The sequence below is a fragment of the Equus asinus genome, chromosome 14 (genome assembly GCF_041296235.1).
Source record: "Equus asinus isolate D_3611 breed Donkey chromosome 14, EquAss-T2T_v2, whole genome shotgun sequence".
Classification (NCBI taxonomy): domain Eukaryota; kingdom Metazoa; phylum Chordata; class Mammalia; order Perissodactyla; family Equidae; genus Equus; species Equus asinus.
Window position 1 is genome coordinate 24,918,770 of NC_091803.1, and position 121,896 is coordinate 25,040,665.

Genomic DNA, 121,896 nt, shown 5'->3' on the forward strand with positions numbered 1-121,896 from the left:
AGATAAACATAGGAGAAAACCTAGGTGATTTTGGATATGATATGGTGACTTTCTAGATACAACACCAAGGCCACGATCCATGAAAGAGATAATTGATAAGCTGGACTTCATTAAAATTAAAAACCTGCTCTGTGAAATACAGTGTCAAGGGACTGAGAAGACAAGCCAGGCTGAGAGAAAATATTTGCAAAAGACACATCTGATAAGGACTGTTTTCTTTTTCTTTTTTACAGATTTTATTTTTCCTTTTTCTCCCCAAAGCCCCCCAGTTCATAGTTGTGTATGTTTAGTTGTGAGTCCATCTAGCTGTGGCATGTGGGACACCACCTCAGCATGGCCCAATGAGCGATGCCATGTCCGTGCCCAGGATTCAAACTGGCGAAACTCTGGGCCACCGAAGCGGAGCGCGTGAACTTAACCACTCGGCCATGGGGCCGGCCCCAGGACTGTTTTCTAAAATGTACAAAGAACTCTGAAAACTCAACAACAAGAAAACAAACAACCCGATTAAAAAATGGGCCAAAGACCTTTACAGACACCTCACCAAAGACACCAAAGAAGATATACAGGTGGCAAATAAGCATATGGAAAGATGCTTCACAGCATATGCCATCAGGGAAATGCAAATTAAAACAACAAAGAAATACAATTACTCATCTATTAGGAGGGACAAAATCCAGAATACTGATAACACCAAATGCTGACAAGGATATGGAGCAGTGGGAGCTCTCATTCATTGCTGGTGGGAATGCAAGATGGTACAGCCACTTTGGAAGACAGTTTGGTGGTTGCTTACAAAAATAAACATACGCATACTCATATGAACCAGCAATCATCGGCTTTCAACTCCCAAAGGAGTCGAAAACTTATGTCCATACAAAAACCTGCACACAGATGTTTATAGCAGTTTTATTCATAATTGCCGGAACTTGGAAGCAACCACAATGTCCTTCAGTAGGTGAATGGAGAAATAAGCTGTGGTACATCTAGACAATGGAATATTATTCAGCACTAAAAAGAAGTGAGTTATCAAGCCATGAAAAGACATGGAGGAATCTTAAATGCATATCACTAAGCGAAAGAAGCCAATTTGAAAAGGCTACATACATACAGTATGATTCCAACTCTATGACATTCCGGAAAAGGCAACACCGTGGAGCCAGTAAAAGGATCATTGGTTGCCCAGGGTTTGCTGCAGAGGGGCTGGGGGAAGAAGGAATGACTGGGAGGAGCACAGGATTTTTAGGGCATACATACTCTGTATGATACTATAATGGTGGATACATGTCATGGTACATTTGTGCAAATCTCTAAAATGTACAAGACCAAGAGTGAACCATAATGCAGACTATGGATTTTGGCTGATTATAATGTGTCAATGTAGGTTCAACAATTCTAACAAGAGTACCACTCTCATGGGGGATGTTAATAATGGGGGAGATTGCATGTACAGGGACAAGGGGCATATAGGAAATCTTTGTACCTTCCCCCCTTAATGCTGTGAACCTTAAACTGCTATAAAAAAAAATAAAGTCTTCATTAAAAAAAAGTGAATGATGCCTATGGTTTTACACCCTCCTCCCATCTCTCTTGGAAGACAGGATGCCAAGCCAGAGCCTGAATGGATTGGATCTAGCCTGTGCTATTAATCCCCTGTTATGTGACCTTGAGCAATTCGCCTCACTTCTCTGAGCCTCACTTTCCTCATCCATAAAGTAGGGATAGGGTTGCTGATGTAAAATTGCTTTGAAAGCTCTAAAAGAGCTACCTAAAGGCAGGGACATATTTTGGACCTATATTTCAGAGTCCCAAGTTTAGCTTTCAGATGTGCTTTACATAGTGTTTTAATGTTCTGAGTATTATTAATACTTTAGGCAGGAGAATGAAGTCTCCTACTTGCCAGAGGCCCCTCGATTCCTAATTGTTTTGCACTGGGAAAATTCACACATTGTCATGTATGTCTGGCTCCTGAAGGCAGTTGAATTTGCGACATCTTGTTCCTACATGAGTGGTAGTGGGTGCACTCTCCTGACCAGCATTTCCTCTGCCCTCTGAGTCTCAGGCCCTGTGCTGGGTGAAATGGGAGAGACAGGAGAGAAGATGATATGGTTCCTTCTCTCAAGAATCTAGTCTCACTTTGGAATGAGCTGTGAGTTTGCTAAAAGTCAGGGCAGAGTGTTTTGATGCCATGGGAGAAGGTGGTCAAGGGTCAGGTCAGACCCAGCGGGGTAGCAGGGAAGGCTTGAGCCTGGCTTTGGGAAATTTAGGCATGAAGGGTAGGCATTTCAGGAAGATGACACAGCCTCAACAATGCTGAGAATTGGGGGACAGTGAATAGATCATCTTATCTTCTTTATGAGGGAGAAGATTGAGACAGTTAGATATGTCTCCTGGAGTGAGGTGGCCAAAGGCCCAGCGTGCCTTTGTTCAGAGGTGACAAGGAGCTATTGAAAAGTTGTTGAGCAGGAATTGGCGTGGTCCAGGCTCCACTTTCCAAAGGATGATCTAACAGGATGTATAGAATGGCTGTAAAGACAGCTGTAAGGCTGGAGACAGGCCACAGCAATTACTCGGTTGTAATGTGGGCTACTGGCCAAGAGGTGGCAGTGGAGATAGAGGGAGAGACGCTGTAGAGGAAGAATTAGCAGAACTTGGCAGACAGTTGACTGCTAGTGATAATGATCCTCCAAACAGCCTTTGTGGCCTTCTGTGAGGCCAGCCTTTCCCAGTCTCCTCTTCCCTCCTACCTCCCTGTCCGCTCTTTCTGGGTCTCCCTTACAGGCCACTTCTCCTGGACCCCTCCATCAATTGTAGGGGTTCCTCAGGATTGCTTCCCTCAGTTGCCTTCTTTCATCCAACACCTTGTCAAGGACAGAGGCAGATTCGCTGAAGCTAATGAAGCTTAAGCTTCATGGGCCTCCCTTACAGGGACCCTTCATTGCTAGAAGTATCTGGGGATTATGGAACAGTCTAGATGAGGTGGAGAAACCAGGTTGCAACCTGAAAGTATTTACCTATAAGCACTTCTGGTAATTTGCCTAAATATATCTCAGAAGAAAAAGGCATTAACCTCTAAGCCTCTAGTAACTTGTCATGGTTTCATTGTGCATTACAATTACCATCTCTTAAGCCAAGGACTTGGGTTCCCATCTGTCTAACTCCTGGATTCCTCTTGCAGACATGCCAGGCACGTCGGACTCAGACATCCAAAACTGAGCTCATGATCTGAACCACAAAATCTGCTATGAGGCAGTGGCACCACCATCCACCCAGCTGCTCAAACTAGAAATGTAGGTATCACCTTCCCTTTCCCTCACACCCCACATCCAGCCACCAAGTCTTGTCCATTCCATCTGCAATATTTCTCCCTTCTCTCTATTTCTCTCCAGACCCACACCCAATCCTTAGCCCTTGATGACTTATAATCAGTGACGGTACCAAGAACTGACTTGTTGGGACTGCTGGGACTTTAACCCTCTCTCCCCGCCACCATTATCTCCAACTGCCTCCCCACCCCATTCTTTGATATGGAAAATTGCTGTTTTCTCAGTCTTATGTAAAGTGATATGCAAATGAAGCTTCAAGCTGAGTCAAGTCCTCTGGCCACCTGCTCTCTACCAGCTGGACAGCTGCTCCTAACCCTCCTAGCAAGTAAAAATTCCAGAACTTGGGCCATCTGCATCAACCTCCTAATCGGTCTCCCTGCTGCCAGTCTCTCCTGCTCCCTAAAGTCCCAGCTCTTGCAGGGGTTCCATTCCAATGGGGGAAAACAAAGAACAAGCATGAGAGTGCGATACGATGTCAGGGACTGATGAGGGCTCAGTCCTCTTGTCAAAGATGGAGTGGGGCAGGGGAGATGCCATTTTTAGACAAAGTGATCTCTGGTGAGGTGACAGCTGAACACAGACTTAAGAAAGTCTCTCCACACAGCAGCCAGGGAAAACTTTTCTGACTGCAAAGCTGACACTCACTCTACTTCAAGTCCTTTCATGGCTCCCATGAAACTCCTTTCTAAGGCCCCCAAAGCCCTGTATGGTGGGCCCCTGCCAAATTCTCCAGCCTCATCTCTCCCAACTCTCTACACTCCAGCCACACTGGTCTTCCCACTGGTGTCTCTTTACAGGCTCTTTCTCCACTCTGGCCTTTCTCGCACGTGGTTCTCTCTTTTCTTTCCACCCAGTCAAAACCTACAGGGTAACACTGCTACCTCCAGAATTCTTCCCTGGCCCTCAGACTATGTTATATCTCCTATAACATCCTGTGCTTTTTTGCCTTTTAGGACTTTTACACTAGGAATAACTACTTGAGTTCCTGAAGGCTCATGGTAAGTGAGGGGTCACATCTGTCTTATCCACTTCTGTGCATATGTCTAGACCCATGGTTTGGGGGACAGCCAGGAATATACTAAGTATCAGTAGACAGGGTTGGGTTGACATCTGCATGCGTGCATGATAGTAATAACTTATATGTGATAAATTCTCTCAAAAATTATAATAACGACAAACACTAAGTACAAACAGTAAGCACTAAGCATTTGTGTTTTTACACAAATTAGTTCACTTAATTCTTACCCTATTAAGTAGATTATCATCCCCTTTTTACAGATGGTAAAAACATGGTTAAAGAATTGTCCCAAGTGACACAGCTGGAAAGCAGTAGAGCAGGGACTTGAACCCAGAGAGACTGACCTATGTGTGAGCCCTTAACTGCTGTGCAGGACACCCTATCAAATCCAGGTCTATGATGTGCCAGGCATTATTCTTGGCACCAGGGGATAATATTGGGAAAATAGACAAGTAAAACTACTCACAAAGTTCCAGTTTTTATCAAGTTTACATTCCTGGTGGGGGAAGACAAAGAAAAAACATATAAAAAAGTGAAAGCATAGGGGCCGCCCTGGTGGTGTAGTGGTTAAGTTCGCACACTCCGCCAGGGTTCACAGGTTCAGATCCCAGGCACAGACCTATACACCATTCATCAAGCCATGCTGTGGCTGACATCCCACATACAAAAAATAGAGGAAGGTTGGCACAGTTGTTAGCTCAGGGCCAATCTTCCTCACGAAAAATAATAATAATAAGTGAAAGTATAAAATAATGATGGGTAATATATGTTATGAAAAAGTAAAATGGGGGGCTGGCTCAGTGGAATAGTGGTTAAGTTCGCATACTCTGCTTTGGTGGCCCGAGGTTCTCAGGTTCAGATCCCAGGTGCGGACCTAGCACCGCTCATCAAGCCGTGCTGTGGTGGCATGTCACATAAAATAGAGGAAGACTAGCACAGATGTTAGCTCAGGGCTAATCTTCCTCAAGCAAAAAGAGGAAGATAGGCAACAGATGTTAGCTCAGGGCCAATCTCCCTCACAAAAAAAAAGAAAAGTAAAGTGGATTTGGGGAGAGAGAGTAGGGGGCACGGGAGGTGCTAGTCTAGACAAGGTGGTCTGGTAAGACCTTTCTGGTGTGGTGACATTTGAGCAGAGAATGCTTTGGGGGAAGAGCATTCTAAGCAGAGGTAAATAAGTTCAAAGACTCTGAGGCTGGCCCAGCTTATCCTGACAGGAAACAACCAGGAGGTCCAGGAGGCTGCAGGGGACAGGGGAACAGTAGGAGATGAGGTCTGAGAGGAGCATCAGGCCTGAATCCAGCAAGGCTTTGAAGGCCAAGCTAAGGAGTTTAGATGGAACTCTAAGTGTGGCTGGAGAAGGACTTTGAGCAGAGGCTAGTGCTGAGAATGGACTGTAAGTGTAACATTAGAAGGCAATTGCTGTAGTCTAGGTGAGAGGCGATAGAGACTGAAATTTTTAAGTAGAACGGGAACCTGGGGGTAGGGTTGCCAGATTTAGCAAATAACTCTTATGGGGACCTCTGCGAGGGGCCTCAGGGAGGCAGCTGTAGAGTAACTGAGGTCCCAGTAGGCTAGGACAGCGTGGGGAGCTGCTACAATTCCTCTCTATTCTCTAGGAGGCCTGTGAACTTCTGAGAACACAGCCAAGACAGAGCCTTCACAGGTGGAATCCAGCACATCTTAAGCATACACACCCATCAAAAATATCCCCAAGCCTAGGGGGCGGCCCAGTGGCTCAGCAGTTAAGTTCGCACATTCCGTTTTGGCGGCCCAGGTTTGCTGGCCAGGATCCTGGGTGCAGATCTACCCACTGCTTGTCAAGCCATGCTGTGGCAGGCATCCCACATATAAAGCAGAGAAAGATGGGCACGGATGTTAGCTCAGGGCCAGTCTTCCTCAGCAAAAAGAGGAGGATCGGCTGCAGATGTTAGCTCAGGGCTAATCTTCCTCAAAACAAACAAACACAAAACCCAAAAAATATCCGCAAGCCTAAAAGAAGGAAACTAAAATCATGACACCCAGTTCTAGGAAGGGTGTGGGAAGACAGGCACTCATATGCTGCTGGGTGGAGTATAAATGTGCACAATCTTTGTGATTTGAATTTTTAAAAGACTATTTTCTTTATTTTTTTTTCTGCTTTATCTCCCCAAATCTGCACCCACCCCACCCCCCGCCGTACATAGCTGTATATCTTAGTTGCAGGTCCTTCTAGTTGTGGCATGTGGGATGCCGCCTCAATGTGGCCTGACAAGGGGTGCCATGTCCACGCCCAGGATCCGAACTGGCGAAATCCTGGGCTGCCGAAGCACATTGTAAGAACTTAACCTCTCGGCCACAGGGCCAGTCCCAAGACTATTTTCTTTAAAAAATGTTTTAAATTTAAAAAATATGTTTTGCCCCAGAAATTCCACTTTTGGAAATTTATTTTAAGGAGTGAATCAGAAAAATGAACAAATATGCATGTACAAAGATATTCATCATAGCATTTTAAAACATTTATTTATGTTTATAAAAGCAAAAAAATTTGGACATGATATAAAGGTTCAACAGAAGAAAAATAGACAATGATATGAGGAAGTAGCGGTGGGCTGGCCTGGTGGTGCAGTGGTTAAGACCATGTACTCTGGTTAAGTTTGGCAGCCTGGGGTTCTCCAGTTCAGATCTGGGGCATGCACCTACCCACCGTTTATCAAGCCATGCTGTGGCAGGCGTCCCACATATAAAGTAGAAGAAGATGGGTGCAGATGTTAGCTCAGGGCCAATCTTGCTCAGCAAAAAGAGGAGGGCTGGCAGTGGATGTTAGCTCAGGGCTAATCTTCCTCAAAAAAAAAGTGAAAAAATAAAAAAGAAGTAGTCAGTAGACAAGCAAATTCAAATGACCAATAAATATACTGAAAAGATGGACACCTTCATGAATAATTAGGGAAATATAAAAGTGATGACACAACCATTTTACAGAGCAAAGAGGACTTTGCCTATCTCTGTACAGTTGTGTTTTGTTTAACAATTCTGCACCCCTGCAGTGCATCTTAGTGCCCAGATTATGGTCTCTAAAAGGAACTAGGGCTGGTTGTGAAAAAGGACAAGTCTATGTGTAGGGATGGAAGATACAAGGCGAGCCTGGAGCATCTTATTGAGCTAGGAAGCAAGGAATTTTCAAAGGTCAATGGAGTCTTGTTGGAAACACACAAGAACCTTTGCAAAAGGGCTCCCCCGGCCAACGCTAAGACCATTGAAACCTCAGAAGGAGAATATTGGGCTGAGGTCAATATTGGAAGTGGTTCATTAAAGTATTCACAAAAGAGTGAACATAAAGTACTATATTCTAAAAAAGGTGAATAGAATAAAATACATGCTATTTTGTTGTCTTAGTAAAAAAAAGAGAAAGGGAGCAAAAAAAAAGTAACAGAATGTGTGATTGTTGATTCCAGGAGAGTGGCACACAAGTGTTTGTTATACTTATTTTTTTTCAACTTGAAAACAATTTAGAAATGTTTCTAGGGTCGAGGTAACGCAAGTGTTTGCTTTATAATTACTCTTCAAAAAGTATATATATTTTATACATTCTTCTTATGTGTTATATTTTACAATTAAAAAGGTTTTTTTTTTAATGTGCAACGGCAAGAGATTGTTTGATTAAATTACAGTACAGCTGTTATAATGGCGTAATGTGCAATCATTAGAATGACGTACTGAGGGGGCCGGCCCCGTGGCCGAGTGATTAAGTTCATGCACTCCGCTGCGGCGGCCCAGGGTTTCGCCGGTTCGGATCCTGGGTGCGGACGTGGCACCGCTCGTCAGGCCACGCTGAGGTGGCGTCCCACATGCCACAACTAGAAGGAACCACAACTAAAATATACAACTATGTACAGGGGGGCTTTGAGAGAGAAAAAGGAAATAAATAAAATCTTAAAAAAAGAGAATGATGTACTGACATGGAACATATTGGAAACAGCAGGGTACAGGGTATATTTTGTAAGATTCCAATTTATAAATTGAGAGGATGAATACGTTTGTATAGACACAGAAGGAAATATGAGAGAGTGTTCACCTTGTTGGATGGGGTTCTCTCTGGGTGGTAGGATTTGGGGATAATTTCAACTTTTCTGTATGCTTGTCTGAATTTTTAAAAATTTTCATCACATGCAGGTATCATCACTATAAAAGTAATATACTATAAAAATCCAAACCACCTCAATCCAATCTCTGTAGCTACTCTGAACAGAGTTTACTGACTCTCCTCATAGACAGTTTTTTTCAGACCTTTACACACACAAACATTTTCTTTTTTTAACAAAAATGAGATGATACTGTGCGTATTGTTCTACAACTTGCATATCTCATCTAGCGACACAGTTATAGAGAGATTTTCTTTATAAATCACACTTGTATAAAGAGAGAAAAGTTACAATTATTTCTGGGTTTGGAAAAAAATGCTGCAGTTGTATATTATTGACATGATAAAATGTGAAAAAAACTAATGTATAATAAGATTGCACTTTGTAAAAATAAATGCCTAAATAAGCAAACAAAAAAGCAGACAAAAAGTTTAAAAGAATATACCACAAACTGTTAAATGCGACTATCTTGTTGAGGATGAAAAGGCAAAAACTGTGATATTTTCTTTTTTATATTCTTCTGTGTTTTCTTTAAAAACATTTTTTTGTTTGAGGAAGATTGGTCCTGAGCTAATCCTCTGCCACCAATCCTCCTCTTTTTGCTGAGGAAGACTGGCCCTGAGCTAATATCCATGCCCATCTTCCTCTACTTTGTAATGTGGGACACTTTCCACAGCATGGCTTGACAAGTGGTGCCATGTCTTCACCCAGGACCCGAGCCTGCGAACCCCGGGCTGCCGAAGTGGAACGTATGGACCTAACCGCTGTGCCACTGGGCTGGCCCCCTAAAAACCCTTTTTTTTTTTTTTTTGCAGTGAGCATAAATCTTTTAATTTATGAATTTCCCCCAGCTTTATTGAGATACAATTGACATATAACATTGTTTTGAACGTTTAAAATAGACTTTTTTTAATTATAGAAGTAATGTGCTTGCTCTTTGTAAAAAATAAAATCCAGTATTAGAAAGTGTAAACCAAAAAGTATGTCCTTCCCTTGGGGCCAGCCCAGTGGTGCAGCAGTTAAGTTCGCGTGTTCCGCTTCGGCGGCCCGGGGTTCGCCAGTTCAGATCCCGGGTGCGGACCCAGCACCCCTTGGCAGGGCATGCTGTGGCAGGCGTCCCATGTATAAAATAGAGGAAGATGGGCACGGATGTTAGCTCAGGGCCAGTCTTCCTCAGCAAAAAGAGGAGGATTGGTGTCAAATGTTAGCTCAGGGCTAATCTTCCTCAAAAAAAAAAAAAGAAAGTATGACCTTCCCTTCACCTTCTCAATTCCACTCCCCAGAGAAGTACCTAGTGTCAACAGCTGCTTGCATTTGTTCAGAAATTTTCCACGAATACGTATGTCTTTTGTGACTACAAATGATATACTGTATATGTTGTTCTCCATCATGCATAGTATCTTTCCAGGTCAATATATATAGATTTATCTCCTACTTTTAAATAGCTATGGAATAGGCAACTGTGTGGATATACCATGATATACAGCTAACTTTGTACCACACTGTGATGAACAACCTTGTACATTTTTATCTCAAGTTGTGCAAGTAAATCTATTAGGTAAATTCTTAAAGTAGAAGAGAATTGCAGGGTCAAAGAGTATGTGCATTTAAGATTTCCGTAGACACTACTACATATTGCTCCCAAAAGGGCTGCTCCAAGTTTTAGTCCCATCAACAGGATACAAAGGATGCCTGTTTGCCCCTCATTATCAATATTTTTTTAAATATTTTATTTATTTATTTTTCCTTCTTCTGCCCAAAACCCTCCAGTACATAGTTGTATATTTTTAGTTGTGGGGCCTTCTAGTTGTGGCATGTGGGACGCCGCCTCAGCATGGCTTGATAAGCAGTGCCATGTCCGCGCCCAGGATCCGAACCAATGAAACACTGGGCTGTCAAAGCAGAGCACGCAAACTTGACCACTCGGCCACTGGGCCAGCCCATCAATATCTTAAAATATCTGCTGTAAAACATCAACTACACAGAATAAAAAGCTTTGTTTTTATTTTAATTTTTTATCTTGACACAAACTCTTGTTGAAAAGAGATTCTATGCACAAGGTCAAACAAAATAAAACAAAAATTCCAAGCAGTACGCAAAGGTATATAGTAAAAAGAAAGTCTTCCTATCCATGACCTCCCACCCCATGTAGCCCCCAGTTACACTATGAAAGGCTGTTCTCTGAATATAGAATTTTATATGTATGGATAATGGATATTTCCCCCACTAACGTTTTTTATACGAATAGTAGCATTTGGTACATGCTCTTTTTTTTTTTTTTTTAGAAAGCACCTCAGGTACAAAGAATTGATTAATTAAAATCCTTAATCTGTGACATGTTGTTTTCTGTTCATGGCCCTCTTTTATTTATTTACTTGTTGTTTTATGTTTTTATTTACTTATTCATTTATTTATATATTTACTTATTAATATTACAATCATATTGACAATAATTCACATCTTATGATGGGCTCTACCTCTATCCCAGTCAAGCTGCTTCCGCCTCCCTAAATCAGAAAAGCGCTATCTTTAACTTTGTGTTGATTGTTTTCTTGCCTTTAGTTTTGTAGTTTTGTTCTCTGTATGATGATTAAACAATATATTGTTTAGTTTTAGTTGTTTCTGAATTTTAGAAAAAGGGTATCGTGATGCAGGTAGTCCTTGGGTTCCTGCTTTCTTTTTTCACAGTCAATATTAAGTTAATAAGAATCATCCATGCTGGTATGTGTGGCTGTGGTCCATTCAGATTTCACTCTTATGTAATACTTCATTTTGTGAAGGTGCCCCAATGTATTTATCCATTCTCCTGTTGAAGGGCATTTCGGGTTCTTTCTGGTTTTTTGCCATTTGTTCACTCCTGTTATGAATATTCATGTACATGTCTCCTGGAGCAGTTGTGCAAGACTTGATCCTGGATATTTGCCCAAGAGCAGAACTGCTGGGTTTTAAGCTATGTAAATGTTCAATTTTACAAGAAAATGTAAATTGTCTTCCACAATGGCTGTATGGATATATATTCCCACCAGCAATGTACAGGAGACATATTGCTCTTCTCCATACTTGGTGTTATCTGACTTCTTAATTTGGATTAAGATATAAACTGGCATCTCATTATGATCCTGATTTGTATTTCCTTGAATAATGTTGAGCATCTCTTCAGGAGCTTTTCAGCCGTGTTTCCTCTTCTTTGAAATGCATGTTCAAGTCTTTTGCCCATTTTTCTGCTGGTTTATTGTCCTTTATTGATTTGTAGAAGGTCTTTAGATTATCTCAATATATATCCTTGAATGGCTATATGTGTTTTGCACATATCTTCTTCAAATTTGTAGCTTATAATTTTATTTTCTTTAATTTTAATATAGTTCCATTTATTAATATTTTCTTTTATAATTAACCTTTCGTGTTTCGTTTAAGAGATTCTTTGTTACCCCAAGGTCAGAAAGGAATTCCCTTATATTTTCTCCTAAAAGTTTTAAAGTTTTGCTTTTGATAATTAAGTCCTTATATCTGGAGTTGATTTTTGTGTATAGTGGGAAGCAATGATCTAATTTCATTTTTTCCCATATGGATAACCATTTCTTTTTCCAGCTCCACATATTGAATAGTCCCTCCTTTGATCTGCCATGCCACCCTTGTCATTTGTCAAAGTTTCTTATATTCGTGAGTTGATTTTTGTGAATTCCTATCACTACCAACACCACCTCGTCTTGGTTACTATAGTTTTCCTTCTTTCTTTTTTTCTCTGTGTGTGTGAGAAAGATTGGCCCTGAGCTAACATCTGTTACCAATCTTCCTCTTTTTTTCCCTCCCTAAAGCTCCGGTACATAGTTGTGTATCCTAGTTGTAGGTCCTTCTAGGTCTTCTATGTAGGACGGTGCCTCAGCATGGCTTGATGAGCAGTGTGTAGGTCTGCGCCCAGGATCCGAACCAGTGCACCCTGGGCCGCCGAAGTGGAGCATGAGAACTTAACCACTATGCCACCCAGCTGGCCCCTGCTATAGCTTTCTAACAATTCTTGTAGAGCAAGTCTCCTCTCTCTTCTTCTTCAGGAATATCTTCCTGTTCTTAGCCCTTTACTCCTCTCTCTCTCTCTCTCTCTCTATATATATATATTTTAACAGCTTGTTGAGTTTCATGAAAAACCCTGTTGTAAATTTTATTAGCATTGCATTGACTCTTACAGATCAATTTGGAGAGAATTGTATCTTTACAGTATTGTCTTCCTATCTATGAACACAAGACATTTCCACTTACTTATTAATAATAAATCTTGAAGATTATTCCAGATCTGCAGGTTGGGATCTACCTTATAATTTAAAAGGCCATACTAGGGGCCAGCCTGGTGGTGTAGTGGTTAAGTTCATGCACTCTGCTTTGGTGGCCCTGGGTTTGTGGGTTTGGAACCCCAGGTGTGGACCTACACACTGTTCATCAAGCCATGCTGAGGCCGTGTCTCACGGAGAAGAACTAGAAGAACCTGCAACTAGGATATACAACTATGTACTGGGGCTTTGGGGAGGGAAAAAAAAGAGGAAGATTGGCACAGATGTTAGCTCAGGGACAATCTTCCTCAAGCAAAAAGAGGAAGATTGGGAACAGATGTTTGGGCCAATCTTCCTCACCAAAAAAGAAAGAAAGAAATAAAGAAAACAAAGGAAAAAACAAAGGCCATTACTAGTCCATTGTGTGAATGTCAGATGATTTATTTAATCAATCCCCTATTTTGGACACTTGAGTTGCTTCCCTTCTCTAGCTCTAGAAACAATATTTTAGTGGATACCCTTGTAGTGAATGTCTTCACCTAGGTGAAAAAGTGTTGTTGTTTTTAAAAGTGTCCCCCTATTGCTTATTTAACTGGCTTGTTCTGCACCCAGCACGATGGCTCTAGGTGTCCTCAGTCCTTCTTCCTCACCATATGCCTCCTCCACGTCTTCCCCAGGAGACTGGTAGTGACTCTGTTATCCCCAGCATCGGGGTCAGGGTCTCCCAGGGAGTCTACAGTAGCTTCTCCTGAAGTAGCAGTGGGGTGAAGAGGTTTGGGGTAAAATAAATCAATTTCCGTAGAGAAGAAAAAATGCTTTTTTTCTAAGGGGTGCCAAGCTCTTCTTACACATTTCATCAAAACCACCCACCAGCCCTGAGAGGTTGGCATCGTGACCTCGTTGTTGTTCCCACATTAGCCTGACACATTGTGAGACTCCAGCTCATATAGCATTTTAGAGACTGTAACTGGCTTCCAGCCTGGGGGTGTCCCAGTCAGCCTTGGGAAATGTTTATTGACAAGTAGGGCGGGGTGTGAGTATATCAACAAACACTTGTTAATCAATTTTTCTCCTTTCAGAGTTATAAACGGGCTCACTGTTTTGCTAATGAAAAAAGTCAACATTCATTTGCATCCCTGAGGGCCTTTCTTCACTCACAGTGGGGCTGGGGAAGGCAGAAGCTGGTATTAGGGAAAGAGTTAGAGACAAGACCTGGTCTCCTCTTCCTCTGATCTCGGCACCTAACAGACGGTCTGACACCTAGTTCCATAAATGTTATCAATCAGGACATTTACAGAATAATTACCCTAACAGCTATTTCCTGGACATCTACCATGCTCCAAGCACTGTGTGAAGTCTTTTTCTTTCGCTGCAGCTTTTAATCCTCAACATCGTGTGAGGTCCAAGGCCTTGTCCCTTTTTGATAGGTGTAGTTAATTCTCAGGGTCAGAGGTAACTAGCCTAAAATCATAATGCAGATAGCTGACAACGCAGGGATTCGACCTCATATTTTGTCTGACCCTAAACTCTGCCCATCTTGAATTTCTCACTAAGTTTGGATAAGCCCTTTTCATCTTTGTGCCTCAGTGTACGGATGCATAAGATGGGGACAGTCATACCAGTCTTGCCTGCCTCACTGTATAATCGTGAGCATTATACTCTTCTTCTTCTTTTTTTTTTTTTTTAAAGATTGGCGGCTGAGCTAACAACTGTTGCCAATCTTCTTTTTTTATATATTTTTATTTTTTCCTTCTTCTTCGCCCCAAAGTCCTCCAGTACATAGTTGTATATAGTTGGATATTCTAGTTGTGAGTGCCTCTAGTTGTGCTATGTGGGACGCCACCTCAGCGTGGCCTGATGAGCCGTGCCATGTCCGCGCCCAGGATCCCAACCGGTGAAACCCTGGGCCGCCAAAATGGAGAGCGCGAGCTTAACCACTTGGCCATGGGGCTGGCCCCTATATTCTTATTATTAAATAGCCAACCCAAGCAAGTCAGTGCTGGAGCCAGACTAATATTAGTAATGATTCCAACCATTTTTAGAACACCAATAATTCTTGCAATAACTCCATTGAGATAGGCTTTATTTTTATTTATTTATTTATTTATTTTTGGAGGAAGATTAGCCCTGAGCTAACTGCTGCCAATCCTCCTCTTTTTGCTGAGGAAGACTGGCCCTGAGCTAACATCCGTGCCCATCTTCCTCTACTTTATATGTGGGACGCCTGCCACAGCATGGCGTGCCAAGTGGTGCCATGTCTGCACCCGGGATCCGAACTGGCAAACCTGGGCCACCAAGCGGAACGTGTGCACTTAACCGCTGAGCCACCGGGCTGGTCCAGGCTTTAATATTATTCTCATTTTGCAGAGGATGGAACTAAGTTTCAGAGAGGTGAGGTAATTTGCTCAAGGTCACTCAGCTCAAGGTTCATGGCCTATTCTGGATTTGATGGGTCCTGGAGAAAAGGTAGGAGAGGGGTGAAGGAAGGCAAGAGTGGAGGTAAGAGAGAACTCCCTCCAAGACCCAGGGCAGGGCCTCCCACCAACTCTGGGAGGAGTTGGGAGGAACTGGGAGCTTGGTGAAGGCATTTGTCGGTCTTATCTACCACTGCCTCCAACCCCACAATGAAATGCTGGGCATGTAAAAAGCGCTCCACAAATACTCCTCAGAGTCTATTCTTTTTTTTTTTTTTTTTGAGGAAGATTGGCCCTGAACTAACTACGGCCAATCCTCCTCTTTTTGCTGAGGAAGAACGGCCCTGAGCTAACATCCATGCCCATCTTCCTCTACTTTATACGTGGGACGCCTACCACAGCATGGCGTGCCAAGCTGTGCCATGTCTGCACCCGGGATCCGAACCGGCGAACCCTGGGTGGCCGAGAAGCAGAACGTGCAAACTTGACCGTTGCCACCAAGCCGGCCCCCAGAGTCTATTCTTCACTTAGCAGCCAGCGACAGCCACACTGGCCTCCTGGCTGGTTCTCCACCTCACCCAGCACATTTCCACCTCAGGGACTGTGTAGTGCTCCTCCTTCCGCCTAAAGCATGCCTCTCCCAAATTGTATATTTTTGTATTTTTAATTTTTGTTGTGGTAATTAAAATTTATGTTTTTATAAAAGTTATAAATTTAAATATTTGTTTTTTAAAAGTAGAGAGGGTAGAACATTATCAGTAAAGGTGAAACCCTATTTCCACTCCCTATAAATTCTCGTTAAGAAATTATTATTATTTTTTTTTTTTGAGGAAGATTAGCCCTGAGCTAACATCCACCACCAATCCTCCTCTTTTTGCTGAGGAAGATTGACCCTGAGCCCATCTTCCTCTACTTTGTATGTGGGATGCCTGCCACAGCATGGCTTGATAAGCAGTACGTAGGTCTGGCACAGGGATCCGAACCGGTGAACCCTGGGCCTCCAAAGTGGAGTGCACAAACTTAACCACTAAACCACTGGCCGGCCCCAGAAATTCTATTTATAGAATGTTACAAACCAATGTTACCTCAATAAAAAAAGAGATACAAAAAAAAGATATTCTCAAATATTTTTCTAGAAATATTCTCTGTGCATGTATATATATATACTCTTTTAGTTTATATTTTTTTAGGAAGACTAGCCCTGAGCCAACATCTGCCACCAATTCTCCTCTTTTTTGCTGAGGAAGACTGGTCCTGAGCGAACATCCGTGCCCATCTTCCTCTACTTTCTATGTGGAATGCCTACCACAGCATGGCTTGACAATCGATGCGTAGGTCTGCGTCCGGGATCTGAACTGGTGAAACCCAGGCCGCCGAAGTGGAACACATGAACTTAACTGCTGTGCCACCAGGCCGGCCCCTATATACTCTTCTAATACCAATGATAGCACACTATACACAGTTCTTCAGTTTAATTTTTTTTAACTTAACACTGCATCTCAGGGAGCTTTCCCTATCCTCCACATCTGCAAATGCAGACACACCTCATTCTTTTTAACTGCTCCATGTTTATCTATTGGTGATGATACAAGTTTATTTAACAGATCCCTGTGGATAGACATTTGGATTGTTTCCAGTCTTTGTGCTATGACAGTAGGGTTTCTGGGAACATTCTTCTTCTTCTTATTATTATTATTATCAACTTATAATTCATATACCATAAATTTACCCTTTTAAAATATACAAGTCAGGGATTTGGGGTATATTCACAAAGTTGCACAAACTATTACCACTATCTAACTCTAGGAACATTCTTGAACACACATTTTTGTTGCCTTGTATGAATGTGTCAGTAGCAGGCAATTCTAGAGATGCAGTTGATGAGCTTTGGGGAGATGATTCTTCCGATGGGAGAAACAGTGCGGCTTATTCATCACCCACAAGCAAAAGCCCTGGGCCTAGAGGCTTGGGGTCACCACATTGCCCCTGCCACATCGAGCACATGCCTATGGCAATGACTGCCCAATCCCTTAGAGAAAATTAGGTCCACTTGGATTTTCACACATTGGATTTGCTTAAAGCAGGCCAGGCCCCTAAATATTCCAGTGAGAGCAGGCTAATGATACAAAATGCCCCAGTAACATGTGCACTGTAATATCTCAGATCATGCTGTTGTGTGGTCCTTTAAAAAATTGTATCAGTAATGTCATTCCTCTGCTCCAAAACTCTCCAAAAAAAAAAAAAGTACAGCCAAAACAAACAAACTCTGCAAGGGCTAGCATCTCACTCAGAGTAGAAGCCAAAGTCCTTACGAAGACCTGCAAGGCAAGGCCCTACATGATCTGGTCCCAGCTGACTTCTTGGACCTCATGTCCACCCCTCTCCCTCTCCCTCACTCTGCTCCAGCCGCACTGGCTCCCCTCACTCAGTCTGCTCCAGCTCACCCGCACGTTTCCACCTCAGGGACTTCACACTGTGCTCCCTCTGCCTAAAGCATTCCTCTCTCAGATAATTGCATGGTTCCTGCCTCACTTCACTCCCATCTCTGCTCCCTCGGCATGCCTGAGAGAGACTGTCTTTAATTCTCTTGTATAAAATAGCACCCTAGAACTTTCTGGCCCATACCCTGTTTTTTCTCTGTAACAGTTATCACCAATCAACATATATTTATTTCTTTACTCTCTGTCTGCCTCCTCTAGAATCTTAATCTCCCAGAGAAAAATACTTTTGTCCTTTCTGTTCACTGCTATGCTGCTAAAACAGAGTCTGATACACAGTAGTTGATCAATAATTATTTGTTGATGAATAAATGAATGAGTAGCTTTCACTGAGGCACAAAACAAAGGTTATAAAAAAATCCTAAGGGCAAGGGGAGGGGGGAATGGGCTGAGGACCTGAAGAGACGATTCAAGAAAACGAAAAACCAAATGATTTGTAAACATCCAGAAAAATGTCCAGTTGGACTCATAATTTTAAAAATGCAAATTAAAACTTCTATGAGTCACCATCTTTCACCTGTTGGATTGGCAGAGACCAAAAACTTGTTACTTCTCCATGTCAGCAAGGGTGGAGGGAAACAGGTCCTCTCACACATCTTTCGTAAGAATGAAAACTGGTGAAAGGTTGTTGAGGACAATTTAGCAGCATCTAAATTTTGAAAGAATATACTCTTTGGCTCAGCAATTCCATGTCTAGAAATTTATCCTGCAGATTTATTTGGTTAAGCATACGAAGACGTGGGTATTCACTGCAGCACTCTTATTCTAGTAAAAGACTGGAAAGAACATAAATGTCCACTGATGGAGATTGGTTAAATGTATCATGGTATAGTCTTATAATGGAATACTATACAGAGGCTAAAAAGGAGGTAGATCTCTATATGCTGAAATTGAATAAACCACAAGTGATAGTCACCTGAAAAAAGCAGTGTAGAGCCAGACCTGATAGTCTAGCGGTTAAAGTTCAGCACTCTCTGCTTCCACCGCCTGGGTTCAGTTCCTGGGTGCAGAAGCACACTGCTCATCTGTCAGTAGCCATGCTGTGGGGGTGGCTCACATAGATAAACTAGAGGAAGTTACAAATATACACAACTATGTACTGGGGCTTTGGTGGGGGAGAAAAGGAAGACAAAAAGAGCAAGATTGGCAACAGACCTGGGCTGGTCCAGTGGCTGAGTGGTTAAGTTCCCACACTCCACTTGGGCAGCTCAGGGTTTCACCAGCTCAGATCCTGGGCGCAGACCTAGCACTGCTCTTCAGGCCATGCTGAGGCAGCATCCCACATGGTACAACTAGAAGGACCTACAACTAGAATATACAACTATGTAGTGGGGGGCTTTGGGGAGAAGAAAAAAAATTGGCAACAGATGTCAGCTTAGGGGAAATCTGCAAAACCCAAACCAAAAAACCCCCAGTGTACAGAACAGTGTGTACTATATGAAAATATTTGTTTATAAGAAGAGAAAAGAGAAATTGTTCTGGAGAAACAAACAAGAAATCAACATGGTGTCTCTGGGAAGGGGAAAAGGAGCAGGGGAGGAATAATCAGGGGGAGGGAAAGAAACTTTTTACTCTACCTTCTTTTAAAACCTACAAACTTTTTTTTTTTTTGAGGAAGATTAGCCCTGAGCTAACTGCTGCCAATCCTCCTCTTTTTGCTGAGGAAGACTGGCCCTGAGCTAACATCCATGCCCATCTTCCTCTACTTTATATGTGGGACACCTACCACAGCATAACTTGCCAAGCTGTGCCATGTCCACACCCAGGATCCGAACTGGGGAACCCTGGGCCGCTAAAGCGGAATGTGTGCACTTAACCGCTGCGCCACCGGACCGGCCCCTCTTTTTATTTTTTAAATCTCTTTTTTTTTCTGCTTTTTCTCCCCAAATCCCCCCAATACATAGTTGTATATTTTAGCTGTGGGTCCTTCTGGTTGTGGCATGTGGGAGGCCGCCTCAGCGTGGCTTGGTGAGCAGTGCCATGTTCACGCCCAGGATCCAAACCGGTGAAACTCTGAGCTGCCAAAGCAGAGCACACGAACTTAACCACTCCACCATGGGGCCGGCCCATGTTATTCTTAACTTTTAAAAACAGATAATACATGCACGAGTCAAAACCCAAAGATACAAAAGGATAAACAGTAAAAAGTAAGTCTCTGCTAAAAAAGCAAACAGAAAGGGGCTGGCCCCGTGGCCGAGTGGTTAAGTTCGCGCGCTCCGCTGCAGGCGGCCCAGTGTTTCGTTGGTTCGAATCCTGGGCGCGGACATGGCACTGCTCATCAGACCACGCTGAGGCAGCGTCCCACATGCCACAACTAGAAGAACCCACAACGAAGAATACACAACTATGTACTGGGGGGCTTTGGGGAGAAAAAGGAAAAAATAAAATCTTAAAAAAAAAAAAAAAAGCAAACAGAAAAACCCACAACGATGGGGGTATGTCAAAGGGACACAGGAGCCAACTGAAAAGTGGAGAGTAGTTAATAAAGCAGTACTAGAGTATAACCTAAAGTATAAAATAAATATCCATGGATCCATCACAATATAAATAAATGCCGAATAAATAAGTGGAGAAAAGATAAATTTCCTGTGCAGGAGAATTCCAAATAATTTATGTAGATACTCCACTCTCAAGGAGGTGGAGCATAATTTCCCAACCCCTTGGTATGGGCTAGTACATAGCAACTTCCTTCCACAGAGCAGACTATGGGAAGAAGGGAGACAAGAGTAACTTTGCAGTGTAATCTGACAAACACTGCCTCAGCCAGATGATTAAGACCAACATCAACAGTGATAAATCATCTTGAAGGCATGTGCTATTGATATGATTTGATGGAAATGGCACTTTACCTGCCTCTTTCCCAAAGCCATAACTCTAGTCTAATTCTAAGAAAAACAAAATAGGGGCTGGCCCTGTGGTTTTAAGTTCGTGCGCTTTGCTTTGGAGGCCCAGGGCTTAGCCGGTTCGGATCCTGGGCACGGACCTAGCACCACTCATCAAGCCATGCTGAGGCATCATCCCAGATAGCAGAACCATAAGGACCTACAACTAGAATATACAACCATGTGCTGGGGGGCTTTGGGGAGAAGAAGAAAAAAAAAAGAAGAAGAAGATTGGCAACAGATTTTAGTTCAGGTGCCAATCTTTAAAAAAAGAAAAGAAAAGAAAAGAAAAACAACATACAAATTCCAATTAAGGGACATTTTATAGAATACCTGACTAGTACTTCTCAAAACTGTCAAGATCATTGAAAACAAGGAAAGTCTGGAAAACTCAACAGTAAAGAGGAGCCTAAGGAGACATGATGACTAAATATAACGGGTATCCTTGAGGGATCCTGGAACAAATAAAGGACATTAGGTAAAAACTAAGGAAATCTGAATAAAGTATGGACTTAAGTAAATAATTATATCAATACTGATTCAACTAATTGTAACAAATGCGGGAAGTTAACAGCTGTTAAGAGAGGAAACTGAGTGTGGGGCATATAGGAATTCTCTGTACTATCTTCACAATTATTCTGTAAATCAAACTTCTAAACAATAAAGCTTATTATTTTCATTTATTTATTTATGTTTGCTGAGAAAGCTTGGCCCTGAGCTAGCATCTGTGCCGATCTTCTGCCACTTTATATGTGGGTTGCTGCCACAGCACAGCTGATGAGTGGTGGAGGTCCGTGCCTGGGATCCGAACCTGTGAACCTGGGCCCACAAAGCGGAGTGTGCCAAACTTAATCACTACGCCACAATACCAGCCCAAAGTTAATTTTTTTTAGCCTCCTCCCCCAATAAGTATGTCTCCTTTCTTCTCCTGACTCCATAAGTCATATAAATACTCTGAATTTCAATTTACCCATCTTAAGACAGGGAAATTATTTCTCATCTTTCCAACTGCCATCAATAACAACACTCTCATTTACTGAATGTTTATTGTGAACTAAATTCTGTGCTAGGCACCCTTTACATACATTACCCCATATAACCATCACAACAAACCTGTGGACTGAGATTGTCATTTTCCTTGTTTGTCCACCCTAGAAACAGGCTGCAACTTGAGTAAAGTCACAGAGTTGGTGAGTGGAAGCCAAACTCAGACTCTGGTTTGTCTAACGTCAAATGCTCTAAACCTGTGTTCTTCACTGGCTCAGGCTCCTCCTTCCTTCTTCTGTGCCCTTAGATAGATGTTGCCCACCCCAAAGCCTGTTTTAAAAGATATGCCTCGCCAACAAACTGCATGTAAGTAAGCATTCTCCTTAATTGAGCTCTAAAAATCTGCTTCTTCGAGTCCTCATCAGAACATCACCAGTAATGACAGCAATCATTCTTTGAGCACTTACTCTGTGTCAGGCACTGTTCTAAGAACTTTATGCTTGTTGACTTAGCGAATTCATACAGTAATGCTAGGAGAAACCATTAAAACTCCATCTTCATACATTGCTGGTGGGAATGTAAAATAGTGCAGCCACTTTGGAAACTAGTTTGGCAGTTCCTCAAAATGTTAAACATAGAGTTACTATATGACCCAGCAATTCCAATCCAAGGCATATACCTAAGAGAATTGAAAACATGTGTTCATACAAAAACTCATACACAGATATTCACAGCTGCGTTATTCATAGCAGTCAAAAGAAACAACCCAATATCCATCAACTGAAGAATGGATAAGCACAGTGTAGTATATCCATACAGTGGAATATTATCTGGCAATAAAAAAGAATTAAGTACTGATACAACATGGATGAACCTTGAAACCATAATGCTAAGTGAAAGAAGCTAGTCATAACAGACTGAATGAGTTGTATGGAATGTGAATTAACAAAGTTGCTTTAAAGATCTTCCCTTTTACAAGTAAAGAAACCATGGCACAGAAATAAGCACGTTGCTTAAGATTACATTGCTACTCTGCCAAACTCATTCAAAGCAAAGAAATGCATTTCCAAATAGCAGCCTCACCATGGTGAATGATCTTGGTTTGGTTTGGTTCGGTGTTTTCCCAATCTTGACAGTCGTTTTTGGACTACCCTTTTACCTCTGCTTGAGGAGCTGCCTGAGTTAGCATCAGAACATGCAGAAATGGATCAATGAAGCATAGTGGTCACGAGGACAGCCCAAAGAAGGCAGCCTTTGGGATTCTTTCCTTTCAGCCTTTTGTTCTTGAAGTGTGTATTTGTTGCTCCTCTCACAATAGCATGTAAAATCCAGAAAAGCTGGGATTTTCTTTACCTCTGTATCCCCAATCATTAGTTCAGCACCTGGCATGATTGATTAAGTGAACAGTGGCTGAAAGAATGAAAGGCACTTCCAACAGTGAATCAAGTGAGGTGAAAGGGAGGTTTCAGACTCGGGTGCTGGTAACACTCACAGAGATGGAAATGTGGCCAGGGGGTGGTAGCGGTGGTGCACAGCATCAGATCTAGGAGATGACTGTTTGAGATATCTGAGGTGCTCATGGCAGAGACCTAGGAGAGGTTGGATATACATATCTGAAAATACTTCACTGAGAGTTCCACGCTCAAGTTGTGGCAGTGTGACAACGGCCAACAATAGAGTGGAGGGGACAGTGACAGTCTGGAGAGATCATGCCCCATCTCAAGGGACAATCATAGGGAAAGCAGGTACAGTGTCAACATATTTTTGGATTTTTCAAGAGAAGCTGAAAACAAAGACTGCCATGTGAAATCTTGCCTGCAAGCCAAGTTTCTCCTTCTGGTCAACCTATTTCTGACTTCTGTTGGAACAATCTAGGCTTGAGTCCTCCCTAGAAGTCTTGGGTATGTGTGGTGGCAGCAGAGAATGTTGGATGTGTCTTTCCTAAGGGGTTGGGTACACTTGGAACAAGTTAATTTTGGGTGGCTTGGGTGGGAGCCAGCCTTCCTAGTGCAGTTTAGGAGTCATTTATTTTTTAATGACTACATCAAAGAATAATGTTAAGTGTAAAAACGTAGTTGCAAAATAGTACATTTCACAGGATCCCATTTTTTCACAATATTTTAAGCATATAATCAGAAAAATAACAGGAGAAATATACCCGACAATTAACAGTGGTTATCTCTGAGAGGGGAGATTATGAGGCACTTTCCCTTTGTACTATGTATTTCTCTATGTTTGAATTGGTTTATAATGACCATGTATAAAAGAAAAACCAATACAATTTTTTAAAAAATTATAGATCTTTTCTAACATAATTATGTGTGTTCACATATATGCAGACACTTAGAAAGGGGCGTGAGGAACATATACCAAATGATGGATAGTGGTTACCTCAGGAAGCGGGGGGCGGGGACTGGGTGAGTTGGCAGGTGAAAGGAAAATTCAGTTTTGCTGTCTTCTTGTATTTTTGAATTTTATATACTATCTACTCCTGGATTGTAGAAAAATATGAAAAACTTCAGTGCCCAACACTCCAATGCATCCACCCAGAAGTAGAACAACTCTCCCAGATGGGAGGGAAGGGAAAATCTTTGTCAGCATATGGACAGTACTGTCCCCATCCCTCCCTGACCCCAAAACCCAGTCCAGTTCCCCCCAGGAGACCCACACACACTGAAAGAGGAGCCAAGGGGCCTCATTGTAACACTCATTTTTATATAAATATCCGCAAGTCATGTTACAGAATAAGTCCCACTGGGGAAAAAAGTCAACGTTACGTTTTTGTTAAACAGACCCCTGCCTTCTAGGTTGGGCCCCAGCCTGGGGGCACCTGCTGCTTTGGGAAGGCTGGGGCTGCTGCCAAGAGGCTGCTGAAGAAGCTGCCTGTGTGGCCCACCCCCGGGCCGACCCCCTTCTTTGGTGTGTGGTACATGGTGACCTTCTCTGGACCCCCCTTAGCCTGGGGCAGGGTTCTGGGGAACAGGGTTCTGGAGAGCAGGGCCCAGGAGTCCTGGGGGCACTTGGAAACGACGTTGGGGGGACTGAGCCACTAAGAGTTGGAGTCTGAAGCTTAAGAGGTTGAGCCTTTTGGGCATGGGGGCACACAGAGGTAAGAGGAACAAGCAGGAGGAACCTGGGCTATCAGCCAAGCAGAGCGCATTTGCCCTTCTTTCCAGCCTAGGTACCCAGGTCCCTTCCTCTGCTGGTCTGCCTCCTGCTGGACCCCACCTTCCCAGGGATAAGCCCTGGGTTCCTACCTTCCCCCGGTAGTCCCCCCTCCCCACAGAGAGGCCAGAGGCTAGGAACACAGCACCAGTCTGAGGATTTAATTAACCAGAAAGGGGGATTATTGGGAGGGGCACCCCTGTAAAAATGTACAAAAGGTCTGGGGGGCTATGTGGAAAGGGAGATAAATATGTACATGGAACCCCCCTTCCTTTAGCCCCTCCTCCCCCAGCCCTGAGAGGGCATGAGGACTTGGGTGGTAGGTGAAGAGGAGGGGGGCACTTTGGCCTCTGGCTTAGTGAGCCCTTGGAGAGGCAGGCCAAGGGCCTCGGGACTCTCAGAGAGGGCAATGGTGCAACTCAGAAGATCATGAGCTGTGACCTCTGAAATGACCCCCACTCTCATGTACGTATACACGTACATACACACACACACACACACACACACAGCCATGTACACCCCTCTCTCTAGAGGCTTGTGACCTCTGCCCTCCCAGTGACCCTAAGGTCCATCTGATGCTTGATCTGGGGGGTTGGGGCTTCTGCTCCCAGGTTCTAGGACCTCAGAGGTGACTGGTGAGGTCATGACCTTTGCCCTCCAGCCCTGGCATGAAACCTCAGCTCTAGGACCTCATCAAAAGGAAAAGGGGATGGAGCTTTGCCCCTGCCCCTCCCCCCTTCCCTCACCTGTCAGCCCTGGCTGGGCCAGGGGCCCTAGGTGGGGAACTAGGCCTGGGGGCGGGCACAAGCGGAGGTGGTGCCCCCAAAAGGGCTCCTGGTGGGGTCTTGCTGAGAAGGTGAGGGGTTCCCGGGGCCGCAGTAGGTGGCGGAGGAGGAGCCAAGCGGCTGTAGAGCAGGGGATGGGCAGGCTCTAGACCGTAGAGGCGGGCAGCAGCCACAGCCCCTGGTCCAGTCAGCTCCTCACCGGCCTCATAGAAGCGGGGTGGCCTAGCAAGGCGAGGGGGTCCTGCCAACCAGGTGGGCTCCAGGAAGCCAGCACAGCGCTCTGGAGGACTAGGGCCCAGAAACGGTGGTGGCCGGGGCCTCTCAAACAGCAGGTGAAGGCCCTGAGGCCCGGTGGAGGCAGCGGCGGCAGCGGCAGCAGCAGCGGCGGCGGCAGCGGCAGCAGCGGCGGCAGCGGCGGCGGCCTCCTCCTTCCGCTCTTCCTTTACCCGCACCGATTCCTTGGCAGGCCTGGCCCCTTCCTCACCAGCCCGGGCCTTGGGAGTAGCAGGAGAAACTCGGAGCTGGGGCCGTGAGAAGGGGAGGTCCCTGGGGGCAGGTGTGGGAGGAGAGAATGTGGGTACTCCAGAGTCAGAGAGGCTGAGAAGCTAGGCAAAGATGCAGGGGGTCCAGGAGTTGGGGGAAACATACCTGTCTTTCTCCTCCTTGGTGATAGAGGGCTCCCTCCGCTCCACAGGCCGCTCCTTGTCTGAGCCTGGTGTCCGGGAGGCCTCAGGGGGCCGGACCCAGGTAGGAAAGGCCAGAGGACTGCGGTGCAGGCGGCCCCATGGGTCTGGGGGGGAGGCGAAGGCTGGTGGGGCCCCTGGGCTTTCTTTCTGGGCAAAGACGGCGCCGGAGTCTAGACAGAGGGCGAAGTAGACAGTGACAGGAGCCAGGAGTGGGAGGCCCCACTCAGGCATGCTCCCAGCCCCTGCCTGAGCACATTAGCCCACTGCCACAGCCCATCACCACCCCACCCCGCCCAGCACTCACTGAATGTGGGGCTGCCCAGGCCTCCAAAGGCCCCGTTGGAGAGGGCAGCCAAGGAGGCGAAGCTTGTGGGACGCCCAAAGGGATCTGTGGGACAAAAGGGGGATGGTCAGAGCATTGGGCAGCTAGCTCTGAGCAGGCACTAAGAACCGGCAGGGAAGAAGCAGATCAGCAAGCAGGCCCCAGAGCCCTCGGCCACTTGGCTTTAACAACCAGGTGCTGAGCGCTTTCTTGGGCCAGGCAAGGCACTGAGCTTTGACATGCATTGTGTTGTTTAACCTCACAACAAGCCCCATGAGGCAGACAAGATCATTCCCACTTAATGATGATGAAACAGGCTCAGAGAAGTGAAGTGACTTGCCGACGACACTCCAACCCAGGGCGTCTCTGACTGCAGAGGTCAAGCTTGTATCCCACTCGCCCTCATCAGCCACCTGGACCAGCTCGACAGCAAGCCACTTGCCTGAAGGCCTCTGCTGGCTTCCTCCCATCTGACATGCAGGGCCCTTCCCAGCCTGACCCTAACTTCATGCATCTGTCATGTAGCCGGTCAGAACAACTAACCTATTCCACCATGGGAACCTCACAATTTGCTCTTTCAGGAACGCCTTTCCCTAGGCTATTAGGTTCAATTCCTCCTTGTCCACCCAAACCCAGGATAAATCTCCCCAAGAAGCCTGCTGAGATCACTAGGAGCCAGTGATCATACTCTCCCCTGGGCCTGCGCAGCCTTCTTCCACCCTCCTCTCCCAGGTGGCACACTACCCCCAACCACTGGCTACTTCAGAGACAGTGTCTGAGCTGACAGAGATTGACAATCACTCTGCCATTCCCTATCCCATTTTATAGATGATGAGATCAAGGCTCAGATGGGGTAGAGTAACTTGTCCAAGGTCACAAAGCAAGTGGAACCAGGTCTACCCCCCCATTCCAGCTGCCTCTCAGGTCTAATTTTCATTCCCAGCTTGAGAACTCCTGGAAGTCAGGGACAAGGCCTAGGTTGCCCAACATGCCCTTGGCTCTTACCAATGTGGGTGCTGGGGCTCAGAAAGGGTCCGTGGGCCCCGGGAGCTGCCGTGAAAGGGTTGGCTGCAGCATGGACGGCACCTGGGGCAGAGAGGTGGGAGATTCTGATGAGGCTGAGTGGGCGCAAGGTGGGCCTCGGGCTCTAGACAGGGAACCTCAGGCCCCGAGAAGGCTGGCCAGACTCACCAGTCGCAGTGAAGAGGGAGGCGGCCGGGTGGGAGAGCTCCTGCCCAGGGGGCAGGGCCCCATAGGGCCCAGGAAGGCAGGGCAGGAGGTCGCTCCGAAAGTCAAGCTTGTGGGAGTCACCCTGCGTGGGACAGGGAGAAGGGCAGTGAGTGAGGAGCCAGGTGTGGTCCCGCTCTTGCTCTTCCACCCCTAGGCCCCTTCCAAGGGCTGCCTGGTGCCAATACGGGGCTTGGGTGCCTAGCCTCTGCCTCTCTCAGAGGATTCTCTGACCATCCCCCTAGTTAGTCAGAGAACCTAGTGCTAATTGTGGAATTGCTCAGGCAGTGACAAGGGACAGGAGTGGATGATTCTGGCCAAGATTCTGCCAAGCTCTGCAGAAGCCCAGAGCTTAGGCAGGCCCGCTCTCCCCAGCCCTCCAGCCCCAGTACCTTCATCTTTTCCTGGTGTCTCAGGATCATGTAAGCCACGCGCACGTGCATGGCACACCACTTCCCTGGTTTCTGCCGCCCCAGAAGGATGACCAAAGGGAAAGGGAAGGAAAGAACGTTCACTCATCACCCACTCCAGGCCTGGCCCTGGGCCCAGCCTTGCCACACAACATCCCCATTCATCATCCCTACAACTGAGGGATGACCAGGTTCACTTCACAGGCTAGGAAACTGAGGCTCAGAGAGATAAAACTGTCTTGCCCAAGGTCCCATGGCCAGTTACATCTGAACCCAGACCTGTCCTTGCAAGCCTTTCACTTTCTGCTCTTCCACATCTGGCTGCCTCCATGTCTTGGGCTTCTCACTCATTCCCAAGCAAGTCCCCCCCTCAGCCAAACACCCTGGCACCAGCCCCCAGCCTCATGCAGCCTGAGGTCCTCACCAAACTCACCCTCAAAGGTGGCCGGAAATGGTCGGGGATCTGGGGATGGCAAAGCAGAGATTGGCGGCAATTCAGACCTGTTTACTGACCTGGGACGTCATCTCCACAGTCCCCAATCCCCCCTCAAACACCTCCCTGAGACCTTGTGTCGCTTCCTCAAAGCTTTCCTGCTTGTGTCAAGACTCTTTTCCCCATCTCTCCCACTGTGGGCAACTCCCCTCCAGCACCAAGTTTCTGAACTGGTGCCCCAAGGAGGTGCCTTGCTTGGAAGGCTGGGAGTGGATTAGTGGGCAGGAGGACGCGTTTCTCAACCAGAAAAATTATTCTACTGACAGCTTTATATAACAAGGGTCTGCTAAAGATTTCCTTAGAAAAAAGCTTCTACTACTGCTAAAAGAGGTTGGGAAACCTCTGGTCTAGTCTATCCTTTAGGAAACACATCCTGTACTTTCCACGACGTTCCCAGTGCCCTGGGCTCTAACGCTGCTCCCCCATGCCACTTCACAAAGGGGCAGCTTATCTTTTCATTGTTTCAGGGATAGAACTTCCTGCTATGATGTCATTTGGCAAAAAAAAACGTTCTGTCAACTTAAAATATTTGAAAACCCCTACAAAAACCACTGTCCTAGTAATCTTGTTTCTGGGGCAACTTCATGAAATTCCTATTTCTCATGCCTGGGAAATCCTGTCATTTACAGAAATTCCCTCTCATCAGATTCTCAGGGACACCATGATCATATATAAAAGGGAGTGATCAGTGGTTCTCTCTCACATCAACCCTGCTCTCCCTCAACAGATCTTCCAGTTCCCCTAGGACCTGCCCTGGCCCCCCCTCACCTGTGTCCCCTTTTGGGGAAGCCCGCTCGGCACTGGCCCCAGTCGTGGTGGCAGCTCGGGGTTCGTGCTCTGGTAAAGGGGAGTGGAGGGATCAGTCAGGAGAGCTGGCACCAGGCATAAAAGGGGTCTAAAACCAAGCTGGGGCTGGGACAGGGAGGGAGTATGGCTTTGGAGAAACCTGGGTCCACAGGGGAGGGCAGGAAGATGCGTATTGTTTTGGGGAAAGGAAGAAGGTATGCGAATCCGAGGACATCTGGGTTTGTAAGGAGTGGGAGGCAGTACTGGTAGTGTCTGGATTGGGAGCTCACCTTGGGCTGGAAGGCCCCCTGCAGGGAGCCAAAGGAGACAGCCGGCGGGAGGCCCGGAGGTAGGCCGGGCACTGCGGGAGGGAAGGCCGTGTACGGCTGTGGAGAGAAGGGGGCTAGTCCAAGCTAGGGGTGGAGGTGCAGCCCATCTGGTCTGCCCATCAGTCCTCTGGCCTCCACCCTAACCCCCCTCCCCCAGAGAGTTCTCTCAGGCTCAAGGCTCTTGCTTTTGAAGCTGAAGACTGGACCCCAACAGTAAAGGCCACAAGCATCAATGTATCCATGCCCACAGACCAAACACACACACACACACACGTACATACATACATACATACATATATACATACACACACACACACACTCACATTATGCCGGAAAAGGCCTTCCATCTTTCCTGGGTATTTCTCAAACTAGAGAAGAGAAGGGAAGAGTAAACTGCCAGCCAGGGACAGAGGGCTTTCCCCTGGAACCCATACCCTCCCCCCAGGTCTCTGAGCCCTCATCACCAGCCCAATGAGGAGCTCACCATGTGGGGGCCGTGGGGTGGCAGCAGGCCCGGGGGATAAGGGGTGAAGTGCTGGTGGGTGTGCTGGTGGGTGTGCTGATGCTGGTGGTTGTGCTGGTGGAACTGGAAGGCCAGGGGCCGGGCTGAGCCCCCTGCCCCCACCACCTCGGGGCCACCCTGGGCATTCAGGTAGCGAGAGTTCAGGTCCTGGCCGATCAGGTCCTGCTCTGTGGGAGGGGAGGGGGAGAAGGCTTTAATATCTGTTGCCACCATGCCAGACTCCTTGGGCCCGGGTGACTGGCCTTCCCTTCTGGCCTTGAGCCACTCCCTCCTCAAGCCCTGCTGTCTGCTAAGGTCCAGATGCCCCAAAGCCAAGGGGGCCCAAGCCCAGGGCCATGGCCCCCCACCCCCCGGCCAGGACCCCAAACTCACCAGAGAGGGCGTTAGCAGCTGAGGCCCCAGGGTGCCCTGGCACCTGCAGCAGGGGTGGGGGTGGGGGCAGAGTGGGGCCAGGGGAGAACAAGGAGGGATGGTGGGGTGGTGGGGGGGGCCGCAGCCCAGGGTGGGGGAAGCTGTGGGTGGACAAAGGCAGGGGCAGTGAGGGCGTTGGGGGCCGGTGGGTGAGCTGCGCGGACGAGGAGGAGGCAGATGAAGAGGAAGAGGACGAAGAGGATGATGAGGGGGGAGGCTGAGCCACGGGAGGGGCCGGGGCCTTGGGGGGCGGCCGTGAAGAGCTGGGGAGAGAAGTGGGGAGATGAGTGAGGGGTTGGGAGGTGCCAGCTCTGACAGGAGGGGGTCAGAAGCCTGGGCGATACCTTGACCCTGGTTCTCCAACATGGAAGGTGGTAGAACCCGGCCGCCAGGACCCCCACCCCCACCCAGGGAACCCATCCTCAGACTGAGGTCCCCCCACGCCCAACAACCCCCTTTTTCCCTCTCTAGGTCTCTTCTTCCACAAAGCTGCCTCTAACACCTCTGGCCACATGACTTTCTTTTTTCTTTTCAACCACAGCACAAAACATATCATTCACTTTGACGCTGAACTACAATAGGCCACCTGGGTTCCCATCCTAAGACTGTGGAAGCAGCACCACACTGGCCTGGCCTAAAAGTCAGGAGACCAGAATTCTAGGCCCATCTTGCCATTAACACCCTGGGTGACCTTGAGCAAGTCACTGCCCCTCTCTGAGCCTTAGTTTTCTCAATAATAAGAAAAAGAATGATAATGACGAGAACAATAATGAAAGATAACATCGATCACAATAGTATCAATAACTCTTACCCTTTAGCAAGCACTTACTGTAGGCCAAGTGCTGTCACCTGCTTTATATGCTAATCCAAGTCTCCAACATTTCACACCACCTTCCCAATTGCTGCTGCATCCATGGAACCACCTGTACCATTTACTTCTTTAACTTAACTCAGTTCCTTTCTTTTTTATTTAGCCTCACCCAAGCAATAACATGTGAAATCAAGGTGTTGAGGTACTAGTCATGTTTTTCTAAAGCATGTAAAAGCTGACAAAAATTTTCTCATATAACACCTGAAATTATCTCACACGCCACTAACAATGAGCATACACACTTTGGGAAACACTGCATTAACTCACAATTATTCCTCACAACAGCTTTAGGATGAAGGTACTATTATTATTTCATTTTACAGAAAGAGGAAATTGAGGCTCAGAGAGGTTAAGTGGCTTGTCAAAAATCACACAGCCACTAAGTGGCAGAACAAGAATTTGAATCCAGGTCTGACTGACACCAAAGTCAGCACTCTTAATCATCATGTCAGCATTTCCCAAAGTATGTTCTGAAGAACACTAATCCTAGCAGATGTGCTTTACGAAAAGATCTCACCAGCAAATAAAATTGGAAAAAGGCACAAACTGGATTCCCCTGGATGTGAATGTATAAAGGGTTCTGATAAGTCCTGTAACAATCTCTTTAAATTTGTTTCACCCAGTGTCTCTCAAACTTTTCAGCCTCAGAATGCTTTTTCAAGTCACATCCCACAGGTACCATCCCATGTCCCAGCCGCAGAATGCAGGGGTTGGCGCCAAAACAACCAGGCCCTTCCAGGCCAGACCAGACCCCTGGACCACTCACCTGCCAGTGCTGAGGTCCAGGCTGCTGCCATAGGGAGAAGTGCGGAGGCCAAAGGGCGAGACCCGAAGCTGCAGCTGGGGCTGGGGTGGGGGTGGCAGACTGGGGGCGGCCGGCAGGGGTGCAGGGGGTGAGACAGAAGGCCGAGGGGCCGGTGGAGGTGGTGGTTCCTTCGGGGGGAAAGGCACTAGCAGCGGGTCGGGCCCTGGGGGCTGTTCCTGGCTCCGCTCCAGACCCGACACTTTAGGGACTACGGAGAGTTTTGCTTCACAGTTCCCATTGAAGGCGCCGTGGGGGCCCGAGGCTGTGAGGGCAGAAGGGCATACATATTCAGTTGAGGCCTATGCTCACCCAATTTCCCTCCCTTGTCTCCAGCCCCAGCTCTTGGGACCAACCTTTGCTGGTTGAGACAGTAAAGGACGGGTCGAGGTCATCATCGGAGACCTGGGGAAGAAGGGTAGGGACAGGATCAGGTTCTGGTCAGGCCAGGCTGTCACCCAGGAAGGCCAACAGCCTCTGGAGCCTGCTAGGAACTGGCAGAGGTGCTAAATCTATTCCATCAGCTTAGCTGAAATCCATCAAAGACTGTGGGCTCCAGGGGGCCTATGCTTGGGGAAAAGGGTAGAGCAGCAGAGCCTGAGAATCTGATAGGCCAGGAGGGCTGAATTGAGGCAGCACTGAAGTAGCAAATAAGCAGGCAAACCAAAGCAAAAACATCAGCGGTCACTAACTGCTAGCCCATACGCCTACCTGGCTTACAGATTTGTTTGGTCCACAAGTGTTAGCAAAAAATTTTAAACTAATCGCTGATATTTAGAAATCCAGAGATTCCTCACACAAACTGAGACTTGCAGGTTCTCTTGAGAAGGGGCCCCTATTCTTACGTGGCAAAAACTAGCTAGAACTGGATAGTGGCCGCCTCCTTTAGATGGACAAGAACTCTCTGGTTCACCACAGGCCCTGTACAGCCAACTTTTTAAACTAAAACAAGACACAAATCAGGGAGTGCAAATTTAGTTGGTTACAAAGGTAGAGCATCAACTGCCAGGTCACGTTATTTCAAAACAAGCAAATCAGCCTAACAATAAACCGAAACACACCTTTATAGGATATGTTCTTACGCTGACTACAATGGTTTACTGTCCTCGCTGCCATGACCCATGGTCTCTGTTCAGACTCTAATCTTTAGAGCAGACTAATAGCTAGCAGGAAGGACCAGCTCAGTTCCACAGCCACCCTGGATTTCTGTGGAGAACCAGTGGTATCTTCAACGGCTTTGGAAAGGATGGCACACCAAGGCAGGGCCTTCCATTCTTTGGTCAACTGGCTCTAGCCACCAAAGAACAGAAATCATTTACCTCTCAATCCCCATCTTCCTCCCAAAAATCTAATCCTGGCTCAACCTAACCCATGTCCCCGACTCAAGGGGAGGCTCTGTCTGCTGCTCACAGGGCACCTTTAAGCTGCAGTTCACTTTACAAGCTGGCAATGTTGCCCACCCAGGTCTAGCCCCACTCACCCTCTCGTCCAGATCACTTTCTGCATCACACTGGGGAGAAGGAAAGACAGAGGTGTCACAAAAGGGAAGAAGAGTGGGGCCCAAGGTCAAGAGGGGACTTTCAGAAAGGGAGTGAGAGGGGAGGAGCCAGTACAGGTGGAGAGCACTTACTATGTATCCAGCTTCCAGAGAATGACGGGAGGAGGCCTGAGAAAGACCAGAGTCCAGAGGTAAGGGAGGCTGCCTGGTGAAGCCTTTGGATAAAGTCTAAACTCCCCAGCAAGGCACTCAGGGCTCCTCATGGCCTACTCTCAATCTCTTTCTAGCTACTTCTCCTGCTACTGCCCACTCGTTCCCACTGCTCTGGTCATTTTTCAAATATACCAGATTCTCACATCTCTGTGCTTTCGCCCAAAACAACTTTGCCCAGTTTCTTAACAAACTTATGACTATCCTTCAAGGCCTGACTAAGACATCCTAGGGGGCTTTCCCTAACCACAACCCTCCTCCCATCCCCCAGGCAGAATGAGTGGCTTCCTCATGTGGGTTTCTACAGTATCTCTCCCAGACCTCTGCCTTCTGTAGCTTCTTAGGTTCTGGTCTAGGTATTTGCTCACAGACTGTTTCTTTCCTGTTGGACTGCCACTGCCTCGAGGGGGATGGCAGAGACCACGTCTAATTCGTTTATGATTCAGCTATGTCTCTTTGATATATCTCTAAATTATCAACATGTCTGAAGTATACTAAGTGTCAGCCAAAAGCAGGCAAGTCTAACTGTGGACATGTCTTTGTGAGACCTGAAATTGGGAGTGGGAGCTCAAATTTGCTTTGCCTTCCTCTTTGCCCTTAGAGACTGGGATCATTGTTTGTGAGGGACAGGGGCATTGTTGATAGAAAATGGGTCTATGTAAAGGCCATTTTGCTCAGAGTTTTAAAGGACAGAAACCTGGAACAAGCTCACCTCTTTCCTTCTCCGTTTGTTGGGCCATTTTCGGGCTCGATCCCCAGAGGGCCGGCCAGGCTCCCGATCAGAGCTATCCCCTGGCTCCCCAGTGGCCCCACTGGAGCCCCCCCTTTTCCGCTTCCCAGAATGCTTCAGCCGATGTTCCAGTCGCTCTGGGGGCTGAAGAGACGCATCCTTCTGTGGAGGAGGAGGTGGGACTAAAGTGGACGGAGAGAGAAAAGCTCCCGACCTCTCTAGGGGTGACCAGGCTACAAAAGTGGCTCTCAGGCTCGGTAACCTGGTTGGTCCCCGGAGACTAGCTCTACCTCCTCCCACCCCAGGGTGGGGCAGAGGCCTGGCCAGAGGAGCCGGTTGCTCTGGTTTGGGGTGCCAGCATTCCCCCCACAACTCCACCCACTCCAGGCACCCCGTAACCTTCTCACTGCCCCTCTGAAGCCCCCAAAGGTCTCCAGCCCCACTAGGCACCACCTGCAAGGCTTCGAGGCTGGCGAAGCTGGCGATGGCGAAGCCATCGATCAAGTCCTCCTCCTCTTCTTCCTCCTCCTCAGGCTCCTCCTCGGCCTCTCCGTCGTCTGCGCCCCCCTCCTCTTCTTCCTCCTCTTCCTCCCCGCGGCTGCCCGAGCCGGCAGGCCGCTTCCGAGCTCGGGGTCGCGGGGGCCGAGGCCTGGGACGCGGCCGCCGCCGTCTCGGGCCTCCGGGCCGCTCTCCAGACGAAGCTGACGACCAGGGCCTGGCGGGCGGCGGCGGCGAGGACGAGGACGAAGAGCCGCGCGGGGCGGCCAACAAGGCCCGGGGCGCGTCGCCGCCGGGGCCTCGGCGGCGCCGCTGCTCCCGGTCTCGGTCTCGCCGCGAGCAGCGCCGCCGCCGCCGCTCCCCCTCAGCGGCCCAGCCCGGGCCCGGAGCCGCGGCCGCTGTCGTCTCCATGGCGACCGCCCTCAGCGCCGCATCCGGAGGCGGCGGGGCCCGAAGCGGCCTGTCCACAGGCCCGGGGTCACAGGCGCGGCGCTGGCGGCTGCACAGGGACGAGAGGGCCACGACTTCCCTTTTAAAGCAGGATCTGATGGCCCCGAGCTTGCCCCAAGGCCAAGGACCAGGGAGCCGGCGCCGCCCCCGGGGCGACAAGCCCCAGGGCCCCCCTGTGGGGCCGGCGGGGCCGAGACGGCGAAAACGGGGCGGCCGTCCCTTTAAGGCGAGGCCTCAAGTTGTCCAGCCCCTAGCCCCTTTAAGACGACCCGATGGTATCCGGCTGGCCTACTGCGGTGGCCGCCCCCTGCCAGGGGTCGAGACAAGTCTCCCCGAGGAAGAGGAAGGGCCACCCCTTTAAAAGCGGCCGAAAGCTCGCCCCGAAACGCAGACCTCCCCTTTAAAAATGTCTCAAATCCTCCGGCTAAAAGAGGCCACCCCTTTAAGGAGTCCAGGGTCCTCCAAACAGCAGGCCGCCCCTTTAAGAAATCGGGCGTTAGTTTCTAGTTCTCCACAAGCGGCCACTTCCCCTTTAAGCTGAATTTAAAGGACTTCTTGCGTAGGAGAGAAGACGCGAGAATCTCCACTCGCTCCAATTCTCCCAACAGCACAGTTTCCAATTTGTCAGCGTCTAGTTCGGCGGCTTCCCCTTTAAGGCTGGCGTTGTAGTCGGCCGAGTTCAATGACCACCCCTTTAAGGAGATTTAAAGGGGACTCCTCCAGACCCAGCTCTTCCAGCCTCCGCCTCCGGTCGCCATGAAAGGCGCGAGGGGGCGGGCGGGGCCGCGGGGCCAGCCCTCCGAAGCCCCGGATGTGAGGCAACGGTGACGGGTAGCTTCTCTGTCTGCCGACATAAAAGTCGCTACCTCCTTTCCTCCGTCTCTGTCTGACTTGCACCTTAAAGGATCCGGAACGGCCGTTGGGCAGCGGGGTAGCACCAGCGCACCCTCCTGTAGTCTCCTCGAGTCTAGGGCCTCCTCTCCGCTAGGACTTCCCTGCCCCTCCTCCCTCTTCCTCCTCAGCCTACGCCTCCTTCCTCTCTCTGCCTCCTCCCACTCTCCGCCCCCGTCCCCTCACCCATCCACAGGCTTAGTCGTTGATAGGTTGAGAAGTGTACGTCAAGACGAAGGGCGGAGTCAAACTCGGGGGAGTGGGCAATATGTAACCGCCCTCAAAGCTTGGATTGGATATGTGTCAGATTAGCTCCGCCCTCCATCGAGTCTTGTAACTCGACTGGTTAGAAGTAGGTGCTTGGGGCGGTCCTCCAGGTGGCCCCGCCTCTTCCTGCTCTTCGTTCATTGGCTCACCTCCTGACGGCGTCAAGGCGAGGAGTAGGGATGCGGTGCGCGGGTCGTAGGGGACGGTTGGCCGCTGGGCGGCGCGCGGCCACGCAAGGTGCTTGTCGACAGCCTGTTACTCCTCTTTTCCGCCGCCCAGGCCGCCTCGCTCCTCGCGCACGCGCGTGGTGATATCACCGCCCGGCTCGCAGCTCAGCAGGTTCCGCCGCGGCGCGGGGTGGCCCGAGCACGCGGCGTGCTTTGCGAACGCCAGAAGCACGGAGAGGAAACCGCGTCCCGTTATCGCTCGGTTCAGTGGGAAAGTGCTGACCTGTGGTCTACGCGTGCTAACAAGAAAAAACACCTAGCACTGTGTACCCAGCACTTTCTCACATATTAATTTATTTGGCAATAAGAATTCTTTTAGCCCTATTTTACAGAGGGGGAGGGGAATTGATGCTCTAACATTTAGTTTCCTAACCGGGATTTGGACTCAAGAAGCCTAGCTCCGGAGTCTGTGCTCTTGGCAACTGCTCTATTCTGCCTCTGAGTTATAACTTCTGGCCTCTGGTTGCCTCGGTTACCCTTTTAATGTGGACACTGCACTGACACACTCAACTTGCTTTCTTACGGATAAACTTCTTTCTCATAGGGCTCTCTGCACATCAAGTACCTGTGACCGGTTGTTGTAGGTGCTCAATTACAGCTGATTACTCTTAGCTCTTGAAACCAACAAGTGGGTCCTGGCCTGCATGTTAGGAGGAATTCAGGGCCATCTGGATCAAGGCCTTAGTCCACTCTGGGACTTTCAGGCACCTCCTTGATATAAGTGAATTGAGAGAACCCTGACCAGGGTCCAGGGTTACAGTATCTTCTGGAACAGATTCAGAAGTATCCTGCCACACAGGAAAATTCTCAAATCAAGAGAGTATTTCCAGTGACCATTCCCCCACCCATTCCCTGTATCCAATCCTCATCGCCTTCCCTGGCACTTCTATTTCCCAGTCTTTAGGGGCCAAAGTAGAAACATCAGCCAGTACTGCCAATCAATCTCAAACTCAACTAGAGACATACAAAAGAATCAGAAACATATCGAAAACTTTACTAGAAATATAAAGAAAAATATAACTGCCTCAGAGCCTCCCCCGCCTCCAGGATGGATGAACAGACAAACAGATGGAGCTCCTAGGTCCAATGGGGCTGCTCTCTATCCACTTCCTCCTCCTCCAGGAGCAAGGCATCCAGCTCCTCCAGCCGCTGCTGTAGCAGGGGTCCTACATCTGGGCTGGGGACCAGATTGGGAGTAAGGGTCCTGCCAGCTGCAGCCCGGACCCCGCGAGATGGCCGCCGGGATCGAGGAAGGCTGCTGTCCCGAAATTCTACAGCCCGCCGGAGCTTCCTTGAGCTGGTGAAAATCAGAGTCCCGTTGCGCTCCCGGGGTTCCTCGAAGATGGTCTCAAAGGTCCTGGACCAGGCAGGGAGGGGTGCTGGTTACCAGCATGCCCCCTGGTTCCAGCCGTCCCTCTAGCACCCCCAAGCCTTCAAAGTTTCTCACCTCCTGGTTGTAGGTGACTGGTAATTCTTGTTGGTGTAAATTTCTTCCAAGCTGAACTCCTTCTTGTTCAACCTGCAGGCAAAGAGCAGAACCCACTGAGAAACCTGGGGCCAGTGGGGCCTGGAGAAGAGATAAGCAAGGCCTCATCTTTATTTCAGTTTCTGAGACATGCCAGGAGCCAGGAGTGCTGCCTGAGGCAGACAGATAGTTCTAAGCGCAAACCATGTCCAGTCTAAATTGACTCCTCCAAGCTGGATTTTAGTCCCTAAGATGAGACAAAGCCACACTTCAGGGATCTGAGCCTATACCTGTTTGGCCAGGGCAGCTCCGTGCACAATGAGCCTCTCACCTGATTGGTCGAGGCAGCCCCATTGGGGTAAGGTTTAGTTGAGAACGGGCTGGTGTCCTGCGTATTCTGAATCGAGAAACTTTTCCCATGGTCTGCAAAAGTGGGCCACAGAGTAAGAGTGCAGCATGGGCTCCGACTCCCACTTTGCTCCTCCCTGCCATCTGTACTCCTACCTTGGTCTCAGGGTCTGAAAGCACCTGGTCCTCTGAGGCCCTTTGCTCCTTCCCTTTGGTTGAGCCCAACCTGCAGAGAAGGCCAAGGCTCAGGGACAAACAACATTCACAGCAAAATCCCCATCTCTTGCCCACTGGACACTAGGGAAGGAGGCTAGGCCCACACTATGGCCAGGGCTTTATGGAGGGTTTATCAAGAGAACTACCTGGGTTCTGCAGGTTCAGAGAAGGAGGAAGTGGATGTGGTGGATGAGCAAGATGTGACGAGGGGAGGAGAGCCTCCCACTCCTCCAAGAGGGAAGACCTCTTTCCGGAGACAAGGCCGAGGGGGTGGCGGGGCTTGGGCCATCTCTCCGCCACCCACAGTGTGCCGCCGGGGCCGTGGCCGGCTTGGGTGGGGTGGAGCAGGGGGCCAGCTGCAGGTATCTGGGCTACGGGGCCCAAGATCAGGGCAGGAGTGGCTTCGGCCCAGAGAGGGCTTAGGGAGAGGTGCTGAGGGATTGTGGTCTTGGGCCCGCCATTGGCGGATAGGGGGCCGGGGACTGACAGACGTAGTGCACTCAGAAGCCCTGGACTGCTCCGCCTCTGAGATGGCAATCTTCAGCTCCAACTTCATGGGGGATGATGGGGGTGGGGGCTGTGGGGCTTTGTTGGGTGTGAGGAAGATGTCAGCAAAGCTCTCCAGCTTGGAGCGGACGGAATGGAAGAGGGGAGCCAAGCCCCAGGGACTGAGGCGGGGGCGTAAAAGGCTGGACGGCGGTGGGGTCGATGGGGGCTCCAGAACAGGATCTGGGGCTGAGGAAATGAGAGGGTCAGGTGGGCATTGCTTAGCTGCAGGTGTCTAAGCCCCACTTCAGTAGCCTCAGCTCCTCCCCCAGACACTAAGCTTTGCCCACAGAGAAATAAGCCCACCCCTAAAAATTAAGCCCTAAATTTAAAAGTCGAACTTTAGGCCTCCAAAGTCTAAACCCCATCTTCTGCCCTGGAAGTTGATTAATCCCTATCCCCACCTCTGCACCTGACACTTCTAAGCTCAGCTAAGATTTTCCAGAGCCCCAAGTCTCATCCCTCTATCTGAGCACTTACCTGGTGGTGGGTTCTCCGCAGGGTCTGCAGGCAGAGAAGATGGCCGGAATGGGGGTTCCAGGTCCCTGGGCAGAGGCACTGGCTGGTGAACCATCATCATGGGCTCAGCTCTGGGGTAAAGGGGCAAAGTAAAGGCTAGGGGAGCTTCCAGGTCAAGGTGCCACCTGAACCAGCAACTCCCCTGTCCCTTAAGGCTTCTGAAGCTGTTACAAGAAAGGATTAGACAAGTAAATTCTGATACCCCTAGCTCTGGTTGCCTAGATAATAGTTGTTGCCTGGACATCTTGACAATCCCTTCCCTAGCCCTCTCACCTTCTCACTGGGATGATAAAGTTGGGAGTCTCATCGGTGAAGCCCTGGATATAAAAGAGGATGTTTGTGGGGAGGCAGGGAAGCCCCTTTTGGCCTCCTTAGCTCCCCACATGGCAACTCTCTCAGTCTCCAGATGTTGGCCTGGGTTCACACCAAAGACTTTCATATAGCTCTTTGCTCAGGCAGTGTCCTCCACCTAAAATGCTGTCCTCCTTGCTCTGAGAAAAATCCACCCTCAGGCTCAGCCCTCCTACCCCTGTTTTCTATCCCTACTGGAGTGCCTGTCTCTAGCTGAACCCTGATCCTTACCCAAAGTTCCCATACCTCAGCTGGGGGTTTGGGGTTGGCAATGTCTTCTAGCACCACCACCAGAGTAGGCTGGGGGGCCCGGTCCACCTTTCGTGAAGGGCCCTCCTCTGGGCCAGGGGTTGTCCTTGATCGCCACCTCATGGTGGAAGGGGACTGGCAGATGTGGCTTAAGGGTTCTCTGCATAAGTGCAGTGGCTCGGGAGGCCTAGAGAGGGAATAGGAAGATCAGAGCAGCTCAGCTGTGACCCCAGCTTACCTCCAATCCTGCCATGCTCACCTGGCCTGTGAGGACCACACGGCCTGTTGGGGTGGAGAGGCAGGCGGCTGGGTGCGGACAGAATCCTGATGGTTGCTGTGGTGCTGTGGGGTGGAGGGCTCCTCTTGGGGAGCCAGGGGTACCTAGGAGAGGAGAAGATATCAACAGCAAGGTGATGGAATGAGGTTGGACTGGACCAGGGCTCCCTGTGCCTAACAGTGCCCTATGCCACAAAGATTGTGGCTAGAATTCACCCCAGATCCTCAAAGAAGAGGTGAGTTGAACTGGATTAGGAGCCAGATAGTACAGTGTCCTGAGCTGCAGGTATGGGACCTGAGTAATCTCACCCAGGCTGTTTGGTGCAATGAAAAGGAGAGGGGTGATCTTGGGTGAGTCACTGCCCTATGTGAGGTCTCAGTTTTTCTCATCTGTGCAAAGGAGCCAAAGACCTCAACCTGCTTCCCAAGGATTGCCTAGAAGTTGGGCTGGAAAGAAAACAGAAAGGTTTCTCATATTTAAAGAGTTGTAGGGATGTGATTCCAGCCCAACAGGATTGGCAGTGGGGAATAGGCACTGGAGACCCTGCTCAGTTCTAGGTTGAAGTAAGAAAAAGCCAAGCAGAACTGCAGCATTCAGGAGACTGTCTGAGCAATGGATGTGAGAATGAGGCGCCTGGACCTCAGTCATCCTCATTAATGATCTGGTATGACTTTGGTGAGGAGGAGACCTGGGGGAGAAAGGGGCTTCTCAGTTCAGGGGGCTCACCATGCGGGCAGTCATGACATCTTCTAGCACCACAGCCAGGACTCGCCGAGAGGCCTTTTCCAAGGGCGAAGGGGCCCCCAAGGGCTGCAGCCTCGGCCGTTTCGAGCTCCTGGCTCCCCATAATGCTCGAGTCAGGGGTTGGCGGCATAGACGCGGCCGGCCAGGCGGGCTGGAGGATGAGAGAAGCAGAGGACGGTCGCCTGAGTCTGTCGTTGGTTTTGTGGTTTCCCCGGTGCAGCCGCCAGGCTCCCCGTTTCCCCGGCTCAAAACAGGCGGGCGGGGTGCGCTCTCACCTGGAGTCCCCGGGCAAGTCCATGGGGGAAGCGGCGGCTCCGGGGAGTCCCTGGGGGATCCCAGGCTGCAGCCTGGGGTAGGGGGGGAGCGGGGGAGCGGGGAGTGAGGGCCAGCCCCTCCCCTGGGGCTCCGCCCTTCATGGTCCACCCGCGGCTCCCGGTAGCCCACGGGCCGGAGCCATGGGGCGCGGAAGGGCGCCCTCGGCTGGCCGCCTGGAGCAGGTGTCTTCCCGCTGCCGCGGCTGCGATCAGCGGATCACTCGCGCCCTGCCTGACACTTGCCGCGAGAACCTGGATTGCAGCGACCCCAGTTCTCTCACGGCCCGAGTCTTCTGGGGCCTTTGTCCCTGCAGATTCTGCCCTGAGATTTCCCGGGATCAGCTGGGATCCCGGTCCTGGAAGGCTCAGTTTCCGTTGGATTCCTCTGCGATCCTCATCCACTCCCAGCTAGTGGCGGAGAACTCCGAAACAATACTCCCACACACCGACTGTTCCCGTCCCCCGCCCCCCCCGCCTCCCCCGCCCCCCCGCCGCTCAGATCCCCTAGACTGGATCCCTGCGGAAAGAATCCTACAGCGCGGTTCCTCCAATCAGACGCCGTGCGAGGATACACATCTCCCTTTGAGTTTTAGCTCCGCAAAGCTCCACTCAGACAGGGGCGGCCCGAGCGTGAGGATCGCAAACTCAGTCCGGATCCCCGGGGACCCAGTGTCAAGCAGATACCCCCTTCACTCCAATCCCGGGAGGTCCCGCCCACAGACCCCCTCCCACTGCCCTCCCCCCCGGATCCCCGCCCAGCGCTCTCCCCAGCCCGGGACCAGATGGTTCAAATGTTTCCTTCCCTCCCTCCTCCCGCCCTCTCTCCAGCCGCTCGGTGCCCTCCCCCGCGCGCCGCTCACCGCCGCCTCCCGCGGATCCCGGGTCTTCGGCGGCTCCCACCTCCAGTTCCTTTAAAACCAGCCTTACCCAGCACTGCCCAACTGCTGAGGGCCTTCTTCTCCGAGCCTTCGGGCACCGCCCAATCGCCGGTCCCCGTCTTCCGGGGTGGTGAGAAACTAAGTGAAGCCGCCTGGCAGCCATCATCCCTAGGGGCAAGAAGCCAAATTGAAGAGCGCCGCCATTATAGTTGAGGGCGCGTCATGTTGTCTTCGATGGACTGAAGTGGACCGGATGGCGTCATCTTCTGAAGGCCTGTTAGTGGCCAAAGACTATACTAAGTTTCTTGAGATTAAGGCAACTGTGGGGAAGTTAGAGTGCCGCCACGTTTTTTAAGGGCATCTTCCGGTTCTTCGTTCTTAGGCCAATAAACGTCAACTGAGTGCTAACGATATGTGAAGTTTCCAATTTCCTAGAGAGGCCGCAATGAGGCCGGTTCCGGTACCATCCTGGGTTCCTCAACCCGGTTCCCACAACGCAGGGAAGAGTTTGGGAAAGAGGGCGGGGGGGCCAGAGTCTAGGGTTGGTGCCGCCTCTGGCTCCGTTGCTCGTGCGGTGTCCTGGAGAGAATGGACTGAGCCAATGTGGCAAGGAGGCGGGGCGGGGGGGGGGGGAGTCGGCGTTGAGCTTCTCTTCACCAGAGTGTTATGTACCTCTTCCTGAAGGAGTGGGGGTTTCTGCGGCCCGCGCAGAGGGCTCAGTATAGGGACATCATTGCAGGAGACCAGTAACCACCTTGGCGTACTTGGTAGGGTCCGGCCGCTTTCCTCTCTGTTCCAGGCTCCCACGAGCCCTCTTTCAAGAGAGGCCTGGCTGATGTGGCGTGTAAATAGTCCTTAGTAGTAAGGGAACAGAGATGGAATTCCGCTGTTTGGAGAGGCTGCATCATGGAACCTTTACAAGGAGGCTGGCTCTTGGTGGGGAGGAAGCGGGCATGTATCGGCTTCTTGCACTGTGAAGGCACGCACACCGCTTAACCAAAGCCCGTGCCTCCGCTAGTTCTCCTTCCCCCAGGAGTCCCTGGTCCAAACCAGTACTTATTTTCTTGACAGAACAGGAGAGCCTGAAGCCTAAGATCCTGGCTATGAGATGAAGGTGCAGAGTGACCTACCCAAATCAGCATAATTCTCTCCTATTGGATTGAATGATAAAAGTAATGACACAGAAGGATGACATGGAAAGAGCAGAATGGGTAGGAGCTGGTGTGGGAACCGAAGACTCCCAGCTCTGTAACCAAGGACTCATCCAGATAGCTCTCCCAGGACTACAGAGATTCTCTCTAACGCGAGGCCTCCTGGGTCCTCTGGAAATCCGTGAGACTTCTGGTGGGAGTAGACAGCAGCTCTTCCAGCCAGCGGTGTTCTCTCTCACCCTGGATCAGGGTTCGCTGTATGGTGCCTGAGGATTTTCCTTGGAGCGGGGAGTCGCATGGTAATGTTTCCAACTATGAGTGCTGGGAGATCCTTCTCAACCTTGATGAGCTGAGAGGCCCTCTATAGCCTCTCACTTTCCTGCTTAAACACACAGGTGCTTCCCAGGCCCCCAGGTAAGAAAAGCCTGCAATGGCAGAGCATGCCTGATCTGAGTTTTGATTCTCTATGTCTCCTGAAGAAGTCAACACCAAGGGCAAAGGAAGTAGCCTAAAGAAAGGACCTGGGGCCTGGCCCTGTGGCCGAGTGGTTAAGTTCACGCGCTCACTTCGGCGGCCCGGGGTTTTGTCGGTTTGGATCCTGGGCGCCAGTGTGGCTCCACTCATCAGGCCGTGCTGAGGCAGCATCCCACATAGCACAACCAGAGGCACTCACAACTAGAATATACAACTCACAACTGGAATATACAAGCTTTGGGGAGAAGAAGAAGGAAGGAAAAAAAAAAAAAAAGAAAGGACCTGGGCCTGAGAATCTGGCAGGGAGGGCCCAGCCCCATGATGCTATCTTGGGCCACTGGAGTTCATCAGATTGAAGTCTAAAGTAGACTGTGGTGTCTTGGCTCTCAGCCCAGGCCAGCAATGGCAAGACCTTATGGCCTCATGGGCTCACCTCTGCCCTCTTTGTAACTACCATTTCAATAACTCTTATACTCTGGGGTGTGGCCAGTGTGTGCTGAGCCATTGGAAAGAGGCCCCATGAAGCCTCCAGTGGTGCAGGCGATGTGGCTGGAGATTGGCACATCTGTGGCATATCAGTGTATCATTCTTCAGAAACTCTGGGCGCCTTTGGACTCTGGGTGTCCCCTCTGCTTAACTATTCCTGGCCTCAGTGGTCTCATTTGTAAAATGGGAAAAATAAACCCAGTCATGCCTATCTCACAATAGACTTGGAAGATCAAGATCAAGTGAGAAGGGGCCGGCGTGCTGGCGCAGTGGTTAAGTTTGCACACTCTGCTTCAGTGGCCCGTGGTTCACCAGTTCAGATCCCAGGTTCGGACATGGCACCGCTTGGCAAGCCATGCTGTGGTAGGTGTCCCACATATAAAGTGGAGGAAGATGGGCACAGATGTTAGCTCAGGGCCAGTCTTCCTCAGCAAAAAGAGGATTGGCAGCAGATGTTAGCTCAGGGCTAATCTTCCTGAAAAAAGAAAAAAAAAAAATCAAGCGAGAAGACACATCTAAATGTGCCTGATAAATAAGTCAAGTCTCAGGCTGCAGGTAAAAAAAACTACCTTTTTCTCTCAGAGTGCTCTGCCCCTTCTAGTCCTCAAGCCGGCTGCTCTGCTCAGTAACTTTCTCAGCAAAAGCCTCTAGCCTGAGCTTCAGATCAGCCAGGGTGGGTTGGGTTGGATTGTGGCTGCAGGGTGTTGAGATGGGTGGCGTGGTCAGTTATAGCCCTTTGCTGAGAACCACCCCTGAGAAATGACAGGAAGCCTTGGGTTTGTGTTGCTACTCTGATTCACATCAACCATTCAGCAGAATTTCCACACCTCCTATATGCTGCGCCCTGGGGATAGACAGGTGCCTGTCCCTGAGAGTTTGGAGTTTATATCCCTGTATACATGATTGCCATTGGCTCTGCTGCTTTCCTCAGCTTCAGTCCTCTCCACTCTGAAGTACTTGGTCCAGCCAAGTGTCAGCACATTCCTGCTCAATTGAATTCCCTCGGTGAGGAGCTTTCAAGACCCACCTCTGGGGGCTCTTCGACTCTGGTCAGCTACTTCAAGTTACTAGAATTTTTACTTATCTGAGAAAGCTGGTCCTGCCCATGGTCTCACTCCTCTTCCCCAGTCTAGAGAGGCATCTGCCATCAGTTCTACCTTGTCTCCTGTTTTTTGTTTTTTTGAGTAGCAGGTGATGATAGGCGGGTGCCCAAGTTTGGAGGAACTGAATAGTAAAGTGACAGGGCTTATGGTGAGGATGTCAGGAGAGAGGAGAAGGTTGGGAGGATTGGAGAGAGAGAGTCAAGAATGGTGAAGGGAGCTGCCTATTAATACCTTAAACAATGGTATGTCACTGTGCCAGTTACCAATTTATTACCAGTGAGCTCCAAATTCATTCTTTTTACCTGCTCTGCAAAAATGAATCTGGACCCTTTAAGTATTTTTTCTTTGCTGGCTGGCATTATATTAAGTTTTGTCAGTAGACAGCTGGTGAGACATTGCAGGAAGAAAGGGTTTTGCTTCCTGGTTCCACGGAGCCCTCTTGGCAGGCTCCTGCAGTGCAAGTGGATTCCCCAGCTCCCAGCTTCTGCAGTGCAGGCAGCTTCTCCAGTGCCCGGCTCTTGCAGTGCATAGTGAGTGGGCAGCGGCACCCAATGGCCAGCAGCTTCCCCTGGTACACCCCTTGGAAAGTTTTGTAGTGGAGTGCCTCTGGTGAGACACCTTCCCATGAACAGTTTTCCCTGGCACCCTAGAGGGAAGATTTCCAGCAAGTTCCACCAGAGCGGCACCCAGCAACTTCTGTTCTCTCTCAAAAAGTTCTGGATCTCGGGCTGGCCCGGTTGTGCAGCGGTTAAGTTCGCACGTTCTTCTTCTCGGCGGCCCACGGTTTGCCAGTTCAGATCCCGAGTGCAGACATGGCACCGCTTGGCAAAAGCCATGCTGTGGTAGGCGTCCCATGTATAAAGTGGAGGAAGATGGGCATGGATGTTAGCTCAGAGCCAGTCTTCCTCAGCAAAAAGAGGAGAATTGGCAGTAGTTAGCTCAGGGCTAATCTTCCAAAAAAAAAAAAAAAAGGTTCTGGATCTCATCCCCAGGGAGGCCCAAATAAAGGATCTTTCTTGGGTGCTATATCTCCAGCTGAAGGGTAGTGGCTGCTCCTTATATCTGTTATTCCTGCATTCTTTAGAATTCTCTTTACTTCTTACTATCTGTGGTGGGCAGAATCATGTCCCCCAAAAAGATATGTTTAAGTCCTAACACCCCGTTCCTGTGACTGTGACCTTATTTGGAAATACAGTCTTTGCAGATATAATCAGTGAGGTCATTCTGGATTAGGGTGGGCCCTAATCCAGTGATTGATGTCCTTGTAAGAAGAAGGAAATTTGGACACAAACACAGGGACAGAGGAATGCTATGTGAGGACACACAGGAAGAATGCTGCGTGGCAACAGAGGCAGAGATTGGAGGGTGCATCTGCAAACCAAGAATGCCAGAGACTGCCATCAACCACCAGAATCTAGGAAGAGGCAAGGGAGGACTCTCCCCATGGTCTCAGAGGGAACATAGTCCTGCTGATGCCTTGATCTCTGATTTCTGGTCTCCAGAACCATGAGAGAATAGATTTGTGGTGTCGTAAGCCCCCAGTTTGTGGCAATTTGTTATGGCAGCCCTAGGAGACTATACACAATCCAATCTCTCATTTCCCTAATTCCCTGTAACAGTTGATGATTTTTTATAATAATCTTTTCCTTTTTTTTTTTTAAAGATTTTATTTTTTCCTTTTTCTCCCCAACCCCCCCCCGCCCCCGGTACATAGTTGTATATTCTTCGTTGTGGGTTCTTCTAGTTGTGGCATGTGGGACGCTGCCTCAGTGTGGCTTGATGAGCAGTGCCATGTCCACGCCCAGGATTCGAACCAACGAAACACTGGGCCGCCTGCAGCGGAGCTCACAAACTTAACCACTCGGCCATGGGGCCAGCCCCCTAATCTTTTCCTTGTTAAAATTACTATGTGGTTTTTCTCTCCTGACTGGACCCGGACTTATACCATCACCAACAAAAATACTAGTGTTTAGCATTAAATAAAATGGAATATCTGAATTTTGAATGTCCTTGCCGCAGTTACTATGCAGATATTTCAGAAAGTAAGCTGTTTTCGAGAGAAGCTGAAGTCTACACCGCAGACATATTCCTTAAAGGCATTTTGAATGCTCTTATCACTCCTGAGAAAAAATAGAAAATGAGCACAGATGGTACCTGTGAGGACATCTGGCTCAACTGAAGTGGAGGAAGTTGAGCTGGACAGCTGCGTGTTGTCTAAAGGCAATTCCTGGCATCCTATGGTTTCAGGTGGAGGCCAGCTCTAGACAACACTCAGAAAACAAGTTCAGGTAGAGGTTTCTGGAAATGAGTGTGCCTGATGTTACAGGCCGGGAAGGTGGAGGGACAGTGGTACTCAGGACTAGAGTGGCAATTCTGGGGCAGGGAGGTCCATGACATACAGACACAAAACTGAGTCACACCGTTATAACCTTTCCTCCAGCGTAAGAGGCCTAGACGAGGGACGGCAAGGGCTGTGGATGGTCAAGAAGGCTCCAAATATGGGCTGAAGTGTCCATTTATTTGTTCAACACGTTTGTTGAACTCCAGCCATATGCCACACACAAAAGATACTATGGGGAAGAAGACAGTGAGAATCCTTGTCCTCAGGGAGAGAGACCGCTAAATAGACCAGGGCATAGTGACATACATGCTAAACTCAGCTTATATCCAGGTTCCCAAAAGAGCACATGAGCAGGGCTAGAAGAGCAGAAGACTTCTCGGAGAAAGTGATGAATCATCTGAGAATTCGAGGAAAGGGGGTGGGGAAGGGAGACTGTGCATGGGTCATCACACCTGTGCAGAGGTGCAGGGCAACACTCAGGAGCTGCAAATAATTGGGTTGTCAGCCTATCAGAAGTAATGCATGCCTTTTAGAATAAATATTTTGAAAGCTCCTTTTACTATGATGAAATAAATGAATAGAGAGATAACCCATCTACATTTCTACTTTAAAAAAAAATCAACATAACCCTTACTATAATTTAAAGGACAAAGTCATTTATTTAAAAATGTGTATCCACTAGTATACATAATTTAGAATAAAAATTACAAATACAAGCAACAATATGAAAGAATTTTAGAAGCAAAAGAAGTCAGACAAAAAAGAGAGATACATATGTCATAGCGTATGATTCCATTTGTATGATGTTCAAAAAGAGGCAAAGCTGATCTATAATGTCAGGATTAGACTAGTGGGTACCCTTGGGAAAGGCAGTGACTGGAAGGTGTGTGAAGGGAGTCTAGGGTGCTAGAAACTTTAGGTTCCTTGAGCTGGGTACTGATTATGGAGTGTGTTCACTTTGTGAAAATTCATTGAGCTTACTCTTAGGATTTGTGCACTTTTCTGTATTATGTTATTCTCTAATTTTTTTTTAAATAATGTATACCTCAATATGTAAATACTTGGGTAGGGCTTTGCGGGAAGATTTAGTGAAGTGGTCATATGCTTGCGCCTACACCTAGGGTTTCTATGAATACAGCAGCTACAAACTCAGATTGGCACAGATGGGTTGTCTTGGTGATTCGAATTCAAGTGTAGTCATCTGCATCATGATTTTCCACAGTGGCAAACAATTCTTGGTAAAGTTCCAAACAAAACAAAATACAACCTTCCCTCAATTTATATAGGTGTGTGCCTTTCTGGGACAGTCAGAATTAAAGCTGTACTTTTAAGTTTGTGTTTGCATATAAAATGAATTTAGGTTCTGTACCCAGATAATTACAAACCTGTTTTCACCTACACGAATGTCCACAGGGCATTCTGAAAACAGTGGAGCACAAGGGACAGTTTTTCATTGATCAGGACTGCCTAGTACTGTGTAAGACAGCTGATGTCCCTGGGTCCACACATTAAATGCCAATAGGTCCTCCGTCACTGTGACCAAAAAAACACTCCCACAAACACACAAAACGCTCCCTATGGGGTAGCACTGCCCCTGTTGAGAAGCACTGGTTTAGACCACAAATTTAGGGCACAAAGTTCAGAAACTTGGGGGGATCCTCAAAGAAACAAGGATTATTTAGGGCTCAGCAAAGGTCAGCTTAGTTGGAGGAAAAGGGTTGTGGGTAAAAAGCGAGGACTGCCAGGCATTGGTTTGCTTGACTCCATAAAGATTTGTTAAATGAATAAGTGAACAACTTATTGAGTGAATGGATACTGCATGGAATAAGGAACTATTGATGTTTTTTACATTTACTTTTTAATAGATAATTCATTCACATGGTTTTCATTTTAAAAATACTTTTCTATTCATTCCTGGCCTCCTATAGGAAATCATTCTTATTAGATTTTTATCCATCCTCCAGAGTTTCTTTGTGCCAATAAAAGCGAATGTCCATTTCTATTCTTTTTTCCCCTGCCTTATTTATATTCAGGAGGTAGCATACTACACACACTGTTCTGCTCTTAGCTTAATATATCCAGGAGTTCTTTCCTTAGCATTTCCATGTTGTTTTCAACAGCTGCTGAGTTTTCCATTGTGTGAATGTCAGCGTTTCTTTAATCACTCTCCTATTGATGAGAATTTAATTGTTTTCTATCTTTCAGTATTATAAACAATGCTTTAGTGACAACCATTACATACGTGTCACCTAGCACATGTGTTTTATAGTAAAGGTTTTTAAGGAAGGACAAGACAAAATTAAGACGATGCTTTAGGAGGTTTTAGCAACTCCTGTGCAAGATGGATTTGGGAGTGGGTTTATATGAGAAGCAAGTTATTAAACTAGGCTAGATATAACAGGGAGAGAGGTGTCATGGTTTGACAAATAAGTCCATAGATTCTTTGAATCTTCACCCCTCAGAGTTGGAGCCTAATTCCCTCCTCTTAAATATGAGCTGGACCTAGTGCCTCGAATCTAATGAATAGAAGAAAGCAGAAGTGGCAGTGTGATTTTGGGGACTAGGTCATAAAAAGAACTCTCTTTACTTTAATTTTTTTTAAAGATTTTATTTTTCCTTTTTCTCCCCAAAGCCCTCCGGTACATAGTTGTGGAATTTTTTTTCTTTTTTTTTAGTCATAGGTCCTTTCTAGTTGTGGCATGTGGGACGCCACCCCAACATGGCCTGATGAGTGGTGCCATGTCTGCGCCCAAGATTCGAACCAGTGAAACCCTGGCCTGCCGAAGCAGAGCACACAAACTTTAACCACTCGGCCACGGGGCCAGCCCCAAAAGAACTCTCTTTAGTTCTTTCTCTCTCTCAGATCACTTGCTCTGGAGGAAGCCAGCTGACATGTCATATGTAGCCGTATGGAACCCTATGGAGAGAACCACATGGTAAGAAACTGAGGCCTCCTGCCAACAGCTGTGTGAGTGAGCTCGGAAACAGATCCTCCAGGCCCCGTCAAGCCTTCAAATGACTGCAGCCCTGGCCGTCACCTTGACTGCAACCTCATGACAAACCCTGAGCTACAACTACCCAGCTAAGCCTATCCCAAATTCCTGACCCACAAAACTGTGAGATGATAAATGTTTGTGGTTTAGGCCACTAAATTCTGGGGCAATGTATTATCCACAGGTGGAATGACTGGAATGGAAAAGAAAGGAACGGTTATAGAGTTATCTGGGAGAATCACTTATCTATGCTTATTAGAAATTATCTGTTCTCCCCCTTTGGAATGTAAGCTCCTTGAGGAGAGGATCTCTGCCTGTTGTTTTCCCCAGTGATTTATCTTAAGCTGCTAGTGTATGGCAAACTCTTTGGACTGGCAGGGAAAGCCATGAAAGAAGGGACTTAGATAACAGGACATTAGCTCTAATATGCCAGTAACAGGACTGAAGTGTTGTTGAATAGTCAATTAAAATGTCTAGAAAAAAATAAGTTCATGGCTCAACAACCATTTGAAACTATTCAGCAGCCAGTTAGATGTGTAGACCTGGAGGGGGATTTCTCAGCCTCAGCACTGTTAATATTTTGTGTTCGATCATTCTTGTGAAGAGCTGTCCTGTGCACTGTACGTTGCTTAGTGGAAGAATCCCTAGCCTCTACCCACTAGATGTCAGTAGCACACACCCATCTCTTCTCTGTCCCCACTCCCCCTCCCTGCCTCTCCCCCTTGTGATAGCCAAAAAATGTCTCTAGATATTGCCAAATGTCCCCTGGGCGGGGGGGAGAGTAATCACCCACAGTTGAGAATCACTGGCCTAGAGGATACAATGACAATTGAAAGCAGGGGAAAGAAGTTGGATGCCTGAACCTTGGGGAAATGTACTTAAAAATGAGGGAGGTAGGGGCTGGCTGGTGGCACAATGGTTGGGTTCCCGCACTCCACTTTGGTGGCTCGGGGTTTGGCAGTTTAGATCCTGGGCACAGACCTGCACACTGCTCATCAAGCCATGCTGTGGCGGCATCCCACGTAGAGGAACTAGGACTTACAACTATGATGCACAGCTAGGTGCTGGGGCTTTGGAGAGAAAGAAAAAAAAAAAAAAAGGAAGATTGGCAACAGATGTTAGCCCAGGGCCAATCTTCCTCACCGAAAAAAAAAAAAAGCATACCTTAAATGAGGTTAAAAAAAAATGAGGAAGGTAACAAAGAAAACAGAAGAGCCAAACAACAAAACCAAGAAAACGAAAAGGGATTCAGAAGCCAATGGAAGAAAGTGGCAGAGTGTTTTAATGAGGAGGTTGGCAGGACTTCGAGAGAATTGTTTTAGTGGAATAGCAGGACAAAAGCTTGGTTGGAGTGTGCTTGTGTGTGCATGTGCACACATAATGCGTCCTAGGTGGGATAGGTGATGAAAATGCAGACTAGTAGCCAGTAACAGGAAAGCCATCAAGCAAACATGGAACAATAAGATCAAAGGTAGAGAGAAATAATCAAAAAAGAGGGAGAGGATGTAGGGAAAATGAGAAATGAGGGAGTGCTTGGGCAGTCCACTGCATTCTCCAGCCCTGGGGAGTCTTGGAAAGGACAAAGTATCAATTTTCCTCCTTCTAAAGAGGGAATGAGGTTGTTTGTTGAAGAAAAGAAGAAGGAGGGAGCAGAGCATTAACAAATTAAACTAGAAAAAACCATGACATGGGATCTGGGACCCACCCTTGGCCTCTCCAGCCTAGTTTCAAGAGACTGGCTTACTGGGTTGGGATCCATAAGAATTTTCTCTGAATAGAAGGTGGAGACCATGCCATTCTTTTAGAACACACTAGACCACAGAAGGTTCTGGAAAGGACCCTCCTGTGCATTTCTATTACTCTCACCTGAGTTAATACCCCCATTTATTCTCATGTGGGTGAACTAAAGCAAAAGCCTCTTCTCATCTCCAGGTTCAATAACTTCCTTGCTCAAGAACATTTAATACCTCCCAGCTGTCTACAGTGTAATGACCAAAATGCTGTTTAATTCTCAGGGAAAGAGAGGGAACTAACACTTATCAATGCCTACCATATGCTACGTGTATTAATTTCCCAGGGATGCCATAACAAAGGACCACAAACTGGGTGGCTTAAAATAGAAATTTATCCTCTCATAGTTCTGGAAGCTGGAAGTCCAAAGTCAAGGTGTCAGCAGGGCCATGTTCCCTCTGAGATCCTGAGTAAAATCCTTCCTCGCCTTTTCCTAGCTTCTGGTGGTAGCCAAAAATCCTTGACATTTCTTGGTCTGCATCTGCATGTTTCTAATCTGTGGCTGGTGTTCTCTCTTCTTACAAGGACACCAGTTGTATGACATTAGGTCCCACCCTAATCCAGTGTGATCTTATCTTAACTCCATTACATCGGCGGAGATCCTGTTTCCAAATAAGGTCACAATCCGAGGTATTGGGAGACACAATTCAACACAAAACAGTGGTATTTAAGTTTCAAACAATTTTGCAAGGTAGAGACTATGATTAAACTGAGGCTCAGAGAGGGGCCGGCCCGGTAGTGCAGCAGTTAAGTGTGCACGTTCCACTTCCTCGGCCCGGGGTTCCCAGCTTCGGATCCCGGGTGTGGACATGGCAACACTTGGCAAGCCATGCTGTGGTAGGCGTCTCACTTATAAGGTAGAGGAAGATGGGCACGATGTTAGCTCAGGGCCAGTCCTCCTCAGCAAGGAGAGGAAGATTAGCAGCAGATGTTAGCTCAGGGCTAATCTTCCTCAACAAACAAACAAACAAAAAAACTGAGGCTCATAGCTATAAGGTGATTGGCTAAATGTCACAAAACTAATAAATAACAGAGTTGGGAAGTCCCTACCCAGTCTATCGAGCTGCAAATATCATGTTCGTTTTATGTAGCACGAAATTACCCAAGCAGGCATTTGCAAAACTGTCCCTCAAATGCTCTACACTAACGCCAAACTGATCTAATTATTACTGTGGTATATATCCTATGCTTTTCCGTCTTCTCATATGGCATCATGATGTCTCCATCTGTCCAGATTCTCTCATCGTTGAAGGCCCAGCTTCAAGGCTCCTCCTTGAAGCCTTCTTCAGTCTCTTCTGATCATCTAGGGCATTTCTCACTGTCCCTTCTGATGCGGGGTCGGTGAGCCGAGGAGTCGAAAGAAAGATTTCTTAGACTCTTAAGATCTGGCAGTAGTGCTCTTTTATTTAGAGAATAGTGTAGCATGGGGACAGGAGCCATGGGCAGTCAGAGCTTCCGCTGCTGCCGCTTCTGTTGCCCCTGCTGGCATGGGGACAGGGCCCATGGGCAGGCAGAGCAGCTGCTGCTGCCCCCGCTGGCATGGGGACAGGACCCATGGGCAGGCAGAGCTTCCGCTGCTGCCGCTTCTGTTGCCCCCGCTGGCATGGGGACAGGACCCACGGGCAGTCAGAGCTTCTGCTGCTGCCCCGAGTTGAGGGTTAGGGCTAAATTTAAGGCATAGGTATATGATTCATCTCTTTACAAGACAAAGGAAAGAACATGAAAAAAAGTTAAAATGGTATCAGTGCAGGTGGGGTCTGGTCATTGAGTGATCCCATGACTTTTAGACAAGAATCAAATCGGATTAAGGTTAGAAAGGTTAGACGCCACCACCCTAAACCAGTTACATGAGATTGCCAGACAGCAACCAACTTAAGTTCTTGCCTTCCCCATTAAGAGCTTCTAGAGATAAGACCATTCCCCCTTCTTCCTGGCACAGAGAGGGAGGCATCTTCATAGATAGAGGTTTCCCTTAGAAATGTAAATATTTCCCAACAAAGGGGCAAACAAATTCCACTCCTTGGAGCCTGAATCTCATCTGTAGTTTTAAAACTAACCAGCCTAAAAATGCTCATCATAAGCCATTTTAAAATTAAGCAGCCTAAAAATCCTCATCACCTTCTGCCCTGCAATTATCTGTGTTCCTTTCTAAAATGCTACTCACCTCAGAGGATTGGATGGAGGACAAATCAGACGACAGATGGGGAAATTTTGTAATATGTAGAGTGCTCCAAATTTTTAGTGAAGTTACAAAGAACTTTCATACATTTTAAAGCAGCTTTCTTGAGATAGAGGTCATAAGCCACCTATCTGAAGAGTACAATTCAAAGATTTTTTTGTATATGTATTAACATCACTACAATCTAATTTTAGAACATTTTCACCACCCCCAAAAGAAATTCCATAGCCTTAGCAGGCACTTCCTATTCCCCGCTCTCCTTGGCCCTTCTTCTACAGATTTGTTTATTCTGGACACTTCATACAAACCTTCACACATTTTTGACTTCCACAAGGACTTTTCATTGTACGAACTTTTCACAATGATCTTTGGGGATCAACACCCCTATTTTACAGGAGAAAACTGACAGTTGTCGACGATTTGTAAGTGCCAAACTCGCCCACGGATTTCGGACTCCACCGCTACACAGTCTGGCCAAGACCTTGAGCTCTCGGGTGGGAAGTTCGACCTCCTCACTAGCGCGGGTGGAGTCCAGCCTGGGCTGGAGGGGCAACCCTGGACGCCAAGTACCGCAGGGAGAGCCTCCGGGTTCTACCCCCGCACTCTGGCAGCTGCATTGCAGCCGGCGCAGCCACACGCTCAGTCTCGGGAGCCCTGCAGGTCCCTGAATGCGTCTTCCCGCTTCGGCTTTTCCTCTCCGCACGCAGGTCACACGCCCCACGAGGATCCCTAATGGCTCTACTGCAGGTTACTCCCACGCGAGCGCCATTCAAACCTCCCCTCCCTCCGAGGCCCAATCGCCGCGCGCCTCTGTAGGCGCGGACTGGAAACGCCCTATCAACCCGCGCGATCGGCGGGACCGGCCGAGCTCCCGGGGTCCCAGTGCCGCGTACCCTTGTACCCCGGGGCAGCGAAGAGCGTGGAGGCTGCACCATGCCTTGTTTAGTATGGCTAACTTGACCTAACGAGGAAAGGTTATCACACTGCTTTGGGAGAAAAAGAGGTGAAGCTGGTGTCTCGCCAGGTTTTTTAAGGAACTTTCTCAGGATCCGGATCCAAAATGAGAGATGCTCCAGGGGCTCCAAGTGAGGAGGATCTGGGCGGGAAGGAGACGTTCCAGACGGCTGACCTAGGCGGATGTGGGTCTAATACAGAGTCGGGAGAGGTCCTAGCCATTCCTTTTTTTTTTTTTCTTTAAGCTGCCATCATATTTTTAAAATGGAAAAAAAACCCCAAAACACTGAACTATGCATTTAGCAAACTGATGCTTTTAACACAAAACTACACTGAAATATAATTGTGCTCTTCGCAAAATAATTATAAGAGAAAAATAATACATAAGGCCAAGGTAAGTTAAGGTCTAGTAATGGTCTTTGGGTCCAGACTACTTGTTTGAGAATAAAATCAAAAGTTTAAATTTGAGTTTCTTGAAAGTGAGGCATGGGACCAAAGACACTCTACCAGACCCCGGTCCCCGCCGCCCCCCCCCCCCCCATGCTTCTGTGGCCCTAAACTTGTGTGTGGATCACAGAGGCAGCATATTCAGTACCCAGCAGTGGTTAAGTGCTTGGGGTCTGATGTCAGATTTGGATTCTGATCCTGACTCCATCCCTTACATGTGGTGTGGACGTGGGCAAATCACTTAATTTCTCTGAGCCTCAGTTTCCTTAACATTAAACAATTCTACTAACACCTGATAGAGGACACACAGGAGTTGTACCACCCCACCCCATTCCTTCCTCTGGAACTCCTGCACCACCTCTCACTCATTTCTTCTTCCCCAGGATCTGAGAGCACCTTTGTTTCTTGGATGGGACAAAAAGTTGAGGTCTGTGGTCTTCAGAAGCTGGGGATCCCAAAGAGAAGGCAGGTCAAGATGAGGGGACCAGTGTATGCCTGAAGTCAGACTTCTTGGAAGGGCCCAAGGGCCCATCACTCACAAAGACCTCCCTTTAAAGAACTATCTGGTGCAATTTCAGTACCTTTTTTAGGTCAGTTCCATTTTCTCAGATTCCAAGTGGCACTAGGCTGCTTCTTGGTTTGGGGAATATAACAATAGGTTTCTAATAACAGCCCTTGACTATGCCTTCTTCACATATCCTTTCTCCAGTGAATAATATGGAGATAGAGGGTCATAATGTGGGAGTAAGGAAGAGAAATAAATTTTGTTCAGCACCTACTGAACCCAGGTCTTGAACCTCATTGTTTCTAAAGAAGACCTGTAATTACATTATCTCATCTAATCTTCACAACCTTCCTAAGAGGAAAAAATGATTACCCCTGCTTAACAGGGAAGGAAGTTAAGGCGGAGAAGGTGAGTTCCACACTAATGAGGGGCAGAGGATCAGAGTCCTTTGTAAATGGGAATCCACAGGAAGCATGAACTCTTTGGAAAAGGGCCCGAAGATGACTTAAGCGTTGGAGCTCAGGGTACGTTTCCCTTGGTTGGAGTGGGAGGTTATGCGGGGTGAGTCGAGGTTCAAGGTTAAGGTCAGGATTAGTGTGCCACTTAGTAGAAAGGGGTTAGAATCTAGTGGGTTTTTTAGGTTTCCAGCTACACTTTTCTGAATACTCATGTGTTACTAACCTTGGGCCTTTAGAAATCTGAAATGTAAAGGATGTTGAAGTCGTTTCTCTACAGGCTGAGGATCTCAGGATCCTGGTTTTTCTTGAGCTGGTCCTAGGGAGTCCCTAGCGGGTTCCTGTTGTTGGAAAGGAGTATGGGGGGAAGGTCTGCCTTCACAGGAGAGGAACATACCCTGACTGAGGCATTCTGTCAATGCCCATGGACAAGATGGGCTCTTGGTGAGGGGTTAATGGTCCCAGGATTCTATAGGACTGTGAGCCAGTTATGGGGACTTGGGCACCTCTCTTAACCAACTATGCAGGGGAGCTCGGACGCAAGTCTTTGAATTTTCCCACTACCTTCATCCTCACCCCTCCAAGAACAGTGGAAAGCCTCATGAACCAAAACTGGTTACAGGCCAAATTTTGAGATTCTCTCTCTTTTCCAGCAGGATACAAGAAGGAGATGCAGAAGGAAGGGACTGAAAGCCGGAAAACCTCAGGAGATAGAGATACCAGTGCCAGAGCAGGTGCCTCACACTGAGGTTCAGGACCATGGCCTGCTACTCACAATGCCCTGACGCCTTTGAACCTGAGATGTCCATCCAAGTCTGTTTTAATCCCCCATTGCAAACCCTGGAATTAGATATTTTGTCTTTTTTGCCGCCTGCTTTTTCTCCCCTAATCCCCCCAGTTCATAGTTGTATATTTTAGTTGTGAGTCCTTCTAGTTGTGGCATTTGGGATGCTCCATCAGCGTGGCCTGATGAGCAATCCCATGTCCACGCCCAGGATCCGAACCAGCGAAACCCTGGACCGTCCAAGCGGAGCACACGAACTTAACTACTCGGCCACGGGGCCCGCCCCCAGATATTTTGTCTTGACTGTAGCTGGACCTTCTGCAAACTCTCTACCTTGACTTGCACCCAAGGTGCATGGCCTTGCCTCTTCCCTGAGTGTGGCTGTTCTTCTGTAGGGCCTAGGGGCTGATTAGCCACAGAAGCAGTACCCAGAAATGTCTCACTACTCGTGCAGGAAGTGCAGGGCCCTTTTCAGCTTTCACAAGGACATCACCTGAATGAGTGAGTGAGAAGTGGCCTCATACTTTTCCCAAAGGCCTGAAGTATTTTTCTGGCTACTAGCTTTGATTAAGCATCAGCAGAACCATGCTCTGGTTGTAGAAAAAAATCCAGATACATCTTAAGAAGTAGCCAAAAGATTTGGGGTCTCAGTTCTTAGATCCAGATGCACTGAGAATGTTAAGCATTACCCAGAAATCTTTCAGAAGTCTAGGGTAGTCAGCCTGGGAGAGTGAGCGGGGCACCAGGGACATGGGAGTGGGAGATACCTGAATAGCCAAGGAATGGGACCCTGAAGAAGAAGGGGCAAAGACCATAACCCCAACCTTCAAGGCTTCTTCAAGAATAAAAATTATATACTTATGGCATTTCTCACAGCTTCACAACAGTAGAAGGTGCTAATGAACATCTCTCTTGTTGACCAAATTCCATCTCCCTCAGAAGATAACTCCCTTACATTAACTGCCTACCAGATGCCCCACAGTATACACAGTTAATGCATTTAAACCTCAGTGACATGTTTGTCAGGTAGACATTATGACCCCAACCTTAGAGATGAAGAAACCTACACTGGCAAGGTGAACTTGCTTACATTACACAGTTGCCAAGAGGTGGAGCCAAGGCTCAAGAGAGGTTCCCCTGACTCCAAGGCTGGAGCTCTTTTATCTGAATTATGGGCCTCTCACAGGCCCTGTGTCTCCTATCTGTAAGGAAAGCGAATTATAGACTGAGGGTCCAATGCGAACCTCTGAAATTAGAAAGACCATCTCTTTCTTGGATGGGGGTGGGGCACAGGGGAAAGGGGAAAAGCAAGAAACAGTTTTTTCATAACTTTGATATTTTTGAACGATTGCTGTGCTGAGGAGTAGCTGTGTAGCACGGTAGTTAGGGTACGTGGGCTTCAAAGTTGGCTACATTGGATTCTATTGCTGGCTTCTTCATTTAGCAATGTTACAGTGGAGAGTTTCTTACTGGACTGAGCTTGAGCACCCCCATTCAGAAAGTGAGATGATCAGCCTGATGAGGTTGTTTCAAAGATTAAATGAGATAATATATTTGAATATTTTGCACAGTTCCTGCCACATTGTGTGGGTTGTTGTTTTTATTACACTATAGTTATTAGATGCTTAGGAGCAACAAAGAATAAAATTCTGACTTTGCCCACTCAGCCTTCCAAACGCTGGAGAAAAGGAAAGAGTACTTTTGTAAGTCACTGAAGTCCAGCTTGTGGCCAGGGACTTATGCTCCAGGAGTGTGTGTGAACTGTTCAAGGGCTGAGCTGGCTCAGAAGGGAAAGCCCTGGTGATTAGGTCAATGGAAGAGCACTGGACTTGGAGCCAGATAGGCCTGGGTACCAGTCACCTGGTATCAATGTTCTTATTCTTTTTTTTTTTAAAGATTGACACCTGAGCTAACAACTTTGCCAATCTTCTTTTTTTTTCCTTTTTCTTTTTTTCTGCCCCCAAATCCCCCAAGTACATAGTTGTATATTTTAGTTGTGGGTCCTTCTAGTTGTGGCATGTGGGACACCGCCTCAACGTGGCCTAATGAGCAGCGCCCTGTGTACGCCCAGGATCCGAACCAGGGAAACCCTGGACCACAAGCAGAGTGTGTGAACTTAACCACTCGGCCACAGGGCCGGTCCCTCAATGTTCTTATTCTTAAATAGGGACTACACTTCCTACCCTCACATGGAGCGTTCATCTAGGGCTAGATGATTCAGGAGAAGGCTGTTGTGCACCTGGGGCAATGTAGAAATTCCATAAACGTCCTCAGCTCCCTAGAATTGGCTACTCTCAGGACAGGAACCCAGTTCATGTTGTGGCCAGGATGCCCTCTCTGACGCCTTATGGGTCAGGGGAACAGAAGGCGCCGAGATAGAATCGCGCAGAGGTCGCTGACCAATGCCAGTCACCACACTGTAACTTCCTCGGGATGCCCGATCTGTGAGTGCGCGCGATCCCGGCCTTCTTCAGGCGTTACCCAACAACAGCGTCTTAGAGTCTGGCCCAAGAGGCCAATCAAGGCGGACCTAGTTATTTCAGTGATGGGAGCAGTCCAATCACTGGGTGCTGTCAGAAGCCACATCCTCAAGACAATCTCCGCAAGCACCAAGGAGGGGTTAGGAACTCTAAGAGCTAGAGCTGAGTATTCGGAGCTAACTCTTCTTTGTTAAGAGCAACTGGAGGGAACAAATGACAAGCTTCCGACTGCATCTGAATAACAGTTGCGAAGGCAAGTCGCCGCCATATTCCCTTAGGGCATTTTCTTGTACCATTGCCCAACTCTAAGTACCAGAGTGACCCACGACGCCGTGATTCCTCTGTTCCGGCCGCAGCTTGGCCCCACACGAAGCCACATCTGGGTAGGCTCTTCTCAGCCAGAAAAGACAGCGGCCCTGGGTTGGAGCACCCAACCAGTGTGGACACTGGAAGAGTCCACAGTGCCGCCCCCAGCCCAGAGCCTGGACCCGAACTACGGAGGCTGAGGGTTGGGAAGCGTCAGGGCTGTGGCTGGGTGTTTCTTCCTGGGGGTGTGGTGAAGCCTGAGGCGCAGAGGGCCCAGTATGGTCGGGATGCCAGAGACCTACGGCCACCTGGGGGCACTCGGAGTCTCCTCTGTCTGCCTGCACCTTTTTTTTTTCCCTTGAAGATTCGCCCTGAGCTAACATCTGTCTGTTGCCAATCCTCCTGTGTTTGCTTGAGGAAGACTGTCGCTGAGCTAACACCTGTGCCAATCTATTTTTTTGTGTATTGGACACTGCCACAGCATAGCTTGATGAGTGGTGTGTAGGTCTGCCCCTAGGATCTACCAGGAACCTGGGCAGCCCAAGGGGAGCACCCGAACTTAACCACTATGCCACCAGGCAGGCCCTACCCCCACGTTTTTTCTTTTTCTTCTCCTGAAAGCCCCCAGTGCATAGTTGTATATTCTAGTTGTAGGTCCTTCTAGTACTTTTTTTTTTTTAATTTATTTTTTCCCTTTTTCTCCCCAAAGCCCCCCGGTACATAGTTGTATATTCTTCGTTGTGGGTCTTTCTAGTTGTGGTATGTGTGACGCTGCCTCAGTGTGGTCTGATGAGCAGTGCCATGTCCATGCCCAGGATTCGAACCAGCTAAACACTGGGCCGCCTGCAGCAGAGCACGTGAACTTAACCACTTGGCCACGGGGCCAGCCCCCCTTCTAGTACTTCTATGTGGGACACCGCCTCAGCATGGTCTGATGAACAGTGCCATGTCTGCGCCCAGGACCTGAACCAGCGAAGCCCTGGGCTGCTAAAGCGGAGGGCTCAGACTTAACCACTCGGCCTCGGGGTAGCCCCCCACCCTTTTTTTAATATGAGCCACTGCCACAGCGTGGCAGGTAACAGACGAGCGGTGTAGGTCTGCACCCAGGAACTGAAGCCAGGCTGATGAAGTGGAAAGCTCCAAATTTAATCATTAGGCCACTGGGGCTGGCCCAGCTCTGCCCATTTTTGCCCACTCGTTTATTCTCTTGTTCACAACGTACCTAAATCAGTTCTTGGGTGAGAGCTATAGACGTGGACACTACCCAGAGAACACAAAATACCTGGAGGGGATGGGGAATGGAGGAGGTAAAGTGGCAGGTGTCGGGCTGAGGCTTGAGGCTTGAGGAGGGACAGTCTTAGAATGCCCCCTGGAAGCCTTGTTTTTTGTTTGTTTGGTGGTTTTTAAGTTATTACCCTGACCATCTTTCCATGTCTATAACTACATCGTTTTTTAAAAATAGCTTTATTGATATATTATTTACATACTATATAATTCACCCATTTAAAGTGTACATTTCAATGGTTTTTAGTATATTCAGAGTTATGAAACCATCACCACAATCAATTTAGCACATTTTCATCATCCCAGAAAGAAATCCCTTAGCCATCACTCCCCCATTCTCCCCTCCTCCAGCCCCTGGCAGCCACTAATTTACTTTCTGTCTCCATAGATTTGCCTATTCTGGACATTTCATATAAATGGAATCATAAGATATGTGGTCTTTTTTATCCACCTCCTTTCAATTGGCATAATGTTTTAAGGTTCAACCATGTCATAGCACAAATCATTATTTAAACTTATTTTTTAAAGTAGTATAGGGTTCATAGAAAACTTGTGCTGAAAGTACAGAGAGCTTGAGTGTCCCTCTGCCCCCACACATAACAGCCTCCCCCATTAACAACATCCCCCTACAGAGTTGTACATTCTGTGAGTTTTCACAAATATATAATGACATGTATCCACCATTATAATATCATACACAATAGTTTCACTACCCTAAAAATCCCCTGTACTCTGTCTATTTATCCCTCCTCCAAACCCCTGACAACCACAAATCTTTTTACTGTCTCTATGGTTTTGCCTTTGCCAGAATGGCATATGGTTGGAATCATACAGTATATAGCCCTTTCAGATTGGCTTCTTTCACTTAGTAAAATGCATTTAAGGTTTCTATATGTCTTTGCATGACTTGATAAGCCATTTCTTTTCTTTGCTGAGGAAGATTTGCCCCGAGGTGACATCTGTTGCCAATCTTCCTCTTTGTCTTTTTTCCCTAATTGAGGTCATAATAGTTTATAACAATCTTCTTCTTTTTTGCTTGAGGAAAATTTTCCCTGAGGTAACATCTGCTAATCTTCCTCTATTTTGTAGTATGTGGGTCGCTGCCTCAACATGGCCACTGATGAGTGGTGTAGGCCCGCACTGTGAATTGAACCTGGGCTGCCTGAAGTGGAGCCCACCAAACTTAACCACTAAGCCAGGGCTGGCCCACAGTGCTCATATATTACTGTATAGATGTACTACAGGTTATTTATCCATTCACCTACTGAAGAACAAATGGTTGTTTCCAAACTTTGCCAATTATGAATAAAGCTGCTATAAACACCTGTGTGCAGATTTTGTGTGGACATAAGTTATCAACTCATTTGGGTTAAACATCAAGGAGTGAGTTGTTGGATCGTATGGTAAGCGTATGTTTAGTTTGGTAAGAAACTGACAAACTATCTTCCAAAGTGGCTGTACTAATGTTTTTGTTTTTCCTTTCCTTTTTTTTTGAGGAAGATTAGCCCTGAGCTAACATCTGCTGCCAATCCTCCTCTTTTTGCTGAGGAAGACTGGCCCTGAGCTAACAGCCGCGTCCATCTTCTTCTACTTTTACATGTGGGACACCTGCCACAGCACGGCTTGCCAAGCGGTGCCAGGTCCACACCCAGGATCCAAACCAGTGAACCTCAAGCCACTGAAGCGGAACATGCAAGCTTAACCATTGCGCCACCAGGCCGGCCTTTGTACTAATGTTTTTTTAAAGAGATTCCTCAGGAGTTTACATATCATGTCGTCTACAAATAGCAATAATTTTACATCTTCCTTTCCAATCTGGATGCCTTTTATGTCATTTTCTTGCCTAACTGTCCTTGCTAAAATAGTACAATGCAATAGAATAGAATAGAGATTATGAGAATATTAGTGGTGAGTGGGATAGAATAGAATAGACGTGGCAAGAGTGGACCCCCTTGTCCTGTTCCTGATCTTATGGGGAAAGCATTCAGCCTTTCAGCCTGTTGAGGACGTCCCCTTTTTTTTTTTTTAAAGATTTTATTTTTTTCCTTTTTCTCCCCCAAGCCCCCCGGTACGTAGTTGTATATTCTTAGTTGTGGGTCCTCCTAGTTGTGGCATGTGGGATGCTGCCTCAGCGTGGCTCGATGAGCGGTGCCATGTCCGCACCCAGGATTCGAACTGACGAAACACTGGGCTGCCTGCAGCAGAGCGCACAAACTTAACTACTCGGCCACGGGGCCGGCCCCGAGGACATCCCCTTCTATTCCTAATTGTTGAGTATTTTTATCATGAAGGGGTGTTGGACTTTGTCAAGTGCTTTTCCCATGTCTGTTTAAGATTATCATATGGGTTTTGTCTTTATTCTGTTGATATATGCTGTATTACATTAATTGATTTTCAGATGTTAAACTAACCCTGCATTCCTGAGATAAATCCTGTCTGATCACGGTGTACAAAATCCTTTTTATAGGTTGCTGGACTTGGTCTGCTAGTGTATTTTTTAAGTATTTATTTATTTATTTATTTATTTATTTTAAAGATTGGTACCTGGGCTAACAACTGTTGCCAATCTTTTTTTTTTTTCTGCTTTTATCTCCCCAAACCCGCCCTGTACACAGTTGTATATCTCAGTTGCACGTCCTTCTAGTTGTGGGATGTGGGACGCCGCCTCAACGTGGCCTAACAAGCAGTGCCATGTCCGCGCCCAGGATCCGAACCCTGGGCCGCCGCAGCGGAGCGCGGGAACTTAACCACTTGGCCATGGAGCCAGCCCCTAAGTATTTATTTTTATAAGTGGTAAAATACACACAACATAAAATTCACCATCTTAACCACTTTTTAATGTACAGTTCAGTAGGCTTAAGTATACTCATTTTGTTTTGCAACCAATCTCCAGAATTTTTGTATCTTGCAAAACTGAAACTCTATACTCATCAAACAACTCCCCATTTTACTCTCTCCTCAGCCCATGGAAATCACCCAACCACCATTCTACTTTCTGTTTCTATGAATTTGGCTTCTTTACATACCTCATATGAATAGAATCATACAGTATTTGTCTTTTTGATGGCTTATTTCACTTAGTATGATGTCCTCAAGTTTCATTCAAGCTGTAGCAGGTGTCAGAATTTCCTTCCTTTTTAAGGCTGGATATTACTTCATTGTATGTCTATACTACATTTTGTTTATCCATTCATCCCTTGATGGACACTTGAGTTGCTTCCACCTCTTGACTATTGTGAATAGTGCTGCTATAAACCAGTGTGTACAAATATCTCTTCAAGACCCTGCTTTGAATTCTTTTGGCTATATACCCAAAATAGAATTGCTGGATCATAAAGTAATGCTATTTTTAATTTTTTTTTTGAGAAAAAAAAAAGCACTGAGATCTCGGTTTTTTGAGAAGTGTTTCCACCGAAATGCCCACATTTAAGGTCTTACCAGGGAGAGGAGTCAGCTTACCCCTGAAAAGAATTCAGCCCTTCCTTATGAGAACACTATATTGTTTCGGAGGCCTGGAGCGAGGAAGAAGGGATGGTACTTTTACTCAAATTGGGAAACTTGTGCCTGAGGCAGGTGGGGCATCTCCGTATGAGGGATTCACACTTGGACCTTTATACCTTGGATGATCAGGCACTCAGACTGAGGTGCTGCTCTGTCTCCATAAACAACTGCCTGATTCCCAGAGAAAGATAACTACAGTGATTCAAAGCACCCTACAATCTTTGGTTCCAATTCTCTTGTCTCTGCAGAAAGCAAGAGTAAAGAAAAGAACAGAAGGAAGAAATGGAGGTCAGGGAACTTAATGCAGCCTGTGTAAGAGAGAGGCCACCACAGAAGGTGTGGCAAGACCCCCTTGAAGTAACTGAGGTCCCTAACTACAGAGGGTGTGGCCAGATATTGCCTCAGGGTTCCTCAGCCCCAGAAGAACAGTACTTTCGGGCTCCAAAGCGTATGTCTGGGTTGTCCTCTTCTGGCCAGCCACCAGCAGGTCTACTCTGCTGAGCAGCCCTTCCCTGTGACAGTATGCGCGCTGTTCTCTCAGTGTAAGGACCTGCACCAGCATCAGCTCATCCACACAGGCGAGACACCCTTCCCCTGCCCCCAGTGTGGCTGCTGCTTTTGAAGAAGTAGGGCACTGGCCACCCACGTAAGGGAGAAGCCCTCTGCATGTCTGCAGCTCTTTGCCTTCCACTCACTGTTGGTGAGACACAGGCAGAGCCACTCTGATGACTGTTTCCATGTTTGTGGGACATGTGGTGCCCACTTTTCCCAGAGGGCTCACCTGGCCTAGCAGCAGCTGCTCCATACAAGGCACACCTGTGTCCTGACTGTGGCTGCTACTTCCTGTATATTCACAAATGCAGACATATGTGCACAGACTGTGGGTGCCACTTAGCATACCCCTCCCTCCTGGCCAACCACTGGCTCATACACTTGCATAAGCACTGCTCCCATTGCCTACAATGTGGCACTCACTTGGCTCTCTGGGAGAACTTCCTCCAGCATCAGCTCATCCACTCAGGAAAGAATCCCTACTGGTGCTGTGACTGTGGGCGGTGCTTCTGCCAGAGGCTCCCTTGGCCATTCATAGACGCACACACACACGCAAGAAATCTTGGGGCCGGCCAGGTGGCATAGCGGTTAAGTGCACATGTTCTGCTTCGGTGGCCCAGGGTTCACTGGTTTCGATCCCGGGTGCGGACATGGCACCGCTTGGCAAGCCATGCTGTGGTAGATGTCCCACATATAAAGTAGAGGAAGATGGGCACGGCTGTTAGCTCAGGGCCAGTCTTCCTCAGCAAAAAGAGGAGGATTGGCAGATGTTAGCTCAGGGCTAATCTTCCTCAAGGAAAAAAAAGAAAGAAATCTTACTCCTGCCTAGAGTGTTTCATCTGCTTCTCCTACTCCTCTCTCCTGCTCAGCTACTGGTGCATCCACTCTGATGAGAGGTCATTTCCCTGCACTGAGTGGGAAAAGCTTCAAGAGAAAGTATGTCCTGAAAGCCCACCACTGGATCCATCAGGCAAACAAGGAGAAGCAGAGGTGTGGGAGACCTGGGCAGTTCCTGTTCCAGGGTCCCGTCCTTGGGGATCAGGACCTCACAGTTCACATCCACTATTTCTCAGATAAGTTCCAGGAGTGTTGGTGACCTGGGTCAGATGTTATGAAGGAGCTTACGCTGGAAGATATCTCTTCTCATCAAGTGTTGGCCATGCAGAGCGACCAAAGGCAGGAAAGACAGGAAGAAAGAGGGATGTACAAAGTGACAAGGTCTGTAGGTGCTTTGTAGTTCCCCTTCAGGGAGCAGGATATAGAGGTAATCAGAAATGTACCAGTGAGGGGCCGGCCCAGTGGCATAGTGGTTAAGTTCGCACCCTCCACTTCAGGACCCCAGGGTTCACAGGCCCGGATCCCGGACACGGACCTAGCACCACTGGTCAAGCCATGCTGTGGTGGCATCCCACACAACATAGAGGGAGATTGACACAGATGTTAGCTCAGCAACAGTCTTCCTCAAGAGAAAAAAAAAAAAAGAGGAAGGGGACCAGCCCAGTGGCGCAGCAGTTAAGTTCACACATTCTGCTTTGGTGGCCTGGGGTTCACCGGTTTGGATCCTGGGTGCGGACCTATGCATTGCTTATCAAGCCATGCTATGGCAGGGGTCCCACATATAAAGTAGAGGAAGATGGGCACAGATGTTACCTCAGGGCCAATCTTCCTCAGTAAAAAGAGGAGGATTGGCAGCAGATGGTAGCTCAGGGCTAATCTTCCTTTAAAAAAAAAGAGGAAGATTGGCACCAGATGTTTAGCTCAGGGCCAATCTTCCTCACAGACAAAAAAAGAGAAATGTACTAGTGAGTTACCTCACTCAGAAAGGGACAGGTTGGAAGTGGACTAGATGAATCTGTTAAGAAAAGGTAAGGGGGGCCAGCCCAGTGGTGCAGCGGTTAAATTTGCATGTTCCGCTTTGGTGGCCTGGGGTTTGCTGGTTCAGATCCTGGGTGCAGAGCTACACACTGCTTGTTGAACCATGCTGTGGCAGACATCCCACATATAAAAAGTAGAGGAAGGTGGGCACAGATGTTAGCTCAGTGCTACTCTTGCTCAGGAAAAAAGAGAAGCATTGGTGGCAGATGTTGGCTCAGGGCTAATCTTCCTCAAAAAAGAAGAAAAAAGAAAAAGAAAAGGTAAGACTCCTTCATTACTCATGACCCTCTCCCAGGACCAACACTGCAAGTCTGGGTTTATGGTGCAATGACATATTAGGCAAAGGTCAGGTTCCAGCCAGTCTATAAGGTGAAGTCTGTGTGTGCTATAATCGAAGGCTGCACTTTCAGGCACTTCCTCGCACTGACCATGAAACAAGGAGAAATTAATCTCAAGGCCTTTCACACAGTTTAGAGGTGCCAGAGCAATGCAGAAGACATTCCAGGTTCAAATATCCTCCCTGCCTTTACTAAAAGGTTTTGGACAAGCTGCTCAACCTTCTGATAACTGATATAAGGATAATCATCCTCATAAGGACTCTAGAAGGTGAATTTCAACTGATTATCTATATCAGTGTGCCCACAAGGTGGCACGTGGTACTTAGTTAGTTGGCCCACAACATCATTTCCCTAGACCCAGAACAGGGTGCTTTTGGTCTTTATGTGGCCTCTTGGTGTTTAGACTCCCTGAATCTTCTCCATCCTTCTCTGCAGTGGGCAGTCTTCCTTCAGGAGGAGTCCCACTTCTCCCTGTGCCCAATATGGATCCAGGAATTTATACAGCAAGGAGCAAGGGGCTCTGCTTTCACATTGTCTTGGGTGCTTCTTTCTCTAAAGTGTTTCTCTATAGTTAAGACCATCTGACTCTGCCTGATTCCTAGGTCCTGCCTTAGTGGCTCCCACCAAGATGATGGCAAGCCTGGCCAAATGGGGCCTTCACAGGCTATGGCCAAAAGGGCTAGGCTGAGGCTGCATCTCAGTCCAGCCTGCCTTCCCACTTCCTGGATGTGGGAAGAGGGCCCAGCACCTTCTCACCTCAATATTCAATCATCTTCTTTCCTGTTCAATGTCACCATCTTCTCCTTGATCAGTTGTCAGTACATCACTACTATTTAGGCAAAATGTCCACAGAGGAAGTCTGATTCCTTTCCAGACTCCTCTGTTTAGTCACTTTCTTCCCTCCTAATGAAATGCTTTGCTATCCCTTTACCTTATTATTCCCTTAGCAGCCTAAGTTTACATTCTTGTTTCTCCAAACTGAACTATGTGTAGGAAGAAAGAGTAGGCACAAAGCTTTAAGTACATCCTGCAAACTACTAGAGTAATCTTCCTAAAACATTATTGGAAGGTCATTCACTTCTCTAGACTTCCTTAGAGCTCCCCAATGTACAGGATAAAGCCCTCCAACATCTGGTGCCAACCTAGCATTTCAGTCCTTCAGTTTTACCATAAGTCATCTTGTACTGCATCAGAAAATATCATTATTCCCTTCACGCTCCGAATGTCCGGAATTCTTCGCTTTGTGCCGGAAAGCTTTACTGCCGTAGAATTCAGCTCTTTATTCAACAAATGTATATTAAGCACCACTGCCCTGCCTAAATCTTACCCCTTTCACAGACCAAACTCATTTCCCACCTGATGCATCAATCCACAAGGTCTATAGGAGGAGGGACTCTGTCTTATTCATTTTGGCAATCTTGACATTTCTACCCATTCCCCCAGGAGTTTGTTCAACAAACACAGTCACTATTCTTAAGACCGAGCAGAACTCAATGAATATTTACTGCAGTTTTTTTCTACCTTCTCTGTTCAAAAGCCACCTTCCTTGGAATGTCTTATTGCCTACGTGATCTTGTGGCTGCCTGTCATATTGTTTTTCTTTATCCCCTGCAGGCTTTGGGGTAGTGTTTTGCCCATAGCAGCTGCTTTAAAATATTGATTAATGGCTTGGAGAGATAGATGTGTATGTCACCAGCTGAACTAAGAGATGTAGCGAATGGTAGTCTCCTGCCCCCAGATCCCCTGGGAGATGACGCTGAACTGGTGAAATGCTGCACCACAACACTTCCACATAAGTGGGGTCAGATGGAGTCGGTGCTGACTGGTTACATCAGCAATTTTCCTGTGCCTTTCACATACATGCTTGTATCATTGTTATTATTAGTTCTTATGCCTCACAAGACTATAAACTCCATCCAGAGCATGGCCCATGATTTATTCCTGTAACCCTGCTTCTCCTAACTGCCCGGCACGAGGCTTTGTATACTGAACAAATGTCATGTAAAAATAAAGTACGGAGAGAGATGCAGAAGATTGAATCTGAGAAGAGACCAGGAGCTCAGGTGAATTCTTGAGTTAGCAAGCAAATCAGGATAGTACAAAGGAAGGGTGCAGAATTCAGTTGTATGAATAAAGGCCCTGTCAGCTCCAGGTTTAAATGTTTGTTTCTTCTCCTTACCAGCATTATCCCTCTGAGATTTTCTTCATCGATAGAACCGGGATGGTAACCATCACCCCCACACAATGGCAGCAAAGAATAAATAAGATGAAATGTGTTATATAGTGGGCATGGTGCCTGTGCACAGGGAACGCCAACGTTAATTCCCTTCCCAAAAGGGCAACAAGGGAGTTATCCATTATCCAAAGCGCAGGCTGCTCTGAGAAAGCCACGGAAGGGAACCAGGGGAATCTCAGACCCGGATTGGCCAGAGTGGCTCCGTCACTCAAATCCTTCCCTCCCTCAGCCAGGCAGCGCCTGCCAGAGAACAAGGGCCCGTCACTGATCCCAGGCCAGGTCGCCGCTTCCCGCCTCAGAACTCACTGCGGTCACCCGACACCGCGGGTCCAGCTTCCTGCCCTGACGCTTCCGTTGGCTTCGTTCAAACAGGCCGCTTTCGCCAGCACCCAATCAGAACGCTCGATCTTCGGCCGCCGCCCAATGAGCGCGTGTAATGGGGGAAACGGGGCGTGAAGCCCAACGGCAGCGCCATCACACTTGAGGGCAAAGAGGTTAGGAAGCCGGCATGGCGCTCCGGTCAATAAAATCGATAGCTGGAAACTGCCTGTGTTCCAGGCAAAGGCGGTGCAGTAGCAGCGCCGCCATTTTCCCTGAAGGCATCTTCCGGTGCCTTTCACCCAAGTTCGGACAGGAGTTTCCTGAATAACAGGGAGAGGTTCCCGTTAGCCCCGCAGGCGGCCAACGCTGATTCCCTCCGGACCTTCACAGGCACGCTCAGCCCCGGTCCGGCGGGGCTTCCAAATCCCGGGGTCCGCCAGCGCGCAGGGACCGAGGCCAGGACGGGGAAGGCCGTGGCGCTGGCTTCTCGGGCCCAATGGCGCCGCCTTCGGCTTCGCTCTCCGCGCGGGAACCAGAAGCTGGATCCGGCCGGAGAAGAGGAAAGAAGCCGAGGGCAGTGAAGTTCGCGGACGTGGCCGTGTACTTCTCCCCGGAGGAGTGGGAGTGTCTGCGGCCCGCGCAGAGGGCCCTGTACCGGGACGTGATGCGGGAGACCTACGGCCACCTGGGCGCGCTCGGTGAGGTCCGGCCCAATCCGCTTCTGCGGGCCCCGAAGGGAAGAAGCTTGTGGCTGGGGGGAGGACAGAGAGCCTAGAGTGTCCAGAGTCCAGGCCTGTGACCAGGTTGTGTCAGGGGAGGAGGACGGGGTTTTGGCAAGAGATGCCATGGGGTAGATATTACCCAGCGTTATCTATGAGCAGGGCCTCTGACTGTTTCTCTTTCCCCAGGGTGCGCAGGTCCCAAACCAGTTCTCATCTCCTGGTTGGAACGAAATACTGATGTTTGGGAACCAGCTGCTCTGGATCCGCAGGAGTACCCAAGAGGGGTAACAGGCCAAAGAAGTGAGTGAAAAATGCCCATGGAGGGCCTGCAGCCTCTAATGACTCAGTCCAGAGTTTTGGGGGCTAAGGGTACCCATGACCCACGCTGCAGTGCTCCATTTACTGTGTTCGTTTTCCCAGTTTAAGGGTCTTGTCTCTGATGGGGTCAGTTGGTTGGGCCAACACACAACAAATCACATGTCAGTTTGCAAACTAACCACCTGCAGTTCTCTGTTGTGTGAATGAATCTGAGCTTTTGAAAGAAGCTACCTTCTTGCCTCCTTTCCAGGATTTCTGCCCCTAGCCTGCTCCGAGTTGCATTCTGACTGAGAGATCCTATATCTCTCTGAGTTTTCTGTGTTTTGTTAAAGGGATCTAAGGGGGAACAGCTGCCTAGCGTGCAGGGGCCTCTTTCTGGCAGGATGACCCTGATAATTGCAGGAATCTGTACACCCTCCTTAGGATCAAGCAAGGCTGTAATGCCATCCAGGTGAGAAGGGGCTCAGATCCAACCAGCGAGGCAGATGGAACTGGCTGGGCTGGAGTTTCTGTGCCAGATTCTCTAATACCAGGGCTATCTAAGATTCAGATCTGACCATGATATTTCGTTGCTTAAAACCTTTCCGTTTTTGCCAAGGCAGATCGTCAGATGGCTGTCAGTTATATCTAAGTCACTTGGGGAACTTGATAAAAATACGGATTCCAGGACCCTATCCCAGAATTACTGATTTACTCTTACAGATGCCTAGGAACTTGTATTTTTTTCAAATAGCCCCAGGTGATTTGGATGTCTGTTTAAGTCTGAGAACCACTGGATAAAATACAGTTCAAAGTCCTTACAGCAGTAGTTCTGCATGTGGTCCTCAGACCAACAGCAGCATCACTTGGAATGTGTTAGAAATGCAAATTCTGGGGCCGGCCTGGTTAAGTTTGCATGTTCCGCTTTGGTGGCCCAGGGTTCACAGATTGGGAATGGCTCATCAAGCCATGCTGTGGCAGTGTCCCACATACAAAATAGAGGAAGACTGACACAGATGTTAGCTCAGGGGCAATCATCTTCACAAAAAAGAAATGCAAGTTCTTGGGCCCCCCCCAGACCTGCTGAATCCACAGTGGGGAGTAGGGCCCAGCAATCTATTTGAGTAAGCCCTCCAAATGATTCTGATCACAATAAAATTTGAGAACCATTGGCTTAGAGGGCCTTATGATCTAGTCACTGCTAGCTCATACCTCATTTGTTTCTACTTCCTGCCTTACATTTACCTCTTCAAAAACTTTTAATTTTTAAAGTCAGCGTAATCTCCTCTGACTTCCCCCTTCTCCGACTTCTCTAACCTGGGTTAGGGGCTCCTGGAATACCCTCCCTATTTCCCTAGCAGTATGTCACACTAGGCTGGCTGTGGCACTAACACTCCTTGAAAACAGGGGCTGAGTCTATTTGTCTAGTAATCTGTAATACTGTAATAGGTAAAGTAGGAGCCCAGTATTTGTTTAATTTCTCCCTGTGTCCCTCTAGAAACCAGAACCAGAAAGAAGAATGGAGAGAAGGAAGTATTTCTACCTAAGGAGCCACCCCGAAAGGGGAAGCGAGGGCGGCGGCCCAGCAAACCCCGGCTGATCCCCAGGCAGACATCTGGGGGCCCCATCTGCCCTGACTGTGGTTGTACCTTCCCTGATCACTCAGCTCTGGAGAGCCACAAGTGTGCCCAGAATCTGAAAAAGCCTTACCCTTGCCCAGATTGTGGGCGCCGCTTTTCCTACCCATCCCTGCTGGTCAGTCACCGTCGGGCCCACTCTGGTGAGTGTCCCTATGTTTGTGACCAGTGTGGCAAACGTTTTTCCCAGCGCAAGAACCTCTCCCAGCACCAGGTTATTCATACAGGCGAGAAGCCCTACCACTGCCCTGACTGTGGCCGCTGCTTCCGTAGGAGTCGGTCTTTGGCCAATCATCGGACGACACATACAGGCGAAAAACCCCACCAGTGCCCTAGCTGTGGGCGTCGCTTTGCCTATCCCTCCCTGCTAGCCATCCACCAGCGCACACACACAGGAGAGAAGCCCTACACCTGCCTAGAATGCAACCGCCGCTTCCGCCAGCGCACCGCCCTAGTCATCCACCAGCGCATCCACACTGGCGAGAAGCCCTACCCATGTCCAGACTGTGAGCGGCGTTTCTCCTCCTCCTCTCGCCTGGTGAGTCACCGGCGAGTACACTCTGGGGAGCGTCCCTATGCCTGTGAGCACTGTGAGGCCCGTTTCTCCCAGCGCAGTACACTGCTCCAGCACCAGCTCTTGCACACAGGAGAGAAGCCCTACCCCTGCCCAGACTGTGGACGTGCCTTCCGGCGGAGCGGCTCCCTAGCCATACATCGCAGCACGCACACCGAGGAGAAGCTGCACGCTTGTGATGACTGTGGCCGCCGCTTTGCCTACCCCTCGCTACTGGCCAGTCACCGGCGTGTTCATTCAGGCGAGCGGCCCTATGCCTGCGACCTGTGCTCCAAGCGCTTTGCCCAGTGGAGCCACCTGGCCCAGCACCAGCTCCTGCACACTGGGGAGAAGCCTTTCCCCTGCCTTGAATGTGGCCGTTGCTTCCGCCAGAGGTGGTCTCTGGCTGTCCACAAGTGTAGCCCCAGGGTCCAAAACTGTAGCCCTAGATCTGCTATAGGGGAGCCCAGCCAGAAGGGTGGTGTCCTGTAGAATGGGACTGAAATGTATAAGTTCATTTCATTTCATGGAGAGGTCCAGAGAAGGCAAGGAGAAGCCCCAGATCATACAGGGCAGAGTCAGAACTATAACCCAGGTCTTGTGCTACATGGACCTGAACTTTAGTATATTCCACCACACTGCCTGCCTTACCTACTGTGTGTCTAGAACAGACAGTTCCACTAAGAGAGGTGACATTTGGTTAAAGTTTTCCAAGCTGCCCTATCCTAAAAGAATTTGTATGTGTGAATATCAAGGCTAAAAGTTCTCCCCATCTATTTTAGGGGCTGCTTTTCTAGTTTGTGCATACAGGGATTACCCATCACCTTGCATGAAGTCAGGAAAATCCCATTTATAGGGAGGCAGGATCTTCTACTCTGCCTTCCTCAATGCTAGGTTTAAACAAACCTGGTTTAGCCCCATTTTTACAACACTCCTGCCAAGTGGTCTTCTCCTCTTGCTTTAAAACCTCTTGACAGGGAGCTCACTACCTCACAAGGCAGGTCATTTCAGTCTGGGATAGCTCTGATCTTCGGAAGGCTATTAGGTACCACATTCTCCTTCCCTGTATGCCTTGCCCAGAATATGTTTAATACTTCATCTACATGGCAGCCCATCAGGTAATGTAATCACAGCTACTTTACCCCAACATTTTCAGGTTAAACAGCATTAATTTGGTCAATTGTTCCTTAAGGACAGGGTTTCCATTCCCACACATGATCTCTCTCCAAACAGGTACTGGTTTTTCAACGTCCCTTGTAAGGGTCACACAAAAATAAGCCAGCACCGCAGTGTTACTAGACACCTTCTTGGTCTGTACTTGTTTTAACAGCTCTAGATTGCACTGGATTCGGGGGTGGCAGCACTGTACCAGGGGTTTATCGGGTTGCAGACACCTAAATACCTAAGCTTTTTTTAAAAAACCATATGCTGTGAAGCTGTCTTTTGCACCGTTTTTGGAACATTGGTTCAGGTTGGGTCCGGGACACAAGCACAGTGAGCTTTGGGAGAAGACTGATCTTAAGGAAAAGCAGGGGAGCGATGGCTTAGCAGCAGGAAGTAAAAATGGGAGCAGCTTGCCGTGCTTCACCTGGTGGATTTGGATTTGTTCCAGGCAGCCAGTGCCTGGCAAATCCTTGAGCTGGGTCTCCTCCCTGATTCTCATCAGAATAAGAAGACGTCAGCACAGAGCCTTCCGTAAGGACTTCCTGAGTCCTCAGTCAACATTTTTTCATAAAATGAGGTGAGGCCATTCAATGAGGGTAGGAAGTTGGGTAATTGAACACAAAGCAGGAAGAGTGTACAGTCATCAAGTTGGGTTCAAGCCTGCCTCCCTCACATAAGCTCCAGAGGGCAGTGGCAGCAATGTGTCTTAATCTTTGATATGCTGCTACAGCACCCACCCGAGTAGTTACGAGTAAAGCTTTACCAAATTAAATGAACAAGGCCTGCCACTTTACCTTGGATAGCTGTGCCAAACTGAAATTTCCAAACATGACTTCTCATATGTTCCAGAGCTGGAGTGGATCCTCCTCCTACCCCTGTCGCTTCTTCCTTCAGCTCTCCTGATTTCAGCCCCAGCATTGAGGAGTGACTGGAGAACACAGTGTTTGTAATGACCTCTGTTCTGGTATTTAATGTTGCATTGTAACTGTTTCTCCTTGGATGATGCGCTACCCCAAGGCAGAGGTCATACCAGATTGAGTCTCATTAAAATGTGTGATGAATGATTATGTTCCTTGTGAAATTACTGTTTATAAAATGTAAATTTAGTTCCTCAACTGAGTAGAAATTTTTATAGTTCTGATGGAGACCTGCCCTACTCTAGCAGAGACCTGTTAGATGCCTGCCTAACCCCATTTTAGAACTGGCTCTTTTCCCTACTTTTGTCACCAGGCTGACCCAACTATTTCCTTACCTAGGAATTTTATAACTTTCTTAGGGCCTGGATTGTAACTCAAAACTTGGGAGCTGTTGGTGGCCAACTTCCAGTATGTAGTCTATGAAGGGCAGAGATGAAAGACAACTTCCCCTTAAGGCACTTCAGTCTGTTGGATGATTAGCTGTGATCCTGGCTGTATGTTCACTGGGTGATCCCAGTATCCTTCCAGTAAATTTCCCCTTCTGCTTTAGGTAGTTTAAGTTGAGTTTCTGCAACCAAAAGAACTAATACACAGCCCCAATATGGGTTAATCTCCATCTGCCATCATGCCTATATACAAGCTACGAGGGAAGAAAATGGCAATGCTGCTGAGAGGGGCCAGCCATGTACATTTCCTGATCTCCAACCTCAGCTGAACTTTCAGCATTACTTACATTTTCCATATATCCCAAACCAGTGACTATTTTCTTCTGCACTAAGAAAACACAAGGTGGGGCTGGCCCTGTGGCCGAGTGGTTAAGTTTGCGCACTCTGCTTCCGTGGTCCAGGGTTTTGCCGTTGGAATCCCGGGCGCAGACATGGCACTGCTCATCAGGCCATGTTGAGGCGGCATCCCACATGCTACAACTAGAAGGACCCAAAACTGAAAAAAAAAATCAACTATGTACTGGGGGGATTTGGGGAGAAAACACACACAAAAACCCCCCAAAAGGTGTCAAATAGGAACTCCAACATTCCACTCCCCACTCTGATTCCAAATTTACCTGTGTGACCTCGTATTTACTTGCTTCCATCCCACCTTGGGAAATCCCTCATACTGCAATGCTCATCAACATAACTGCCTGGATTTCATTCCTTCTGCCCCCTCAGGGACCTTGCTTCATCTATTATTCTTTCTGCTCTTAGTTTTATGGCTTCAGTCTCTTGTCCCTAACACAACACACTTCAGTTTATAAACATGCTAAGATCTGTCTTTAAAAACAGTAAAGAACTTTTTCTCTGGCCTCTGTCCCCATCTCCTATTTTCAGTTAAATTTCTTGAAGCAGTAGCCTACATTCACTGTACCCATTGTTTATTCTTTGGCCCACTGCAACAGTACTACAGCCACTTTGTTGAGCATTTATGATGTGCCACATACTGTATTAAGCACTTTATATATATTCCAATCTAATTTTTGCAAGAACTCCATAAAGTAGGTGTTAGGAGATGCTTCTCCATTAGTCTCTCACATTGCTATATATCTTGCTGAGTATGCCAAAGATGCAAGGCCCTGCCTTCGACAAATCCTCAGATTTGAGCCAATTCCAGACTTAGAGCCCCATGAAATGAGGGGAGGCTGGGTTCCCTTGATGAAGGACCTTGTTACATTGGCAAGACCATATGAGGTAGATCTTCCTAGCCTTTTCCAAGTGTTTACAGCCATTTGCTGGGCACTGGAGAACTGGACATTGGATCTAAACTGATTCTAATTCTTGGAAATCAAAAACATCACTGTAGGCCCAGTGGACTCATGGAGATCAGTGTGTGCAGAAAAGGGTTAACTTAGCAGGCCTAGGTTGCTCAAACCCTACACATTCCAAAGAAGGCTCATCTTCAGGACCAGCACTTGGCTCACTCCTGGGAAATAAATTCTGAACTCTTAGAATATTTTGTCTGATTAGAGTATTTTTGTATGCTGGAGGTCTTAAGCCACACTGTATCAATCTTCCCAGATAAGTTTATGATTTATAGTGAGTGCCTGTTTCTGCTCTCAGGGCCTGAGGGCTGAGCAGCTGAGGTCAGTCATGTGGGCACTCCATGTCTATGTCACTGACCCCCAATAAAAACCCTGGACACCAAGGCTCAAGTGAGCTTCTTTGGTTGGGAACAATCTGCACATATTGTTACAAAGCACTGCTGGGAGAATTAAATGCATCCCTGAGCAACTCCACTGAAAGAATACCTGGAAGTTTGCACCTGCTTTCTCCTGGACTTTGCCCCACACACCCTTTCTTTTGCTGATTGCAACCTGTATCCTTTTGTTTTAATACACCATAACCTTGAGTATAACAAAAAAAAAAAAAAAAAAAAAAAAGCAAGGCCTTGGCCACTCTCTCAGGGTTGTGTTTGCAGCAAGCAACCTTGAGGGAGAGGTAATCTCTCTATCTCAGACAAAGAGCAGCTTGCTTACCACTTTCTATAAAACAGTAGGTTCCCCAAGCTCATTGTTCCTCCCCTATAATGCAACTCACTGTGCCTAGCATCCATCTGGGCCCCTCCATGTTGCCTCTGTGGGTCTTAGGAGGCAAAAGGAACCAATGCACACATGATGCTCAGGCTGCTTCTTGTACCATGAATAAGGTCTGTTGTCTCCGATATAGGAGTCTCTTGTCTTCTGCCCGCGTCCATGAAACAGTAACAGACTAACTTGTTAATTTGTAAGTAGGGTAACCTCAAATTGCACACGTGACAGTAGGTATTATTTCCCTTTAATAGAGGAGGAAACTGAGGCTCAGTGGGATTAAATAACTTGCCCAGGATCACACATCTGTTATAATCTAAGGGCCAGGATTCCAAGCCAGGTCTGACTCCAAAGCCAGCTGCTATATCATGTATTACTCCACTGAAACTGTCCTTTAAGATGACTGATGACATAGTTAACAAATCAATATTTTAGTTTTTAATCATATTTAACTTAGTTTTCCTAAACTCTCTTATAACTTAGCTTTCATTCTCCGTATTCTTCTAGACTTCCTGGTGCCACTTGGAGTTCCTTCTAGTGTATACATGTGGGAATTCCTTCCTAGCATTTCTTGGGAAATGTGTATGTTTTCTCAAATCCCAAGAACCATCAGTCAAGAAACTGGGAAAATGCAAAAAAGGATTATAATCTCCTGTGAATTAAAGCTTAACAATCAACAGAGAAGTTACTGGTTTGGAGGATATCACTGAAAGCAAGAGTAGGAAATGCTGACATGAAAGACTGAAAGTTAATGTCAATATATCTGGCAAAGGGACCGGAGCAGCTAGAAAAAAGATGTCACAACATAATCAACTAGTCTTGCTTGTAGCTGTTGCCATCTTATAGGTCTGTGTTCCTGGTCCTGTCTGCTGCTAACCATTAGTTATTTTGCAAATAAAAAAACTATTATACTCACAGGATACTTCGTACAAATCCTATGAGTGGTGTTCAAGAAATAAGCTTGGGAAGACAAATAGGTTGGTTTTAAAAATTAAAGGTTGCAAATTGTGATTTTTTTGGTATAAAATACACATAAAATTTACTATTTTAACCATTTTTAAGTATATAATTCAGTGGCATTAAGTACATTCACAATGCTATGTAGCCATCACCACCAGTTCCAGAACTTTTTCATCATCCTAGACAGAAACTCTGTACCCATTAAACAATAAACAAATACATTAACATGGTATTTACAATTTTGATAGTTATTACCAAATTGCTTTCCAAGGAGGTTGTATGATTTACACTCCCTTGGGGGCTAGCCCAGTGGCACAGTGGTTAAGTTTGCACACTCTGCTTCAGTGGCCAGGGTTCGCCGGTTCAGATCCCGGGTGTGGACATGGCACTGCTTGGCAAGACATGCTGTGGTAGGCGTCCCACATATAAAGTAGAGGAAGATGGGCACGGATGTTAGCTCAGGGCTAGCCTTCCTCAGCAAAAAGAGGAGGATTGGCAGCAGATGTTAGCTCAGGGCTAATCTTCCTCGGGGAAAAAAAAAAAAAAAGGTAGGGGGGCCGGCCCCATGGCCGAGTGGTTAAGTTCGCCAGCTCCACTTCCGTGGCCCAGGGTTTTGCCGGTTCGGATGCTGGGTGCAGACGTGACACCACTCATCAGACCACGCTGAGGCGGCGACCCACATGCCACAACTAGAAGGACCCACAACTAAAAATATATACAACTATGTACCGGGGGGCTTTGGGGAAATAAAGGAAAAATAAAATCTTTAAAAAAAAATTGAATTTACACTCCCAACAGCAATGTGGGAGTGCTTGTATCTACAACTTTAATAACACAGTGTATCATTCATTCCTTCATTCAACAAATATCTTGGTAACTACCACATGCCATGTAATCTTCTAGAAAATGGAGATGCAGCCCTGAACAATACAAAGTCCTTGCTCTCATGGAGTTTAGAGGCTAAAGGAAAAGGCAGACGATATCAGGAAGAGGTCAGCATAGGATGAGGGGGTGAAAGTGATGAGGGGCATTATTTTGGACAGGTGTGTCACCAAACGTTGATCCTTGCTCATCTGACAGGTGAAAAATACTATCATGTAATTTTATTTTATTTTATTTAAAAAGCTTTTTTAGTAGGGCCCATGCACACACTTGCGTGTGAAACAGGAGAGCCAGGAAGAAATTGGGGGTACAGACCCAATTTCCCAAGCAGTGGAGCTCTGGGCCTGCATCTCTGCAGGTCGGGGTGCAGTTAGGTACCACGGAAGAGATGTCTGTAGAGAACCAAGGGCTATCAGGTGAGAGTGTGAACGCAGTCCCCCACTAGCAGAAATTCTGTAGTTGATTTTCCCCACGTAGGGAAATCATGGGGGTCAGCACGTCCCGAGTGAAGTGGACGAGCCTCACCATGGGAAAACCACCTTTGTGATCATGGTATCTCCCCTGCCAGGTAAGTAATTTTAATTTGCGTTCCTCTATTATGAGTGATTGTTTTTCAAATGTTTTAAGAGATCCCTGTATTTGAAATTTATACATTCTTTTAGAAGTTACCCTTAAATTTTCAGCACATATATTTGATTTGTCTAGTTTTTCCCATTATCTGTACGCCTCTCTATTTTTAATCTGAAATGAAAAATACTTTGAATTTTGTGCCTTGATCCCAACTGTTATAATTTATAAGGCATTTAATTTTAATATTATAAAAAAAATCCTGTTAGTTATGCTATAATTGATTTTGGGGTACTATGACTCAAAATATAATTTTCCATTTCACTGTTCAGGTTACACTTTGCTTACTCTGTCATGTTTTGTACTTTGCAATATTCCTTTGGTCCTTAAAAAAAAAAAAAGCATATTATGTAGGAAAACGACATGAATAGCAAAATCTATATTAACTTCTTTTTCTTTTTTCTAGCCGACACTGGCTCCCTTACCACTCCCACCCCACCCCCACACACATACATCCTTTCACTGATTCCATACTGCATAGCAAAAAGATTAGTGGATGATACAGTGATACAGACAAGACAAGTAGTGCTTTGAAGGAACTTGCCATATTTCTTACAACAGACATCGTTGGACTCTCTATTTGCCACAGCACATCTGCTTGAGTGGGGAGCTTATGTATTTGTGCTTACAGGAAACACAGCCATGTTTGGAACAATGCTTTTCTTGGTCTTTGGAAGCAATGATGGCTTTAGTTGGCAGCAGTGGAGCAAAGGAATCACTGAACTATCAGAAAATGGAAATTTTGTCATTTGGTGGCTAAACCAACGGGAGATTGGGCAACAATGCTGAGTGGTATATCAAGCCTCTTGGGAGTGACACTAAGTACTCCCTTTTCACTTTTATTGTAAGCATAGTATTTTCACTTGCTAGAGGCTTGCTAAAGGATTAAAAATGTCTTTATCTTTTTGGGGAAAAAAATCTAATGTTGACCAAAATCTCCATACTCCAGAACAATATAAGAGCCTTACAACATTTTCACTTAAGTCAGTATACTCTGATTTACATCGCAGCAGAGATATTTCCCTAGAACTGAAGAGTAAGACTACTTAAATAAGAGAAATTTATTAAATAAGAGAAAATAAAATGTCCTTCCAAAAATAAACCCTTACATTTATGATTAATTGATTTTTAACAAAGGTGCCAAAACAATTCAAAAAGAGAAATAGTCTTTGCAACAAATGGTGCTGGGACAACTGGATATCCACATACAAAAGAACAAAGTTGGACCCTACCTTCAAACATATACAAAAGTTCATTTAAAATGAACCATAAACCTAAATTTAAGAGCTAAAACTATAAAACTCTTAGAAGAAAATATAGATGTCAATCTTTGTGATCTTGGATTAGGCAATGGTTTCTTAGCTATGATACCAAAAGCACAGTGACAAAAGATAAAAACAGATAAATTAAAATTTTTGTGCTTCAAAGGACATCTTGAAGAGAGTGAAAAACAATCTACAGAATGGGAGAAAATACTTATAAATCATATATCTAAAAACGGATTTGTATCCAGAATATAGTTAAAAACTCTTACACTGATACCAAAGCCAGACAAAGACCCTACAAGAAACTTACAGACCAATATTCCTTAGGACTATTGATACAAAAATCCTCAACAAAATACTAGCAAATCAAAGCAACATCTTAAAAGGGTTACATACTATGACCAAGTGGAATTTATTCCTGGAATACAAGGATGCTTCAACAGATGAAAATCACTCAATGTAATTACGCCACATTCATACAATGAAGAAAAAAACATGATCATCTTAACTGATGCAGAAAAAGAATATGACAAAATTCAACATTCTTTCATGATAAAAAACACTCAATACACTAGAAATAGAAAGAAACTTCCTCAATATGATAAAGCCTATATATCAAAAACCCACAGCTAATATCACCTCAGTGAAAGACTGAAAGCTTACCCTTCAGAATCAGGAACAAGACAAGGATGCCCACTTTTGCCACTTCTATTCTATTTTTCTTTCCCCTGAGGAAGATTAGCCCTGAGCAATGCATCACTCCCACCAATCTTCCTCGATTTTATATGTGGGTCACTGCCACAGCGTGGCTGAGGAGTGGTATAGGTCCATGCCCTGGATCCAAACCTGTGAACCTGGGCTGCTGAAGCAGAGCGTGTGAACTTCACCACTAAACCACGGGGCTGGCCCCGCTTCAATATTCTATTGAAGTTCTAGCCAGAACAATTAGGCAAGAAAAAGAAATAAAAGGCATCCAAATTGGAAAGGAAGAAGTAAAATTATCTCTATTCACAGATGATGTAATCTTATATCTAAAAACCCTAAAGATTCCATAAAAAGATTGTTAGAGCTAATAAATGAATTCAGCAAAGTTGCAAGATACAAAATCAATACACAAAAATCAGGTGCATTTCTATATACTGGTAATGAACAATTCAGAAAGGTAATTAAGAAAACAATTCCATATATAATGGCATTAAAAACAAAATACTTGGGAATTTAACTAAGGAGGTGAAAGATTTATACACTGAAAACTACAGAATACTGCTCAAAGAAATTTAAAAATACCTAAATAAATGGAAAGACATCTTATGTCCATGAATTGGAAAACTTAGTGGGTTTTTTTTTTTTTTTGAGGAAGATTAGCCCTGAGATAACTGCTGCCAATCCTCCTCTTTTCGCTGAGGAAGACTGGTCCTGAGCTAACATCCGTGCCCATCTTCCTCAACTTTATATGTGGGACGCCTACCACAGCATGGCTTGACAAGGAGTGCCGTGTCCGCACCTGGGATCCGAACCAGTGAACCCCGGGCCACCAAAGCAGAATGTGTGCACTTAACCGCTGTGCCACCAGGCCGGCCCCATAAACTTAGTATTGTTAAGATGACAGTACTAACCAAAGAAATCTACAGATTCAGTGTCATCAAATCAAAATCCCAACAGTGATGAAGTTCTGAAACTAGAGTGAGGTGGTAGTTGCACAACATGGTGAATGCTCTAAATGCCACTTCATAGTATACTTTAAAATGGTTAATCAGGCTTTGTCTAAGCATTATCCACCTTGCTTCTCTTTCCCTTTTCCCCTGAATATTTTATTTTGAAAGTTTTCAAACATACAGTTTGAAAGAATTTTACAGTGAACACTCATATACTTACCACCTAATTCTACCATTAACATTCTACTATACTTGCTTTATTACAGAACTATCCATCTCTCTACCAGTGCATTTTATTTTTTGATGCATTTCAAAGAAATCGTTGATATCAGTACACTTCACCTCTAAACATTTCAGCATGCACATCATTTAGTAGAGATCAATATTTGTTTTACATAGTTTTTATTTTGAGTTAAACTTACATCAAAGAAAATGAGCACATTTTAAGTGTATATTTGCTGAGTGTTGACAAATGCATACATCTGTGTAACCCAAACCCCTATCAAGATATAGAATATTACCATCATCCGAGAAAGTTCCCTCATGACCTTTCCTAGTTACTCCCATCCCCACCCCACCAGAGACAACTACTGTTCTAATTTTGTCCCCGCCATATATTTGTTTTCCTTGATATAAAACTTCATATAATTGGAATCAGTGTGTATTCTTTTATCTAAGGCTTCTTTCATTCAGCACAATGTGTTTGAGAACTGCTTCTCTTTTAGACCTTTAGTTCTTGAATTCAGAGCTGGGAGAGTGTTCCCACACCCAGTATAGTACTCGACAAAGCTCAGAAATAGTTACTCAACAAAGTTACCTGCATTAGTTTCCTATTGCTACTGTAAGAAATTACCGCAAACTAGGCGGTTTAAAACAACACAAATTTGTTATCTTATGGTTCTCTGGTCAGAATTCCGAAAATAGTTCTTACAGGACTAAAATCAAGATGTTGGCAAGGTTACATTCTCCAGTCTGTAGGGGAAAATCCATTTCTTGCCTTTTCTCGCCTCCAAGCAGGAAAAAGAGGCTGCCTGCATTCCTTGGTTTGTGGCCCCTTTCCAGCAAGGCATCACTCCCACCTGTTATTGTTATCAATCTTCTCTGACTTTGCTCTTCCTGCCTCCTTTTTATAAGGACCATTGGGATTACATTAGACCCACTGGGATAATCTAGGATAGTCTTTCCATCTCAAAATCCTTAGCTTAATCACAGCTGCAAAGTCCTGTTTGCCACTGTCACCTACTCACAGGCTTCAGGGATTAGGACATGGACATATTTGGGGTCCATTATTCTGTCTACCATGTCATCTGAATAAATAAAAGACCTTAATACCATGCTTCTCAAAACTGGGTAGCTTGAAGATACAAAATAAATGTAGTATATCTTCTGGATATATCAATTCTTGTGGGTTTTGGAGAAAAGTTTAATAATTTAAACTGATAAATGGCTTAAAACACTAGCCTTCCCTTTGAACCAGCAATTCTGGTTCTAGGGTTTTATTCAACAGAGATGCTCATCTTCTGTCTCCAAAGAAGGATTTCTAAGGATATGATTACAGCAGTTTATCAGAGTAAGAATGGAAACAAACTAATTGCCCATCAACACAGAATAAGCTAAATAAATTTTCATCCAGATAATAGAACATTATGTTGCCATTAAAAAAAGAAGATTTATATGTGCTGAAATCAAACAATCTAGAAGACACATTGAGGAAAAAAAGCAAAGTGAAGTGTGTTTAGTGTGTTACTTGGGAAAAGAAAAAAACAAAAGAAATATGCTTTTCTATACCTAAATATTTCAGGAAGGACACAGGAAACTGGGCAGCGAAGGGGACTAGAGGGAGCAGACTTGTTAAGGTGAAGCATAATACACACTAAGTTCACATATCATAAGTGTACAGCTCCATTAATTTTCACAAACTGAACACATCTGAGTAATCAACACCTAGATCAAGAATCAGAATATTATCAGGCCCCTAGAAGCAAAAAGGGTAACCCACTATCCTGATTCTTAATAGCTGGGATTAGTTTTGCCTGTTTTTATACTTCATATAAATGGAATCATATATACTATTTTGTCTGGCTTCTTTTGCTCAACATTTGTCTGCAAGATTTATCCATATGACGCATGTGGTTGTAGAGTATTCATTCTCATTTCTGAATGAGCATCCCACAGTTATTTATTCATTCTACTGCTGTGGATAGTTTCCAGTTTTGGGCTATTGCAACTAGTCTGGCTGTGAACATTTGAGTACATATCTTTCAGTAAACATACGTATGCATTTCTGTTGGGTATACACCTAAGAGTGGAATTGCTGGGTTACAGGGTATGCACAGATTCAGCTTTAGCAGATTCTGCTAGTTTTCCAAAGTGGTTGTACCACCTTACACTCCACCAGTAGTCTAAGAGAGTCCAACACTTTCGAAATAGATGGACACCGTTGTTTTTTTTTTACATCTCTAGAACTTTCCTTCTCCACTCTTATGAATACTTAGAAAAGTTTGAAAATTTTCATCTTAAGAGATGATCTGATTTTTTTGTTACCCATTTACGAGCTATAATTTTGTTGACTGAAATAAAGAATCTCGATAAAGTTAGATGAAGGAGTTTATTCAATAATCAAGAAGAGGAACTTGAGCCTGGGAAACAGTCCAAAAGAGTGTTCTGAAGGAAGTTTCAAGGTCTACAGATCTGAGCGCAGCTTCTATAGTTTTTCAAAGCACTGTATGTGCAGAAAGGGCCTTCCACATCAAACAATCATGTACGTCAAAGGGGTATCTGTTCCTCCATGACAGGGTACATCTGGTTTTTCTCTAGGTAATACATGAAAGATAAAATAAATAAGAACTTCTTGGTTACAAATCCTGGAATTTTGATGTTATTTATGTGTGGAGAGAGGCAAGGACCAGAGTCGCTAATCATTTCCCAAACCTCAAAAATGCAGCTAGGTTATGTGAGAGCCAGGTACTCTTTATCTCTTCCTGTTGCAGAGGTTTTCCAGCTGGCGTCTTCAGTCATGAGGTGAAGGGTTGTAAAGTCATTCTGACACAGGCTTAAGATGCCCTGCAAGGCCGCTTCACAGTAAGGCATAGATTTTGCACCGACTCTATGCCTATGCAGCCTGCTTGCTAGTTTTGCCTGACAGACCAGAGAGAGGGGTGCCCATTACTGTTCACAATTTGAATACAAGATTTCTGCTTGAGACAGGGTACTGATCGTAATGTAATTACAATAACAACTACAAATTCATATCTATTAAGTACTTACTTTGTGCAGGGCGCTACACTGAGCACTTAGCTGAACCTGGGAGTCAAAAGATGACTTTGAATCCCAGCTCTGTCCCCCGTGAGCAGTTACCTGGCCTTTCTGTTCCTCAGATTCTACGTCTAGAAAAGGGAAGGCATCTGTGATCTCGGGGCATGGGCCAAATCAAATACAGGTAGGAACCGGTTCCCGCAGCAGGCCCGGGCTAGCCCTGAGTACCCAGAGCACAGCGGAGGGACAGGCCGCCCCCAACTCCCTCACCTCCAAAATCCGCCCGTCTTTGCCCTAAGCTTTTACTCACCTCCAAGCCCCGGACATCCGGACCTGCCTGTAAGAGTTCTCATGTGAGTAGCAGTCCGTAAGGGAGTAGCTTCAACCCATCAGAGCCTCTCTCTTAGGTTGCTGTTCCGGAGAAGCCAAATCAAGAGCGATCCAGCCGCCCCTCGGCCCAGGCCACCTGCAGACCACTCGCTGCTTCCCTTCAGCCTTTCAAACAGGCCGCTCCGGAAAGACCAATCACAGCCTTCCTGCCCCTGTCCGCCGGTGCGACCCAATCAACGTCATCTGTCGGTGTGTCACGCTACGGAGTCCAGCTGCCCTGCCGCTTTCCCTTTGGTACGTCTGCGCAGAGAGGAAAAGCAAGGGCTGTTGAGGCTAAAGAGGTGCCATCTTGGTTAAGGGCAGGGCTGTGGGCTTTTAAGGACTTTTTCTGAGGAAAGGCAGGAATGCTGCACCGTTTCCACATATCCCGGAAGCCTCTCTTTGTGAAGCACGAGGGGCTTGCCCGTGGCGCCCCCTGACCCTGGTCCCGGCGGAAGTACCCGGGGAGGCCGGGCCGGGGTGGACTAGGGAAAGAAGCCCAGGGCCCCTGAGCTTCGCAGACGTGGCCGCGTACTGCTCCCCGGGGCAGCGGGGGTGTCTGCGGCCCGCGCTCAGGGCCCTGTGCCGGGACGTGATGCGGAAGACCTACGGCCACCTGGGCGCGCTCGGTGAGGTCCGGCGATCCGGCCAGGACCCCCAGTAATCTGTGGGAAGGGGGATTGATGTCCGGAGACGAGTGGACTGGAAGTGTGGGGCACTGAGGAAGCAGCCTCACCCTCCGCTCTCCAGTTCTCAGCTGAACCCAGTGTTTCGCCTTCGCTGCATTTTCAGGCCCCAAACTCGCTTTTATCTCTTGGGTGGAAGGAGAGGTGGAGGCGTGGGGCCCGGAGGCCCAGGATCCAAAGGCTGATAGCCCAGCAAAGGTCGCAGGTACTTCACTTCAAACCCCCCGCCCTCCCACGCGGATCTCAGCGCACACTGCCTCCTCCAAAGCCCCATCATGTCTCACTGCACCTCATCTGCAGTAAGGTTCCTCTCTCACTGCAAAATGGCTCAATACAACAGCTAAATTGGGATTTATAGCACCACTTAATCACGCTGGAAAACCCCAGTTTAATGCAAAATAGAGCTTGGGCCTCCAAGGCAGCTAAGGGAAAGAGGAAACACTTGTAATTTGTTTTTTGCTGTGTGATAAAATGAAGACAAATATTCCTTTTGGATATTAATTATGTGGATCATAGTATAATGGATAATGCCTCGTCAGAGATTTCAAAATAAAGAAAACACGTTTTTCCTCCAGCCATGATGTCGTAGTGTTTGTTCCCAGCAGGTTTCCGGTGGAACCTAGAGTGCAGTGCGAGTGTAGACTCTTTGATAATGGCCTTGAATGGCACCATGGGAGGTCATTTACTGGCTGTTTTGCAAAGGGATCATGAAGAGGTTTAGGACTGTAAGCTCCATGAAGGCTGGGACCATCTCTGCTCTCAATGCCTGGCACAGAGAAGGAGTTCAATAATGTTGACTCCTCCCTTTATCTCCAGTTTTCAGGGCTTTCCTGTCATAACCCTGAGCAACAATAAAATTTGCTTTTACTCCAGGCTAGCTTTCAGAGCTTGGTGAGGCGGCAATCTTTGAGCCTCATTCCCAGGGGGCCATATACTCAGCCATTCATGCTCCTCCCAGGGCAGGCTGTGGTCTAAGTTTCAAGTTTTATCTTTTCCCCTGTCTCAGGATCCAGCGATGGGAGTGAGGAGAAAGAAGTGCTAAAGAAGAGTCCAAAGCAAAAACAGATGGAACATGAGGGAGTGTCTCTCAAGGAGTGGTTGCTATCCAGCGCGCCACTTGACCTCAATCACAAAGCTGCTTGCCCAGAGCTCTACTAGAACTCAAGGCAAAGCCCCATCAACCCTTGGCTCAAGGACACTCCCACCCGCAGACCACCCTACTCTTGCCCAGATTGTGGCTGCAACTTCAGCTATCCCTCCTTGTTGGCGAGACATAAGCGGGTCCACTCTGGGCAGCGGCCCCTTCCCTGCAACCACTGTCAGGCCCATTTCTCCCAGCGCAAGTACCTGCTCCAGCATCAGTTCATCCACACAGGTGAAAAGCCCTACCCCTGCCCTGATTGTGGGCGACGCTTCTGCCAGAGGGCTTCCCTGGCCATCCAGAGGCGGGCTCATGCCGGGGAGAAGCCCTACCCACGCCCAGACTGCAAGAGTGGCTTCACTTACCCCTACTTGCTGGCAGTGTGCCAGCGCAAGCACACAGGCAAGAAGCCCTACAGCTCTCCCACCTGCAGCCTCCGTTTTGCCTGCACCTCTCTGCTGGCTATCCACAGGCACAGGCGAGAAGCTCTATCCCTGCCCTGACTGTGGCCTTCACTTTACCTACTCTTCTCTCCTCCTCGGTCACCAGCACATCCATTCTGACAGCTGGCCCCACCCCTGCCCCAAGTATGGGAAATGCGTCAAGTGCAAGTATGCCTTCGAAGCCCATCAGTGGATCCATCGCTCTGGCGAGAGGCTGAGGTGGCAGCAGCCTACAGTAGGGCTTTCAGAGCCAATTCCTGTTTTGGGAGGCCAGGATCCTCCAGTTCATTTCTGGTACTTTCCAGATATATTCCAAGAGTGTAGGTGATAGAGCTCACATGAGATGATTAGAGTTTTCTCTGGAAAAGAAGAGGCAAAGTTTATGCATTTTATCAGGATAAGGAAAGGAAGTGGGCATTTAAGGAAAAACAAAGCTCTGTGTTAGGAAATAAGCAGAGGTGACAGAGCACAGAGAAGGTACATTGGAAGAAGGAGGCAGGAATCTGAAAGGTCACCTGAGGGCTGAACCCATTTTCTCAGGCTCCACTTCCAAGTCTCACTTGGGGTTACTTTACTGCAAACCATTCACCCAACTGGCATTTCTTTCTGGATTGTTCCCTCCCTTAAAGCAATCTGCTTTCTGGTCTCTATCTCTCCTATACAAGGGTACAGGGGTTTCCTAGACACAAGAGCCTATTAAAGGAGCCCATACCTACTCTGGGGATCCTGGAAAAGAGGGCACACCTTGGGCCTCTCCCCACTGGGGGAAGCTCATCCAAGGATTCTGTCTTTTAGCCAGGGCAAGTGAAACATCTGGCAAAGAGACACGTGCGGTGTCAAGCCATTGTTGGCACTGTTTGGTCTTGAAGACCTAGAGGTGGCCATAGAGAAGACAGTGACTTCAGGTGGGGAACTGTCCTGCCCTACAGTCACTCTGCGTGTACTGCACAAAAGTATCACACTTAATGAGCTTAAAGGTTTTTTTTCAAACTTTTATGAATTAGTGATTGCAATGTTTTTTCTTCAGTTATTTGCATGTTCCCTGGATTTTACATCTTTTGAATGAAGATATATTCTTGGGCCACAGCAGCTGGAAGTACAATTCTGGGAACTTTTTTTAAAAGAGAGAGTAAATTACTGTGATTAGAGTTGAAATCAAGGCATAGTATCCCCAGTCTAATTTTTACTCTAATGCTTTATGTTGTCAATAGTTAAGAAAGATCTTTCTGACCCATTTGGATCTGCTAGCCCTACTTTTGAACAGGAAACCGTTGAAGGAATAAGCAAGGAATTGGGTGGGACTAAGAAGGTCTGCATGCCAGGAATGGTGCTGGTAAGTCAAATATCTCTCTGGACAAAGGACTGCTTCTCCAGAGCCCTGGGTTCCAAAGATGATTAATAATGGGAACTGGGTGTTATCATTACTTTACCACATAGCCTCTCCTAAATTGGTAGACCTAGATTCCAGGTTCAGCTCAGTCCCCACCAGCTGTGTGGCCTTAAGTCTATTATTTAGCATTTCTGAGCCTTAGTTGTCTAACTTATAAAAAAAACATGAAGGCACTCAGCATGTCTTTATAGTTTAAAGAACAAATAGCAGAGCTTCCCTCCAACATATTATTATAAAATTTTTCAGTCATTCAAGAGTTGAAAGAATTTTATGGTAAACACTCATAAGCCTATCACTTAGACTCTACAATTAACCTAGATTCTGCAGTTTTGCTATATTTGCTATATCACACATCAATCCATCTATCCATCCCTCCAGCCATCATTTATCCACCTTATTTTCTTTAACCTATTTCATAGTAAGTTGCAGACATCGCTACATTTCACTCCTAGACACTTCAACATAGGGCTGAGCTTTATGCAAGAAACTTTAGCTCTCCTTAAAGTTCAGATGCTCTCCCTTAAACTTTATCTCTCCCTTAAAGACCCTGTTGTTGACAGGTAAAATTTATGAACCATAATTATCTCCTGTATGTTTTATAACTTCTCATAATTATCTAGATTCTTGAACAAACATATACAATTTGGTGGGCATTAAAAAAATTTGAGGGGCCGGCCCAGTGGCGCAGCGGTTAAGTGCGCACGTTCCGCTTTGGCGGCCTGGGGTTCGCCAGTTCGGATCCCGGGTGTGGACATGGCACCGCTTGGCAAGCCATGCTGTGGCAGGCGTCCCATATAGAAAGTAGAGGAAGATCGGCATGGATGTTAGCTAAGGGCCAGTCTTCCTCAGCAAAAAGAGGAGGATTGGCAGCAGTTAGCTCAGGGCTAATCTTCCTCAAAATAAATAAATAAAAATTTAAAAAATAAATCGAAAAAAATTTGAAAGCAAGAGCATCTTTGTATTTTTATAATGATGGGCAGGAAAAACAACTTGACATCAGCCACTTATGATGGAATAGTTTTAGTCTTGAAAGTTTGTTGCAATCTGATTAGTTAAGTCTTCTCCATCCCTAGTGCAAAGAGAAGCAACTTAGAACAGAGTACCTGAGGAGCTGGCCTGGTGGCACAGTGTTAAGTTCGCATGTTCCACTTCCCGGTGGCCCGGAGTTCGCTGGTTCAGATCCCGGGTGCGGACATGGCACTGCTTGGCAAAAGCCATGCTGTGGTAGGTGTCCGATGTATAAAGTAGAGGAAGATGGGCACGGATGTTAGCTAAGGGCCAGTCTTCCTCAGCAAAAAGAGGAGGATTGGCTGTAGTTAGCTCAGGGCTAATCTTCCTCAAAAAAAAAAAAAAACAAAACAAAAACCACAGCACCTGAACAGACAAAAGTATTTTTTGGTCTCGGTGAAATGCTTTGTAGTTTCTCTTTAGGTAAAGTTGATTCTCTGTTTAAAAAGAGACTTATTTATGAGGATATATTTTTCCTGACTCCATTTCCACATTATTCACCACAATGAGTGCAGTGAGGCACATCTAGAACTCAGTTATAAAGTAAGCATAGAATTGTTACAGGTTACATTAAAAGCCAGAAAGTATTCCGGGTGAAAAATAGCAAGGATAGGGCCAGAAAATGTAACGACTAAAAAGGCACTAGCTTATCAGCAACAAAGAACGTTCCTGAGCAAAAAGAGGAGACAGTGTGTGCAAGGGCAGGCAGGAGAGCCGAGCAAGGAATGGTTCCAAGACCACACTGTGGGCTGCTGCCAGCAGAGACCTAGTAGGTCCTGTCCGTTATTGCCAGTGAGCAGCCCCAAGCTTGTTTAGCAAACAGTGTCTGCCATCCTGCCCGACTGCAGCAATACTGCAAACATGGGGATGAAGACATCTAATACTCACAGTCTAACGCCACAAGCCTTTGACAGAACCCATCTCGACTGAAAGATAGGAAAACACTGAATCTAGGACACAACCCAGGAGAGGAGGAAGGGAAAACCCTGGGTGAGAGCCGAGGCCCAGTCCAACTTAGAGAGAGAGGACTGAGGGCTCAAGGAGGGAGGTTTTCCGGGAAAAAAATGGGGATTTCAGATTTGATGCTATTCTAGGTAATTTGGAACAACTTAAAGAAGCAGAAAGGGCAGATAATGCAAGGAGAAAAGAAAGACAATTAGAAAATTCAAGAAAAGCAAACAGTGACGATAGCATTCAATATATAAGTGTATCAAATCAACACGTACATCTTAAATTTACACAATGTCTATGTCAAATATATTTCAATTAAAAAAAGCAAACAGGGTCAGCCCAGTGGTGTAGTGGTTAAGTTTCTGTGCTCCACTTTGGCAGCCCTGGGTTTGCAGGGCCGGATCCTGGCCGTGGACCTATACTGCTCACCAACCCATGCTGTGGTGGTGTCACACGTACGAAAAATAGAGGAAAGTGGACACAGATGTTAGCTCAGCAGCAATCTTCCTCAAGCAAAAAGAGGAAGATTGGCAACAGATGTTAGCTCAGGGCCACTCTTGCTCAACAAAAAAGAGGATTGGTGGCAGATGTTAGCTCAGGGCTAATCTTCCTCAAAAAAAAAGAAGTTACCAGGGGCTGGAGGAGAGGAGAGTGACTGCTTAATGGGTTCCATGTTTCCTTTCACAGTGATGGAAAATGTTTTGGAAATAGATAGTGGTGATAGTTGCACAACATTGTGAATGTAATTAGTGCCACTGAACTGTACACTTAAAAATGGTTAAAATGGCAAATTTTGTCTCATATATTTTACCACAATTTAAAAAATTTAGTAATATACCAAAACCATTGAACTGTACACTTTAAATGGGTGAATTGTACAGTAAGTGAATATCTCAAAGCTCTTAAACTGAAAAACTTGTACACTAATGTTCATAGCAGCACTAGACAAAAGGTGCAAAACCCAAGTGTCCATCAACTGCTGAATGGATAAACAAAATGAGGTATATCCATACAATGGAATATTATTCAGCCATAAAAAGGAAGGAAGTACTGAGAAAGGCTACAACATGGAGGAACTTTGAAATCACATTCTGCTAAGGACAAGCCAGACACAAAAGGCCACATATCGTATGATTCCATTTAAGTGAAATATCCAGAAAAAGCAAATTCATAGGGACAGAAAGCAGATTAGTGATGGCCATGAGCTGGGGGGCGGGGAGAATGGGGAGCAGCTGCTCAGTGGGTAGGGGGTTTTCTTCCGGAGGGATGAAAGTAGTGATGTTGGTTGCACATTGTAAATGTACTAAATGCCACTGAATTATACGGTTTAAAATGGTTATTTGTGTGTATTTTACCACAATATTTTGTATTGACCGGAAAGGTTACACAAGGAAACATTCAGGGGCGACATCAATGTCCTATGTCTTGTTTCGGGTGATGGTTAACACCGTTGTATGCATTTGTCGAATTTTACACTGAAAGTGTGCATTGCACACTATGTACAATATAACTCAACTGAATAAAGAGTTTAAAGTAGTCTCTAGGGAACAGGGGGAAAGGGTACAGGGGATTGTCTTTTTCATTATAAACCTCTTGTATTACTTTTAAAAAACCATGTACATTTAATGAATTTGGAAAAAAATTTAAACGTACTTTAAAATTTCCCCAACTAGTTCCAGCCCCACCAAGCACATTCTTCCGCATGCAGCTCCGATCTAGAGACTCTGTGAACCGAGCGGCAGGCGCTAGGAGTCGGGTGGGCTCTGCAGCGGTGGTCCCCAGTGTAAACGTGTACCTGGTTTCTACCTCGGCTGTCCCCACGATTTGGCCAGGGGGTGTGCATCTTCTCGCAGGGGCTAGGGACCGGATTCCAGATCCTGCTGTCAGGAGGCATGAAAGGAGATCGCTGGGGACACAATCCCGGGCTCCACAGATGCCAAGGTCCTCGAGCGGTTCCAGAGCCCGCCGACCGAGGCTTCAGGGCTCGGGCGCCTTCCAACGCCCCGCCAGCCCCGGCCTCGCAGCGCAGCCGCTTCCTGCCCTCACGGCCAACCATCGGCCGCCCTGCAGTGCTGGCTGCGAGGTGCTAGAACCTGCGGGCCGGTCGGTCTTTCTTGAAGGCAAGAAAGCTCCTCTCGACACCCTCTCGGTTCCCTCTCCTTGCCCTCTCCCCACGGCCCCCCAAAAAAACCCACCCGCAGCGGCCATTGTATTTAAGGGCAAGTGGCCCGTGAGGCCGGAGATACCAGAGAGGCGCCATGTTTGATATGATCAAGGGATGGCGCCCTTAAGAGCAGCCAGTGACAACTGAAGCCAGGATGTCGCCATATTTTCTGAAGGCACCTTCCGGGTCTCTTAACCCCGGGTGTCTATGTCCAAGCTGCCATAAAGCGAATAAACACCGAAGGGGTTTATTTGGCCCCATCAGAATCCCCGCATCCCTAACAGCCAGTCTCTGCTACTTCGGTTCCCACGGCCGCGTTCGGACGCCAAGCCTGGGCGGGGCCCCGGCCTCGGGAGCCCTTCCTGTGGACGACTAAAGCCGAGGCCAGGAGCGGGGAGGCGGTGGCCCCGGGCACAAGGCGGCCGCTGCTCGGGGCTGGCAGGCCCCATGGCGCCGCCCCCAGCCCCGCTTCTGGCCCTGAGACCGGGGGAGACCCTGCCTGGTTGCAACAAGCCGGTGGCCGTGAGGTTCGCGGACGTGGCCGTGTACTTCTCCCCGGAGGAGTGGGGGTGTCTGCGGCCCGCGCAGAGGGCCCTGTACCGGGACGTGATGCGGGAGACCTACGGCCACCTGGGCGCGCTCGGTGAGGCTCCGGGTCAGCGCCCCTCTCCTCCTTCACTGGGGTTCACAGGGGTTGTGATATAGAAGGACCGAGAGGATTGTCAGCCCTAATCCCGCACTATTCTACCAACAGCACCAGCCCCCATTCCCAGGGCTTCAGGTACCCCCTCAGGAGAACGTCCATCCTGCATCCACTTCCATCATGCAGGAGCATTGCAGACCCTGTCCAGATTGAGCATAAATTCTGAGGAGGTGCCCTCACCCTGGCAGGGGGATACCATCTTCCCAGGACGACCTCTCAGGCCAGCTCTGTGATCCCTGTTCTCTCCCAGGATTCCCAGGCCCCAAGCCAGCCCTCATCTCTTGGATGGAACAGGAGAGTGAGGCTTGGAGCCCCGCCGCCCAGGATCCTGAGGAGGGGGAAAGCCTGGGAGGAGCTCTGAGAGGTGAGGGATTGTCCCAAGTCTTCCCCAACCTGGGAGGGGTTCCTGTCTAGCAATGATTTCTTTCAGATCCCCATGTCCAGCATCCCTAGAGGAATTAAAGGGCCAAATGATGTTGGATACTAGAGGAGAAAAGAAGGCAGACCTGCTACAAAGTTTTCAGAACTTGGGACAGTAGTTATGTTGAGACCAAAGTAGGAGAATCAGGAGCCCAAGTCCATGACTCAGGTTTCCAGGTCCCTCTCGTAGATAACACCACTCAGGCTTCTTTTTTCCATTCCTGTAAGAATGGAAGTGGCTTCAGGTCTTCCTTTCACATTCCTCAAGCAGTGCAAAGAGAAAATGCCCAGTAATTGACAATTTGGCTCTTCTCCCCTCACCATCCCCTACCAGAGTGATTTTGAACAATTATGTTTTCTCATCTCTAAAAGTCTTACCCTACAAAAAAAATCAAGAAACCACAATAATACCTACTGCTTATTGAGCATTTACTAAGTGCTTAACATGCTTCTACTTATTTAATCCTCCCAGCAACCCTGTGAAGTAAAGAAACCATTGATTCCCATTTGACACATGAGGAACCAAGGCCCAGATAAGTCATTCTTAAGAGATTTGAACCTTGTTTATCTTCCTTTGAAGCCTGTGCAGTAATCACTAGGCAGTACTTTTCTGGCTCTTTCCTAAGTAAAAGCACCCTATAACCTAAGACAGTCTAAGCAAATGGTTTAAAATGTAACTTAATTCCTGTTTCCCAGGAGAGGCCCCAAACAAGAAGGACGAGGAACCCGAGGAAGGGCGAGGAGCAAAGGGACCCAGAAAGACTTCTGGGAAGGAGCGGCCTAAAGAACCGATTAAACACAACCTTGACTCAACCATCAGCAAAGCCTCGGCAAGAGCACAACCACCCACGAAAGGTGCCTGGGACCAGAGCGCAGGTGTGCAGCCCCCTATCCCCATGCCCAGCATGGACGCTCCCAGCAGCCAGCGGCGCCACGTGTGTGCAGACTGCGGCCGCCGCTTCACCTACCCCTCCCTGCTGGTCAGCCACCGGCGCATGCACTCGGGTGAGCGGCCCTTCCCCTGCCCCGAGTGTGGCATGCGTTTCAAGAGGAAATTCGCCGTGGAAGCGCACCAGTGGATCCACCGCTCCTGTTCTGGGGGGCGGCGTGGCCGGAGGCCTGGGATCCGGGCTGTGCCTCGGGCCCCGGTCCGGGGTGACCGAGACCCGCCGGTGTTGTTCCGGCACTACCCGGACATCTTTGAGGAGTGCGGGTGAGCGGCTCCCGCAGGCTGGGTTGGAGGCTGACCTTGGCCCTGAGGACTGACTGGGTCAGGGATTTGGGAAGCAAAATTCACCCTTTGGGCTTCCCTCAAGGACCCCTCAAGTATTCAAACTTGTAAAAAGAAAAGTGCCTGTAAAGATTCAAATAGATTAAACTTGACACCCCTGTCCCCAGTCTTTCTAAAAAAATGAAGAGAGTAAGATGCTGGACTTTTCTCAAGTGTTATCTCAGTAACAGGTGCAACCAACATCTTTCTGTTGTGTCAGACAAAAAAAAATCCCACTGTTGCTTATCTACATCAGAGGTAACTGCTGAGGGTAACTAAGGCTTGGGGAGGGGGCTCCAGATGGAGGGCATGGACAAGCCCCGGATAACTGATGCCAGCAGGAGGCCCCGGAAGTGAAGTGGGTGGAAAGAGTGGAAAGCACTGGGCACAGATCTAGTCTCTGCAACTTGCCCCAAGGCACCACTGGTAAGTCACGTGCCCTCCCTAAGCCTCAGCTCCCTCATCTCTAAAATGAGGAGCAATAATATCTACCTCAAAGGGTTATAGTGAAGACTGTCATTTTAACAAAACAATATGTATGACATAGTAAATGTGCAATAAACATTTGTTGAGTGAATTACTGTCAACGTTTTATGCTTCAGAAAGTGTAAAGAAGCCTGCTAAGGAGGCAGGGCATGAATATCAATAGCGATGTTTTGCAGATGAGTAAACTGAGGCTCAGAGAGCTTAAGTGATTTTCTCAAAGTTTCACTGCTATAAGGCAGCAATGCTGGAAACTGACACAGAACCCAGATATTTCTCTCACTTCCTCTGAACAGTTAGATCTGGGCAGAACACAGGTCAGAGGCTCACAGGTGACAGTGAGGTGAGAACTGACGTCTGGGCAGGGAGCCAGCCAGAAACAAGAACCACTGCAGAAAAAGGTTTTTTGGTCCTTAGTTCCCAGCCAGAGAGTGGCCTCCCCCTTGGAGCTAGGGGTGGCTCTTCAGGATGCAGGACCCAGCCCTGCCTGTCTGGGGGAGTCTCAGCAGGAAACTGGAGCTCTACCACGGCCAGTGACCTTTCACTTAGAAAGTGCAATCAGGGGCTGGCCCCGTGGCAGAGTGGTTGAGTTCGTGTGCTCCACTGCAGGCAGCCCAGTGTTTCGTTGGTTCGAATCCTGGGCGCAGACATGGCGCTGCTCATCAAGCCACACTGAGGCAGCATCCCACATGCCACAACTAGAAGGACCCACAACGAAGAATATACAACTATGTACTGGGGGGCTTTGGGGAGAAAAAGGAAAAAATAAAATCTTAAAAAAAAAAAAGTGCAGTCAATATGCAATGACCATTTATTGAGTGCCTTCTTTGGAGAGACTGCAGGTGATAAGGGAATTCCAGGATGAGGAAGGCTGACTCCATTCATTCATTAAGCAAACACCAACTAAGGCCTCTGTGGGTTTTTGTGCTGCGCTCCAGAGACATGCTGATTCAGTTCCCACATTTTATGTGGGAAGAGAGTGATTGAGGCTGTAATGGAGGAAGTCCAGAGGCACCACCTAACCTGTCCTGGTTTGTGATATGCCAGGAAATGCAGCTTGGAGAAGGAGATGGTTGTGTTTCCCAAAGCATTAAGCAGGAATTGGCGTGTGGTAAGATTTTCAGGCAGAAGGAGCAGCGAGGGAGCCTTGTTTCATAGAAAGGATAAAAGGTGGACACAGTGTGGAGTAGAGCTTAAGAGCATGGGCTTTGGAGTCAGACTGTCTGGGTTCAGATCCTGACTCACTTGCTTTATAGCACTGCAATCTTGGGCAAGTCACTTCTTGCCCCAAGTTACCTCTCTGTACCTTAGTTTCTTCATCTATAAAACCCAGGTAACGATAGCATCTACCTCGTAAGATTGGTGTAAGGATTAAATGAAATAATATAGAATGGTGCCTTGCACATTAGTGTTTAACCAACATTGGTTATTGCTATTATTCTAATACAGTACAAAATAGTATTTGAAGAGGACCAAGAGGAGACCCGGGCAAGTCTTCTGAATCAAGGAAGGTTTCCTGGAGGAGGTGGTTCAAACTGGCCTTGAAAGATGAGAAAGATTTCAGGCAGGATGGGCATGTATAGGGAATGGTCAGCAGTTCTGTTTGACTGAAACATAAAGAACTAAGTAAAAAATAAGGGAACACAGATGCAGCAGAGAGGTGAGGGCCAGTCTGAGAGGGCCACAGATCTCAGTAGAGGAGCTTGTAGGCACTGAGGAAGCGTTGAAAGTTCTTGAGGAGGAGCAGGACTGTTTGACAAGTGCTGTCAGAAAATGTCTTTGTAAAGTAGTGTGGAGCATGACCTGTGCGAGGAGAGTGGACTCCAGAGATCTGGTGGGCATCTGCTCCCAGGTGGGGTTGATCAGGTGTTGGACCAAGCTAAAAAGCAAGACTTTTTCTCGAAGTTACTCTTGTTTGCTGACCTTAGAATTGGGAAGAAAGATACTCATGACAGGCTTCTGCCATAGAATCTGCATGGTTCAGTGACTGACAATATGAGCTGTGAACAAGTAAGTCCGAGAGATTTCAAGTATGGAGAGCTGGAGCAAGGGGGCCCGAGTGCTCGGCAGGGGGCATTCAGTAGTGGGAGGGTGTGAAGGCCAAGGGGTGACCAGTACTGGAGAGGGGTGTGTCAATGAGAGGGTGGAGCTGGAGAGAGAAGGCCCCACCAGGGAGAGGGGAGCAGAACTAGGCCCAGTGTGTCAAGCACAGAGCTCCCCAGGTCAGAACAGGACGAGTGCTGTCTTCTTTCTCCTTCATCCATTCAACAAATATCTACTAAGCATTTACTGTGTACTAGGTACTATTGTATGTGCCAGGATATGGCAGGGAGAACAGGCATAGGAACTTGTTGAAGCTTACATTCAAGTAGGGGGGTGGGGACAAGCCATAGCCAGTACATAAATAAGATGAGGTACTGTAATTGCAAATAATAAGCACTACAGGGGAATTAACACTGATGATGTGCTGTAAGTGCCTGTTGCAGATGGATACTTGGGCCAGGGCTTGGTGAGGAGGAGACATTTGACCTGAGATCCAAGTGATGAGAAGGAGCCAAGGGGAAACAGGAGTCAGGTCACAGGATGTGGGAGGGGGAGAGCGCAGGGTTTCAGAGGCAAGGGGGTTGGGGATAGGGGTGGGGCTGGGGAGGGAGAAGTGGTTTCCAAGCAGAAGGAACAGCAAATGCCGTGCTCTGAGGTAGACATGAATTTGGGTGAGGTGCAGGAAGGACACTGGTGGCTGGATTGAGGAACTGAGTGCAGAAGATTTACAGATGAGCTTGCGGGGGGAGGGAGCAGGTCCTAGAGCTCTTGCTTGCCCCCTTGTGATGCTGTGAAACTTGGATTTGATTCTAAATATACTGGGAAGCCACTTGGTTGTTTTTGTTTTTGTGAAAATTTATCATTAAAAAACTTTTTTTAAAGATTGGCACCCAAGCTAACGTCTGTTGCCCGATCTTTTTTTTTGTTTCTTCTTCTTCTTCTTCTCCCCAAAGCCCCCCAGTGCATAGTTGTATATTCTAGTTGTAGGTCCTTCTAGTTCTGTTACGTGGGACGGTGTCTCAGCACGGCTTGATCAGCAGTGCTAGGTCCACGCCCAGGATCTGAACCAGTGAAACCCTGGACTGCTGAAGCAGAGAGTGTGAACTTAACCACTTGGCTACGGGGCCGGTCCCCATTTTCTTTCTTTTCTTTCTTTTTTTTTTTTTTTTGAGGAAGATTAGCCCTGAGCTCACATGTGCTGCCAATCCTCCTCGGTTTTTTGCTGAGGAAGACTGGCCCTGAGCTAACATCCATCCGTGCCCATCTTTCTCCACATTATATGTGGGATGCCTGCCACAGCATGGCTTGCCAAGCAGTGCCATGTCCGCACCCGGGATCCAAACCGGTGAACCCTGGGCCGCCAAAGTGGAACGTGCGAACTTAACCACTGCCCCACGGGGCCGTCCCCTTAAATATTTTTAAGTGTACAGTTTACTGGTGCTAAGTACATTCACATTGTTGTGCTACCATCACCACCATCCCTCTCCAGAACTTTTTCATTTTCCCCAACTGAAACTCTGTACCCATTAAACAATAATGTCCTATTCCCCCTTCTCCCAGCCCCTGGCAACAACCATTCTACTTTCTCTATCTATGAATTTGACTACTCATATAAACCACTGGGGGGTTTTAAGTAGAGTGTCAAGGTGATCTGATTTGCATTTTAAAAACCCTGGCTGCTCTGAGAATGGACTGCAGTGGGGCAAGTAGAGTGGAAATGGAGAGTAGAGGGTCTGGAGGTGAACCCTGGAGGATGAATGGATAGAGCCTGTCCATGGGCTGGATGTGGGTGCTGAGAGTATCAGAGGAACTCAGAACAATGATAAGGTTTTTGGATGAGCGAGGAGGAGGATGGAGGAGCCAGTTCCTGGGGTGGCCCTGGGGGTGATGATAGGATGGACTGTGGCATTTTAGAGCTGGAAGGGAGCTCTTGGAGCTGTCTGGATCGATGTATTCAGCAGGGTTTGGGAAGCAGAGGGTGGAATAGGTTTCATTGTTGAGGGGACTCTCCAAGGGGCATGGGGAAGAACACTTGTTCTTTCCACTGGGTGTCTCATGGAAATATTGTTCCATAGAATATGCTCTGAGAAAGGCTGAGGCCCAGAGAGGGGAAGGGCCGTAAGATCACACAGTTGAGTTAGTGGCAGAGGAAGGCCTGGAACCTCAACCTCTTGAATTTTCAGTCGATGCTCTTGCTCTTTTCTCTCCACCAGGCTGCAGTGCCAGACGGATGGGAAAGGCAAAAGGCTGGAAGCCCAGAGACCAGCTAAGAGACCCCAGGCTGAAATCAGCAAGGGCCTGAGCAAAGGAGCCCACCAGTGAGAGCTGCCATGGGATACCTTTTGTGAAGCCTGTCACCTTTCCTCCAGGGCAATTTCGCATACCTCCCAAACACCTGAATGACATATTTTTCCCCCCATGACATGACCCTTAAACATAACCCTCTTATTTACTTTTCAATACTTATCACAGCCTGTCATTTTTTCTCTTTACATTTATATGACAGTATGGAATTGTATATATGACCAGACGCAGCTCTTCTGACCTCCTAGGTCCCTGCTTCTGGCACTACCCCACATGTCAACTGCATCTTGGTAACCTGGCCTAAAATCCCACCTCTTTCTGGTTGCTGAGATTGTGCCTTCAATAATTTGAGGCATTACTGCATTAGAGTTGTGGAGAAAGACTGCCTGGGTATGAATCCTGGCTTCACCACTTACTAGCTGTGTGGCCTGGGGCAAGGTCATCCCTCTGTGTCTGCTTCTGGATCCAGAAGAGTACCTATCTGAAGTGTTGTGAGGGTTAAATGAGTTAACAAGCCAAACTACTTAGAGTCTGGCACATAGTAAGTGATTGATCAAGGTAAGCTAATATTAATGTCTTAGTCATATCACAGAAGCAAAGGCAGCTCTTGCATAGTGGGCCACTGTTGTGTTCGGAGAGCTTGGAATTGAGAAGTACATTTAAATAGTGCATTAAAATGAGTCCTGTCTTATCTAATTTTTATACAACAATAACAATAAATTGAGAATACAGTTCGTTTTCACAAGGTCAGCGAGAGTCAGTAAATTTGAAGTGTTCGCGTTGCTTTTCTGGAAATGGCCTGGAGGAGGCAGCGCGAGACGGTGGGAGAGGCTCGCATTTAGGATTTTAGGACCAGGAGTCACTAACGGGCTGTCTGACCTTGGGTAACAACGGAACTCTAAGGCACTGAGAGGCATTCGGCCCAGTGTCCTCAGTAGAAGAGCGAATAAACGTGTGGAAAAACCATAGATAGGTACGTAGACAATCTCTGGAGGGATATTTAAGAAACTGTTAAAGGAGAAATAGGGTGGAAGCAGACTTAATTGAATATTATTTTGTACCTTGTAAATGAAAAAAATTTTTGAGAAACGAACTAGTTTGCCAAAAAAATGTTTTTTAAGCCCGGGTCACTGAGCGGGCCTTCTAGCGGGGACTGGGATGGGGACGTTAGGCCGGGGGGCCCCTAAGTCCGGGGCCTGTTTCCCCTCCCCCGTCCCTTCGCCGCCCCCCGCGCTCACGCACCCGAGCCTCACCTTTCACTGCCCAACCTGAGCGCGGACGCTGCGGCCATCTTAACTATGGGCAAGAGGCGCCCGGAACGCAGCTTGCGGAACAGCAAAAGACAACCCGAGGGGGAATAAACGAGGTCATCAACACAGACAGACATTCAGGTGTTAAATGCCTTTCTCTAAAATGGAAGGAAGCTAGCGTGCCCACCATCTTTTCTGAGGGTGCCTTTATTTTTTCGGCCCTCGGAGCACGGCAATCGCGTAAGCAGCTGTTTCCCGCATCCTAGAGTGGCCCTTGCCGAAGTTACTTCCGGTCCCCCAGACCTGGGGGAACCCGCCTCTCTGGAGGTCGAATCCTCAGCGTCCGTCCCATGAGCGGGCATGGCGGGGGTGACTCCGCCCCCAGCCCTGCTCCCGGATTCTTGCGGATGTGCCCGCGAAGGTTGGGTTAGAGCAGGAGAGAAAAAGCTGAGGGCCGTGAGTTTCGCGGACGTGGCCGTGTACTTCTCCCCAGAGGAGTGGGGGTGTCTGCGGCTCGTGCAGAGGGCCCTGTACCAGGACGTGATGCGGGAGACCTACGGCCACCTGGGCGCGCTCGGTGAGGTCCGGCCGTCCCGGATCTCTGAAAACGGAAAGAGGCAGGTGGGATTAACAGGAGCAGGCCGGACTCGCCCCGACTCCGGACCCAGGATGACTCCGTTTGCCGTGATCCCCACCAGATCAGCCTAACTGAAATTCATAACTTAGCCTCCCCGGCCAGACTCCTCTAGTGGCTCCCCAGGACTTCCTGCAAGAAGTTCAGAACCTGGATCACAACAGGAAGGCCCGTGGCACAACTAACCTCCTCCTCCTCCAGTTCAAACGAGATCTCTTCCTGCAGGCGAGCGATCCCATTTAGCTCCAGCTAAATAGAATCTTTGTTTTTTGGATATGCCTCCCCCTTAGTGAGCCTTTGAGCCTTTGCTCTTAATTATTCTCTGTATATGGTATGGCTCCAATCTAACATCCTTCAATTCCCTTCTCAAATGCCACCTCCGAGAAATTCCTCCTGGAGCTCTTCTGCCGCATGCTGGAAGTCTTCTCAGAGCTGCTGCTCTGTGTCTATCTCTATAGCCCTGGGCACGGGCTAACCGAAGGTCTCCATACCTATGCCAGCAGAGCTCATACCTGGTATCTCTCTCCCTTAATGTAAATTTACAGATTAGTGTTAAGGAACCTTATCTCCAGTCACCAATGTTTCCAACACCTCGAACATCTACAACAATGCTTGGCGCATAAAAGGTGCCCAATACGTTTTCATTAAGCGAAGGCATAGGTAGTCTTAAGAAATGTTTCTTGAGTGATTAGAGTTCTTCTCCAGAATTCCCAGACCCCAAACCAGCCCTCATCTCCTGGCTGGAGCAGGAGACCCAGCTGTGGGGTGCAGATGCTCAGGATTCCTAGGAAAGTGGAAGCCAGAGAGGACAGAAAGGTGAGAAACGGGGACAATGTCCCAGTTCCAGCTAGAAGGGAAAATATTTTGTTGAGTAAGAAGCACCATCTACATGTTCCTTACTGCTGATGTTACTAATTTTTGCTGACCTGAATTAGTCACCCACTGAAGACTGGAGTCTTGACCTTCTCTTTCTCACTTAGTTGACTCTGAGGCATTCAGTGGTTCCATGATGAGGTCACACAGTATGAATCATCCATATTCTAGGTCAGTGTCAGTGTGTGAATTAAAATTTAGGATGGAGGCAGTTTACCTTTCTGTCTCCAGGTCTCTGGGCTCTGCAACAGCTGCTCCTCTGGTTGAGGGTATCTATTCTGGTTGGTTCTGAGTTGGGTGGGAATGTCCCTGACTTGTGAACTCCTCAATTGGCCGACATAGGCCGGGGTGGGTGGCCAGGGAGAGGCTTCCAGGGCCTAGTTACCCATCTGAATGCTTCTGCTGTTGTGAGGGTTGATTCTCTTACCTCAGTATGAGTACACCTTGGAAAGTTAACAAGACGAAAGGTGAATTTTGAATCTGCCATGTTTCCCAACAGCCACTGAGAAAAATGACACATTTGGAAGATGCCAGCAGAAGGAGTCTATTGGGGAGTTGTCATGAGTGCAGAGACACTGACCTGGTCTCTGACCCTGCGGCCAGGGCTGCCTGTAGCCAGGCCTTTCCCAAGCCCCCAGTCTATGCCTGGCCTCAACACCTGGCACTCACGCAGCACCCTCATCCCTGCCCTGAGTGCATGGCGCGCTTTACCATTACCTTTAACCTGGCCCATTGTGCCCTGGAGAGGAAACCTTTGCCTGCAGCTAGTGCAGCATCTGCTTCCACCACAGCGAGCACCTGTTGTGCAACCTGCTGACTCACACAGACAAGCCATCCTACTCCTGTCCCCACTGTGGGAGGTGCTTCAGCCAGAGGCTCACCAGGGTTCCATGGGCCTCAGTCCAACCCAGGGGTGTGAACTCTGCCCCAGGTTATTCCCCAGGAGGGTCCAGTCCCCCTGTGAATTTCCAGCATTACCCAAACCTCTTCCATGCCTGTGCATGACAGGTACCACTATGAGGGCTGGGTGCTGACCGGTGACAAAATGCCATTACTCTTAATGGAAATTTTCTGTTTTCTCTTGTGTGCTTCAAGGGTCTGTGAGACTGGGAGAGCTAGCACTGGCATTGAGTCCTTGGGCAACTGCATCCTTACCCTTTCCAGACTTTTTGTCTTCTCCTTCCCTGCTTCTGCTGTGATCAACTCTTTACTTGCCCAGCTTCCCTGCCTGTAGGGAGAAGCATCCACCAGATACAAGGTGTCAGGCAGAAGCCTCAAGAAGGCCTTTGGAAGGGGACAAACAGAAAAGCTCCAGACTAGACTCCAGACTAGTTCATTTCCATGAAGTGTGTGAAATGCTGTGACTGATTTAGCTGGCCAAAGGAAAAATATCAAGTCTTCTGAGGGCAGGGTATTTACGAAGGCTTGTGGCGGCTCAGAGTAGGGAGTCCATAAATGTGTGAGAAGGAGGGAGGTTTGGAGGTGGAAACGAAGTGCCATTGATATAGAACCTGAAGTGAGTCCTCTCACCCATTGCACAGCAAGCCAATCTCTGACACCGGGGGTAGTGAAAAAAAGTAAGAATTTTATTATTGCACAGCGCTGGGCAAGGAGAGAGGACCGCTAATGCTGAAATCCCAAACTCCCTGAAAAGCTAAAAGGAAGGGTTTTTATTTGGGGTTTTAGGGAGGGGAGGGGGGAGCATATGGCCTTGCTGATCGGAGCTTTCCCACCAGCCTGTATTTCCTTGCTGGGAGGAGATAGCGAATCTAGGTGCTTGTCCTTGGCTGTGGCTGTCTCCATGGAGGATAGTGGATTCTGGAGGCAGGAAGCCAGGGGGTGAGCAGGGGAAGAGTGTTTTCGTTTAACCCCATATATGCTGGGTTTAATGTAGGGTAACTGATATCAGGGTCGGTATCACCATTTGCTGAGATAAAGACCCCAGGAAGGGCAGGTTGGGGGAAGAAAGGGATGAGTTCAGTTTGAGCCCGGCGGGATCTGAAGTGCTTATGGGACATCCAGGCAGGGGCAAGGCTGCAGGTGGCTGTGTGATCAGAAGCTTTGGAGCCAGGCTTGAGCCCGTGGATAATAGGTGTTGTAGGGAGGCATCCTGCAGGGCATGTGGGGGAGGGTAAGCTTGCAGAAAGAGGGTCCTTCTGACCTTTCTTAGACCTTACCCTACTCTCCCCTAGCTGCCCCACGATACACTGAAATAGAAACTCCCAGAATTTCAGTCTCGAACAAGCTTCCAATCTAGTTTCTCTTTTACCCACTACTTTTCCCCTCAACATTTGGGAAAGGCTGCTGTCACCCAGTGCTAGGCGGAAGCCCAATTATAAACGGTCCGGCGACGAAAGATAACGGCCGAATTCACAAAGGCGGAGCGGGCCTGGTCAGGGCTGGTACTGCGGTGGCCGGGGCTGACCTCCAGCCGCGCCCGGTCCTTCCTCCAATCTGGGCGGGGCTGAGGCTGCGCCGCCCGGCCGGCGGGTGCGAGGACCTGCGCGGGGCAGTGCGGCCGCTCCGCCGCGGCTGCGGGGCCGCCCGCCTCTCCCGCAGTTGGGGCCGGCGCGGCCATTTTGGCTGAGGGCTCGAAGACAAAGCCTCAGGGAGACGCCGGCGGCGTCATCTGGGCACGGTTGCGTAGGAGCAAAGTTCCTGAGGCCGCATGGCCGCCATTTCTGAGGAAGGCGTCTTCAGTTCTGATTCCGTGTGCCTCAGCCACCACCTCTCCGTTTGTAGCCTCCCTCGGGGGCCCCGAGGGGCCGGTGCCCGCTCTCCCGGCGTTCTCGAGCGCGGGAGGCTCCGCTAGGGGCCGCGCTGGCCTATCGCCGGGGCTGGCATGGCCCATGGCGCCTCCTCTGGTCCCGCTCCCCGCACGGGAACCACCCGGGCCCGAGCGCGAGGGGAGGGAGGCCGGGTCCGTGAGCTTCGCGGACGTGGCCGTGTACTTCTCCCCGGAGGAGTGGGGGTGTCTGCGGCCCGCGCAGAGGGCCCTGTACCGGGACGTGATGCGGGAGACCTACGGCCACCTGGGCGCGCTCGGTGAGGCCCTACCTGCTCGCCGGGGCCCACCTCCCCGGCACGTGGAGTGGGAGGCCTTAGGTCCGGGAAGTCGGGACCGCGTGGGGTGGCCTCCCGGCACCGTGGGATTTGCATTTTTCTCCCGCAGGATTCAGAGGCACCAAGCCAGCCCTCATCTCCTGGGTGGAGGAAGAGGCTGAACTATGGTCTCAGGATGCCCAGGATCCGGTGGGAGAGTGTCTGGCAAAAGCAGACACAGGTGAAGTATTGAGTACTCTTTGTCATGGGGACTTTCTCTGGGCCCGACCCATCCCGCTACCCTCTGCCAACTCTTTACCTGCTCATCAGTTTCTTCCCCGAGTTGCTTTCCCAGCCAAGGTTATAATGCCTGGTCCCTGCCTAGCTTCTGGATTCAGCCTAGAAAGGGGTTGTGAGTGTGACCCAGGCCCGGCACGGGTGTAGCACCCTGGCACGCTTGCCTCTCCACTCCCTGCTCCTGCGAATTTGAGCCCCTCACATCTAGTTGGTCACTAAGCTCTGCTGAGCTCCACATCATCCTTCTTGCTGTTTTTCTACGTTCCGGCTCCTCTGCCACCTCCTCTGTTTTAGTCTACTTTGTTTTTGTTATATTTTTATAGCAGCCTCCTTTCTTTGGCTCCCATTGTTTTTTCCTCCTGTTCATGTTGTCAAACTGTTGCCCTGCCCCTCTGAACTTGTCAGTGCCAGCCACATTCATGCCTCTCTTTGTGCTGTTCCTGTTACCTACAGCATCCTTCTGCACTCACTCATCCTCCATGATCCAGCTGAAATGTCGCGCCCCCCCATTTCCCCAGCCCTGAGGTAGATATTATTGTTCTTCTATTCCCTCTTTCTCTGTCTCTGCAGCTTTTCTTTCTGTCCTTTGCAGCTGAGGAAAAGGTGTCACTCCTAGCTTCCTTCCTGTACTGAGCTGAGTCCCAGAGTCAGCTGTGGGTCCAGAAGGTGGCTGTATCTAAGAGGCTTCTCTGTCACCATATGGGGTGTGGGATTCAAGGACCAGGGTAAGGCAGGGTCTGAGCTCTCCCATTATCTCCCAGCAGATTCCAGAAACAGGGGAGAAAAAGGACAAAGAGAAGAGACTGAGGCATTGGAGGAGATCCTTTCTGTGGATGCTCGGCCTCCTGGGCTGAAGGCTGTCAAAACAACTTCTGCTGGGCTCCCCAGTGGTATAGAGCAGCCATCCCGGGCACCTCGCCGAGGTCGCCCCCGACTCTGTGCCCATCCCCCTGTCCCAAGGGCAGACCAGCGTCATGGCTGCTACATGTGCGAGAAGAGTTTTGCCTGGCGCTCCACCCTAGTGGAGCATCTGTATACCCACACAGGTGAGAAGCCCTTCTGCTGCCCTGACTGTGGCAAGGGCTTTAGCCAGGCCTCTTCTCTGAGCAAGCACCGGGCGATCCACCGTGGGGAGCGGCCCCACCTCTGTCCGGACTGCGGCCGGGCTTTCACCCAGCGCTCTGCCCTCATCACCCACCTACGGGTCCACACGGGCGAGAAGCCCTACCGCTGTGCCGACTGTGGCCGCTGCTTCAGCCAGAGCTCTGCCCTCTACCAGCACCAGCGGGTCCACAGTGGCGAGACCCCTTTCCCCTGCCTGGATTGTGGCCGCGCCTTTGCCCATGCCTCAGACCTTCGGCGCCATCTCCGCACCCATACGGGTGAGAAGCCCTACCCGTGCCCAGACTGTGGACGCTGCTTCCGACAGAGCTCCGAAATGGCAGCCCATCGGCGTACCCACAGTGGCGAACGCCCCTACCCCTGTCCTCAGTGTGGCAGGTGCTTTGGCCAGAAGTCAGCCATGGCCAAGCACCAGTGGGTCCACAGGCCTGGTGCTGGGGGGCGCAGGGGCCGGGGGGCCAGTGGGTTGCCTGTGCCCCTGGCCCCTGGCCCAGGGGACCTAGACCCACCTGTGGGCTTCCAGCACTATCCAGAGATATTCCAGGAGTGTGGGTGATGGCCTCAAAGGTGACAAGGCAAAGGGTGAAGATTTAGACATTGCCTGAGGCCCAAACTGGGCTCAGGGGTCTGAACCTCTGTGGCGGCTCCAGGGAGCTCACAGAATTTCTGGCAAGAGCTGGACCTGGGGGATGAGAACCATCTCATCTTAGGCCCTCACCAGCTTGATGTGCTGACACCTTGCTCCCTACCGTCCCAGACTCTAGAAGCCCCCTTTACTGAGTTAGGGCTGAGGTAGGAACCCCCACTAGACCTCCACTGTGGGGACGTTTCTCAGAAAAGGCTGTTTCTCAGGCTCAATGTGTTAAGAGGATTGAGGTAGAGGAGAACTTTGTTTTACGCATTGTCTGTACTGTAAAAGTTGAAAACTGGTGGCCAGGTACTGAATCTGGCCTGCAGCAGACCTTTTAATTTTTTCGACCCAGCTAGCATTTTAAAATGTTATGAATTATTGGTTAAAATTTAAAAGTTGGGATATTTCACACAAAAATCCCGGTTTCTGGCCTCTCTTGAAAAATCCAAAGATTTGGCAACTCAACCTGCGCTACCATGAAACCACAGTTGGTGGGAGCTGAGGGGCAGCTGACCCCTTTGGACGGAGCAGGAGCCCCTGCTTTCCAGCTCAGCAGGCCCGCCGCTCCTTATCAGCTTCTGATCCACGTCAGTTGGCACTCATCACAGCTTGTCCGTGTCTCTGCAAAGCAGGCCCTCTCCATCTGGCCTTTTCCATTCATTTACATGACCTGTTGGGCTCCTGTAGTCATTTGAGTTTGCAGACTGGTCTACAGCATTCAAGTCTTCCTGAATCGGCTTCAGGTAGAGAGCATATATGTGAAAGGATGGCAGGAGAGAAGTAAAAGCAGGCTTTATTTTAGATCTTTGCTTGTATTGCACTTTATGGTTTATGGAGTACCATCTTGTCTGTCAACTCATTTCATCCTCATAACTGCCTGAGGAAGGAAGCATCTTGCTTGGGGAGGACAGCCCAGTCAGGAAGAGGCAGTCAGGACTGAATCTTTTGGCCCAAACCAGTGGTATTTCTGCCATAGCACAGCAGCACTCTCAGCTGACTGGCTGTTCCTATTTTTGAAGGGGAAGGCCCTGAGAGCTCTCCAGTCTCCAGTCCCCTTGAGCCTCCCTGGAAAAGTCCTATGGCTCAGGCCTTAGCCACTCTAGACCCAGCCAGGAGGGCCTCATCACCTTTTTGAACTGGAAGAGATCTTAGCTTTTCCATCCTTTTGTAGTTGGGGAACTACAGACTGGGAAAGGCTAAGCAACCTGTCCAAGGTCACACATACTAAGATTCCAGGCTTCTTGGTTTACTGCTGTCTTTACCACACCACTCCTGAGTTCCTTGCCAGTGTCTCAACCAAGGTTCTGGAGGCATCTGCCCAATCCCTGTGATGGCACCAAGGTACTGACCTGGGCCAGGGAGAGAGCAGCACAGTGTTAGTGAAGCCCAGGTACAAGATAAGTAACAAAGGAGCCACCTAGTAGACCAAATTAAGGGAGAAACCAGCCTAAAATGAGAGTTCCAGGGCAAACAAAAGCAAAGCTTGCAGCTTTACTCTCTTTAGGTACCTGCCATCGTGAACTAAGGGGGATCAGGCCAGGAACGTCTGGGGGTATTAGCCAGAGTGAACTGCACTTACCTATATTCGCAAGCTCTGCGCAGAATCTCTCCCCTATCACCTGTGACTCCATTATCCATCTACCACTGAATCCTCTGTGATCAGAGCCCAGCTTCGTCCAGGTGATGGAAGCACCAGCCATGGGCCAACCCTTTCCTGCGTCTGGTCAGGATGACCCTTCACCTCAAGGAGTAGTAGCAGGGGCTTATGACTTCTGCTGGCCTGTTCCCACTTGCCTTATTCACCCAACTCAGCCCTGTGTCTGGCCTACCTTAGAGAGTAGGAAACCAGATTTGTCAACCTGAGAAACTTCTAAAGGAAGAGGTAGAAAATTTGGGGAAAAGACACTGTTCAGGTAATGAACTGACTTGATTCCAACTTAATCTTAAAATCTGACCCTAAACTTTACTGGAAGGATTGGCTCATCTGCCACCTTGTCACAAGGGGGATGTGGGATGAGGAGGCACCATGGTAGTCCGAGCTACCTTTGTACCAGCTTTTAAATCCCTAGAGAAGCCAGTGCACAACAGTCCCTAACCCTCAGTGTTACCTGGGGAAAGCCCAGCTTGCAACACCAGTTCTCAGCTCAGCCTCAAAGCCAGATCTGGACCCTGCCCTCAGCTTGCCAATTAAAGGTGCCATAATTATTGCTCTCTCTGAGTGCTTTGAAGTGTGCAAGGCTTCCATAGGGCCCACCCAATTCCTCTGCTTTCTGCCCTTGTGACCCAGCTCTCCGCCATTTAATTTTTGAGTGTCATGAAATGCTTAAGCCTCAGCCTCACTCCATTCTTAGCTCCTCGTTTCTTGGCACAGATACTTCAACCCAAGGTAGGGCTCCCTTTTCTCTCTGCTACCACAAGTCTTTGAGGCTCAGACCTTGAAGCCATTTAAGCCAAGAAAAGGGTTTCCTAGGGCTTCATTGGTGTGCCAGGAGGAATGCTTGTCTGCACCAGACAGAATGAGCCCCATCCACATGGCCAGAGTGAGATGTCAAGGCCATCACCACATGGCCCATCCCTAGCTTGTCCAAGCCATGTAAAATAAGGGTAAGTATTGATTCGACTCCAAAGACCCCTAAAATTTTTTGGAATATTGACATGTATCTTTCTAGGAACAGGATGTGCAAAGATGTTTATGGTCCAAAGAAGCTAAACCCTGCTCTAGGCTAGTGTTTTTCAAAGTAAGGCTTTTCTACCACAGAATCACATGCATGATCTCTTTACAATATAGCTAGCTCCCTGGGCTCTGTCTCTGGCCCATTGAATCAGAATCTCCAGGGATGGAATCTTACACTTGCTAAAGTTTGAGAACCACTGGTCTGAACAAAACATTATTTTCTAGCTGCTCTTAGCTTTGTAAGAGTAGGGGTTGGTCTCAGGGCCTGTTCCAAATGTGTCAGACCAGGGCATGACCTAACCATATGCAGAGTCCCATTTCGTTTGTTCTTCCCAAAGGGGCCTGTACCATGTCTGATCTCTTCCTGGGTACTTCAAATCTTCTGGAATATACTGGGGCATCTCTTGTAGCATCTGATCAAAAGCCTCTTGGAGGACTGGTCCTTTGCACGCAGGGAGGGAGCAATTCATGCAGGAGGCCCTCTCATGCTGATAACCTTTATGAAGACTATCTTGGGTGTGGGCCTACAGTGTGGGCCAAGTTAGCTGGACCTTGGCTGCATGCTGAATAACTCTGTCCCAGTGCTGCTGCACACCAGGGGATGATGCTGTGGACAAAGTGGCTGCCCAACTCAGAAACACACACAGAGCTCCTCCTCTCCAGGACACAGTGGTATAACAAGGTCAGTGAATTCCTGCCTTGGATTAGTTGGTGTTGGGTCAAGTTGGAACCCTAATCAGAGGCTTCCCTGTGCTTAGAGCCTCTCACGGAGGGCGGGTGGCAGGCAGAAGCTGGCTGCCATTGCATAGACAGGACTGGTGCTGGAGGACACTGCCTGGAAGTTGGCCACTCTTTTTACACTAGGCACTAGTGAGGCTGAATTTCTGTGTAGAAATGCTGGTGCCAAAGCAATTTGAAGCCTTGGCCCAACTTCTGCTACATGTGGCACTTGTGGTCTATGCTATGCTGAGTGTGGGCAGTGGACCATGTCACAGCTGTGGTTGGAGGCCTTGCCACATACTTTGCGGGGGATGGCTGCTCTCTGAATTTTCTGGTAGGTAAGCAGGTTGGAGGCCAGAGAAAATTCTCAAGCAGGAGATTTCTGTCACTCACTTGTGTGAGTGCTTTGGGGATTACCAGGGGGTGCCCCGGGTCCAGGTCTTCCTGTAATCAGTGCACTTGTAGGGTGCTCCGCCTGTTTGGGCCCTTTAATGCTGGACCGTGTGAGCCATTCTTAGCAAAAATTTTAGGACAGACAGACATTGGGATGGGAGAGAGGCATACAGCTGGAAGCTGTTCCTCTGGAGGGCAGAAAGGTACCCCCACTTAATTTATAGGAAGATATCTGTCTGTGATTCCATTTGTAAGTTCTAATGAGATTGCTTATCGCCAGCTTTTTACCACTTGGAATTCTCCAAATTCTTGTTCTCATCTCTTTTCAGGAGAATGGAAGATAACATCTTTCCTCCTAGCCAGTTTCTTCCCTTCAAAAGAGACTGGAAGATAACATCTTTCCTCCTAGCCAGTTTCTTCCCTTCGTTTGGCTGGGAAGGCAACAAAACAATCCATGGCTCTTGCATCACTCACACAGGAGAACCTGGCTTATGAATTGTCAAGAACTTTACCAAACTAATTTCAGCAGCAAGGTTAGAAAAGAGACAAGAATTGGATCCTTTGTCTTTCCAGGGTCACTTTTTCCTTGATTCAAAGCTGCACCAATGGCAGTGTTTTTCAGGTTTCCTTCCTCTACAAGCCTCTATCCAAGTCAGGCAGGGCTGGAGACTTTTTAGCTGCCTTAAAGGCCAGATGATTCTCCCTCTGTCCACTTCCCCTCCTGAACTCTATCACCTTCATCTGGAAGGAATTCCTATAGAATCCGTGTCTCTCCGTGAGAAAATCCAGGTACTAGAGACTAAGGCTCCCAGGGACTGAGTTAAACTCAGGCTTTGGGTTTAGGGGAAGGTGGCGGGGAGAGGGAGGGTAATAGAAAAGAAAGCAGCCTCCCTCTGCGGGAAGATGCTCAGACTGGCCCCTTCAGCACCTGGAACCTGTAAGGAAGAAGGAAAAAAAGTGCTGGGAAAGGGAGCATGGAGGGGACCAGGGAAGGAAGGGTGTCTGTCCCCAGATGCCCTGCTTTCATTCTTCAGAAAGATAAAACATAGTGAAGAGTAAATGGGGGCGGGAAAATCTCTGAAAGCCCAGGCCCGGCTCGAGGGAAGACGCCAGGTTACTACCCTCCCACTCCTCCCGCTGGCACTTCTGGCTGGAAGAGGAGGTGGAACGGACCTGAGCACCCTCCAACCAATCAGAAAGGTGCCTGGCGTTCCCTGCCGACAATTAGTACCCAGCAGTTGGTGTTGTGGGAGGAGGCGGGACGGTGAGAGCACGAGCTCCACCGGCCAATTGCTGAGCTCCCTGGGAGGTAGGGGCGGTGCCTCTAGAAACCGGAGGCGGGGCTGTTTCCTTGGCAACGATCCTAGCCCTCCCGGCGTGGGGAAGGGTGATTAGGAGGAGCCGAGGGGAGGGGGCCAGGAGGAGTGCGGTGGGCGCGCCGGTGTTGGGGAGTGGAGTTACCGGAGGGGGTTCCCAGACTCCGGAGCCTGATGAGCCCAAGGTGGGGGTCTGTCCAGGTTCCCGAGGCCCGGCTGGAGCTGACCCCGAGGCTGGGGAGGGGAGGGGAGCTAGATACCGCCCCCGCTGGCGGCGGAAAGCGTCGCTCCTTCTCGCTGACCTTGGTCTCGCTTGTCGCCTCGCCCTTGGCCGCAGGCACTGACGGACGCTGGGCCCAGGAGACGGACAGATAGGCCCCCAGACGGACGGAAACCTAGGACCTAGGCGCACAAACTGCCCCAGCCTCTCCTGCCGGCTCCAGGGCGCCCCGTAACCCCCCACCTCAACGCCGGGGCCATCCAGCCCAGGGTTAATGCCAACGAGTTTCCACCTCCAGCCTCTCCTAGAGAGGCCGCGGCGCTAGCCAGCGGGGGAAACTGGCCGCGGACGGACACTTCCTGTGCGAGGGGAGGGGGTCGAACCGCCGTAGCCCAGACCGGGGCTGGGGGGCCGGACGGCGGGGTCTCGGGCGGGGAGCGGTACCTGGGGGCGGCTGGGTGAGTCGTGAAGCCCCTCACCTCCGAGGCCACGACGCGTGGGGGTTGTGAGGGCCCCAGGGCAAGCCGAGACCTTGTGGGTGGGGGCGGGACCGCGGGTAGGGGAGGGGCCCGGCGGGCCGGAGAGGCCCAGGGTCAAGACGTCAGGCCTTGGGGGCCGGGGCTGGACAGCCGGGTCTCCTGGGCGGCGCTGAGCGGACGGGCGGCGAGGCCCGGGTCTCAGGGCACTCAGGCCGGGTCGCAGGATCGTCCGCCATCGCCGCTGCCGCCGCACTGGGAGCCAGCGGGGATGGAAAGGGAGGCGTCGCCGTGGGGCCTCGAGCCCCAGGATGTGCAAAGTCCTGACGAAATGGGGAGCCCCCAAGGGTCCCTCCAAGGTGAGGGAGGGAGCGCCCTCCGAGGAGCGTGCCTGGGAGCGGGAGAGTGGGTTGTGGTCCGTGGGAGGGGAAGAGAGCCGGGGGCTTGGACACCTGGGACTTGGAGGAGGCGGGGGCGGGGGTTTGCTGTGGGGGAGGTGGGAATTTCAGCACCTGCCCAAGGGCCAGCGACCCTGCGGAGGAGGAGAGAGGTTTGTGGCAACTAATGGTGGGACCCAGTGACCTTCTAGACCCTACACAATCTGGGTTTTCTGTAATTCTCTAATCCTGCAGGCAACATGAGTGAGAATGAGGAAGAAGGAATTTCTCAGCAAGAAGACACTGGGGACTATGAGGTCGAAGAAATACCTTTTGGGCTTGAACCCCAGAGCCCTGGGTTTGAGCCACAAAACCCAGAGTTTGAATCCCAAAGCCCCAGGTTTGAGCCTGAAAGCCCAGGTTTTGAGTCCCACAGCCCTGGGTTTGTGCCCCCAAGCCCTGAATTTGCACCCAGAAGCTCTGAATCAGATTCTCAGAGCCCTGAGTTTGAACCCCAGAGCCCTAGGTATGAGCCCCAAAGCCCTGGGTATGAACCCAAGAGCCCTGGGTATGAATCTCAAAGCTCCAGGTATGAATCCAAGAGCCCAGGGTATGAACCCCAAAACCCTGTATTTGAACCCCAGAATCCTGAGTTCAAAACCCAAAGCCCTGAATTTGAAGCTCAAAGTTCCAGATTCCAGGAAGGTGCAGAGATGATTCTGAATCCAGAGGAAAAGAATCCCTTGAGCATCCCCTTGGGAGTCCACCCCTTGGACTCCTTCACCCAGGGGTTTGGGGAGCAGCCCACAGGGGGTCTGCCCCTAGGGCCACCTTTTGAGATGCCCACAGGGGCCCTACTGGCTTCCCCCGATTTTGCGATGCTCCAGAATCCTCTGGGCCTGACAGGGACCCTTCGGGGTCCAGGCCGACGGGGTGGTAGGGCCAGGGGTGGGCAGGGCCCTCGACCTAACATCTGTGGCATCTGCGGGAAGAGCTTTGGGCGAGGCTCCACCCTGATCCAGCACCAGCGCATCCATACGGGTGAGAAGCCCTATAAATGTGAGGTCTGTAGCAAGGCCTTCTCCCAGAGCTCTGACCTCATCAAACACCAGCGCACCCACACGGGTGAGCGGCCCTACAAGTGTCCCCGTTGCGGCAAGGCCTTCGCTGACAGCTCTTACCTGCTTCGCCACCAGCGCACCCACTCTGGTCAGAAGCCCTATAAGTGCCCGCACTGTGGCAAGGCCTTCGGTGACAGCTCCTACCTCCTGCGGCACCAGCGCACCCACAGCCACGAGCGGCCCTACAGCTGCCCCGAGTGCGGCAAGTGCTACAGCCAGAACTCATCCCTGCGTAGTCACCAGAGGGTGCACACCGGGCAAAGGCCCTTCAGCTGTGGCATCTGTGGAAAGAGCTTCTCCCAGCGTTCGGCACTTATCCCCCATGCCCGCAGCCATGCCCGCGAGAAGCCCTTCAAGTGCCCTGAGTGTGGCAAGCGCTTTGGCCAGAGCTCTGTGCTGGCCATCCATGCCCGCACCCATCTGCCAGGCCGCACCTACAGCTGCCCTGACTGCGGCAAGACCTTCAACCGTTCCTCTACACTGATTCAGCACCAGCGTTCCCACACCGGTGAGCGTCCCTACAGATGTGCTGTGTGTGGCAAGGGCTTCTGCCGCTCTTCAACGCTGCTGCAGCATCACCGGGTCCACAGTGGGGAGCGGCCCTACAAGTGCGATGACTGTGGAAAGGCCTTCTCACAGAGCTCCGACCTCATCCGCCACCAGCGGACCCATGCAGCTGGCCGGCGCTGACCTGGGGCCCTGTCAGGGGCGGGGAGGTGCTGGGCAGAAGAGAAGGGGACAGGGAACTAGAGAAATCTTTAGAGACACTAGTGGAAAAGCTGAAGGAGAAAAAAGGAATTGACGATTCTAGGAGGAGAGGGGGCCAGGGTGGAGGAAGTTACATGCCCTGGAGACTTATGGGAAATGGGCTATGAAGAGGGGTTGGAGGGAGGCCAGACAGGCTGCAGGAGGCTCTGGGAGAGATCCAGAAAGAGGTCAGCAGAGAGCAGGCCTCAGCAGCAGTATGCCCCTTGATAGCTGCCTCGCTTAGCAAAGTGCTAGGTGGGAGTGGGGGGAGGGAGGGGGAACGTTACTTAATTAGAGTGGGGTAGCTTAGATTGGTAGCTACTGAGACCCTCATTGAGTCAGAGAGGGGTGAGGGTAGGTGGGGTGGGGAGTGGGGCCCTGGGGTGGGGCCTGGGCCTCTTGAGTGCAAACCTCAGCCTCCTTTGTTTTTCTCAGGCTTTGGAGCTCCTGAAATTGAGTTCAATAAAAACCTTCATGTGGTGAAAGAGACTTGTCCTTAAAATGTGTGCATGGACAGTGCCCTGGGCAGTAGGTCATAACTATGGACCACCAGTGAAGCCATAGGGCCTTGTCTGGGAAGTGCTGTTATATTCAGTGTTAACTGGAATTTTGTGATCTCAGAAGACGTGACTTGCTCATATCTGCCCAGGTTCACGTCCCATGCTTTGAATATTGCACAAACACAGAGGGGCCCAGTGTGGCAAGTGTGAGAAAGCCCTTAACCATTGTGGAGATCCCTCTTCCTAAACACAGAAGGTCTGTCCTTGGGCCAGAAAACAGACCCTATTCTCATTCCTAGGCATAGAGCCTGCATTCCATCTCTCCCTGGCTCCCAGCACCGAGCTGCGCTGTCTCTCTTCCCCTCCCCAGCTGGAACCTGACTCTGATCAGAACCACAGGGAGTGTCTGCAGTTCCAACCCCAGGCGTAAGGGGGTACATATAGGACCCTGTATGAAGATTGGACAACTCCAGCCTTTAAGACCCTCCCGCCAGGCTGGGCCTGATTTGCCACCAATCTGCCTCCTTTTTAGGACCCCTGTACCTACTGGTGTTACCATTCTGCTACCATTCCACCTTTATCCTACCTTCCTTTCCCAGCTGAGCCTCAGCCCTCCTAACACTTGGCTGCTCAGGAAAGGACGGGGAATTGGTGATATCAGTGAGTCTAAGGGATTCTGGGGTGTGGCCTGCCGTGCTTAGCCAATGAGGACAGGGAATCACCCAGCTGCTGGGCATGTCTTGAGGTGAACACCTACTAAGGGCCTGAAAATGCCCTGTGACAGTTGATTCATTCTATTTCACAGCTAAGGAAAATGGAGCTCACAGAGCTAAGTGACCTGCTCAAAGTCACTCTGTGGCTAAGAGGCAAAAAAGACATTCAGACCACATCTGCTGGGCTCCACCTGCCCCTAGCAGATTCACCACACAGGTAGGTGGGGAGTCATCAGTCTACAAGGTCTCTTGGGCCTCAGAATCCTGACATCACCCCCAGCGCCATGCCCCTCCTCAGGGCATTATAGCTTGACAAGAGCAATTAGCTTCTCTAAGCACGTTTCACTCCAGCCTCTCATGATGGGCAAGCTCTGGAAGGGCCTAAGAGATCATGTAGCTCAATATGGTTTGATTGCAATGGTTCTTAAAGTTTTAATTATTTTTGGAAAATAATTGTTTTCCAAGTGAAAACATTTTTCAAGTGAAATCTCACAGTCTTTAAAGACCTTTGTGAACTTTATGCACATTTTTGTACAGACACCTTACCACATGTAATTTCAAAGACTAAGTGCTCCAACTCCCACATTTAATATAACTCATGTATGTAACTATGTATGTCTGTAACTATGTATGTTGAATAGAACTGCATTTGAGTACCCGACATGATATTACATTTGCAGACATTTACTGCAATATTTATCTCAATTATACAATTTCACTTTTATATTATAAAGTTGATTTCTTTTTCAGCTCCCAAATATGTTCATAGACCCTTGGAAGCTGGGAGACCCTGAGCACAGTGCCTTTAGTGTTTAATTGATAAAGTAGTCTGTATGCACAGAACCTTAGTATATAACCTCAGACCCAACCACCCCTCTCTTCCATGACAGCTCCCGAGGTACCTTCAGACCCCAGGTGGAACAGATCAAACCCAGAAAGGGCACCTGTCTTCCCCAACATCGTGGTCTCTTAACTTCTGGTCCAGCATGCTGCTTTTACCACATCATCCTGCGCAACTAAACAACCCATCTCTATCCACCACCATTATCAAGCACTTAAGTGCTAGGAACAGTGCTAAGCAGTTTATGGGTGTTCTCATTTAATGCTCATAACAGCTCTGAGGTGTATACAGTTATTATTCCCACTTTACAGATGAAGAAATGAGTCCCAGGGGCCGGCCCGGTTAAGTACGCACGTTGCGCTTCCATGGCCTGGGGTTCGCCAGTTTGGATCCCGGGTGCAGACATGGCCGTGCTGTGGCAGGCATCCCACATATAAAATAGAGGAAGATGGGCACGGATGTTAGCTCAGAGCTAATCTTCCTTAAAAAAAAGAAATGAGTCCCAGAGAGGATAACTGCCCCGCATCACACAACTAGGGAGCAGCAGAGCCTGGATTCAAACCTACTAGG

General features: G+C 48.3%; 7 protein-coding genes, 2 long non-coding RNA genes and 1 other non-coding gene across 15 annotated transcripts; 6 read left to right on the top strand and 4 right to left on the bottom strand.

Moving 5' to 3' along the window:
• Positions 1 to 24,199: 24,199 nt before the first annotated feature.
• On the bottom strand, positions 24,200 to 35,928 carry FBRS (fibrosin). The gene is made up of 18 exons (XM_044746356.2): positions 35,207 to 35,928; positions 34,736 to 34,915; positions 33,946 to 33,981; positions 33,796 to 33,825; positions 32,672 to 32,720; positions 32,280 to 32,580; positions 30,604 to 30,905; positions 30,193 to 30,398; positions 30,032 to 30,076; positions 29,670 to 29,765; positions 29,362 to 29,430; positions 28,534 to 28,563; positions 28,083 to 28,154; positions 27,655 to 27,775; positions 27,469 to 27,549; positions 26,446 to 26,529; positions 26,104 to 26,311; positions 24,200 to 26,001 (listed from the first exon to the last, which is right to left on the bottom strand). The coding sequence occupies exons 1-18, from the start codon at positions 35,660 to 35,662 to the stop codon at positions 25,413 to 25,415; spliced, it is 2,955 nt and encodes a 984-aa protein (XP_044602291.1). The 5' UTR covers positions 35,663 to 35,928; the 3' UTR covers positions 24,200 to 25,412.
• Positions 35,929 to 38,059: 2,131 nt separating this feature from the next.
• Positions 38,060 to 43,564, bottom strand: PRR14 (proline rich 14). Of its 3 annotated transcripts, none has more exons than XM_070484587.1 (12): positions 43,043 to 43,564; positions 42,077 to 42,148; positions 41,784 to 41,952; positions 41,040 to 41,161; positions 40,778 to 40,967; positions 40,454 to 40,497; positions 40,142 to 40,251; positions 39,262 to 39,850; positions 39,056 to 39,125; positions 38,883 to 38,974; positions 38,534 to 38,605; positions 38,060 to 38,443 (listed from the first exon to the last, which is right to left on the bottom strand). In XM_070484587.1, exons 2-12 carry the CDS (start codon positions 42,097 to 42,099, stop codon positions 38,164 to 38,166), a joined length of 1,761 nt encoding a protein of 586 aa, XP_070340688.1. In that variant the 5' UTR covers positions 42,100 to 42,148; positions 43,043 to 43,564; the 3' UTR covers positions 38,060 to 38,163. The 3 variants fall into 3 exon arrangements, with proteins under 3 accessions (XP_070340688.1, XP_070340687.1, XP_044602292.2); XM_070484586.1 differs by having other exon boundaries at positions 42,976 to 43,226; XM_044746357.2 differs by lacking the exon at positions 43,043 to 43,564 and adding an exon at positions 42,651 to 42,819.
• Positions 43,565 to 43,617: 53 nt separating this feature from the next.
• LOC106831911 (uncharacterized) lies at positions 43,618 to 60,215 on the top strand. The gene is made up of 2 exons (XR_006513174.2): positions 43,618 to 44,558; positions 58,526 to 60,215. It is a non-coding gene; the product is annotated as an uncharacterized lncRNA (long non-coding RNA).
• Positions 60,216 to 71,473: 11,258 nt separating this feature from the next.
• Positions 71,474 to 76,989, top strand: ZNF689 (zinc finger protein 689). The gene is made up of 3 exons (XM_014842395.3): positions 71,474 to 72,247; positions 72,458 to 72,571; positions 74,067 to 76,989. Exons 1-3 carry the CDS (start codon positions 72,046 to 72,048, stop codon positions 75,248 to 75,250), a joined length of 1,500 nt encoding a protein of 499 aa, XP_014697881.1. The 5' UTR covers positions 71,474 to 72,045; the 3' UTR covers positions 75,251 to 76,989.
• Positions 76,990 to 81,615: 4,626 nt separating this feature from the next.
• On the bottom strand, positions 81,616 to 81,778 carry LOC123277045 (U1 spliceosomal RNA). Its single transcript, XR_006513720.1, has one exon. It is a non-coding gene; the product is annotated as a U1 spliceosomal RNA (small nuclear RNA).
• A 5,562-nt stretch (positions 81,779 to 87,340) lies between these two features.
• LOC123277000 (uncharacterized) lies at positions 87,341 to 88,520 on the bottom strand. Of its 2 annotated transcripts, XR_011494190.1 has the most exons (4): positions 88,315 to 88,518; positions 88,017 to 88,135; positions 87,681 to 87,887; positions 87,346 to 87,562 (listed from the first exon to the last, which is right to left on the bottom strand). It is a non-coding gene; the product is annotated as an uncharacterized lncRNA (long non-coding RNA). The 2 variants fall into 2 exon arrangements; XR_011494191.1 differs by lacking the exon at positions 87,681 to 87,887 and having other exon boundaries at positions 87,341 to 87,562; positions 88,315 to 88,520.
• A 199-nt stretch (positions 88,521 to 88,719) lies between these two features.
• Positions 88,720 to 92,923, top strand: ZNF785 (zinc finger protein 785; the record flags this gene model as incomplete). Its single annotated transcript, XM_070485394.1, is given in 4 exon segments — positions 88,720 to 89,007; positions 89,141 to 89,264; positions 90,066 to 90,672; positions 90,674 to 92,923. Coding segments are annotated over 4 exon segments (1,317 nt in total), but the record flags the coding sequence as incomplete, so codon positions are not given.
• Positions 92,924 to 96,027: 3,104 nt separating this feature from the next.
• LOC139040184 (zinc finger protein 688-like) lies at positions 96,028 to 99,785 on the top strand. Of its 2 annotated transcripts, XM_070484589.1 has the most exons (3): positions 96,028 to 96,799; positions 97,110 to 97,223; positions 97,976 to 99,785. In XM_070484589.1, exons 1-3 carry the CDS (start codon positions 96,604 to 96,606, stop codon positions 98,494 to 98,496), a joined length of 831 nt encoding a protein of 276 aa, XP_070340690.1. In that variant the 5' UTR covers positions 96,028 to 96,603; the 3' UTR covers positions 98,497 to 99,785. The 2 variants fall into 2 exon arrangements, with proteins under 2 accessions (XP_070340690.1, XP_070340691.1); XM_070484590.1 differs by lacking the exon at positions 97,110 to 97,223 and having other exon boundaries at positions 96,262 to 96,799.
• Positions 99,786 to 108,471: 8,686 nt separating this feature from the next.
• Positions 108,472 to 111,645, top strand: LOC106831915 (zinc finger protein 764). The gene is made up of 3 exons (XM_014842398.3): positions 108,472 to 109,181; positions 109,309 to 109,419; positions 110,240 to 111,645. Exons 1-3 carry the CDS (start codon positions 108,986 to 108,988, stop codon positions 111,151 to 111,153), a joined length of 1,221 nt encoding a protein of 406 aa, XP_014697884.3. The 5' UTR covers positions 108,472 to 108,985; the 3' UTR covers positions 111,154 to 111,645.
• A 4,744-nt stretch (positions 111,646 to 116,389) lies between these two features.
• Positions 116,390 to 119,754, top strand: ZNF768 (zinc finger protein 768). Of its 2 annotated transcripts, none has more exons than XM_044747555.2 (2): positions 116,390 to 116,516; positions 117,660 to 119,754. In XM_044747555.2, the coding sequence occupies exon 2, from the start codon at positions 117,665 to 117,667 to the stop codon at positions 119,213 to 119,215; it is 1,551 nt and encodes a 516-aa protein (XP_044603490.1). In that variant the 5' UTR covers positions 116,390 to 116,516; positions 117,660 to 117,664; the 3' UTR covers positions 119,216 to 119,754. The 2 variants fall into 2 exon arrangements, with proteins under 2 accessions (XP_044603490.1, XP_014697880.2); XM_014842394.3 differs by lacking the exon at positions 116,390 to 116,516 and adding an exon at positions 116,637 to 117,386.
• Positions 119,755 to 121,896: the final 2,142 nt, after the last annotated feature.

Excerpts from the sequence above, each read along its gene's own strand:
- FBRS (XM_044746356.2), bottom strand. The coding sequence starts at position 35,662 with ATGGAGACGACAGCGGCCGCGGCTCCGGGCCCGGGCTGGGCCGCTGAG. Across the intron at positions 30,399-30,603 it reads AGCTGCTAACGCCCTCTCTG|AGCAGGACCTGATCGGCCAG; the intron begins GTGAGTTTGGGG and ends CCCCTCCCACAG. Across the intron at positions 29,431-29,669 it reads AGGGGGCCTTCCAGCCCAAG|AGCACGAACCCCGAGCTGCC; the intron begins GTGAGCTCCCAA and ends CCCCTTTACCAG.
- PRR14 (XM_044746357.2), bottom strand. The coding sequence starts at position 42,691 with ATGTGTATCCTCGCACGGCGTCTGATTGGAGGAACCGCGCT. Across the intron at positions 38,975-39,055 it reads TTTCAGACCCTGAGACCAAG|ACCATGGGAAAAGTTTCTCG; the intron begins GTAGGAGTACAG and ends CCACTTTTGCAG. Across the intron at positions 38,606-38,882 it reads GGGCTGCCTCGACCAATCAG|GTTGAACAAGAAGGAGTTCA; the intron begins GTGAGAGGCTCA and ends CTTTGCCTGCAG.
- ZNF689 (XM_014842395.3), top strand. The coding sequence starts at position 72,046 with ATGGCGCCGCCTTCGGCTTCGCTCTCCGCGCGGGAACCAGAAGCTGGA. Across the intron at positions 72,248-72,457 it reads CGGCCACCTGGGCGCGCTCG|GGTGCGCAGGTCCCAAACCA; the intron begins GTGAGGTCCGGC and ends CTCTTTCCCCAG. Across the intron at positions 72,572-74,066 it reads AGGGGTAACAGGCCAAAGAA|AAACCAGAACCAGAAAGAAG; the intron begins GTGAGTGAAAAA and ends GTGTCCCTCTAG.
- LOC139040184 (XM_070484589.1), top strand. The coding sequence starts at position 96,604 with ATGGCGCCGCCCCCAGCCCCGCTTCTGGCCCTGAGACCGGGGGAGACC. Across the intron at positions 96,800-97,109 it reads CGGCCACCTGGGCGCGCTCG|GATTCCCAGGCCCCAAGCCA; the intron begins GTGAGGCTCCGG and ends GTTCTCTCCCAG. Across the intron at positions 97,224-97,975 it reads CCTGGGAGGAGCTCTGAGAG|GAGAGGCCCCAAACAAGAAG; the intron begins GTGAGGGATTGT and ends CCTGTTTCCCAG.
- LOC106831915 (XM_014842398.3), top strand. The coding sequence starts at position 108,986 with ATGGCGCCTCCTCTGGTCCCGCTCCCCGCACGGGAACCACCCGGGCCC. Across the intron at positions 109,182-109,308 it reads CGGCCACCTGGGCGCGCTCG|GATTCAGAGGCACCAAGCCA; the intron begins GTGAGGCCCTAC and ends TTTCTCCCGCAG. Across the intron at positions 109,420-110,239 it reads TCTGGCAAAAGCAGACACAG|ATTCCAGAAACAGGGGAGAA; the intron begins GTGAAGTATTGA and ends ATCTCCCAGCAG.
- ZNF768 (XM_014842394.3), top strand. The coding sequence starts at position 117,299 with ATGGAAAGGGAGGCGTCGCCGTGGGGCCTCGAGCCCCAGGATGTGCAA. Across the intron at positions 117,387-117,659 it reads CCCCCAAGGGTCCCTCCAAG|GCAACATGAGTGAGAATGAG; the intron begins GTGAGGGAGGGA and ends CTAATCCTGCAG.